Below are 113,740 nucleotides of genomic sequence, written 5' to 3' on the forward strand. Positions count from 1 at the left end.
ATCATAGTTCTTGACAGTGTGTTATAGCTAGCATCTGTCAATTTCGGTACAACAAAATATTGCTAAGCAAAGCAAGTGTAGTAAACATTAATCACTCATAACTTTCACAACATGATCACAAGTTTTTCCACTACCAAACTCCAATAGACATCTACAAAATGCTCATTTTTTCCAAGAATAATACCAGAATTTAATCAGCAATTTAATCTGCTACCACAATACATAATCAATGGTCCAGCTACTTTTGTTGCTTCCTTTTTTGGTGTTGATGGAATCTCACTGCCATGCCATGATAGATAATAATATAGTGAATCATGACTAATTAGCCACATCTGCTTACCTCACAATTGCTACAAATGCAGCTCTTCCTATGTCTTTCTGCAAAGTTCCCTACGTTAGACTAGCTTGCACTGACACTTGCAGTCATCTATAAAGTAGACGTAACCAATTCTCTGTGAGGTAGTGTACTAGAGGCGGTGAATGCTTTTGGTATGTACCCAGCTGACTCTCGATCGGGGTGTAATATCCTCTATATCCCTTTCGCCAACAAACAACCTTGATCCATGTTATTATTTTGTAGCTGCCAATGAGTGAATAGTACTGTAGCTAGGTGTAGCACTGTAGCTATGTAGCTACGTACTAGTGTATCAAAGGTTCAGTAGCGTAGCTAATATAATATGCATGACATCACTGGCGACTGAAAACAATGGGAGAGACGATATCTATGAACGATATCAAGCCGATAACAGTGACAACAATGCTGTGACAGTCTTATAGTTATACCTGCAGGTAAGTCTCCCATGGAGCACAAGCACTGTTCTAGTTCTGAATGATGTAGCTACAGCAAGCCGGCTTCCATCAATCTTCCTCGTTATAGCTACGAAGAATCAGAAGAAACATGCAGCGAATGTGATTGTGGGCAATCTGTGCATGCAGTTGGTATATAGACGTTATACGAACATGAAAGTATATTAAGCAATGACCTCATGATAAAATGTGACTGGGCCTGCAAAAATAGGGCATGTGGGCACATAAAAATTGCAAACTTTAATGTGTCATAACTTTGTATTCCATTGCTGGTTGGCCATGAACTTTTCAGCATTTATTAAACATTTAGTTGGCTTTACAATACAAGTTACAGCATGAAAATAATCTATCCCAGTACTGAGATATGGTATGTTTTGTTGTGGGGTGTAGTTTGTACCCACATGCAGTGGGTACACTGTGGCTAAGTAGATTGTCTACATCAGTAAAATATTCATGTACTTAATGCATTCCTATCAACTTCTTAGTCAGCCTTTTAAACACACAAAAGACAATGCCTTCAGCTACCACATTCCTACCTGGTGAACCAGAACTGGGACATCTGTGTACTCCTCATGTAGGTGCTAAGAGTCATCACAGGCATAATCCTCCTGGAGCAGGACTAGCTAGTATAACCCACAGAAAGGTGTACCATAATTATCTCATGTGAATGTGTGGGCAGCCCAAGTCCCACCTGTACCTTCACCCATTACATATGCTATACCAGAGCTATGGATGGTTTGCTTCCCCAGTTGTCACCAGGCCCCCATTTAACAGCTGGGTAGGCTGGAGCAATGTGAGTAAAATTTCTTACTCAAGGAAACAACAACAGCAACTGGGCATCAAACCTGGCTGAAACCTTTCAATTACCAAACTCTGACCACTTGGCTATGCTGCCTCATTCACTCACACACACACAGACACACAAACAGATACACACACAGACACACACAGACAGACACACAGACAGACACACAGACACAGACACAGACACACACACACACACACACACACACACACACACACACACAGACACACAGACACACACAAACACAGACACAGACACACACACACACACAGACAAACACACAGACACACAGACACACACAAACACAGACACAGACACACACAGACACACACACAGACACAGACACACACAGACACACACAGACACACACAGACACACACACACACAGACACACACACACACACACACACACACACACACACACACACACACACACACACACACACACACACACACACACACTACACAATATTAAATAAACCATAATTGATACTCACTTTAGAATGTGCCTATGTAAATTCTTCCCTGTATATAGCACTGATTGCGCCTACTAAAGGTAATGGATTTGATAGTGACAGACTGTTAGCAGCTATAGAAGTATTTTGTGATTCAAAACGTCTATAGGCCATGCTTGCATGCATGGGTCAAAAGCAATAGCAAAGTAAAAAAGTCTTCCAAGCAATGGCAACACAAAGACTAACAGCTGTTGCTTCAAGCCACTAAATGGATATAACCATTAACACTAATAATGTGCTGTGGAGGACACCCAGTATGCAAATTCATAGAGCTACCACTAGGATGAGGTAACACAGCTAGTTAACACATTTACAGCTGCAGTTACCACCAGGATCAGGTAAGCAGGACACATGTGCAGGACACACAATTAAGCAGGACACATGTGCATGCATAGATGGATTGCATTCTGTCTTAAGAGCCTCTGAGATTAAAAACAACCCTTAACTTGCTACAAGTTTAATACATGTTCTTGACATGCAGATACTAGTCGAGTTTTGGTGTGCACATAGCGTGTGAGACAGCAACATGTATAGGTGCTAAGAGCCATCACAGGCATAATCCTCCTGGGGCAGGACTAGCTAGTATAACCCACAGAAAGGTGTACCATAATTATCTCATATGAATGTGTGGGCAGCCCAAGTCCCACTTGTACCTTCACCCATTACGCTATACCACAGCTATGGATGGTTTGTTTCCCCAGTTGTCACCAGGTCCCCATTTAACAGCTGGGTAGGCTGGAGCAATGTGAGTAAAATTTCTTACTCAAGGAAACAACAGCAACTGGGCATCAAACCTGGCTGAAACCTTTCAATTACCAAGCTCTGACCACTTGGCTATGCTGCCTCATTCACTCACACACAGACACACACACACACACAGACACACACACATGCACAGACACACATACACAGACACACTACACAACATAACATTAAATAAACCATAATTGATACTCACTTTAGAATGTGCCTAATGTATGTAAATTCTTCCCTGTATATAGCACTGATTGTGCCTACTAAAGGTAATGGATTTGATAGTGACAGACTGTTAGCAGCTATAGTAGTACTTTGTGATTCAAAACGTCTATAGGCCATGCTTGCATGCATGGGTCAAAAGCAATAGCAAAGTAAAAAAAAGTCTTCCAAGCAATGGCGACACAAAGACTATTCAAGCCACTAAATGGATATCAAGACACACGGTAGTGTGTCGTGCGGCCCAAGAAGCCGGCGCGTAACACCCGTGAGTATATTGACAGGAAGAAAGAAAACGCAATTTTCGCACCTCCGTATCTCTGTGCTGCCTTGATGAAACAAGACGATTTTTGCTGTGGACATGCCCTCCAACTGCAGCACTCCACATTCCAAATTTGAGCGAAATCGCTTCGCGCGTTCCCGAGATATGCGACTTCAAAAATTGGCTCAGTTTCTTCGTTTTTTTTTCTTCTTATTTTTCTTTTTCTTGTCGCACACTTACAAAAACTGCTATAAAACTCGAACGCCATATCCGATTGTCTTGACATTTGGCACACAGAAGGGGGATATAAAGGCGCATCTCGGTACCAACTTTGGCTGGAATACAATAAACAGGCAAAGAGTTATGAGCGATTATTCACGAAAAATAACACCAATATGTTGTCACGCCTACAGGGTAAACCGCGTATGGGAAGAAGCTGAAAATCGGTGGGTGAATAGGTTAACTATTGAACCTCAAACCTTTTGTGGTTTGAAAGAAATCGAGCTAAAAACCAGGAAGATACACCGAAAAACCAACAGTGTGTAACAATTACGCAATCGAGATCAGCTAATAAAAACGACTGCTTGCCACGCCTACCAGATAAACCGCTTGGGGTAATGCTTTGAAAATCGTTGTACAGATGGAGTAATCATCTTAGAAAGGCTCATCAATGGTGTAGAAGAATCAGACTTAAAGCCACGGAGTTATAACACGAAATCCAACTTGGTGCAGCAAGTACGAGATCGAGATACTCTAATAGAGCAGTCATCCTAATAGAGCAGTCACCCTGAAGAGAATTCAAGAGATCAGCTAGAAATAAGAAACCTGTATAGAGATCAGCTACACACAAGTCACCCTGTAGAGAGATCAGCTAGAAGAAGTTACCTTGTAGGGAGTTCATGCAACTATGGAAAGAGATAGTTCAGCTAGAAAAAATCACCTTGTAGAGTTCAGCTACAAAGAAACCACCATGTAGAGAGTTCAGCTACAAACAAATCGCCCTGTGGAGAGATCAATAGAAGAAGTTACCTTGCAGAGAGTTCAGCTACAAAGAAACCATCATGTAGAGAGTTCAGCTACAAACAAATCTCCCTGTAGAGAGATTAGCTAGAAGAAGTTACCTTGTAGAGAGTTCAGCTACAAAGAAACCATCATGTAGAGAGTTCCGCTACAAACAAATCTCCCTGTAGAGAGATCAGCTAGAAGAAGTTACCTTGTAGAGAGTTCAACTTCAAACAAATCACCCTGTAGAAAGATCAGCTAGAAGAGGTCACCTTGTAGAGAGTTCAGTTACAAAAAAACCACCATGTAGAGAGCTCAGCTACAAACCAGTGACCTTGTAGAGACATCAGCTAGAAGAAGTTACCTTGTAGAGAGTTCAGCTACAAAGAAACCATTCTTTAAAGAGCTCAGCTGCAAACAAATCACCTGTAAAGAATTCAGCTACAAATAAATCACCCTGTAGAAAGATGAGCTAGAAAAAGTTACCTTGTAGAGAGTTCAGTTACAAAGAAACCACCATGTAGAGAATTCAGCTACAAACTAGTGACCCTGTAAAGACATCAGCTAGAAGAAGTTACCTTGAGAGAGTTCAGCTACAAAGAAACCATTATTTAAAGAGCTCAGCTGCAAACAAATCACCTATACAGAATTCAGCTACAAACAAATCACCATGTAGAGAGATCAGCTAGAAGAAGTTAACTTGTAGAGAGTTCAGCTACAAAGAAACTATCATTTAGAGAGTTCAGCTTCAAACAAATCACCTGTAGAGAGTTCAGCTACAAACAAATCTCCCTGTAGAGAGATCAGCTAGAAGAAGTTACCTTGTAGATCGTTCAGCTACAAACAAATCACCCTGTAGAGAGATCAGCTAGAAGAAGTTACCTTGTAGAGAGTTCAGCTACAAAGAAACCACCATGTAGAGAGTTCAGCTGCAAAGAAATCACCCTGTATAAAATTCTGCCACGAACAAATTGCCCTGTAGAAAGATCAGTTAGAAGAAGTTACCTTGTAGAGAGTTCAGCTACAAAGAAACCATTCTGTAAAGAGCTCAGCTGCAAACAAATCACCTGTACAGAAATCAGCTACAAACAAATCACCCTGTAGAGAGATCAGCTAGAAGAAAAGAGAGTTCAGCTACAAAGAAACCACCATGTAGAGAGTTCAGCTGCAAAGAAATCACCCTGTAGAAAATACAGCCACAAACAAATTTCCCTGTAGAAAGATCAGTTAGAAGAAGTTACCTTGTAGATCGTTCAGCTACAAACAAATCACCCTGTAGAGAGATCAGCTAGAAGAAGTTACCTTGTAGAGAGTTCAGCTACAGAGAAACTACCATGTAGAGAGTTCAGCTGCAAAGAAATCACCCTGTATAAAATTCTGCCATAAACAAATTGCCCTGTAGAAAGATCAGTTAGAAGAAGTTACCTTGTAGATAGTTCAGCTACAAACAAATCTCCCTGTAGAGAGATCAGCTAGAAGAAATTACCTTGTAGAGAGTTCAGCTACAAAGAAACCATTCTGTAAAGAGCTCAGCTGTAAAAAAATCACCTGTACAGAATTCAGCTACAAACAAATCACCCTGTAGAGAGATCAGCTAGAAGATATTACCTTGTAGATAGTTCAGCTACAAACAAATCACCCTGTAGAAAGATCAGTTAGAAGAAGTTACCTTTTAGAGAGTTCAGCTACAAAGAAACCATTTTGTAAAGAGCTCAGCTGCAAACAAATCACCTGTACAGAATTCAGCTACGAACAAATCACCCTGTAGAGAGATCAGCTAGAAGAAGTTACCTTGTAGATAGTTCAGCTACAAACAAATCTCCCTGTAGAGAGATCAGCTAGAAGAAATTACCTTGTATAGAGTTCAGCTACAAAGAAACCATTTTGTAAAGAGCTCAGCTGCAAAAAAATCACCTGTGCAGAATTCAGCTACAAACAAATCACCCTGTAGAGAGATCAGCTAGAAGATATTACCTTGTAGATAGTTCAGCTACAAACAAATCACCCTGTAGAAAGATCAGTTAGAAGAAGTTACCTTTTAGAGAGTTCAGCTACAAAGAAACCATTCTGTAAAGAGCTCAGCTGCAAACAAATCACCTGTACAGAATTCAGCTATATACAAACAAATCACCCTGTAGAGAGATCAGCTAGAAGAAATTACCTTGTAGATAGTTCAGCTACAAACAAATCACCCTGTAGATAGATCAGTTAGAAGAAGTTACTTTGTAGAGAGTTCAGCTGCAAAGAAACCATTTGTGACCGGGCCTGCGAAAATAGGGCATGTGGGCACAAACTACACCCCATCCTTTTACAGGTCATATCTCAGTACTGTAAAAGTATATTTCCATTCTGTAACTTGCATCATGATGCCAATTGAATGCTGACTAAGAACTGAAAATTGCAATGCCATACCATATTGGTACAAAATGTTATGAGTGATGAAAGTGTGAAAAAGTAGGCAAAAATCATGTGCCCACATGCCCTATTATCGCAGGCCCGGTCACATTTTGTAAAGAGCTCAGCTGCAAACAAATCACCTGTACAGAATTCAGCTACGAACAAATCACCCTGTAGAGAGATCAGCTAGAAGAAGTTACCTTGTAGATAGTTCAGCTACAAACAAATCACCCTGTAGAGAGATCAGCTAGAAGAAATTACCTTGTAGATAGTTCAGCTACAAAGAAACCATCATGTGGAGAGTTCAGCTGCAAAGAAATCACCACTGCCCAAATTTCAAGGCAATAGCTCTTTCCAATCTGAAGTTATCAATTGTCAAAGTTGGCAAATTGGATGTGTGTGGAAGGCCCCTTTTCGCAAATCCGGTCACATATGTATTATATATATAATTTGTACATTTACTGATAAAATATTTAAAGTACATCTACTTCATCTTTTCTTCTTCCTGTAGTAAAGAAAAAAAACATAGGTTAAAAAAGTCCCAAAGCTGGCCATAGGCCGGCTTTGGGGGTATACAAATACAAAAAGAAATGAAATCTAATCCAAAACAGCCAAGCTGTAAAAAAAGTGTGCGGCCCTCAGAAAGGCTATGGTGAAAAAAGATGTGAAATCCAAGGTGGCGGCCAAGAAATGGCTGTGATGGTAGGTTAATGGTAAAAATTTTAATAACGACAATTCAGGTGAATTTTTGTGCCGCTTCACAAAATTTACCTGAATTGTCATTATTAAAATTTTTACCATTAACCTACCATCACAGCCATTTCTTGGCCGCCACCTTGGATTTCACATCTTTTTTCACCATAGCCTTTCTGAGGGCCGCACACTTTTTTTACAGCTTGGCTGTTTTGGATTAGATAACCATTAACACTAATAATGTGCTTTGGGGGATACCCAGTATGCAAATTCATAGAGTAAATTACTATGCTACACATCAGTGTCTGCTTTGAAGAGCTTTTACTCAATATGCTTCACGCATCACTGTGCCTTGGCACTTTTTAAACACACACATTAGGGTATAAAGCTGCAGCTACCACCAGGATGAGGTAACACAGCTAGTTAACACATTTAAAGCTGCAGCTACCACCAGGATCAGGTAACACAATTAAGCAGGACACATGTGCATGTGTAGATGGATTGCATTCTGTCTTAAGAGCCTCTGAGATTAAAAACAACCCTTAACTTGCTACATGTTTAATACATGTTCTTGACATGTAGATACTAGTAGAGTTTGGTATGCACATAGCATGTGAGACAGCAACAAGAGGAGAAGTGTTGCTAGCCAACCCCTAGCAAACAGTTGTTCCGCAACTGGTACTGCTCATCTCTACTGCACAGCTAGTGTAACAACGACAGAAGCCCACTAAGCAGGCGAGTAGGGTGGCCTGTGTTGTTGGTGAGGTTTCAACACTATTAGTGGTATTCCATATAAGGTAATTTTGAATTTCAGCACTGTTACCACACAACCTGGCAGAACAAAGAAATACGTGACAGCAGGTAGCTGTACAGTATTCAACCAAAAACATAAAACATTTATAAGTAGGTCTACAAAACATTTGAATATAGTTATGTGTAATCCATAACCACCAACCTTCTCTGATGTCATTATTCATGCAGTTTATTAGGGCCTAATGTATTTTTCGCGGACTGGACTCATGCACTGAGCTGGAAACAGCTTTTTAAACAATAATCCAGACATTATCCATCTCTTGCAACACTGGAGACACCACTATCCAGCTACAACTGCTGATACACTCTTCCTTACAAGTCAACAAACCAGCACGTGCACTAATTAATTAGAATACACTTACAATACACGAGTACCACAGTACCAGCAGTGATGAAGCGTGATAGAGGATATTGATTGTAGCGTAGATGTTTTCCTTTATTGCTTTAGCACTAGTGCTAGGGTTGTAGAGATGAGCCAGTAATAATTCTTAGCAGGGTAGGCACCGCCCGGCGAGATGATGGGGCTATGCAAATAAACTGGCTCATCACTACAGCCCTAACACTAGTGCTATAAGTACTGGAGCAACAAAGGAAAAACATCTAAGCTACAACAATAGCCTCTACCACGTTTTATCACTGCTAGTACTTGTACAGAGACTCGTATATCGTAAGTGTATTCTAATTAATTAGTGCACACGCTAGTTTGTTGACTTGTAAGGAAGAGCAGTATCAGCAGTTATAGCTGGATAGTGGTGTTTCCAGTGCTGCAAGAGATTGTTTATGGCTGGATTATTGTTTAAAAACTGTTTCCAGCCCAGTGCATGAGTCCAGTCCGCGATATACATTAGGCCGTTTATTAGCAAATAGCTAGCTTCAGAAGAACTTTACTCCTCATGCAAGTCCATGCACATTGCCAGCTTCTAGGTACATGTCACATCATCTAGTTGATCCCAGGTCTCCACATCTCTAGTAAATCTGTAAATTATTTTGGTCAACATAAAAATTACTATACTGTCACATGCATGGTGGAAGCCATTTAACTGTAAACCAACATAACAATCAATAAACCACCTAAGTGCTAGTGTACTATAGGATGGCTGTCTTTACCTCTACAGTAGCCTACCATAACCCAGGACCGCCCAGAGAAATTAAGGGGCCCAGGGCAAAGAGTTAAAGTGGGGCCCTTGACCCAAGTTGTAAGGTGAAGAGTGAAGACCAAAAAAAAAAAAAAAAAAAGGTCACAACCTGCTGGCAATGACAATAACTATCCATCACCAACCATATCTCCTTATCTATAAGCTTGCTACACTGCTCCTCTGAAGAATACTGTGACTGCTCTATTAGAGTATTTAGATCTGACTGCTCTATTAGAGTATATCGATCTTTTAAACAGGTATTCAGGGTAGAGTTGCACCGATAATCGGTTGAATTATCGGTAACAACCGATATTAGCTAATTTTACAAGTATCGGTATCGGCAACGAAGCGGAAATAACTTGCCGGTTAACCGAAACCCACAATCAATCGTTAAGTTGATGACAATGAACAGGTGAAAGTAAAGAAGGTGGTGAATGTAGCAGTAAGTGGTTTGTTGTAACTGTTTTGTAACTATTTGAGTTTGTTTGTTTGCACAAGTGTGGTTGCAAGGCTATAGTAGGCTGTGTATATTTATCGGCCGCCCACGCAATTAGTTGATCACTCTTCACAAAGGGTCTGTAGTCCCACTAAAACACTGTTTGATTAGCTGTTTTATAACTACTTGGCTTCCTTTTCCATGAAAGGAGATAGTAGCAAAACTGTAAAACATTGTAAAAGTCGGCCGCCCACGTAATTAATTACATTGATTACATTATCATTACAAATGCAGTTTATACGCATAAACTTTAGGTGATTTTCTGCTCCTCCTCCTCTGTTCTGAAGAAATGAAGAATATCGGTAAATATCGGCATATCGGTTAAAGGAATAGGCAAATAATCGGTATCGGCAAATGTGAAAAAATGCATATCGGTGCAACTCTAATTCAGGGGGCCCTTCATGGGGCCTCCTGGGGCCCCTTTCAGGCTGGGGCCCGGGGCAAAATGCCCCAGTTGCCCCCCCCCCCCCCCCTGTGGGCGGCCCTGCCATAACCTCTTGGTACATAGTACACACATAAATACATAGCTTAAATCTCTATTTATACAATCAAGAGTCTGTAGATATACATGAAAGCTTACTGTCATATACATTACATACACCTGTATACTTGTCAGGAAGTGCCCATTGGCAGTGACACAAAGACTAACACCTGTTGGTTTTAGCCACTAGCCACTGATTGTGGGAGAGACACCATACATTTGGTCTAGACAAAAATTTAAGAATGGAGGACCTCAGTGGGTTATACATTTAGCTAATAATTATGTGTGCATTAGCTGCATCATACTGTCTACATTGCCTACATTGCCTGATACATGCATGCGGTGCGTTAAGTTGCAACTTGAATAGTTTTACTCAAATTATACATATAGCCAGTATTCAATGCATGCGGTGCGTTAAGTTGCAACTTGAATAGTTTTACTCAAATTATACATATAGCCAGTATTCAATGCATGCGGTGCGTTAAGTTGCAACTTGAATAGCTTTACTCAAATTATACATATAGCCAGTACTCAATGACTCACACCTTGAGAGGGTACAGCCCATACAAATATTGTGAACTCTTGATATAACTGTAATGGAATATATTTATTTCATGGTCCTATACCTATATGCACTAGGGGAAATTCTTATGGTGTACATGTATTCATACTCACTTACACTTTCTTTATTATATTCATGAAGTGCATTATTGCTTTGTGATTAACTCTTATCTCCTAGCAACCAAGTGCAGGTTATTTTATTGTCAGTAATCAGCACCATTGATCTTTACATGGTAATCATAATATTATAATGATTGTAAAACTCACAAAAATTTGAGTTGATTGTGCGTATTGCACTGGTATGTTTTTAATCATTACAACAAATCCAGTTATGTCCTTGTAGTATACACATAATGCGTGCAATATTTTGATCTATGTACCCATGCAGGATATAACTATCTATGTGTGTTGACTTTTATATAGTTGAAAGCCTAAAGGGATGCATTGAGTATCATCACTGTGTGCCACAGCTTCTTTTTTTTCTGTGGCACAGTATACAGTACTGAGTAATACAGTGTAGTTGGTTCAAACACAATTCTGGCATCATGTAAAGTTAATTTTAAAAGTAAAATGGAGCTTCCTTAGTATAACAATTCATAATCTATATGCCGCTAAAAAGTCATTGCAATGTGTACATCAGCAGCATAATACGGGTTGCAGTCTTACATATCATTGTAGAGACACCCTTGGTTGGCAGTGCCAAACATTTTATTCAAAATGATGATAGCTATGTTGAAAACTTATATGTTGAGAACCAAGTGTTGGCTCAGTATTACACTTAGTTATTACACGTATGTTTGAAACCTGCAGTATCCAGTTAGTTGAGAACTACTAGTACATTTTCACTAGTCATGAATGTGGTGAAAATATAAATACTCATTTTATATACATTTCTTGTAAATGTTAAAACAATTTACTGCAATGTGACACTAACAGGAAATTGTACAGAAAATGCTCAAAGACATTTCCTGCATGCTAACACAATATTAATAGGGAATTCTATAGGAAATAAGGACCAGTCTATTTTGCTTTTTTTCCACCTATTTCTTTCCAACAATTCTTTTATTTTTCACCTATTATGCTCCATATTTTGCTCAAGAATTATAAATTTTGCTCAGCACTGATCTTTGTTAATTGAATATTTCCAAGTGTAAAGCTACAGTTTTGCCTTAAAGTGACTGTTCTATTAGAGTATCTCTATCAGCACTTACTTCTAACATGTAAAGCAAGAAACTAGCTAATATTGCTTAACATGTGTGACTGTTTTATTAGGGTATCTCGATTGTCACTTAAGCTTGTTGTTCCTGCAACAATTAGCTATGCGTTGTTGATATTTTAGCGCGTCAGACTGTTCTATTAAAGTATCTTGATCTTGTGTGCAATTTTTATGTCCACTTCACAAAAATTGCACCTATTATGCCAGGATTTTGCTCATTGCTTTTACCCACCCATTATGCCCAAAATTTTGCCCACAAAATCGAAGCGTCCCTAATAGGAAATCATCAGAAAAATCTCCTACATGCTGATCACAAGCAGGAAATTTTACTTTTCGTGCAGTGAAACGTCCACATGGCACTTGCAGGGGCATGTCGGTATTAAAAACAGCAGAGGCCCAAGAGCACTGCCCTGAAGAATACCTCCTAATACAGCACCTAATCCAAATATTGAGCTCCCTTCCCTTCAAAAACCTATGAAGCTGGATGCCAGAAACTCCCAAGCCAGAAAAATGGTTCATTAAAAGATGGTGCATGGTCACTCTAAGGAATCGAAAGCTTTCCTTAAATCTAGGAAAGCAGCACAAACATGTTTACCATGGTCTACTGCCTATACAATTGTATCATCTACATATGACAGAATTTGGTCAGCAGATTTACCATGCCTATAAGCATCGTGAAGATGGTTCAAAAGCTGATGGCTCTCCAGGTATGAACTGAGTTGAGAAGCAATAACTTTTTCCAAAAGTTTTGCTACAACTGCCAACTGGAACAACAGAAAAAGGTCAATAGTTTCCAGGATCATCACTGCTACCACCCATATGGACAGGGGTGACAATAGATTTCTTCCAACCTGCTGGAAACCTGCTGAAGATTTGTTGTAAATATAATTATGTCAATGGAACTGCTCTGCTGCAGTACTTGTTTTAGAAACAAAGCTGATAGTCCATCAGGGTGAGTACGTATAGAATTCTTAACATTCAACTCCTTCATAATGATACCATCATGGAGGGTTCAATACAATCTTTGTGTTTGAAGATATCTGTCATCAGTTGTGACATGTATGCAGTGGTCATTATATTGACTTTACCAGACTTATGTAGCAATGGTAGTTGACTTTTAAAGGTGAACTGAAAATGCACACATGTAGCTATATATATACAATGTCCTACCCTGCATCAGCCCTTATTTCTTAGCTAAATACCTTGCATATAAAATGCCTGCCAGCAGGTGATGGCTTGCTAGTTGTTTGTTTAATGTATGCCTAGAGTTTTAGAGCATCTTCATTGATTGTTTGTGAAATTAATCAGATAGTGTTGTGGGGGGAGTACATATGCCTATCTGATAAAAAAAACCGTATAACAGGAATGATTCGTGGAAGAAACATTCGCAAATTTTGCGATTTTAGATGCATTCATGAATTTTTTCTTGTAAAACTTTTCCTGCAATTAAATACCTTTTTAAGTGGATCAATTGATGCAGCATTCATATAATAATTGGGTAGCTACTCGCCTTGCTAATCACTAAATCGTGACGGTATACAGCCATGCCCAGTGAGGCACAATACCATTCATTCGAACAGAGATGCAAATTTCAGTGCTCTTCTTAGAATCCGCTTTGAGATCCACATAACAATCCAATGGCTTCTCCATTGAGATAAGAGGCTACTATCTTAATGGTGTCTCATTGGACTCAGTTAATTGTCATAAGGACTTGGGAATTATATTTGATGCGAATTTAAAGTTCCACCAACACGCTTCTGAAGTAGCTAGCTATGAAAGCAAACAGGGTATTGGCTTGTATGAAAAGAAGCTTTATCGATTTAAATGAATATATACTGTCACGATTGTACAGATCAATGGTTCGACCAATATTAGAATACGGAAATGTAATTTGGGGACCCCATTATGTATTGGACCAACGTAAACTTGAGGGTGTGCAATGGCGTGCTAGAAAACTACTTACTAATAGTATCATCTTTAAGAGACAAGTCTTACATAGATCGACTGACATCAATGCATTTACTATCTCTTTTGTACAGGCACAGATGTGGTGACTTAATACTCCTTTTCAAGCTGTTAAATGGTTACTTCAATCTAGGTCACTCCAACTTTTTCACTCGTTCCCACAACACACAAACTAGAGGTCATGCATATAAATTACTTAAGCCCCCTGCCCACCATTCATGTCAGGTCAACTATTTGGTACTAAGTAATTAATGACTGGAACTAGCTATTTTATGAGTGATATTGTAGGAAATTCTTCATTGAATCAGCGATAATTACTTTAGATTTGTTAATGTACTAATTATATTCATAGTTAACTTTTGTTTATTGCATGTATGTATAGTATGTATGTAATTGAATGGGTGTACAGGCTTCTAAGCCTCAACCCGAATCACATCATAATCATAACTCACGGAATGACCTGCAACATGATGGATAGCAACAGTCAGGAACGGATCTAGGATTTATAAGGGGGGGGGGCTAACTCAAGGTATTAATCTCTTGGGTAGAGGTGTGCGAAGCACACATTCCAGCATGTGAAGCATGCTGGAACTAGGGGGATCTGGGGGCATGCCCCCCCCAGGAAAATTTTGAAAAATAGATGCTAAAAATACTACTGCAATTTGGAGACATTTTCACATAAAATTCATAATATTTTCTGCCTGTAGATATTTTATATACTGCCTTTAGATTATAGGCATGGCTCTCTGAAGCATTTTGCTAATGGAAAGGTTTGAGTAGGTACAGACAACCAAGTACATGATGTACCCCTCTCACAATTGCACAACACTGAATAGGTGCATGTTAGAATAATAATGTTGAAAGTGGAAAATTTTGAAATTTGAACAATACAAGATTGAATCTGAGAGCATTTTCAATGGAAATTGTGTATGTGAATTAAGTACTGCCATACATATTAACTACACAAGTAGATGAATGAAGCCCTTTAAACAGACCAATTGTATGTATAGGTGCAGGCAGATTTGGAAAAATTTCATAACAGAACTAACTACATGTTTCCAATGAATGTTCTATTAGAGTAGTTAGCTGACTGCTCTATTAGAGTATGTCGATCTTGTACACCTCCAATGCTGATCCGGGTCCTTGCTGCATAAACTTTAGCATAAATCCACTGATAATACCTTGGAAAGATGTTTATAAGGTGGTTTTATGAGTATTTGTATTGTTAGTGATCATATAATTATGCTAAGACAAAATTTCATTATAATACTCAACATATTGATCAAGTAAAGCCTAAAAGTGAAGGGGGGGGCTTTCCCCCCCCCCCCCCCCCCCGATCCGCCCCTGACAGTTGCGGCATGCAGCATCTGCAAGTCCTCTATATAAAATTAGTCAAGAAATGAGTACAAAGTGCTCCGTATTTGTTTGTACTTGTTCGCACATGGTCGACTACACATTTTGCATTGGCAACGTGCTTATGTGGGGCTTGCTCAGGCTCGCCTCAAGTATTATTCCCACAGTTTTATACCATAGATAATATATACCTTACTATCTATGTTTATACCTACAGGTAGTTGGAAAAGGCGGATACGGACACAGACATTTTCAAAAAGCATTTTTCACATTTATATAACAGTTATTTTTCATACCTAATGCTGTTTTGCAATCTTCGCTCCCAGACCCAGGCGTCGATCTTGTCATATAGCGCCTATCCATTTATAAGCCCACGTGCGAGGGACTAGACCAGCACTCCACAGCATGCCAAAGACCATGTAGTGTTGTACACATGCTCTAGAGTCTAATACAGAGTTATATAATTGTAGAGATTAGCTTGTATGCCCCATGCAACTTAGCTTAGCAGGCCAAATCCACAATCTCACGCCTTTTAGTATAAGGTGCAGGCACTTATACCAAGTGTGGGGGGTTTCAAGGACCTGGCCTAGATTGGGACATGCTAGATTAATCTCAATGACTCTGAATTGGATTTCTAGAGCACGTATACAACACTATATGTGACCAAGCCTGCAATAATAGAGCATGTGGACACATGATTTTTGCCTTTCATCATTCATAACTTTTTGTACCATTATACTATGGCATTACAATTTTCAGCTCTTGGTAAGCATTTATAATTGGTATCATGATGCAAGGCGCAGAATGGAAATATACTTTTCCAGTACTGAGATATGACCTGTAGAGTGATGGGGTGTATATAGTTTGTGCCCACATGCCCTGTTTTCGCAGGCCCGGTCACATATGGTTTTTAGAGTGCCAGGGGCGGATTTGAGGGGGATGCTTGGGGCGCTGAAGCACCCCCCCCCCCCCCCCTCCAAAATTAGGAAGCTTCTAGAAGCTGTAGTACAGGTGCAGTTGCATTTTATACACATGTATGAGCAATGAAAAGATGGAAAGAGCAAGGGGAATAGCTAATCTTATCCAAGAATTACTATGAGGGGTTCAAAATTATACTTTTGGAGTAAGTCTTACCTTAGAAGTTGCTAAATCCGAAATACTTTAATAGAACAGTCAACTACTCTAATAGAACACCCAACATTAAAACTATAATTTTCAAGAAAATTTAATTACCAGAGCGTAAGCTGAAATTAAACCTATTTTTCTAGACCTGTGCACTGCTACCCTCACCACTGTACCAAACATCCTGCCATATACCAATCACTTCAGATTTATATACCTTTAATGTACTATAAATTGTATAACACATCATTAATTGAAAATCTATTCTGAAAATAACCTTTAAAAATTTTCTGTCAAATAATTTAAGATTTTTTAGGCTCTGCTACAAACTTGATTCTTGCATGGATTGAAATGCTTCTCTTGCAAGTAAAACATTAGTCTTATATGATAGTGAATTTCTTAGCTTTTATAAAGTCCACTAGGCTGCAACTGTTCGTTTTTGTTTCCCTTGCTTGATCAAATCCCATGCTACATTTGTATAAATCTAGCAGCTTTGGAGTTTGCACTATCAAATCCCTTGAAGCTCAACTTTAAGCTTAAATGATATTGCAGCATTTATGTTGTCATGATCATTGTGTGCTAAAAGGGGTTAGTTGTGGCCAAAAACTAGTTGTATTTGTAGACTAGTTACAATTATAATGATGGATGGATCCATCATTTTAAAAGTTAGTTTGAAGTAGCAACCTGCACTTCAGAACAGTGGCTACATATGAAGTAGGTCCAATCCTGTGTTTTAAATATTCTCCTGGACCTTACATTCAATTAACTATACACTCTTTATTCTCTTTGACAAGCCACTATTATACATTTTCTTAAAATCCAATAACAAGAAACGGTGTATAGTTTTGTTTTTTAATTAAAATTACTTCCACCTGAACTCATTTATCTTTGTACCCAGATTTGGTTAAAAATAGCTTCTAGATTCAATCTTGTGATAGCCATTTTCCAAAAATTTCCAGAGGGTCTGGGAGTATATATGCCACCAGATTTAGAGCCCCCCTAGCTGGAGAATTATATACAGCTGAGTGCACATGCACTCCATACACTGGTGAGTCAGTCTACTTGCCCTCTCCACTCCCACTTACCCTCTCTACTGTTTGGACAGCTATATAGTATAGTTTGAGCCATGAGACTGTAAATTACACTATACTTCAAAACACTAAATTTGATCATGTGCAGCTGATACCCATACGTTTCCATTACTAGTTCTTTAAGATTTTAGTCTAAAATTGAATTTTAGCTACATGGCTGCGTCCTTTAGTTACATTGACAAGTTGTAGGGGAATAATGGTATCACTAAACAAAGTGACATCATTTTTCACTCAAAATTACTACCAAATTCAATCTCAATAGGCCAAATTTGCAAAATTTTCCTGTGGGGCATGCCCCCTGACCCCCCTAGATAGAGCATGCTCCGCATGCTGAGTGTGCTACTCACACTAGTTATGATCAACTATCTTGCTACATATATAAATGTCCATGTTAGCACCCCCCTTCTGAAACCCTAGATCCACCCCTGAGTGCTACTGTATATCCTTCGCACATGCGCTTATACATGGATAAGTGCTATGACAAGATCGACTCCTAGGTCTGGAAGCGAATGCTGCTGTAAAAACAGCGTTAGGTATGAAAAATAACTGTTATATAAATGTAAAAATGCTTTTTGAAAATGTCCGTGTCTGCATCCGACCGTATCCACCTATTCCCACAGTCCTATACCTACTGCATGATCTTCAAGTGCAAGAATTCCACACTTGGGCATAGTGATAAAAATATTAATATGTACATTGATAATATTAGCATAATATAGCTACAATAAATTCATGCAGAATTGTCACTTTTATGTGATGTTGTTAGAACTATACTTTCTGATACACTCCAAGATAAGCATTACACTTTGAGCAAGAGTGAGAAACATCTTTGCACAAGTCCAGACAAAGTGGAAGTAACAAAAACCTACATACACATATCAAAAAATTACATATTTATGCAAAGAAAATTTACTTACGGCCAAAAACATGAGAAGAAAAGTGCGAAAATCATCAGCCATGTCAACAAGCCAATTTTTGCAGTAATTTTAGTTTCCATTTCTTCGTGACATTCAGGACACACAATTCTAACAGAGTATTCGCCAAGGTTAACAGCAACTGGTTTGGACAATTGTATATCCCTGGTCATGATACGTGATGGACTCTATAAGGAAAAGCAAATTCAATGGCACTACACATATGGTGCAAAACTAGCTATGCTATATCTGTACATATCTCCTTGGCAAATAAGATTGGGAAATCATTTTCTGGCCTTTTTAAATTACAGTGTTATGAAATATTAATATTATCAGCAAACAATTATACATCCATAAATAACCCTGTGGTATAATATTTTAGGAGCAAAAGAAAATGGGAACAAAAGTAGGATGAAAGCTCAAAGTCAAGTAGTGTTGAAAACAGTACGCAAATTTAAATACACTTTCCAGCATAAATAAACTAGTTTGTGCTTTGCTTGCATGAAGACATCAGTCAACAGTCAAGAATCAGCAAGCTTTACAGTAAGCGTAGCAAGTTTCAAGTTACTGCTCACAAACTTGCAACTGAAATGAAGAGCACACACTGCAAGAAATTCAGACAAACTATGTATAAGCTGTTCTGTGAGTCAGCTGTATAGTTTAAAGTGGTTTGTTCAAGCATATAGTAATTTTACTTGCCACATGTAATAGTTGTAACATGGGCATGAGGGCTTTGCCTGATATGTATACCCGACTGCCCGAGGGCAGAGGGCATACATATCAGGCAAAGCCCGAATGCCCGTGTTACAGCTAATATGTAGTAACACTTATCAGGCTGATAGTCTGTAGAGGGCGATCAATCACCCAAGCCAATACGAGTGCAGCCACTGGATGTATTATATATGCATACCTAAAATTTTTAATTATGGGTCAGCAGCTAGTAAGTTCTGGTTAATAAATATGACGAATGGACATATCCTAGAGATATCACGGAGAATTTCGATTATGCACGTTTAATGTTTAATCAGTGCTATTGAATCGTCTATGGAATAATGAAAAAGGTAAACTAAAGACCTAGATAGGTAAGCTTGCTTGTAGAGTGGTTACTCCGTGCAGAGTGGTAGCTTTGTGATGGGGGAATGTCCGTATTTGAAAATGGGCGGAAACAATCGATGAATAAGCTACAGCAACTAGTTCTCAACGTTTGTCAACTCATAGGATGGCGAGGATTACAAAACATTCTCCGTCTGAGTAGCTTTCATGGCGAAATCCAAGTCGTACATCCTAATCACGTGAGTATTAATCGATCCCCACAATTGATTTCGGCATTGATGTTAATCACTGCCCAGTTGTTGCCCGGTCTACATTTCGTATGTAGCCCGGCTAGCTGGGCTACATACGAAATGTAGCCTGGGCGGCTCCTTTGATCTGAAGTGTGAAAGTGTTACATGAGAAGTTATAGTTTCTGTTTGAAACTTTTTCAGGGAATCTTTGCAATCTATGGTATTACATGTGTCACTGAGTGACCTATTAAACTTAAGAAACTTTCATAAGAACATATAGTTGCATGTGAATGTGCATATAAACAGAATTGCACATTCATATCCCTGAATTGGGAATTTTTTTCTTTTATGATACATACTCTATTACTGCAATAATGAAGCTAAAACAAGTATTAAAACAAAAAAGATTTTAGATGTGCAATTAAATCATCAACAACATGAAAGCAGTGTTAAAAGGACCACAATGTTGTTTAAAGTGTAACCTTTTAAAAACAGATAATAATAATAGCCTCAGTACCCAGTATGTAGATGCCAGTTACTTTTCAGAGTTCATTAGTACAATACATTTTGCTTGCAGCTTATACACAATTACACATACTTACCACTTTGCTTCTTGGGAAAGGCAATTTTGAAATGAAGCGTTGATAAACCCCAGAGTAGTCAAAACAATCAAGCAGGGTAAGATATAATATTTTAACACTTTTCTGTTGTCTGCAGTCATTAATATCTTTCAGTAGTTCTTGAACTTTGTGTGATGTGCGAAATACTTTGTCTAGGAACAACAAGAATATTGTGTTATTACAACGATGGATCACTTGTAGTAACAAAATTATATCTTTTTCGGTTAGTGTCGCCATGTTATCTTCCAGATCAAGACATTCTAAAATGTCATTTTTCTTTAATAAATGTACAATAACCTTTATGCTTTTACCAGTAATGTTACAACCATTTAAATGAAGCATTTTTAAACAAGTGTTCTCCATCAATACATCTGAAAGCTTGATCACAAAGTTATCATCTACTTGTTTACAGTATGACAGTATCAACCACTGAAGATGCTTTTGAGTCTGAATTAGCTTCAGGGTGCCATCTATTTGATTTTGACTACAGATTACATCAAAGACAGATATTCTATCATCAACGTTGTCGCTATGATCTCTGTATTTACTACATGTAGAACGGCTAGGCAAATCATTACAAGTCAAATATTTTAGTAAACTGCCTGCCCCATAAGAATCTAATCCTTTACACTGAATCATCCAGTTCTTTCCACTGTGTGATATGCAGTAGGATAATGCTGATAAAATCTGAGGAGTTGCAGCAGACTCTGGAACAGAGAACCAACAAGTGTCCATATGGAACAAGTAGCTGTCACACATCTCCCTACACAACTGAGGATTTTGTGCCTCCATAACTGCAGCTATTAGTGTAGTCTGAAACTCTCTTGAAATACACTTGGATATATAATTAGAATACTGTTTAGTACTATAATATCTATCAAATATTCCATTCATGCTACTAAGTGAAATAAACCTATTATGCAAAAAAGCCCATGTTATGAGACTGAATGATTTGTAACTGAAAGTTTTAGCTTTATGAATAAATGTATTTGGAAGAATTTCTTTAAAAGAAACAGTTGAAAATTTTGTCAATCCGGCATAGAATATCCAAATCATTTCAAATTCTTTCTTGTTGAAAAGTTTCTGCAACTGTTCTCGCTGAAATGATTTCGGCTGCTGAGATATATACCAAGCTGCTAGTAACTCCTGAAGTGTACGATGAATGAATTGATACGATTTACAAATAGACTCAAAATGTCTATGATTCGTTACTTGTAGTAGTCCCATACCATCAAAGCTTTCTAAACTATCTTCACTGGGATCAAAGCAGTAGTATTTAATTTTTGTTTCATCAAAAATCAAAGTTAACTCCTCTCGGGTAACTTCAACATAAGCCATTTTACCTAGTCTAAGTAACATATCACCAATGTGGTCAGGCAAACTATTAAGATTGCTTATGGATGCAATTCCACATGACGTTTTGGCTTGGTAGCGTCTTAATTGAATTAAAACCAAACTTTTGTACATATCTGTAAAAGTTGTTGGAAGTTGATGATCACTTGTATTGAATATGTACAGAGCAATGCTTAAATTTATAGGAACAAACACAAAACATTCTAAAAGTGGAAGGCGACTTAGTTCAGAACAAAATGTTTTTGCTATTTCTGTACAATTTCTACAATCCAAATTTTTAAAATACTGATTAATATTTTGTTTCACTTGCTGTTCAGTAAATCCAAGAATTTCAATTCTTCTTTTAATAACTTTAAAAGGTATACTTCTAATGGCAGACGGACGACTTGTGATTACAATTACTGCATCAGGAAGTAGATCACCAGATATAAGACGTGTGAATAAGCTGTTATGCCGTCTACTTTCTGGCAGCTCATCCCATCCCTCTAAAATAATCAATGTGTCCTGACCACTTCTCTCATAAATTTCTTCAGTGATCGACTTGGTTAAACTGCCCATATATAATTGAATGATTTCATCCAATGTTTTTGCACTTGCAACTTCTACATCTCTCAGTTGCAAAAAGACAACATATGCAAATCTTTGTAGCAACTCGCCTTTAGCCCATTTTGTACACATTCGTCTAGCCAAAAATGTCTTGCCGCTTCCAGGATATCCTTGTATTAAAACAACTTTACAATTCTCAACAATGATGTCTGAATAAGAGTTTAAGAACTGCTTAGAATAGCCACCTTTTTGCTTAAGGAGAAGGCTGTAGTAATCAAAAAATGTAGACTCTTCCTTGTGATCCTCTTCACTGATTTCAACCAGTGCAATATTAATGTCATCTGATATTGGAAGATTAAAATCAATATCGGAAGTTTCCATAAAAGAAGTATTGGTATATCGCTTTTGTAGGAAGTGCTTAAAATTATGAAGTGAAGAACTAGGATATTCATCACTCAAACTGACCATCTTGGCAACTAAATCATCTTTCTTCATCTCTTTGAGGCATGATAAGAAGGTCTTAAATGAATGCATATCCTTATCTTTGAGTATTTCCATTATTTGTTTCACTTCCTTGCACTTCGTTGCCAGTACTACTTCATGTTCCGTAAAAAAATTCCTTTTCATTAAATGTGTAACTAGAGTGCTATAATTGAGTGCTTCAACAATGTTTTCCTCATTCTTAAGTACACAGAAAACAACTTTTAAGCTCTCAGCTACCTCATAAAATTCACTGTTTGAGTAGAAAATCTGAAGTAACTTCTTAAACTGGTTCACATTACGTATTCCTTTCAGCAAAGCATCCACCATGCACCTGTAAGAGAAGTTCGCTGTTATTTTGCACACAACACATTCAGTATGATTTACAGTATCAAAACATGCAGTAGTGTGTCATGCAGCCAAGTGTGGGCATGCGACAGACAAGTGTGTATTGTACAGGAACCAAGAAATCGCTTTCATGGTTCCATACCTCATTAGTGCCTGATTGCAAACTACACTGTCAAAGTGATGTTCTATGGTAGCACCTAAAAGTGATAGATTTTGACTGCTCCAGTTTACTGTAGCACTTTTGCTGTAACAATGTAACTGTTTTTACTGTGCAAACCCCTTCATAGAGCACCTTCTATTCCAAATGTGAACTGAATCTACCCAGCCATCACTTAGATCCTTGACTGAGATACACGCCTTCAAAGTTCATCTTATTTTATTCATACATGTACATAACTTCTTATTTTGCTTCTTTTTTTCCACACCATCTCACAATTGGTGAGTCTTGTATCTGCAGCAGCTTTCTCAGACTCTTTGAAAGCCACACGTGCATGGAGGTTTGACACCATTCAATGGTCATGGCAATGTTGGAATGGTGTATAGTGAGTTGGAGAAGCTATGGAAGGCTGGCTAGCTTTGGGAGTGATTTAAGTGCACAAAGGGTCCATAGAAAACCCAAATTGGATCTTCGGCTTTCACTCATGTTTTTGCACTATTTTATACTCCTGTAAGAAGCCCACCCATATCACCCTATTATCACCACCTGTAATAATTTACTACCCAGCTGCCCATATCAGGGCATAACTAAATGGCATTGAAAACTACACGTCACAGCAATAGCTAATAAACAGATGAATACAGAACTGCTCAAATGCAACGTCCTCTCGTGAGAGTTCAAGCAACAAAAATACTCACTAATTGAAGGGCGTAACACTCATTTTGCTCACAAGTATTCATCCTATTTCATTTGGGATGGACATTCACCAGCGAAAGAGGTGCCACACTCCTTAATTAGCAATTTTTTTGTTGGCTTGCACACTTGCAAGATGACGGCACATTTGAATGGTACCGCACTTGCTTATTTATAGTGTAAATTTTATTTGCAGACACTAGGAAGTTACAATACTATGATTTCTCAAATTGCCATGTCTATTAAAGAAGTTTTGCGTACTGAAGCCAGTTTTTGTCTGTTGAAGTCACATTTTAACCAATGACTACGTACTAGCTACCTTACAGTATATACGTACAGCAAACAATACACATGTACACTGATCAAAATAAGCACAATTCTCCACTAAAACATTAAACAGTGTGCATACAGCAACATCCCACAATATATAATTATAATTACTATGCTTACACAACTCAGCATTATTAGCAGTGAAATGTATGTACATATGTATACACAGCGATATAACTTATTCACTAATGAACATGCACAATATATACTGTATCAAAGAAATAATGGCACCGGGCATGCCACAAAATAATAGTAAAGACCACAAAGGAGTAGGCGTGGCCCATGAAATAAGATCACCCAAAAACCAGACGACAATGAGGCAGTATTAGTTGGCAAAACTAAGCCCAAACAAGCCTTCAGATTGACCTGAAATGCTTTCAACAAGTTGTCACGAAACTTTTAAATTTAACCGAATTTTCTAGTGACTGACTAACTGACTGACTGACTAAGTAACTGACTGATACCTTCACACAAGCATAACTCGATAACGGCTAAGGCTACAGGCTTGATTTGTTTACCGTTTGGCATTGCTTCAGCCTGAGTGAGGTGCCTATTGGCGACATACCGCAGTACATACAATGCATTCTTCATGGACTTACCACTGTCCTCCTTTGTGTCCCATTCATCTTTGCTGACAGCAAAAAGTGTCAATTAGGCGGTAGCACATGATGGCTTCCCTTCATAATGGAAATCGTCTGTATTTTTCATAGTGGCTATTCTGACTGCAGAGGTGTTTTCGAACAGTTCTTGGTTGAACATAGCTGACAACAATGCAAATGGATACTTCACTTTTCAGATGATATTTGATATAACTGGGGCACGCAGCACCATTTCTTTTTTTTGGTATGTGTGGTTTGCAGAGATGCTTTTCGAACAGCTCTTGATTCAAAATGCTGTGTAACAGGTTGAACATAGCTGACAATGGATACTTCACTTTTCAGACAATAATTGATATAGCTGGGGCGTGCATCGCCATTTCAGATGCGGTATGCGTGGGTTCACCAGTCATAATAATTATACAGTTAACAAAAAAGTACACAAAAAAATTGGAATTTTCAACCAGAGTAGGCCATATAGCACATTGATAAAAAGCACTGAAACAAGCCAGAGTAGTGTACGATATTAAATCACAGTAAAACAATAAGAAGTGTTATATCCCTACTGTGCATTTCCGTTACAGTATCTTGGAGCACAGTAGGGATATAACACTTCTTATTATTTGTGATTTAATATCATACACTACTCCAGCTTGTTTCAGTACTTTTTATCGATGTGCTATGGTCCCTACTCTAGTTGAAAATTCCAATTTTTTTGTCGTGTACTTGTTAATTTGGCATCTGAACGCATGCCCAACAATCATTTACTGAAAAGTGTAGTGGCCATTACATATGTTTCGTCTTCAGCAATGTTCCACCCGTTAAACAGTGATATGAATAAAGAACAGTATGAGAAGTGTCTTTGCAATCACTACAGAAAATACAGGTGATAAGCATAATAGCTCCCACCATAGCTACAGGAAAGCCATATTATGTTACCACAAATTGACGCCTTCTGTTGTCAGTGAAAGAAGTGGAGGACAAAGTTAAGTAGTGATGCACGTATTGTACGTACTGTGATCAACAAAAAGGCATCTGTTGAGACGAAGCAATATTGAATAGTGAAAAACTCAATCCCATGCATTGTCGAGTTATGCTTGGCTGAAGGCATCAGTTAGTTGCTAGTCAGTATTAAATTCAGGTAAACAGGAAATTTTTATAACCCCACAGAAACTTGTTGGAAAGATTTTGGGTTAATCTGAAGGGCTAGGTTATGCTTAACTAACACTGCCAAGCTGTTTTGAAGGAAAACTGAGGCTGTTTGGGGGTGGTTTGGAATGGTAAGAAAACCCAATTCCTAATAAGCAGTACTACTACACTGCATGATACCACAGGCACCCGTGCTTTGCCTGATACACGTATATATTAAAGGTGGACCAATACCAATACCGGTATCGATGTTGATAACAGTGGTATCGGTATCAGATCGGTATCGCTAATACAAGGTACAGATACTACCAGTAGACACTCACCACTTTTTAAAAACCATCTCTAGCTAAGTTTCCAGTAGCTAATAACTTAATCAGTAACTTATTTGAGCTAACAAAGTAGCGAAACAAAGCCTTTGTTACTCTTTTCCAAGTATTGATGCAATTGCTCCATGTGTATTCTAATATATTAGAGCATGCGAATCCTTTGTAATTAAATGGCAGTGTAGTTGTTCCTCAAGAAATAAGTTTATGACTACTTGGCTTGCTTTTTCATGAAAAGGTTTGGTTGCAAAGCTGTAACAAACATTGTACAATTTATTGGCCGCCCACACAATTAATTCCTTAATCAATAAGCTTACAAGAAAAATACCTCAAATCAAGAAATTAGTAATGATGTTTTTATCATGTTTAGCTGTTACACAATGAATGTTGTAAAACTTAATTGAACTGAGATCAATCAATTACTGTGATATTTTAATTGCTAGCTATGTATCACAACAATGAAATTTCTATAATAAAGTTTGTCTAGGCTTCAATGCTTGGTATTGTTATCGGAATCGGCAAATAATTTCAGTACAAATGCTCGTATCAGAAGTATCGGTAAAAAGTGGTATCGGTCCATCTCTAGTATATATGCAATCGCTCCCATGTTATGTTTTTACATTACAGCCTAAGTAGTGTCTAAGTCATTATAGTAATTGCAGGACTCTAAAAGAGTATACAGTACATGCAAAATAGTAATCACATTTAAGGTAATAATTAATTGATTAGTAAGTAAGTAATTGTAGCTATTGATCCCATAATCAGTAACAGGACTTCGAAATCCTCTAATAATTCCCAAATTAACAAATCATTCTGGCAGACTGTTCCATAATCTAACAGTGGCTGGGTAAAACCAAATTTGTGAACATTACAGTAATTCTTGGTATTTGGTATTCCCAGTCATGGCTACTAGTAACAGTTTCAAGTTGGGATATTTCATACGGTATGCCTGCAAACAGTATCACACATTCCCACATAGGTAGGCGTGGTTCACGAAACAAGCTGGCCTGCTGCAAGGCCAGATACACTATAGCTCATACTTGATTAGTGGGCACTGCTCCACATAAGCTTGCAAACAGCAGACTCATACCTACACACTGCAATACACCCATTAACAAGCATAAGAAACTAGAGTAGGGACAATGTAGCATCACAGTTAAAAGTACTAAAACAAGCTGGATTGGAGTAGTATGTATGTCCAATTACTATAAAACAATAACAAGCAAATACCCCTACTGTGCTGTGGAGACAAAACGCACAGTAGGGATATTTGCTTCTTATTGTTTTACAACAATTGGACATTACATACTACTCCAATCCAGCTTGTTTCGATACTTTTTATCATGGTACTACATTGTCCCTACTCTAGTTAAAATTCCTATTTTGTTTCTTATACTTGTTCATGAACTTTTTCTGCAGGTTCTTGACCACTAAACACACTGTATAATAGCCTAACTGGATTACTGAAAATAGATCTTTAACACTAATGCATATAGGAGCTGTATATTATAGCCCTAAAACTTTTCATCCATTTAGCAATGTTGGTACTAACTATTGACCAGATTTGAAGTCATTAGTTTCTCTGAAGTTATAAAGTTTGCAAATTGGACGTGTGCATGGAAAGACCACTTTCCACACAATTATACTGTAAAGTCAGGTTGTTAAGTGCATATGCTTATAATTTTCAGAGAAAACGTTTAGTAAAAATCATACTATTTGTTAGACGCATACGCCTAATAAATAATTATGGTGAGTGTAACACGGAATCATATATGTACGTTGTAATAGAGTAGTTAATAGTTTGTGCTGGTCACCACACCAGTATGTAAAGAATATTGTACTCCATTTCTGGGGGAAATCCTTCATGGTGAACAAGATTATCACTGTCCAGATGGCTGATTTGCTGTATACATAGCGAAGAGAGACCTCAAGGGAGACGTAAGTGCTTGAGGAGACATTAATTTTTCAGTACTTTCAGTTTTTCTTTTGGTGTGTAGCTTTATCATCGCATTTTTCCATGTGCACTTATCATCCATGGTTAATGAGTGATATCCGCAATGAAGTTTTTTGATGTTTCGATTACAAAATTTGATGTCATAATTGACAAAATGACCATGTTAGTGTGGGGGCTTTAGAGACTTTGGCACACAGTATTCGAAATGAATGTTGTCTGTAGATTTTTACACATGGAACCACGAGATAATAAAAGTAAGAAATAGTACATGCACCGTGACAATGCAAAACGAGTTCCAACAAGGAAAGCAGACCAAAAAATTTTAATTCGCACACAAATAGTATTGCCTTATATACGTACTATAAGCCTCACCTTCACCCTTATTCGGATTTATAAACACTACCATAGGGAAACACCATCTCGCCCAATACCTCCATGTACAAAGTTCCCACACTACGGCGGCCATTTTGTTTTGTGACATCACAGATAATGCACGCTACGTCAAGAAACGTAATTGCGGATATCGCTCATTACAAGAAATGTGTATGTGCTTAACAAATAATATGCGTTCAATAGATACATGCACTTAACCTGACTCTATGGTAGACTATAATTATACAGGTATAAGCAAGTAGTCAGCAAATCTTTGCTGATTAGCTAAAACTATACAGCACACCACAATTATTACTGAACTATATTCACTTAGAAGTTCATCAACTTATTTAACTTAACACAAGGTTCACTCACCAAATTTGTTTACATGGTGTTAGTAGCACTTACGTAGTTATAGCTACGTATATGTGGTTTGCTTGACACATCATGTGAAGAAACACAAAGAAAGTCATGAAGGAAAGCATGCTACCAGTCTGAAGCAAAGAAGAGAAGCAGCTAGTGTAGGAGCAGATCAGATGGGAGGGAGGGGAAGGGGCTCAAAGGATTCCATGGAACCTTCTTTTGACTGAACTGCTAACAAGTTTGTTTCTTCAATTCGATACAGGGGCGTAGCTAGCCAGATGGTGGTGGGGGGGCAGGCATCCCCCACAAAACACTCGACATTGTTCATAATTGCACAAAAGGCTAATGACCCAATGACGGGCTAGCCAACATACGGTGTTGTATTATTACAGCTTATGTAACTAGCTACATAACTACTTCATTACTGATTGCTACCAGTTATCACTTATCAATGGAAATATCTTCGTCGAGCATCATCACACGTGCCACAACTGTACTCCAACAAATTCGTCCACAATCCAGTAGAACTATATTGTGAATATTTTAGTACAAATACAATGTGTCACAGTTACTTACGTCCTGCAGTCATAGCACACTGGCATAGTATGATGAGCTCACTCACTTCAGCCGGCGAAATTCAAACGCCATGTATTGGCACAAAATCCCAACTCTATACCTTTCCTGTTAGCAGAATTTGTAAGCTTGTGATGGATTATCTGACTGACTGACAAAGTGAAAAAATTAGACTGGCATGCCACTACACTGTACGAAGATCCAGTGTGATTAACTCGGGAAAATAAAGTTGGTCCATTTAACACTTTATCACCTCGTAGGTTTGTAGCATCATTGCATATCACTTGTCACTTCTGAGTTGTGACTCTTGCGAAGTCACTTTGAGCGGGTCATCTGTCTTTAGATTCAAAAAATGCACTATCACGTGAGTAGTGTAGACTAAATATAGAATTGTGTCTAATATTTTCGTTCGGTGAAAGCATAGTCTACACGGGGGAACCCCTGGGGATTCGGGAATACCTTATTTTTAGCACATCGCTTTATTAATTGCTTGTAACGCACAAAAAATCATCGTATTATTATCACCATTCACAAATGAGTTGAATTTTGTGTGCACTCGCGTAGTAGTGCACAAACAGTAATTTGGGAAGCGTGTAAGTTACTGGAAAGCTTGTGACGGAAGTTTTAAAAAAACATCACTTAGTGATGGGGGGGCAAATGCCTCCCCTTGCCCCCCCTTGGCTACGCCACTGATTCGATAAACTAAAATCAGTTCATCAGTCAAAGAAACACTTATTACAATGACAAAACAGTGAAAACACTTACTGTTTACAGCAATAATACTTCAAATATCACTTGAAACTATCTTTCTGTGATAGGCACCCTAAAAATAATTATCATCATTGCCTTCTACAGCTACTTACAACAACTGTTAGGCCTCAGTTGCATTTCTAAAGGCCTGAATGGTAAGATTTAACAGTGAAACATTGCTGGGGAGTCTAGTGGAACTTCCCCTTTTAGAAGCCTGGATCCATGCCTGTAGTGAACAGTGTTGGTCACAGCAAACGTTCAGAAACACAAGTAGTGAAAACTTTGCTAAAAAAGAACAACACTTATCTGTGATGACATTGGACAGCTCACTCATCACTGCAAAATGTACAACACGTGTCCACGGGAGTATACATTACGCAAAACTATACTGCATAATGTGTAGCTAGCTACACCCGTAGCTAGCTACGCCCTACTATCGATGAAGAACCTTGACTGGTATACAAGGATAAAAGGCAAGGTAATAGCGCACATGTTGTATGTTTATCAATATGCCAAAGGATTCTTCTTAAGTGAATTTGAAACATTTTTGTGGAAGAAGTAGGGCTGTAGTTGTACCCAATTTTCCGCTATGCTTAACTGAATGCATCAGGCAGGCAGTAGAAAATTCCATCATATATATATATATTTTAATTCTATAGCAACTTGACAAAAATGTTTCTGGCCGATCTGAAGGTACTTTTGGGCTTAATTTTACTCAACCAATACTGTCATGTCATTGTGAGGAAAAATTGAGGCTGGTTTTTGGGAGATACTCTATCGCTGGCCATGCATGCCCACACCTTCATCGTCCTTACTATACAGTACTATCAAAAATGGGATTAGGCTCCAAGTAGGCCTGAGAGTTACTAAATTATGTAGACCCCTGTAGTTTGAAGTCTAACCCTTTATGCACACTGTAGTTGCTGTATCTTAACACTCTTGACAGCTACTTGTAACAAGAGAATTTAGTAGAAACAAGTCATTACTCCAACCAGAATAAACATGAAAATGATCTAAGTAACATGTCATGGCGACTAAACTGTAGCTAACTGTATGTATTATCTTGCCATTTATTGTTATGTGCATGTCTGTACAGCACGTGTACTATACACATTTGATTGTGGGTACGACACGAGGTGTTCAGTATTCTATGCTGCTCAAATCCTTCTCTACTCCACCAATCCTGAGTGGAACCTGGCCAAGATAGGAACATTCCCACAGTATTTTGGTGCTGTGACCAGGTAAACCACTATACTGTCATAACTCCTCACTACAATTGGTGTTGTGAACCAGAAGAAGTACCTAGCAGAGTTCAAGCAAGCGCATTGTTCAAGGCGAGGGTATAAACCATACCTAAAGAAACTGCTGCAGTCTGCTGAAAAACTATTAACTAGTACGGAAACCCTCAGTAATGATAATGTGGCTGCTCTGAGAGACATACATACACAAGCAACTCCAACGTAAGTGAGATCTTATCACAGTGTTGGATACAAAAATTCTTGAGGCTACTGAAGGTGATGATGAAATAGAGGCTGAGGTATTACAAGCTGAAGAAACAACCTCTGTTATATCAACAGCAAAGGCGAAGATAATAAGCTGCCTAAACCTCACAGCTTCAACAGCTCCAACAGAAGTGACAACTGCACCCAGCCATACTACATCACCCACACCCACCATACAGCACCATGTTGACAACCCACGTGAGAGTATCACCCACCTCCCCAAGCTGGACCTTCCACAATTTGCAGGCAATCCCCTCAACTGGCAGCCTTTTTGGCAATCTGCAGTGGACTCTAACAGATCCCTGACAGGAGTGCAGAAACCTTAGTTATCTATGTGCTCAGCTTCGGGGAGAAGCATCAAGGATCATAGCTAGATTTCAACTAAACAACGCCAGTTATGCTGACTCCGTTCAGCTGTTGAAAGACCACCCTACAAGCAAATAGATGCCCACATGCAGGCACTTATTGATCTTCCTGGCCCTACCAACTCGCCTTCCAGTATATGTGATTTCTACGATGCCACTGAAGGCGATATCCACAGTCTTAAAGCTTTAGGGAAGAAGGAAGATACCTATGGTAGTTATTGGTTCCCATAATCTTAGACAAGTTTCTGGGAAAGATTAAGCAGAACTTGGCCAGGTCCCATGATAAGAGAGAGTGGTCTATCAGTGAACTACATAGCAGCATTCGTAATGAGCCATACATCCTAGAGATTGAGTCACAACAGACAGACACCCACACTTCACCCCCTACAGCCTTAATTTTATTCTGGAAAAAGCAAGCACACATAAGGGGAAAATGCAGTGTCTATTTTGCAAGGGACCCATTCAGCTTCACTATGCAAGACTATCAAGGATCCTAAACAGCGCTCCGATATCATACACCAAGAAAGGCTCTGTTTTAACTGTTAGGGGCACCACAAGATGTCCTCATGTAATTCAAAACACAGATGCCACCACTGCTGACAGCGACATCACACAAGCTTGTGCACTTATGGTCAGCAACCACTGCCTACCACCTATCCCCAACCTACTGCAGTAACAAACATTACACAACAAACTGAGCGAGGAAGTGCAACTTCAAGACCAGTCTTCTTACAACCTGTGTCACTACAACCAATCACTCCTCCAATCACAAGTCAAGCCAACATTACTCCATTATCAGTTACTCTTCCTCCTCAACAGTAGAGTGTTTGTCTGCTTAACTTAAGACCACTATAGCTACAGTTTCTTATGGCAGAAGGAATGCTGAAGCCTATGTGCTACTTGATGAGGGCTCTCAACGTTCATTTGTCACACAACACCTTGCCAGAACACTAGCATTGCAGCCCAGTGGTCAAGAGGCTATCAATACTTCATCATCCCACCCAACAAACCAGTTACTTGGCATTGCCACTATTAGCCTACTCACCAAGAGTGGAGGAGCAGTACAGCTATCAGTTCTAATTGTACCATTTATAGCAACACCACTACAGAACACCATTAGTTACAGCATTACCAGCTTACCACACCTCCAGGGCCTTCAATTAGCCCATCCCCTTACAGCTGAATAAGAGTTTCAAATTTCACTGCTAGTCGGAGCTGACCACTACAGGGACATTGTAGGAGATCACGTTGTGAGAGGAGAAGGAGGAGGACTAACTGCAGTGGCATCTAAACTGGGTTACTTTCTCTCAAGAGTCAGGACCAGTACAACTGATTAACACTCAGCATCAAGGTACTAGTACCGTGACACTCACTATCACTCAACATTGTGAATTTGACTTCACACGTTTTTGGTGCAGACACTACCTTTTTTCATGTGTCACTAGAGAGCCAGAAGGGGCCTATGTTGCCAGGTTTCCATGGCGTCCAAACCCTCCTAGTTTACCTAACAACTTCCTTGTGGCTGAACGCAGAACATGTCAGATGCTTAAATGGTTGGCTAAGACACCAAACTTACTGCTGATGTACAACAACATCATTAATGAACAAGAGGCTAGAGGATTTATTGAGCATGTGGAACCAACTGATGACCAAACAAATTTTCACTGTATTTCACACTACACAGCCGAGAAAGACTCACCAATGACCCCCATACGTATTGTTTTTTATTGTAGCTGTCGACAGTCTTCTGGGTATCCATCTATTAACGATTGTCTGTTGATTGGTTCACCTTGTGTCAGTGATCTATGTGCTATCCTTGTCCGTTTCAGGTGTCATCCCTTCAAAATTTCCACCGATATTGAGAAGGTGTTTTTTACATGTCCGCCTACACCCAGATGATAGGGACTACACTTGTTTATTCCGGCTAACTGACCCCAGCAAGTTCTCAGTTTACTGATTCAAGGTCGTTCCTTTTGGAGCAACATGCTCACCCTTCTTGCTCAGTACCATTTTACAGTACCACCTTCAGCAGCACAACACACCCGTATCCCATGACATGACATCCAACCTGTATGTGACAATGTCATAACTGGTGGTGCAACAGAAGAAGCGGTCTTGAACTACTATGGAGAAGCATGATCTATAATGTTCAGTGCTAACATGAATTTACGTAGTTGGTCATTCAATAGTGCTGAGTTGAAGACGATTGCCACTCAAGGTAATGTCAGTGATAACAGTCAGTCTATAAACGTACTTGGCCTCCGATGGAACCCCACAACAGATATAAGTTCTCCTTGGCAGCCAAACCCACTATTTTGAAAAATGGTCGACTGGTGACTAAAAGAGAAGTGTTGCAAGGTCTGTCAAAAAAGTGTGATCCCTTGGGGTTTGCTGCTGTTGTAGTTATTAGAGCTAAGATACTCTTGTAGCAGTTGTGGATGCGTAAAGTTGTTTGGGATGAGCCTTTAGATGAGATGATATGTAAAGAGTGGATAAGCATTGTCTCTGATTTAAGGGCAGTTACAGGAGTGTCTGTTAGTAGATGTTACTTTTCTACATCTGTCATTCAACCAGTGCTACACTCCTTTGCCAATTCCACCCTTAAGGCTTACGGTGCTGTGGTCTTTCTTACTCAGGAAAAATGAAGTGTCTTTCATTGTGGTGAAATCCCGTGTAGCTCCTTTAAAACAACTGACCCTACTACGCTTGAAACTCATTGTAGCCTTAGTTGCAACACGCTTGACATACTTTGTGATGAATGCTATTTCTCTCCAAGATCCTTCCATCTTTGTTTGGTCAGATAGCCAGATTGTGTTACACTGGGTAAAAAGTCACAAGCAGCTTCCAGCATGTTTGCCACCGCATAACTGAGATGCAATCACAATTGCCAACAGCCGAGTGGAGATACTGCCCCACCCTTGAGAATCCAGCAGACTTGCTCACCAGGGGAATCACCACAGAAACACTGATTTCGTCAGCATTGTGGCAGAATAGACCACCATGACTTACCACACCTGACAGATGGCCTTCTCTTGATCAGCCAATTCTACCATCACTTCTTGTTGCAGCAGCAGTGGCAACTGCCAGCTGAGCCCTACACACCTACAGTTGGTCTACATTGTGTTATCTTGCTCAATCACTACAGTACTCTTCGTAAGCTATTATGTGTGATCACTATGTGTTTCATTTCGTAGACAATGTTCAAACTCAACCAGACCAGCGATGCTATGGACCAATCAGTGCAACAGAGTTCACCAGAGTGAGGTTCAAGTGGGTGAAAGATGTACAAAACGATGTGTACAAGAAGGAGATAGCTAGTCTAAAGCTTGTGATCAAACAACTGAAGACAGGGCCATTGAAAGGGGCCCCAGGAGGCCCCATCAAGGGCTCCTTGAATACCTGTTTAAAAGATCGATATACTCTAATAGAGCAGTCACAGTATTCTTCAGAAGAGCAGTGTACAGTGGAACCTCCCTTATCCGGACCTCTATTATCCAGGCACCTCCATTGTCTGGACAACCCAAATTGGTCATGTGGCTTGTACTTTGTTGACCATAATGAAGTTTGGTTTAGATGAAAGCACAAGGAGGAAGCCTAAAGGTTGCTGTTTACCTGTTTGGTGGCTTGTTTAATAACTACCAGTTGGTTGCTAGGTGATAATGCATTTTTACAGTCCAGGGGAGTGACCATAATGCTCTGCAGTGACTTCCCTTCTGCCCACTAAACTGCATAGCACTAACTGATAGCAGTAACAGTAATATTTGTTTTTTAAATTAGTCACTTTAGCATAATAGCATACTATTCTTGGTCATGGACATTTCTGAGATACAGACAGTACTATGTACCAGACCGCCCAGATAAGAGAGGTTCCACTGTAGCAAGTTTATAAATAAGGAGATATGGTTGGTGAGTGGTAGCTATTGTCATTGTCAGCATGTACTGACTTTTTTTTGGTCTTTGACTTACAGCTTGGGTGAAGTTGTGATTCAGAGTGGAAACCTCCTTGCCCCTGGGGACCCACTTTTACTCTTTTCCCTGGGCCCCTTAATTTCTCTGGGCAGCCCTGCCCTGGACACTACTTGTTCAACAGCTTAGACTATTTCTGGATGAACAAGAGCTCCTACGCTGTGGTGGACATATCCACAATGCCCCAGTGAGTGAGATAGTAAGTTCCCATACTTCTTACCTTGTAGACACCTGTTTCCTCATCTGACCATCCTTGATGTACATGTAACACTGCTCCACTCTGGCACTAGTGCAACTCTGACAGCCCTACGTCAGACCTATTGGATCCCGGCTGCACGCCAGTATATCAGATCAATTCTACATCACTGTGTTACCTGTTTAAAAGTGATAGGAAAGCCATATTCAACACCAGACCCACCTCCATTACCTTATTTGTGGACGCAAGATGTTCACATATGCAGGGGTAAATTTCACAGGAGCATTGTATGTGAAACAAGCTGTACAGGAAGTGAAGGTATACTTGTGCCTTTTCACTTGTGCTATCACCTGTGGAGTACATTTAGAAATGCACAGGATCTAACAGATGAAACCTTCCTCTTAGCTTTTCAAAAGTTTGTTGGGCGGAGGTCACTGCCAATGAATATGATATCTGACAATGGGTCCACATACATGTCAGCAGCTGAGGAACTACATTCACTGATGGAGAAGACCGAAGTAAAGGAGGAGTTGGGAAGAAGAGGAGTCACTTGGCAGTTCATACCCAAGAGAGCCCCTTGGTTTGGCGGGGGTTGTCAGAGAGGCTGGTTGGGCTCACAAAGACTACCATTAAGAAGGTCCTCGGAAGATGTCATGTATCTCTCCAAGCCTTAGAAACCATTGTCGTGGAGATTGAGGCTATTTTGAATGACCGCCCTCTGACATTTGTCATCAGAGATGGGAGATCCTGAGCCATTAAAACCTGCTCACTTGCTGCACGGACGAAGAATTACTTGCCTTCCTCATGAGATGGTGGACATTGATGAACTTACTGATCCCACATTTGGAAGTGTCAGCATGATGCAGAGAAGAGCTAATGCTCAAGCAGCCATAATCAGAGACTTTCAAGCAAGATGGCACCACGAGTACTTAACTTCATTGAGAGAGCACCATAAGGCATCTGGTGATAACATCCAACCAGTGAGGAATGGTGAAGTAGTACTTGTTCATGATGATGTTCCCCGTACACCATGGCAGATGGCTACAATAGAAGACCTCATCATTGGAAGAGATGGCCTGACACAAGCTGCAACAATCAGAACCATAAATGGGATGATCAGCAGGCCTATCACCAGGCTCTACCCTCTTGAGTTTATTGCTGGAGTAGAAGACCAAAGCGGGCAGCCCTCTCCAGGAACCAAGGGGCAACCTGAGCAACCAATGGTACAGGCACAGGCCACTACTGATCCAGTAGACTCAGAAGGTGGGGGATCTCATCCAAAACAAGCTTCAGCAAAAAGAGCAGCTGAGAAATTCAAGAATTGGGCCAGAATCTTTGCTGCCCCCCCCTCCCAGAGGATGTCGCAGTGGCTAAACTGTAACTGACTGTATGCACTATTTATTGTTATGCGCATGTCTGTACAGCACGTGTACTATACACATTCAATTGTGGGTACGACACGAGGTGTTCAGTATTCTATGTGGCTCTACTCCACCAATCCCGAGGATGGCCAAGATAGGAACATTCCTGCAGCATTTTGGTGCTGTGACCAGGTAAACCACTATACCGTCATAACCCCCCACTACATAACTTAGACCCCTCCAACATCCAGAGTCTAAATCTGCATGAAAAAGATTGCTCCACTGCTAGATCCATCAGTGCCAACAAATACAATCTTAATCAAAAGGCTGCATGGTTTATACAAAAGCGATTTTTGGTTGTCAAGGAATATCAGTTTTTTGCCTTATGTAAATTAACTCACACAAAAATACACTTCTACAGAGCTAGCCAACAATATTTAGTATGGAAATGCCAATAAACTATTTTACTGCTATATCATGGCTAATGGACTATAAAGTGCTTTTACAGAGGCTAAAAACAACATTAGTGCTATTATACAAGTGTCAAGTGCATCTTACCATCATCACTAGTTTATTCACAAGAAGCCACAACCCTGTGTTGGGTTACTTAATGGATTCCTAAGTTATTAGATAGTTGCCACCTTAAATATAAAACATAAACATCTATAACAACTTGGTCGGTTGTATCGATGTCGCAATTCTCATGACTTATAGTATATACTGCTTAAATGCAATGTCGTCTCAGAAGGTGCAAGCGATTAAAAAATTACCCGCTAATTAAAGGGCGTGGCAGTCATTACACTTGCGAATATTCGTCCCTTACAAAACGGGATAAACACTCGCAAACGAAATGGGTGTCACGCCTTTTAAGCATCTGTTTTTCTTGCAAGTTTTCATCCCAAACGAAACAGGATGAATACTCTCAAGCAAAACAGGTGCCACGCCTTTGAATTAACAAGTTTTTTAATTGCTCACACTTTTGCGAGATGACGTTGCATTTGAGTGGTACCGTATCCATCTTCTGTAAATCATGAATAAGATCAGCATTTGAATACGTATGTGTGTGTGTTTTGTGTTCTGGTGCAGCACCAACCATTTACATTATCTTGATGCTTTACTGATACGTGAACATATGAACTCCCATCTTTATGCAACTGTAGAAATGCAGCAATAATGGGCCTTGTGCTTGTTGGTTGATAATGGGCCTTGTGCCTTGTGCTTGCTTGTTGGTAAAGGACGAGGTAATTTATTGACATTTTGTCCTAAATTTGTCACCACTCACCACCACCAATAGAAGATCAGAAACATCATAATTACGATCTTGTTAGCCACTTACATGTAATCATAAGTGATTCTAAGGAGGGTGGGAGTTGGGGGAAGGGGGTGGGGGCATGGGAAAGTTGCAGTAGAAATTGTTGGCATTGTTATTTTTAGCATTTTGCATGTTTTAAGCTTAAATTTTAGACTAATTTCAAGCTTTCAAACCTGCAGCTTCACGGGTTGCACCCCCAGACTCCCTGAAATTCTACCTTATATTACAGCCATACAACAGTAGTCATGCTATTTTCTGCTTCCCCCCATAGGTCAGGTCTAGAATCGCCACTGTACTTACAGTGTAAGATTTCAGAATCCTTGTAATTTTAGAATTAGAACTTTAGATCGTTTCTTACAAATGTAGCTGGCAGGCAATTAATACTATTGTTGCTATGCTTTATCAATAGGCATTGTATTTCATAATTCATGAATATTTTCTAATTCAGTAATTACATTGCTATGCACTACTAAGGAAGTGTAACTCCACTTTAAACCACAATTGATTACACACAGAAATTTGTTAAGAGAAAGCCTCAAGGTGCTGCTCTTCCTTATCATTTGCATAAGTGTGGGACATGCCCCTTCCACCTAAACAAATTTCATTATTCCTGGTAGTCTATGAGGCTAGATATGCCATATTTGGCTGTTTTATGCTCATATAGCCCATTTGAAAAGCATATAATGTATTCTGTAATTCACTTTACCGTACTTCAATCTGACATAAATAACTTGACACAAAGTAAAGGTTTATCTACTTGTAAGGTTAATAGTGGTGCTATACAGCCTTCTTTTTATTACATACAGGCTGCTTTTAACACAAACCCTTTTGCTACACAAACCCTTTGGCTCACATAGCTGAAATGACAGAAGACATACTTTTTCCAAACATTACAGTAACAAGGCACACACCCTGGTTAAAAAAACCATCTACAGGCCCTTGCAATAAATAACCACCTGTTACGAAGCCTATTGATGGAAGTTGTGGTTGTGATTGCTATGCACATCGTCATACAGGGTCTTGCAATAAAATAACCACCTGCCTTATTAACAGAAGGAAGTCATGGTTTAATTAGCTACAACTTGTGACCAACCCATCATACAGTAACCACCTGTTATAGAAGCCTATTGATGGAAGAAAGTTGTGCCTTATATGGAAAGAAGTTGCGATCTAAGCTATATGACTTGCTGTATCATCCCAAAAGTTCATAAAACACAAAGCCCATTACATTGAAGATACGGCTGTGTTACAACTAGGGCTCAAACGAATATTCGAATACCATTTCTGGTATTCGAATATTCGTTTCAAAGGAAATATATAATATCAGTGGTAGAGTACATGGAAATTCTTGATCCTACATAAGCATATCTATGACATAAGTGATCAAATCATGTTTATTCTGAAGTGTATTAAACAGACATCTTGTACAACCGCAGGATTATTGATATCTCATCCATACCAATGCTGAAAAAGAATATTCGAATATTCGGTAGTTGTGAATAAAGAATATTCGAATAATAAAAACCACTATTCGTTTGAGCCCTAGTTACAACTGTTGGTGACGTACTTGTTACTAGATGTTTGCAGTTAAAAGCAGCCATACAGCATATACAGAGTAGCTTACAATAGTGATTTCAATGACATTATGTTTTTTGTCTCCTACAGCACTGAGATTGCTCACAAAATGTTACAGAGACTACTGTAAGAACTTTAAAAAGTCTTTTTGAAAACCTGTATCTTGAAAGTGATGATGTCATGAACCATTGGTAGCAGTAAATAATATTCATGGATTAGTGTAATTCAACAATTATTGAAACTAGTAGCATCATGTTTCTTTGGTAAAGTGCTGCTGATTAGCATGAATAACAAAAAATTAATAGTACCATATTTTTTAGGTTACTTGCGATGCACATAGAACAGAAACATGACAACTCAAACCAGCAAAGGTTGCAGTTACAACACACAATAGGTACTGTAAAGATCCACTTTAAACCTGATTCTCACATAAAATACACACGCAATTACATTTTGTTGATACGCTCTTGTAAGCAACCTGAAATCAAGGAGTAGTCTCTCTCCGTTATGTTCTCCCATCCAATGTATTGAGAGGCTGCATGTTTGTTGACTTAAGTGAAGCTACTACTTCACACAGAAACAGCACTCATGCACTTCATTAAATTTGGACTTGCTGTATGTTTGGTGTTTAGCATAAAGCTTCTTTACCACACAAGTGCATGCGGGTGTGGACAGACAAAGAAACATAGACATATACATACACAGTTACACACACATTTTTTGGAAAGAAAAAATTCAGGACAATCACACAAAAAATCAATACTCATGGCATACCTTGACTAACTAGTCTCCCCCCCTCAAATTCCTGATACCCCCAAAGAACAAAAACCTAACACTGGTTCAAAGTCCAGTTACCATGAAGCCAGATCCTAGGTTGGTAGAGTTTGATGCATGAGTGTTGCTCATGTACACAATTTTATTAGTAGTGCATTTTGTATGTCGAACCCCAAAAAACTGTGCAAGATATTGTGTTGACAAGGAACTAGCAATCTAACAAATCTGGGTGAATATCTTCAAAGAAAAATCTAAACTATAACGGAATTTGTATGGTTGTAGGTCTCAAAACAAGGAAATTTTAAATGAGATTAAATCTGAGGGTATTTCTACTGGTTATACATGCTACACTTAGAATTTTCACTTTCTGAGATTGAATGTAAGGGCAATTTGGTATGATATTTAATGTAAACTTGGGCCTACCGCAGATATCGAATAGCCAACATGCACTATGCAGGAATAGTCCTAGCCTAGAAAAAATGAATGCCAAGCCCCACCTACCCCAGGTCTAGCATGCAGAGTCAGAAGATGACTTCACACCCTAAGGTCTACCACAGGAACATGTGGTTTAGTGATGTATAAACTGTTTTGGTATATTATATATATATATACCTGACGCATACTTCCTGTGGTTATGTATGTTAGACATCAGTTTTTGCCACATATGCATTTTAATATATTAAATTTAATACACAAATCATGAAATCCCTTTCTACACTCAGACTGGGCAGAGACTGGGAGTGGTGATCCAGTGGTGACTAAGAGGTGGGGATTTGCAAATGCTCATGATGACAAAATTTTCCACCCATGGGATAAATTCAAGTTACAAAATCCCATTTAATTGAATATACCCTAAGAATTGCTAACAATACTGCCAAGTATGACTATTCATAATTCATGTTGCAAATGCCCCTATCCTGGGGATACGTTTGGATAACGAATCCCCTACAAATCCCCACCCGCTTCCCGACCTGGGGTAGGTGAGATACGGGTGAATAAACAGTATGATTTGAACTGAGAGTGAGACTCGTGGACTCATACGTAGCTATGGTGGACTCTACCATGAGAGGCTTCACCATGCATTTACTACAGTTACCATTCGATCTACAAATACTAAGTCCCCAAAAACACCATACCTGTTTTTCTCGAAGGTTTCCAATTTATTTCCAATCTTCCGGAAACTCTTTTCACTTATCAACCCACTTGCGCAAAGTTTTGTGAAAATATCTTCACAGTCGTAAGTAACGTCGTCAATTTCTTCGTAAAGTTTCGTAAATGCAATTTTCAGCAGTTCTTGCCCTTTCATTATGGTCAAAACTGAGGAGACAGCCTAGACGGGAAAGTCGTGTCCTATGATCACGTGATTTAGCAATTGACAGAGTGGGTGTTTAGTACTAAAGTTCATGTTTTCTGGTTACATGTAGTGCCGGGGGGTATGTAGTCTGGCGTAGCCGACCCGCGCGCGCAGCGCGCGGGTCGGCTACGCCAGACTAGGGGGTACAGAAAATTTCATTGTCTTTGCAACAACCGGCCATGCGTGGTTTGAGCATGCGCGTGTTTTGAATAATAAAACGCGCGCAATACCGGGTATAACAGTACGTAGGTATCGAAGCCGTTCAATTCCGCGTCAGTTAAATCATTGTATAACCGGAATTATACACACTTTTACGTCACGTATACCAGGAATGTGATCATCACTAGTTAGCAAATACCAAAACCCTGTATTGCACGCATTTTATTATTCAAAACACGCGCATGCTCAAACCGCGCATGGCCGGTAGTTGCAAAGACAATGCAATTTCCTGTATGGGGGCTACAGCACCTCAGAATAAGATTGGTAACATTTATAAATTTTCTTGGTGTAGGGTTGAAACAGAAAACTAGCAGGCGCTTGACGTTAGCGTTCTATTTGAGACCTTTCCTAAAGTGTGAAGGTTTTGTTTATACTGGGAATCGAACCCCCACTCTCTCCAGCATCTGCATCTTTCCTACATCGCTTGAATACATTGCACAAAGCCCTGAGGTCTCCTAGCTATAGCTAATGAGTTTTAGTCTTATACAATAGATAGCTATCTAACAGCTTTTATTTTGACTGCAAATGATGGCCTGTTTTAAATGCTTATGGTTATTAAAAATAAAATGAGTTGGTATTTAGTTAAATGCTTTATGAATTGCACTGAGTTCTGGGCGTCTGGATTTAGTGGATTGTGGACTGGAATGGTGGAATGGAACAGCAGTAATTAGGTAATTTAACTTAGTGGTCACCTCTTTATAAAAACCACCTTCTAACAAAGACCATTTTACTTTAATGTCTAAATTGTTGTTTTAGATTGTATCCCCATATGACAGTCTTATTGATGAACATGAAATGCCAGAGTGAGCAGATGATAGCTCCTCAGTTTAATTAGTTGCTTAGTTTCATGGATACATCTTTTTGTACAGTTGAATGGGGGTGTTGTTGTATCATATCAGTCAGTGAGGCCAAGAAATGAATGTTATTACTGGCAACTAATTATGGTAAATTTTACAACATTGATCCTGTATCATTGACTTGTGCAGTCTCAGTTACTGCATTCCTAATTAATACCCTTTTAACTCTGATCTAATTGGTTAGTATTGCCAATCAGCACCTTTTTTCAATAGTCATTGTAGAGGAGAAAATGTGGCCAAATTACTAGCCAATTAAACTGACTGATCAGCAATAAAGGACCAAATTTTTATATTAGTTGCCAGTATATTAACATTCAGTGGCGGAGCTAGGATTTTTGGAAGTGGGTTTTTGGGAGGTGCATTCAGTATAATTATTTCTCCATAAAGCCATTGCATTACTACATCAGGCTAGGCAAACTTGATCACTTGTTTCTCATCCACAAAAATTTGCCGGATTTCCATGCAAGTGGGAGGTCAGTTTTCATTATTCATTTTTTTTTTTAAATACTCTAAGTCAAGCTGTCTGTTACTATAGAGGTTAGCTAAAGCCTTTTGAGAACTATAGTACTCACATTTTGCCACCATTTCTGAGGTGCAGGTGACATTTTCTGTGCTGTAAAAGGATAGCTAGCCTTCTTAGCATCAAAAATACACGTGCACGTGATTGATAACAGCAATAATGAAATTAGAGGTGGTGGAGTAAAAAGGGAAACAATTAATCAAGTTTGCCTGGCCTTAGTAGACTATGTATATAGCTACACTATTGTGCTATCATTTAGAAATCCTTGCTTGCTCTTTTATTAAAGAATGATAATGGTTTTTCCTTGCTTTAAAAATAAATACAGACAACAAAACTTTGAGTTGTCTGTACATTGATGGGAACCAGTTACAATCATTGCAAAATGCAAAATTTGATTGTGATAGAGTGATCAGATGAGCTGCAGTGCATTTCATCTAGTTGTTTCAGAGATGATATTCTGTAAGAATGTCACTGTTATGATAAAGAGCTAGCTACAACAGAAGAATGGCTTACTCAGCCAGCATCACTTTCATTGTGAGATTTACGGTTATTACCAGTATTATATGCATGTACACGTAGCTATGTTATTATATTGCACAACAACAATTATTCAGGTAGCAGGTCTTCTCCTAGCTAGTTCAGTGTCTTAAACTCATCCTCATCAGCTGGTTTCTGTCTAGCAGCAGTTTTGGGTCTCTCTGGTGATTCCCCCAGTGGATCAACATAGGAGTGGCCTAAAGTAAAGGGGGAAAGAATTCTATGGCACAAGAAGAGTACATATGAAATCAGGTGTACATACAGTATCCCTATGACAAAATATTTCAACATCACAAATTCATTACATATCTGTTATAACACACACCTGCTTCACGTTTTCTCGCTACTCCAGCAGAATCAGATGATTGTGCAGCATCTAACACAATACAATTATTGACAAACAACACATATACACTACCTACCACTATCAGCACTTGTTATCCTCTCCCTGGCTGACAAGTGACTACCACTGTCAATACGATGTGCAGCAGATGAGGAAGCAGCACTGCTACATTGTGACCCACTATCACTGGTAGCCTTACCACTATGTCGACGTCCTCCACTGAGTTCTCTCTAACAGTAACATGTCATAGCAGTGTTGCTGAATGTATAGCTGTTTGGTACCTGTTGTTTAGTCTCACGTGCCTTCTCTGCCTTCATTAACTTCTGGATGTACTCCTGAGCATCCTTTAGTCCCAGATCAGTACACAGTAGTACCAGAAACTTTAGACCTGCATGTAAAAATTTGGTACAAAATTTTAGTGCAAACATGAAATATGTTGAGAACTAACAGACTCCACATCTGCACAGAAATCAGTACTGTACACCTAAAATACAACCTGTCTAAGCTGAGCCAAAATTTCTGGGCATTAATAAACCAGGTGTTGCATTAGACTGGTGATCACTAAGCAGAGACATTGCCTTTCTACATAAGTGTGTTGTAGGCTGGCTGTGGGCACACTCCTGGTTTCCAACATTACTTTGGGAAAATCATGTATGTGTCTGTCACCCGTGAGCAAACTTTTAAGCTATATATGAAGAACAAAGACTACACATACGTATGTACAGCTTTTATAGTACTTGAAGTTGACCACTAAGATAGTATTCATTGTATATTATCACTGTTACTCACATTCAATGTTGTCAGGAAATATTCCGTGTGCCTGTTTGTATGTCTGAAAGGCTTGAGGGTAGTTACCTATGAAGTGAACAATTCAGTTATACAGTAATACATTGGCTAACAGCAGTCTTACCAGTCTTCCTATAACAACTAGCTATCATTAACCTCCAACTGATCTCCTTAGGTCTACAATACAATACTACACTACAGTACACTAATGGGGCTGGACACACTCACTGTATTAATGATGCTCTTTCAAAGAAATGTATAGCCTTATCAGTATATTGTGAGTCCATTTAGTAGGCCCCCAACCATGAGATCACCTCAATATTGGAGGAGCAGTATCTATAAGACTACAGATATACAGCTAGTAAGTAACTGGATGGGTAGGTGGATTAGTGGGTATACCTCAAGGTAGTATTGGAAGGATTGTGACTTGTCAGAATCCTCATACATGTCTCCTAGCCTCTGTAGTACATTAGGATCAGTGGGGACCAGTGATAATAACTGCATGACCTGTTGAAATATGCAGCAGTAGATAATACGTAGACATACTGTAGGTACTATTGTACAGTGGATCTCACAGCAATAGGGCCTCCTTCTGAAAAAGTCTCAAAAATGAGGTGGCCTTACTAAGGCAGCTGTGTGTAACAAAACAATTCCCAAGGTACAATTTTGCTGTTTATTTATTATTTTTAAAGTAAGGCGCACACTTAACAGAGTCCCCAACAAACTTTTACTATGCTAAATGAAGAAACTTTTGCCCATTACTCATGCATAACCATCAATCACATTACATCACAACCTCCAGTCAGCTGATTGGTCATAATCTTCAAGTTTATCATATCTGAACCAATAGCTAAGGATGTCATGTTTGGTGATAAATAACTTTCAGGACCTTTGATAAGTTAAGTGACTGTTCTAGTGTCATATTCTGCCAAAAAGTGTGTTCTATTAGATTACGTGTATAGTAAATGTACATACATTATAGCTGTGTGATAATAATTAAAGCCTATATCTCAATAACTAAAAGCTATTTCATCACAATACAGTATTCCCTCGACCCCCTTGGGACCAAGACATGTTCAGATAATCAAAAAGTTTGGATAAGTAAAGCCCATTCAATTATATACAGAGCTCAAATACTCTAATAGAACATACATCTTGGACAAAATACTCTAATGGAGCAGCCATTTCCACTGTTCGGATAACCAAGTGTTTGAATAGTAGAGGTTCAGATAATCAAGGGAGCACTGTAACTGGTATTACATAAATAAGGAATCAATGCCATAGCACTGCTTTGTAAGCAGTTTTGCGACTTAAAAGCCACATATAATTATAGTGCTTCAAAAGTTGGAAATTTTGACACTTTTCCACAAGCATATCACCGGACTACATCATAATAGATTATGGAGATTTATACTATCACCTCAGTACATAAAATCACTGTCTCTAGATCTGTTGCAACAGGTCATACAAGTACAGAGGGTTCTCCGTTATCTGTACACCTGTGTGCCAGTTCAATTACAAAGTGAATTCCATTCATTTGTATACAGTTTTGTTTAACTACACATTAAGTATCAAAAACTCTAATAGAACAGTCATTCGTTCTGTTAAGATAGTCGAGGGTCTGGATAATCAAGTACTTAATGTATCTAACTTATTTCCAAACCTTAATGCATATAATTATGAGCTTCATTGATCCAAACATATTTACTCATCTGAGCAATGTTGTGATTCAACTGACACACCTAATGGAGTGTACTATGTGCAAGATATTAGGTTAGACATTTTGGAGCCAGCATTGTTATAGGAGACTTAAGCTTCTCAGTGAATACGATTACAGCTAATCTGTTGTCATAAGGTTTTGTCAAAGAATGAAATTACATAAACTGCTGCTTCCAACATGTTTTCTGAGAAGAAGACCTCAACACTATAATCATGCGTTTAATCTTCCGAAAGTGAAAATCCATTACAAAGAGACTTGTATGTATATATTATTATTATTATATACATTGTAGTAGGAGGATACATGTCAGCAATTTGGTAGATGACATGTGGAGAGTTTCTGATAGAGTGTAGTTTAATGAAGTGATCAAGTGCCTTTGGTAACTGGTTCATCCTCTTGTGACACAAAGCCAAGTTGTGTAGTGCCTCAGAACACGTAGCCTCTGTACTGTATGTGTAGTAATAATGGTGATATGCTCTAATAGAACAGTCACAATACCTCAGAGCCTCCTGGTAGCACTCACTAGCCTTCTCATATTGACCAATAGTGAATAAACAGTTATCCTTGTTGACCAGTGCTGTAATAAAAGGATAATGACTAACCATAGAGTTAGTTACTATGTACCAATACTAAACTACTCTAATAGTACAATCATTATGATAGTGAAGAAGTGATGTACTAATTCTTTTTTCTGATACAAGTACAACACTCAAATATATGTATCCCTGAAATGTAAGCCATCGATCGTATGTACATGCAGTATCACAGTACATGTATGTACCATAAGGATTGTATCTGTAAGTAGACATTGCCAAGTCAGCATATTTCTCTGCCTGTTTCAAGTCCCCTTCCTGTAACAAACACAAGATGTGTATGAGATGATGTTATTGATATAGATTAAGTAAGTACAAAGTACTGGCTATGCAAATCTTCCCAGGGAAACAATATCCAGTATTCACCTAAACTTTCTATCACATGGACACAAAAGTGATTGTTCTATTAGAGTATTTAATATGTACATACAATGTTGATATTCAGATAGAGGAGGCTGGACACACTTTAAGCACTATGAAAACAATTTACACAAAAATTGTTTTATTGAGGAGGGTAATATGCTAATCTCAGTGCAGTGAATCATCCTTGTTCCATTTATAAGAATATGTATTGTATGTGACAAATCTGGTGAAGTTGTATACACCAAACGGTAACTTATTGATTTCACCAGCACTTTTACAAAACAAAGTACGCACATTTTCTTGAAGCTTACATGAAGCGCATTCTAAATATCTAATGAATCCCAGTGAACCCCATCATTTTTCAGTTTTGCATTGCTACTATTAAGAGTCATGTGAAATACCAAATATAACAATGCAATAATGGTAATATATTTAGATAGCGCTTATAACGCATCCAATCTCCTCTAATATATATTTAGATGAACAAGATTCTGTTGAACACTATTAATCAATCCAAAGGTGATTTCCTGTGACTTCCTGGGTATTCGTCTCTGATGCAGATATGGAGAATGACTGACCAGATAGTACAAAAAGGAGAGGTTGGTGGCAGCCATCTTGCTGTCCTTCTTCTCAAATCCCTTGAATGGTCTCCACAGCCTTGGCAATGTCTCTCTGCTCAAGTAGATCAGTGTTTTAGCCATCTCCAGTTCAGAGACCAGTTCTGCATATGGAGCGTGGGCTCTTCACATACTCTATACGCCTGAGGAGAACAACATGTGAGGAGTAGCAAAGTAATGCTACACGCAAATAAAGAGAAAGCCTTGGTAAGCATTTACCTCTTTAATAAGACCGCCTGTATAATAGTGGTTACTTCAAGTACAGTAGGTCCCATAGGTAACTAAAATGTACATATACTTCCATGATCTCATTAATAAGACCAACCAAGAGTTCATAATATAAATATTATATATTATGAACTCTTGGACCAACATATATATCATAGTGACGATATTAAGTCTCAAACAAGAACATTAATAAGACCACCTTATTATAGTAACCATTTCAAGTAGGTCCCAAACACAGCTAAGGTGTACTTCACAACTTCATTAATAAGATCACCTCACTAATACAGCCATATATGTGACCAGTTGGACAAAAACTGGTCATTTATGCACATTCCTCGAATTCTATTTTGTTGTTTCCAAATCAAATTGTCTATCACTATAACTCCGAGACTATTCATCAAAAAAGGCTGAAATTTTGGCTATCCACTCCTTTGTTAGTATATATAACAGGGAGTACAGCAACAATACGGTAAATGCTGTAATTTACAGGAACTCAATAAATTAATAGTAACTCATGAATGCAACAAGCTACAAGGATGGGACTTGGCTCAATCTATTCACCATGATCTGAAAAACATATCAAGGTACATGTATAGTGGCTCCTCTCTGTGGACAAGAAAGAATGCTATTCAAAAATGAAATAACAAAGGTAATTTTATTCCTACTGCATCATATATAAGCACCATAACTCATGCACCTAATGCTGTACAAACACAAAACAAAACAGCACAAAAAAATTCTTACTCTCCATCAACAGGTGAATCCGATGGTGTAAAGGTTTTGTTGATATGAAGTCGGTGCATATCGAAGCAATTAAAACATATGTAATTTTTTATGTAGCATGAGTATTTTTACCAGTTTATTTCAATACATTTATAGGAAAATTGTATTTTGTAAAAACAGCCGGTTTTTGCTCAGCAGGTCACATATGTGACCGGATTTGCAAAAAGGGGTCTTCCACACACATCCAATTTACCAACTTTGATGATTTGTAACTTCAGATTGGCATTTGATTCTGTTCTCCATGAAAGACTATTGTTGAAACTGGAAGTTTTAACAGTGGTTACAGTGGTTACAGTAGTTCCGTTCATTCCTCACTACCTGCAGACAAAGAGTTGTCATCAATGGTCATTATTCTGACTGGAGTTATGTATCTTCAGTTGTTCCTCAATGTTGTCCTCTTTTGTTCGTTCTAGCTATATACAGTGTATCAATGATCTTCCCTCAGTAATGAAGTCAAAGATTAAGATATTAACTAATGTTGTCATCCTGCACAGAAAGGTAACAACACACAAGAACTGTGTACATTACAACAAGATTTAAACTGTGTATCTGATTGGTGTAGGCTCTGGAAAATGAGCTTGAACCCACAAAAGTGAACTTTTGTGTATCTCTAATAAACAATCACCTCCTACTGTCCAGCAGTCCTCATCTTAATGTTACTTTGACTTACATTGACCTTCCCTCATCTCATCACAAATTCTTTATCTGAATAATATTATGTCTATGACATTTTGGATTACCATGCATCATTGCTGAGATTTTGAAGAGTATTAATTTTTACTCTGTTTTCTGTCCCTACAAAATTGCATTAGCTTATAGGTGTTGCTTCTATAACTTCACGGCTTTTGTATTCACCTTGTCATTGTTGTGACTAAATTATAAACTAGTAACCAGCAATAATAATTAATAGTTATACCATGGCCACGAGGGATTTCCTGATATATATGCCCAAGCCCGAGGGTGCGGGCATGTATATCAGGCAAATCCCTCATGGCCATGGTATAAGTAATATATACCACTCTGGTATGCTCACCTAATAGATGAAGGAAGACAAACCTGCATTCACCACATTTCTTTTATAAAGAGGTTTGCAAACATCGATTGTGGGTTTAAATTGTGGGCACGAAAATGAAATGATTGTGGGTTTCACTGGTTGTAGTGATACCATTTTAACCAAATAACCACATTGTGGATGAATAAAGCAACCTAAGGTGCTAAAATAAACACTTAGACATATAGGTTGTGAATGTTTGAGGTATCTTTTCATGCAGTTGAATGTACTCTGTAGAAAAACAATCCCCACATTACAAAAATGATTATTTAGTGATGCTTAGTAACTGAACTATGCAATGCTGACTCACTCAATTCTTTTTGCTTCACAACAATGCCCCTAACTAAACCAACATGTTTAACTCAAACCCACAATACAAAACTTTAAGCAGCTCTAATTCAAATCCACAATGCAAAACTTTAAGCATCTCTATATAAACAATCAAAGGGAACGAATGCTTTGTAGCTGCCTCAGCATCAAAGGCAGTTGTGGTCAGGGCTATGTCGCGATATCGCCCTAACCACAGGGTGATATCTAGATATCACCCTGTGTTCAGGGAAATATGTGATATATAACCCTGTGGTTTCCTTTGATCTGAGGTGTCAAAGTGGTATATTAATAATAATACCCCAAAAAGAAATTAATATGTAGCTATATACCCTGTAGAAGAATAAACTCACTTACTTAAAATATACTTATATTTGTTCCCCTGCTTAACTGCAGCTGAGCCTCTACTCTGTGGCAAACACTAGCCTGCATTAAGTATAGTTATACACTTGATATGATATTATGCTTGTCATATAGAGACTGGAGTGGTCAGCTGAATGTAACAGGTAATGGTGAGGATATAGACGGGGGGATCAATTATTTTAGCTGAAATATCAGGATTCCCCTATCAATGCGTGCAGATGGTGTTAATAAAATTTGTAGGGGGGATGGAATATTTCAGAAGGGGGCCATATATTTGTCACTTTTCTGTATAGAGACTGGGGTGGTTAGCTGAATGCAACGGGTAAAGGTAAGGTTAATATAGACAGGGGGATCGATTATTTCAGCTGAAATATTTGGACCACCTTTGAATGTGTGCAAATGGTGTTAATAATAAAATTTGTATGGGGAATAGAATATTTCAGAGGGGGTCCATATATTTCAAACATTTTTGTTCCGGGGGGTCCAAATATTTTGATATATTTGGACTGGGGAAACCAAAATAGGGGTGTCCAAATTTTTCATGACAGGCCATTCAGGTCTCAAAATTGGCTAAAATGAAAGAAAATTCTGTAATTATTCAACACCACAGAGCTGTACAGCCACATACAGTCATCCCCAGGCTGACCAGCTGAGTTCCATTAAGGCCCCACACCGCACCCGGTATGGATCGCCACTGGGCTTGGGAAAAGCAGCCAGCAAAACCAGACCACTCCAGCCTAGCTGATTTTGATTGTGGAATTAGATAGTTTGTTCGGCATGTAGTCTAGATGGTGTTCCAGAATTAAAAGGAAGACGTAGGGATGAATTTGGCCCAGCTTTCGGCCATTCAGGTCTCAACATTGGCTAAAATGAAAGGAAATTCACAGCAGAGGTAGCTAATTATTCAACACCAGAGCTGTACAGCCACATACAGTCATCCCCAGGCTGACCAGCTGAGCTCCATTAAGGCCCCACACCGCACCCGGTACGGATCGCCACTGGGCTTGGGAAAAGCAGCCTGCAAAACCAGACCACTCCAGTCTAGCTGATTTTGATTGTGGAATTAGATAGTTTGCTCATGTAGGTTTGTGTCCTGGGTGAAAAATCAAATCTGCTGACATGGGCAATAAGACCGGTTTTCTCAGACTGGGTCACATATTTCATTTCCCCAATGGTGTCCGTCTTAGAGTTCCACTGTATTATAATCTTGCAAATTTTGAGAAAACTTTTAGAACCCTTGAGACATGTATAATGCAGACCTGTCGAGTCTCACGAATTAGGTGTACGTATGACACACGCATTCGGGTCTTTTCACACGCTCACACGCAAACGATGGTGACTCTCACGCAGTCTCCTCACTAGCCGTTCACATGACACTATGCACGTATTTACTGAGGGTTGTTAAGCTTTTTGAGCGTTAATGAGGTACTTTATAAGCAATTGACAGCTTAAATCGGTGTTGTAGCCGAATTTGACTTTGTCCGAAATTTTTCTAAGACCTTTTTTTTATTTTTTATTTTTTATTTTTGGTCTCAGAAGGTAGTTTCTTCATCTGAAGAAACTACCTAGTTGTCATTTATTTTTGGCAACCTTATACTTCAAGATACTACTACATTCCCACTCAGCTCCTCAGTGTTGGTGCCAAGGAAAAACCATATTACTCTATAAGAAAGGGGATCCAAACTATCCCAAGAACGTTCGTCCCATCACATTGACCTCAGTCTTTGGCAAGCTATTTCATCGATTACTGTCTCTCCGTTTAGAGAAGTTCGCTTTGAACAACAAATTGTTAGACCCCTCACTCCAGAAAGGCTTTCTCTATGGAGTGAACGGCACTATGGAACATATATTCAGTATTGAATTACTATTGGAGAATGCCAGAGCTACTACAAATCCTATTGTTATGTCATTTCTTGACCTGAGGAATGCCTTTGGGTCAGTATGTCATCAATACCTCTTTGATATCTTATATTACATCAAGGTGCCTTCTCCTGTTATTTCGTACATTACTAGCTGTTATTCAAAATTGTCAGCATATGTGTCTACCAAGAACTGGAACACATCAGTATTTTCTATTCAACGAGGAGTTTTCCAGGGTGATACTTTATCATCTTTGTTATTCAACTTAGCTATTAATCCATTATTAGCTTATCTCTCCACATCAGAGTATTGTGGCTACTCTGCTCAACTACAGGCTGCCAACTCTGTTGGGCTGCCTCCTGTTGAGACTGCAATCTATGTGTTATGGTCTGATTCCTTGGATGATTCACCATCTGGTTGGTACAGAGCAATCGTGACCTCTTATCATTGTGATGGCTCCTGTGATCTAGTTTATGATAATGGTGATAGTGAGCAGTCTGTGGATATTCACACTGTGGAATGGTGCTATGCAGGCAGATATCGCAAAGTTTATCGCTCTGATAAACCTGATACCCAACCATCAACCTCTACTAGTGCAGCTGCTGCTCTACCTAAGATTTGTTATTCATCAATGCATAGAGCAAAGGGTTTTGCTGATGACTTGACTGTCATCTCCAAAGATGTCAAGTCTCATCAGCAGGCTTTATCATCACTTGTCCTAAAGGCAATAGACATATGTTTTGAATTTCAACCTCCAAAGTGTATTTCCCTTTACTTTAATGGTCATCGTATGCTTTCCTCTACTGTATTTTCAATGGCGGCTGGGAATACCATTAATATCTGTAATGTGGATTATACTAAGTTTCTGGGTCGCACTATTGGTGTTTCTCCAACTATTGCTCGATCGGTAGCTTCTGCTAACATGAAGCAACAATTTTTACGATCCATCGATAAGTGTTCTGTTCATGGAGAATATAAGATATGGATCTTAAAAAACTTTGTGTCTTCTGTTCTACATTTTCATTTAGCTGTTGAGAGGCTTACCATGTCTTCTATTATTTCAGCACAGTCATCAGTATTGAAATTTGTGAAAATTGGTTGAACCTCCCCAGAAATTGTACTCCTGGAACTGTTTTCCACCCGGATGTGTTGGATCTCCCCTTTTTACCACACCTGAAGCAATCAGCCAAACCTTCATACAGTACATTCTGGCTATTGAACGGTCAGTTGATCCACTGATTATAGAGCTGCGACATTCTATTTTAGCTAACAGATCCGATATCTCTTCCACTGTCCTTGACTGTTTATCGGCTGCTAAGGCTTCAGTTGCCAACATTCACTCTGCAACTTTCAAGAACCATGCTCGCCACAACTTACGTTCTGCTCACATTGAGTATTGGAAATCAAAACTGGAACCATTAACTGTTCAAAATAAATTTTTAGATATTGTAACTCTGGAGCAAGCTTGCCCTCTGTGGAAGAGATTAATGTATGGCTTCCCTGAAAAACAGCTGTCCTTCCTGCTACGTGTTGGTTGTGACACTCTACCAACCCCTATGAACTTGGCCAGATGGAACATCATTACTGATCCTAGATGTGCTCTTTGTCAAGCTCCTCAACCCACAACAAACCATATTTTGACTGGCTGTCCTGCTGCTCTAGATCAAGGCAGGTATACCTGGAGACATGATTCAGTTTTACAGGTCCTTGTTCATGGGCTCCAACAGCATTTACCTGAAATATTCAAACTTTATGCTGACCTTCCAGGTTATCTAGCTAGTTCCAGCCCCCCTAGTACCATCCCAACCAATCTTTCCTCCACCCTCAGCAGGCCTGACTTGGTATTGGTTTCTAATGATTCCATTTGTTTGTTCGAATTGACAGTACCAACTAATACCCAGCAACATCTTCTTGCTGCTAGAGCTAGAAAGGAAGATCGATATAGCTCCTTGCAATATGACCTCCAGCTTTCTGGGTTAACTGTCAATCTTGTTCCAATTGAAATTAGTTGTTTAGGCCACTTTTTGTCAGAAACAATTGCTCAAATGGCTACTGCTTGTGAAGTGCCAAAGAAAACCATAAGATCCTTGTTTGAGCAGGCAGCTTGCATTGCTGTGTCCTGTTCTTACAGAATTTTTAATTCTAGAGCCTCCCCGGGCTGAGATCTTTTAGACCACCTTAGGTAAACTTTAAGTATTACATATATGTAGATATAGTTATTTTTTGTTTTTTTTTGTGTATTGTAATTTAATTTACCTTTAGTTAATGTAAGTCTTGCCAGGGCTCCTGTACTGATCCATCAGCACATGGTACCCCTGCGCCTAGGCCCCTGTATGCTTGTAATGTATATTTTGTCTTAATCATTAAGACGTTTATTCTCCCTTCTTAGATTTTTTGAAAGTAGTGTGGTAGCTTGGTAAATCTCACTCAATGTCACAAGCTCAACTTGACAGCCCTGATAATGCTGTACATGTCAAGGGCGGATTTAGGGGGGTGCTTGAGGGGGGAGGGGGGCTGAAGCACCCCCCTCCAATTTTTTTTTTACAATGAGCAAGCTAGGAAGCTTCTAGAAGTTGTAGTACAGGTGCAGTTGCATTTATACACATGTATGGGCAATGAAAAGATGGAAAGAGCAAGGGGAATAGCTAATTTTATCCAAGAATTACTAAGAGGGGTTCAAATTTATACTTTTGGAGTAAATCTTACCTTAGAAGTTGCTAAATCCGAAATACTCTAATAGAACAGTCAACTACTCTAATAGAACATCCATCATTAAAACTATAATTTTAAGAAGTTACCAGAGTATAAGCTGAAATTAAACCTATTCTTCTAGACCTGTGCATTGCTACCCTCACCATTGTACCAAACATCCTGCCATATACCAATCACTTTAGATAAAAGATTTATACCTTTAATGCACTATAAATTGTATAAACATCATTAATTGAAAGTCTATTCTGAAAATAACATTTTCTGTCAAATAGTTTAAGTTTTTTTTAGGCTCTGCTACAAACTTGATTCTTGGGTTGAAATGCTTCTCTTGCAAGTAAAACAATAGTATTATATAATAGTGAATTTCTTAGCATTTCATGATAAAGTTCACAAGGCTGCAACATCTGAGAGCTGTTCGTTATTGTTTCCCATACTTAATCAAATCCCATGCTACATGTGTCTAAACCTATCAGCTTTGGAGTTTGCACTATCAAATCCCTTGAAGCTTATAACTTTAAGCTTAAAATTAATGATACTGCAGCATTTATGTTGTCATGATGATCACTGTGTGCTAAAAAGGGGTTAGTTGTGGCGAAAAACTAGTTGTATTTGTAGACTAGTTGTAAAACAATTATGGTGATAGATGGATCCATCATTTTAAAGTTATAAATTGAAATAGCAATCTGCACCACAGAACAGTGGCTATATATATTGAATCCTGTGTTTAAAATATTCTCCATGACCTTACATATACATTCTTTAGTCTCTTTGACAAGCCACTATTATAAATTTTCTTAAAATCCAATAACAAGAAACAGTGTATAGTTCTGTTATTTATTTACAATTATTTCCAACTGAACCCATTCATCTTGTACCCACATTTGGTTAAAAATAGCTTCTAGATTCAACCTTGTTATAGCCCTTTTCCAAAAATTTCCAGGGAATATGCAACCAGAGCCCCCTAGCTGGAGAATTCTATTATGCAGGGGCGTAGGAAGCACGCAACGGGTGCTGGAGCACCCCCACAAATTTGTCTGCGCGCTGCAAAGTAATTAATTGATCACGTGATCAGACAAAAAGGATTCTAACGGTCACGATCAAGACACACGATAGTGTGTCGTGCGGCCCAAGAAGCCGGCGCGCCACACCGTGTGTATATTGACAGGAAGAACGAAAACGTCATTTTCACACCTTTGTATCTCGGTGATCACTTATCTGATTGGAACCAAATTTGCTACACAGTTGCCCGCCAGCCAAGGGAGTCTACATTCCAAATGTGAAGGAAATCGCTCCAGCCATTTCCGAGATACGAGCTGCCAAAGTTTCGTTTTTTTTTCTTCGTTTTTTTTTTCTTCTTCTTCGTCTTTTCGCACACTTGCAAAAATTGCTATAGCAAGCAAACGCGTACTCCGATCGCCTTGAAATTTGGCACACAGAAAGGGAGTCCAACGGCGAATCCTAGCATCAAATTTGGTACAAATCCAATGAATGGTTCAGGAGTTATGACCGATTATTCGCGTAAAACAAGATCGATTTGTTGTCACGCCTACAGGGTAAACCGCTTCATGGAATGAGTTGAAAATTGCTATGTAGATGGAGTAACCATCGTAGGAGTGCCTTTTGGTGGTTTGAAAGGAATCGAGATAAAGACCACGGAGATATGACACAAAACCCAACCTGTGTCACAATTACGCGATCGATTTTTATGAATAAAAAGTATTAGTTTTCACGCCTACTAGGCAAACCGCTTAGAGAAATGAGCTGAAAATCGGTGTATAGCTGGAATAATCTTCATAGAAAGTCTTTGCAGTAGTACAGAAGAATCGGATTACAAACCACTGAGTTATGATTCGAAAGCCAACTCCGTGTAGCAAATGCGAGATCGAGATACTCTAATAGAACAGTCACCCTAATAGAACATTCGGCTAATTTATTTACTCCATTATAGAATTTTATTACATCATAAGTTATTCTGTAGGGAGTTCAGCTGCAAACAGTTAATCTTATAGACAGTTCAGCAAGAAGACAGTCACCATGTGGAGAGTTAAGCAAATATATCAGTATAGAGATTCAGAACATTACAAGTCACACTGAAGAAAGTTCAGCTATAAATAAGTCATGCACTGTGTAGAGAATTCAGCTACAATTAAGTCACTCTCTAGAGAATTCAGTTACACAGAATTCAGCTACACACAGGTCACTGTGGAGAGAGTTCAGCTACAAACAAATTACCCTTTAGAGTGATCAGCTACAAACAAAACACTTTGCAGGGTGTTCAGCTGCAAACAAATCACCTTTAGAGAGTTCAGCTAGAAACAAGTCACCCTGTAAAGAGATCAGCTAGAAACAAATCACCCTGAAGAGAGTTCAGCTACAAAAAATCACCCTGTAGAGACATCAGCTAGAAACTAGACACAATGTAAGGAGTTCAGCTACAAGCAATCACCTTGTAGAGAGTTCAGCTAGAAACAAATCACCCTGAAGAAAGGTCAGCTACAAAAAATCACCCTGTAGAGAGATCAGCTAGAAACAAATCACCCTGAAGAGAGGTCAGCTACAAAAAAATCACCCTGTAGAGAGATCAGCTACAAACAAATTGCCCTGTAGAGAGATCAGCTACAAGCAAATCAGCCTGTAGAGAGTTCAGCTAAAACAAATCAACCTGCAGAGAGATCAACTACAAACAAATCACCTTATAGAGAGTTCAGCTACAAACAAATTACCCTATAGAGAGATCGGCTACAAACAAATCAACCTGCAGAGAGATCAGCTACACACAAATCAACTTATAGAGAGATCAACTACAAACAAATCACCCTGAAGAGAGGTCAGCCACAAAAAATCACCCTGTAGAGAGATCAGCTAGAAACAAATCACCCTGAAGAGAGTTCAGCAACAAAGAAACCACCATGTAGAGAGTTCAGCTACAAACAAATTACCCTGTAGAGAGATCGGCTACAAACAAATCAGCCTGTAGAGAGTTCAGCTAAGACAAATCAACCTGCAGAGAGATCAACTACAAACAAATCACCTTATAGAGAGTTCAGCTACAAACAAATTACCCTATAGAGAGATCGGCTACAAACAAATCAACCTGCAGAGAGATCAGCTACACACAAATCAACTTATAGAGAGATCAACTACAAACAAATCACCCTGTAGAGAGATCAGCTAGAAACTACACACAATGTAAGGCGTTCAGCTACAAATAAATCACCCTGTAGAGAGTTCAGCTAAAACAAATCAACCTGCAGAGAGATCAGCTACAAACAAATCACCTTTTAGACAGTTCAGCTACAAATAAATTACCTTGTAGAGAGATCGGCTACAAACAAATCAACCTGCAGAGAGATTAGCTACACACAATTCAACTTGTAGAGAGATCAGCTACAAACAAATCACCCTGTAGAGAGATCAGCTAGAAACTAGACACAATGTAAGGAGTTCAGCTACAAGCAAATCACCGTGTAGAGAGTTCAGCTACAAACAAACCAACCTGTAGAGAGATCAGCTAGAAGAAGTTACCTTGTAGAGAGTTCAGTTACAAAGAAATCATCATATAGAGAGTTCAGCTACAAAGAAATTACCCCGTAGAGAGTTCAGCTAGAAGAAGTCACCTTGTAAAGAGTTCAGCTACAAAGAAACCACCTGTACAGAATTCAACTACAAACAAATTACCCTGTATAGAGATCAGCTAGAAGACGTTACCTTGTAGATAGTTCAGCTACAACAATTCACCCTGTAGAAAGATCAGCTAGAAGAAGTCACCTTGTAGAGTGTTCAGTTACAAAGAAACCATCATGTAGAGAGTTCAGCTGCAAACAAATCACTCTGTAGAGAGTTCAGCTACAAAGAAACCGCCATGTAGAGAGTTCAGCCTCATACAAACCACCTTGTAGACAATTCAACTACAACAAATCACCCTGTAGAGAAGAAGTTACCTTGTAGAGAGTTCAGCTACAAAGAACCATCATGTAGGGAGTTCAGCTACAAAGAAACCACCATGTAGAGAGTTTAGCTGCAAACAAATCACCTGTAGAGAGTTCAGCTAGAAACAAATCACCCCATAGAGAGATCAGCTGGACGAAGTCACCTTGTAGAGAGTTCAGCTACAAAGAAACCATCATGTAGAGAGTTCAGCTGCAAACAAATCACCCTACAGAGAGTTCAGCTACAAAAAATCACCCTGTAGAGAGTTCAGCTAGACGAAGTCACCTTATAGAGAGTTCAGCTACAAAGAAACCATCATGTAGAGAGTTCGGCTACAAAGACACCACCATGTAGAGAGTTTAGCTGCAAACAAATCACCTGTAGAGAGTTCAGCTAGAAACAAAATACCCTGTAGAGAGACCAGCTAGAAGAGGTTACCTTGTAGAGAGTTCAGCTAGAAAGAAACCATCCTGTATATAGTTCAGCTACATTTCAAGTCACCCAGTAGAGAGATCAGCTGCAAAAAAATATCCTGTGGGGAATAATGGGCATGTAATAAATATATGTATATAATTTGTATAATTACTAATAAAATCAATAATAATTGAAGTACTAAAATTCTTCTTTAAGTTCTTTTCTTCTTCCTGTAGTAAAGAAAAAAACACATGGGTTAAAAAAGCCCCAAAGCCAGCCATAGACCGGCTTTGCAGTAGAGTAACTCACCTAAAATCGGACGGGCTCCAAAATCGGACGCAATTACTCGAGCTACAACAGGGATTTTTGAACAACTCATATGTCTTTAGATAGTTCAAGGCTGTGGGACTTTGGGCACCAAGTATCAGCTTTCTCGACTTCTTTGTCTGGTGGCAGCAACCCTACAAAGTCATTTCCGATTAATACGTATAATCGGAAAAAACAGTCGATTCACGGACACTCACCGTCTACATATCAGACTTGCATTCAATCAACAGTTTTCTACCTTAAAGTAGTAGAGTAACTCATCTACTTTCTAAATATCCCTGGTTTATTAAATCAAATCCTTTTAATCACGAATTACAAATCAAATAAAATGAGACGTCACTGGAGTAATAATCGCACTATGAATTTAAGTATAAGGAAGTAAACGGTGTTTGTAAAAGTATACGGTGAACATTTCCCGTATACGTATCTCAAACAACGTATACTTAATCAAGTTTCCGTATACTTAAATTTATGGTGCGATTATTACTCCAGTGACGTCTCATTTTATTTGATTTGTAATTCGTGATTAAAAGGATTTGATTTAATAAACCAGGGATATTTAGAAAGAAGATGAGTTACTCTACTACTTTAAGGTAGAAAACTGTTGATTGAATGCAAGTCTGATATGTAGACGGTGAGTGTCCGTGAATCGACTGTTTTTTCCGATTATACGTATTAATCGGAAATGACTTTGCAGGGCTGCCACCACCAGACAAAGAAGTCGAGAAAGCTGATACTTGGTGCCCAAAGTCCCACAGCCTTGAACTATCTAAAGACATATGAGTTGTTCAAAAATTCCTGTTGTAGCTCGAGTAATTGCGTCCGATTTTGGAGCCCGTCCGATATTAGGTGAGTTCCTCTATACAAATACAAAAAGAAGTGATATCTAATCAAAAACAGCCAAGCTGTAAAAAAAGGTGCGGCCCCCAAAAAGGCCATGGTGAAAAAAGATGTGAAATCCAAGGTGGCGGCCAAGAAATGGCTGTGATGGTAGGCTAATGGTTACATTTTAATAACGACAATTCAGGTGAATTTTGTGCCGCTTGGTCTTGGCACCAAATTCACCTGAATTGTTGTTATTAAAATGTAACCATTAACCTACCATCACAGCCATTTCTTGGCCGCCACCTTGGATTTCATATCTTTTTTCACCATGGCATTTTTGGGGGCCGCACCTTTTTTTACAGCTTGGCTGTTTTTGATTAGATTACGATTACCTCGATGATTCCGATGTTGCAGCTCGCCACATGGCTAACTGTTTAACACTAGTCAATGCGATTATTTGTGATTCGAAGAAGTATAGAAAACGATGGATTCACAATCCAACACGATGTCACGTGTCTCCCACGTGTAGTGATTAATAGGGTTCCAGTTATAAAGTTTACGGAAGTGAAGATTATGACACAGCAAACACCGCTAGTATCAGTAATAATGTGGATAATATTGAATAAGAAGGTGTGTACTTGTGTGTCAGCACCCAAGTACGTGTGTTGGGTGTACCCCTCCTACCTGTTTATTGATGTAGCTGTTACAGTTACAACAACAGAGAGATCGATCCTTCTCTAGTCTACAAAGTGTTAATTAAGTAGTGTGGGAGTGCATGTTAACTGAACAACTTGTTGCTTCAGAACAGAATTGATGATTTAATTGTTAAAGCATTTACATATCAATAAATACTGATATGTTACTATAAATGACGATTTTTATATATTTCAGTCAAGGCTGTTCTTCCATTCTAGAGTATACACACAATATATTACATACTGAGACATTTATATCAGTATAATTGCATGTAAATTGTAATACAATGTTATAGGGTTTTAATCCATATTTGTAATTTAGGTAGCTACTGTACTATGTACATGTATGTGATCCCATAAATATGTAATTTCCAATGATTTGAGCCATACAATTCTGAAAGTGTCGTCACCGTCGGGGGGGCTGTGCCCCCCAGACCCCTGCAGGTAAGTCCACCTTCCACCTCAGCACCCCAGCCTGAAATATCTTCCTACACCTCTGTTATGTTGAGTGCGCATGCACTCCACCCACTGGTGAGTTTACTTGCCAACTCACACTTACCCCCTCTCTACTGTTTGGACAGCTAGTGTAGTCTGTAAATTATGCTGTACTTCAAAACACTAAATTTAATCAGGTGCAGCTGATACCCATACGTTTCCACTACTAGTTCTTTAAGATGTTAGTCTAAGATTGAATGATTGAATTTTAGCTACTGGTTGTGGCCTTTAGATATATTGACAAATGTAAGGGAATAGTGGTATGACATAAACAAAGTTACATCATTTTCACTCAAAATTACTACCAAATTCAATCTCAGTAGGCCAAATTAGCAAAATTTTCCTGTGGGGGTATACCCCCAGGCCCCCCTAGATAGAGCATGCTCCACATGCTGAGTGTGCTTTGCACACTAGTTGTATCAAATTTCTTGCCACATATATTAATTTCCATGTTAGCACCCCCTTCTGAAATCCTAGATCCACTCCTACATGTATAGCACATTTTAACTGGGCGAAAAGTTCCATGTCCGCTTGTAGGTAATGAGTATAAAATGTGCATAAAATTTGCCATTTCAGCCACATTTCATGCTTAGAACATTAGTAGATTTCAGTAAAGTTTCATACAGAGGATAGAGAAAGATTTACTGCATCTAGAATGGTGATGGAAATGAGGCAGTGAGGAAATGTACATTTTAACACTGTGAAATGCATACAGGATGTAAAAAATCCTGTAGCTGAAATCAACATTTTCTATATTGTGCATCTGCTTTATACTGCGCTAGTAATATAGCTAGCAATGTCTCGCTCCTGTGTTGTATTTACTACCCACAATACGTATTTCATTAATAAGTAAAAAAGCACATCATTTGTACAGCAACTATAATTTTCAGTTCACAAATTGAAGTTCTTGACACCTGCAGGATTCTTTTTTTCTGAGGGATGTTACATCACTAAGTAGATTTGCTCTTTTACTTCTGTCCGTTGAGTGCAGCTTTCTTCTCCTAATCTGTTTCATCACTAGTTATATATAGTTCTTATAGGTAGCATCTGTAAAAATGTTGTTTCAATAAAAATATTGCTATGGCAATTTTTTCTGTGACAAACCTTGAATTAATGTACATATACTATTCCTTGTACAGTGTCATTCATAGCTTTCACAAGATCCAGCCATGATCACAGGTTTCTCCACTGCCTAACTTCAATAGACCACAAAATACTCATTTCCAAGAACTATAGCAGAACTTACTATGTGATTTCATCTACAGTACTACCACAAGACATCATCAGCAGTCCAAGTTTTGAAAGCATCAGTAACTACTTTGTAACTTCCTTTGACAACTTTACGTAGCTAGGTGATGTTGATGGCAGATCCCACTGCCATGCAATGGTAGATAACAAATTAATAACGAATAATGACTTAGCCACATCTTCTTACCTCACAATTGCTACAAATGCAGCTCTATGTCTTTCTGCAAAGTTCCCTATGTCAGGGTAGCTTGCACTTGCAGTCATCTATAAAGTAGACTTAACCAATTTACTGTGAGGTAGTTGAATCCCCCAGTTGTCTCTCGACCCAGGGGGTGTTATCCTCTACTCCTTTCGCCAGCAAGCAACATGCGATTTTGTAGCTGCCAAATGCATGTAGCACTGCAGCTAGCTACTGTAGCAAAGGTATACAATTGTGGCGTCGCTAGAAACTGGTGGAAAAGGATGGAAGAGGCGATATCTACGAACGATCATAAATGCTATGACAGTCTTTATAGCTATACCTGTAGTAGGCATTCCAGCCAGATTTTTAAGTTTTGGAAAAATGGACTTTTTATATGCTCAATAGGTAGAGTATTGATTGCCAATCTCAGAAATATATAGTTTGTTGGGTTGGAATTAACTGCTTTGGCATGCACAGTGCTTTAAAACTAAAAAAAGGTACATTTTTTCTCCGGGGCTCCCCATACATTTTAAAGGGAAAATGGCACAATTGAATCAGGAAGCCATTTAGCAATCTAGACTGTCTTGAAACTGCAGTTGCTTGTAGCTGCAAGTTTGTACATGTAATGAGAGTAACTTCAGATCTTATCAGATCTCAATGATCTTTGTATACTTTGTGGTAAGCAAATATGTTTCACCTACTGCACACTTCTCAATACAATGGTGTATACCCATGATTACCCATAGGTAAGTGGCTATCTCAAGTAAAGTCATCAAGTTAACAACTTGTAAAGGTAAACAACTAAAGTGGAGATGCCACACAATACCTAAGGTGGAGTTGTGGCTTCAATTATGGCATTGTTATGCTGACTTTGAAGTGGTTTGTATTTTTGAGCTGATGACACAGCCATCAGAAAATTGCTCTAGAGCTGAAAATCGCTAACCCGAGTGAAGTAACTACGCACTTTAAAGTAAGCACCAGTGACTACCTTCCACCCGACACTATGTTTTAAAAAGTTTTAAAGTATTCTACATACACTACAAGGCTTGAAAAGATTACAAAACAACACAAAACTTAATTATACGTAACGCGCACGACAAAACTAAGATTTTCATGATGATCAGCATGTGGACAAATCCCACAGCGATTTTCATCCTCATTGGAGCTCGGACTACGAAGCAATCCCAAGTTAAACGCGAGTTGTTATTTTGTGCCAGGGTTCTATTGGGGAATGTACGGAGAATTTTTTTATTAAAAAATCTCGGATACTGGAATGCCTACCTGTAGGTAAGTCTGCCATGGAGCACAAGCACTGTTCTAGTTCTGGATGACAACAAGCTGCATCATTGCTAGAGCCTCGTTATTAACTGCGACTAGAACAATCGGAAGAAACATGCAGCGAAGGTGATTGTGTGCGATCTGTGCATGCATGCATGCTGTTGGTATAATATATACGAGCATGATAGAGCAGTGACCTCATCGACCATGCGCAGCCATATAGCTAGTGCGGTGGATGCACTGTGGCTAATTAGATTGTCCACACTGATTAGTAAACATATTCATGTACTTGAATGCATTCCTCGCATCTGGAATGCCCTTCCCATTATCAACTACCAGGACAACCCACTCAAGATAAAGGCCAAACTTTTAGATTATCTGTGGAATCATTTCACTGCCAATTTCACCTCCAACAACACCTGCTCTTTTTCATTTCTATGTCCATGCTCAAAGTTTTCAAAGATCCCTCACCAACCTAACTTCAACTCCCTTTAACTGTTAATTCCCCCCCCCCCCCCCCCCCTTTTAAGTAATCTTAGACTAGTAAGTAAACTTTGTAGCTAATCACTCTACAATTTAGCTTCCGGCCACTGACACAGGATGCCAGTGGACCATCAGTGTGCTGCCATATGTCCCAATTCTCTATCATACCAACATCTGTAACTTGTATGTATGTAGGTATATGTACACTGTAAAGTTAATTATTATTATTATTATTATTATTATTATTATTATTATTATTATTCCTGTCAACTTCTTAGTCAGCCTTAGCCTACACTAACAGAGCAAAGCCCAACACACACACACACACACATACAAACACACACACACAAAAGACAATACCTTCAGCTACCACTTGCCTACCTGACTGCATCTGTGTGCTAGTTACTCATGTAGGCTGGTGCTAAGAGTCATCGTAAGCATAATTCTTCGAGGGCAGGACTAGTATTATACGTAACACACAGAAAGGTGTACCATACAGTATCTCATGTGAATGTGTGGGCATGGCAGCCCAATTAAGTATCACCTGTACCTTCACCCACTGCATATGTTATATCAGAGCTATGGATGGTCTGCCTCCCCAGTTGTCACCAGGTTGCCACTTAACACCTGGGTAACTGGAACGGGCATCAAACCTGGCTGAAACCTTTCAATTACCAAACTCAGACCACTAATCTTAACTGCCTCATTTACTCTCTCTCTCTCTCTCTCTCGCCCGCACACACACACACACACACACACACACACACACACACACACACACACACACACACACACAAAGCTACTACGCAACATTAAATTTTTCCATGTATCAAAGCACTGATTGTGCCTACCAAAGGTAATGGATTTGATATTGACAGACTGTTAGCAGCTACAGAATTCTTTTGTGATTTATAATGTCTGTGCTTGCATGCATGCATGAGTCAAAAGCAATAGCAAAGTATTAGTCCTTTCAAACTATTGGCACACAGACTAACAGCTGTTCCTTCAAGCCACTAAAATGAATATAACTATTAACACTAATGAAATAATGTGTTGTGGTGGATTCCCATGCAGTATGCAAATTCGTAGAATTTTTTGCACTACACATCACTGCCTGCTTCGAAGAGCTTTTGCTCAATATGCTTCACATATCACTGTAGCAATTATTGTGAACACTTGGCACTTTTAAGTTAGTTTTAATATATAAAAAGCTAGCTACCACCATTAGCAGGACACATGCGCATACTGCATTCCATCTTAAGAGCCTCTGTGATTGAAACTTACTTTGCTACATGCTTACTGCATGTTCCTGACATGTAGATTTGTATTGTAGTGCACACAATAGTTGCTAACAGGTGACTAGAAATTCATTTACAACAGAACAAAGTAATGTTATAGTTTAATATGTATTCAACCAAAAGCATTTAAAAGTAGGGCTACCAAAAAAGTCACCATTTAAGAAAGGTCCCTATTTAACAACTGAGTAAACCGGAGCAATGTGAGTAAACTTTCTTGCTCAAGGAAGCAACAACAGCAACTGACTGGCTGAAACCTTACAATTACCAAACTTTGATTGTGCCTACTAAAATTCATGCATTTAATAGTGACAGACCGTTAGCAGCTATAGAAGTTTTTTTGTGATTCAAAATGTCTATAGGCCATGCTTACATGAATGAATAGCAAAGTATATAAGTCCCTTCCAAGCATTGGCGACACAAAGACACTAACAGCTGTTACTTCAAGCCACTAAATGGATGTAACCACTAATGAAATAACGCGCTGTGGTGGATACCCAGTATGGAAATTCATAGAGTAGATTACTAAGCTACATTTCACTGCCTGCTTTGAAGAGCAATGTGTTTCACACATTGCTGTGAAAAAATTGTGAACACTTGGCACTTTAAACACATAAAGCTGCAGCTACCACCATGCAGGATCAGGTAACACAGTTACTCCTCATGCAAGTCTTTGTACATTACTAGCTACTAGTTACATGTGAATGATGATCACATCTAGTTAGTCTCATAATGTTATTAAGGCATACAGGTCTCCAAATCTGTATAGTAAATCTGTGAACTAAAAAAAATTAATGTGATACTAGCTATAGACCACCATATGAGAGTGCTGTAATCCAAACATTTTACTTTCCTACAACATCATAATTCTTGCATGGATAGAAGCCATTTAACTGTAAACCAACATTGCAATTACAGGTTTTTGCAATTGAATTCGGCGCCTTTGCAATTGAATTCGTCCCGTTTGCAATTGAGTTCGTCGCTTTTGCAATTGAATTCGTCCCGTTTGCAATTGAATTCGTCCCGTTTGCAATTGAGTTCGTCGCTTTTGCAATTGAATTCGTCCCGTTTGCAATTGAATTCGTCGGTTTTGCAATTGAATTCGTCGGTTTTGCAATTGAATTCGTCGCTTTTGCAGTTAAATTCGTCCGTAACAAGAATGGCAGCTGGAGGAAACACGAAAACATGATGTAGCAGCTGCTACAAGAACTTGTTCAAGTACAACAGTAGTAAACAACTCTTTATAAGGCAATAATTCTTCCTCTACAGCCTATCCAGCAACATTCCACACTCTACTGCGCCATTCGCGATGGGTGTGGTCACTCGCGAGCAAGTTAATTAACTTGTCAGACAGCTATCAACTTCGCGTACTACCACCTCCAATTACTTTCTAGTGTCTCAAGTGTAACTCTCCAAGGCATAAATAGTTCATCTCTTAATGAACGGGTTGGTTTCTTGGAGCCGTTTTGTTTATGACGAATTGTAATGCAAACGCGACGAATTCTATTGCAAAACCGACATGGCACTTTGGATATTGTGCTTAGTGCCATGCTAATGTACAGAAAAGCCCTAAAAATGTTGTCCACAAAAATCACCATTCTGCTGACTTCGTTTGCTTGTATCTTTTGACAGGAGCCACCGATTGAGGTATGGTGTACACTAAAATGATTCTAATAGATAGCACAATATTTGCCATACCAAAGAATTTAAGGAATGTAAAGTTTTTAAGGAAATCTACCTTTACAAAATAAGACAAATTTTGGTGTGGACACACCCGCCAACATCAGTACTCCACATACCAAATTTGAGCAAAATTTCTTCAAGCGTTTCCGAAATATTCGACTTCAAAAATTGGCTTAGTTTCTTCGTTTTTTTTTTCTTTCTTATTTTACTTCCTCTTTTCGCACACTTACAAAAACTGCCATAAAAATGCGAATGCCATATCCGATTGCCTTGAAATGAGGCACACAGAAGGGGGAGTATAAAGGCACATCTTGGTACCACATTTGGCTGAAATATGGTAAACAGTGAAGGAGTTATTAGCGATTATTCACGAAAAATAACACCAATATGTTGTCACGCCTACAGTAGGGTCCCCAATGAAAAAATCGACTTCCACCCAATAATTTCCTTACTACTGCAGGATACGAAGTGTGTTGTACTGATATTTGAACTACTACAAATCAGAAACCGCGAGTCTTTTAGATTGAGAAATCGGCACATCGTATTTTCACGTATTGTGTGATTTGCAGTAAAAAGATGGAATTTTAAGTGCAGCTTACAATTGTAAGTGCAGCTTACAATTGTAAGTGCAGCTTCTTGCAAAAGACTGAGTCAAACTTTTTTATTAGCTGTATGTTATTTTAAGTTGTTGTGCTGTGCAAACATGCGTAGTAATGGGTAAACGTCTAGCTGGGTGGCTTACAATGGCTCATTTTTGCATCTGCAAAATCATGAAAAATGTGTTTGAGTTGCTCTGGCTCCTACCATGAGAGAAGCAAGATCTTCCTCACAGCATAGTCATGCAACTGGATTTTCCTTCAGTCTATAATGCAAGTTTGAAAAGAATCCTAAGCTGTATGCTATCTGACTGGTGACGACGAAATAATTATTACGGTGATTTTACGAATAATAATGCAGCCCACTGCTTGTGCAATTGAAACTACTTTACTAATTATGGGTTAATTGCAACACTAACCACTTACACTTATTATATCAAACTGGATGCATGAAGCTGCAGCTGCTTTGGTGGCAGAGATCGCCAACATCCCAAATTGGTGTTAATATCACCAGCCAGATAGCATACATCCTTGGATTCCTTCCATCTTTGCAGTATAGAGTAAGTAAGCATCCAACCGTGCCACCATGTGGTGAGGAAGATCTGGCTTCTCTTGTCGTCATAGATGGTAGTGCGTTCAAAAAAATTTTTACGATGCTGTTTTGAAGAAAACAACCTTGTGCAAGCAATACAGCCAGACATTTGTCAATAACTATGCACATTTTCAGAGCATAACAAACCTAGATAACACCTAGCAAATAAAAAGCCCTAACTGTTTCTTTGACAGTAGCTATAGAAACCGGGGCTAGAAACTGACCAAGCTATATAGGCCTAGGTCAGTTTCTAGCTACTGTCAAAGACATGGTTTGAGCTTTTTTATTTGCTAGGTGTTATCTAGGCTTGCTATGCTCTGCAAATGTGCATAGTTATTGACAAGGTATTGTTTGCACAAGGTTGCTTTCTTCAAAACAGCATCATAAAAAAATGTTTTGAATGCACTACCATCCACGACGAGAGAAGCCAGATCTTCCTCACCACATGGTGACATGGTTGAATGCTTACTGGATGAAATCCAAGGATGTATATGCTATCTGGCTGGTGATATTAAAGACAAAGCTGCTGGACCTGATGAAATACCAACACAATTTTTGAAGGAATTTAGTGAACTTCTTGACCTCACTTACTGTTGTTTCCAAGCATTGTTAAACCAGTACCCTATACCGTCTAATTGGAAAAGGGCATATATTGTACCCATTTTTAAGAAGGGTAACCGTGCTATCCCTAATAACTACAGACCTGTTTTCTTGACTTGCATTACTCAAAATGTTTGGAACACATAGTTTATTCACATGTATTTGCTTATTTATCTCACCATAACATTTTATGTGACCAACAACATGGCTTTCGTCGCTTAAGATCATGCGAGTCCCAACTGATAGTAACTGTAAATGATTTTGCTGAAACCTTGAACAATGGAGAGCAGTCTGATGTTCAAAAGCATTTGATAAAGTGTCCCATTACCATCTATTTCACAAGCTCCATCATTGTGGCATTTGAGGAGATATACTAGATAGGATAAAGAGCGCTTTATGTTAAACAGATCTCAATTTGTAGTAGTTGACGGTCAACAAAGTGACCTGACTGGAGTATCATCTGGTGTTCTTCAGGGGACAGTCCTTGCTCCCCTACTGTTCCTTTGCTTCATTAATGACCTGCCTAACAGAATTACAGCCAAGATAAAACTTTATGCTGATGACGTGTTATTGTATACTACGATTCATTCACAAGATGACTGTCACAGATTACAACAGGATCTTAACACTTTAGAACAATGGGCAGCTGACTGGAAAATGTCATTCAACTTACAAAAATGTGAATTTCTTAGAATCACTAACAAGAAGCACCCAATATTAGCTCAATATACACTGCAAAGTAAAACTATAAAGGAGGTAACACATGCTAAGTATCTAGGTGTAACTATCAATAAAAACTTATCCTGGTCAGAACACATTAAACAAATTACTAAAAAGGCCAATAACACCAAATGCTTCTTGCAACGTAACTTGAGCAAGTGTCCTCTCCAAATCAAAAGTAACTGTTACAAAGCTCTGATTAAACCTATCTTAGAATATTCAGCCACAGTCTGATCACCCCACACACAAAGATACATTGATGCCATAGAAAATGTTCAAAGACGAGTAGCACAGTTTGTATTTAACAACTATTCTAGATATTCCAGCATCACTAAAATGCTATCTAACCTTAACTGGCCCACCTTAGCCAGATGCAGAAACGAACAGAGGGCTACAATGTTATTTAAAATTTTATCTCACCAAATCGATATTAATGCTGATGATTTCCTTTTTCCTAATCCTAACCTACATCACACAAGAGGCCATGGTAAGAGATTTTTAACCCCAATGACTAGAATTGACTGTTATAAATTTCTTTTTTTTCCTCTGCAATCAATATTTGGAATTCCTTACCCTAACATGTGATTGATTTAACAGAGATTGACCAATTCAAGCACAGCCTAGCTAGACTAGTAACTGTTTAATAATTTATCAATGTGTACAGTCTTGTGTAGTAAATATAAATTTGTTTTTCTTTTGTAATTGACAGTATATAGTAATTGTACCCTTTTTGTGCACCATACTCTTTTGAGGTCTGCACAATAATCAATAATAATAATAAAGTATTTTATTGCTAATTTGGGACGTCGGCAATCTCTGCCACCAAAGCAGCTGCAGTTTTGTGCCATCCAGTTTGATATTTAAAGTGTAAGTGGTTAGTGTTGCAATTAACCCATAATTGGTAAAGTAGTTTCAATTGCACAAGCAGTGCATTATTATTCGTAAAATTACCATAACATTTCGTCGTCACCAGCCAGATATAGCATACAGTTTAGGATTCTTTTCAAACTTGCATTATAGACTGAGGGAACATCCAGTTGCATGACCATACTGTGAGGAAGATTTGGCTTCTCTCATGGTAGGAGCCAGATCAACTCAAACACATTGTTCATGATTTTGCAGATGCAAAAACGAGCCATTGTAAACCACCCAGCTAGACGTTTACCTATTACTATGCATGTTTGCACAGCACAACAACTTAAGATAACATACAGCTAATAAGAAAGTTTGACTCAGTCCTTTGCAAGAAGCTGCACTTACAATTGTAAGCTGCACTTACAATTCCATCTTTTTACTGCAAATCACGCAATACGCGAAAATACGATGTGCCGATTTCTCAATCTAAAAGACTCGCGGCTTCTGATTTATAGTGGTTCAAATATCAGTACAACAAGCTAAGTATCCTGCAGTAGAAAAGAAATTATTTGGTGAAAGTCGATTTTTTCATTGGGGACCTACAGAGGTGTTAATTGCCTCTGTTTCCGGTTAACCCATAAATTAGATTACCAGGTTAACCCAATCCCAGTAAGGTATAGCTATCATCAGGGCCGCCCAGAGAAATTAAGGGGCCCAGGGCAAAGAGTTAAAGTGGGGCCCTTCACCCAAGTTGTAAGGTGAAGACCAAAAAAAAAAAAAAAAAAAAAAAGGTCACAACCTGCTGGCAATGACAATAACTACCCATCACCAACCATATCTCCTTATCTATAAGCTTGCTACACTGCTCCTCTGAAGAATACTGTGACTACTCTATTAGAGTATTTAGATCTGACTGCTCTATTAGAGTATATCGATCTTTTAAACAGGTATTCAGGGGGCCCTTCATGGGGCCTCCTGGGGCCCCTTTCAGGCTGGGGCCCGGGGCAAAATGCCCCAGTTGCCCCCCCCACCTGTGGGCGGCCCTGGCTATCATCTATCTATGGTCTATCTCAATGGCGACTAATGATTTTCCGCGTGATCACTCCCTTTCGGTCGTTCTTGTACGCACCCTAATTGCAGTTATACAAAACCTAATAGCTAAGTGTAAGGTGGGTTGACAATAATACAGTGGGCAGAAGCATTTTAATGTTATTGGAAACTTCTTGTTCATTGAGGAATAACTTTGATATATCTATGTGTTTGTTTTCTGTGCCCTTTAGACATTAATTTTAGTGATATGAGAGAAAAAGAAATACTGGAGATAGTCCTTTCAAAACTCAACGATGAGCTGAATGACGTCACTTATGATTGTGAAGACGTTCTCACAGAACTCACAAAAACCGAGCTAATAAAATCAAAGAGATATCGAAAGATTACCAAAATACAGGAAATTTGTGAGAAAAATAGGTTTGTCTGTGTGTGCACGTGCGTGTGCGTGTGTGTGTGCGTGCGTGTGCATGTGTGTGTGTGTGTGTGTGTGTGTGTGTGTGTGTGTGTGTGTGTGTGTGTGTGTGTGTGTGTGTGTGTGTGTGTGTGTGTGTGTGTGTGTGGAGTGGTCCGCAACTCCTTTGAAATCTCGTACAGCCCTTCTTGAAATCTTGTTGAAACTCTCTGACAATAGTTGTAAATTCCCTGTATACTTCTGTATTTGCAGCGTAAACATAGCATCCTCACAAGAGTTCCACAACTCTCATGTGTTGTAGCAACAAAAATCAAAAGATTCCTTGCATTTTCGTATACTACATATCACGTGATACTACTAAGAGTTTACATGCTCTGAAATCTTGCCATAGATGCTTGAAATCTTGCCATAGATGTTTGAAATCTTGCCATAGATGCTTGAAATCTTGCCATAGATGCTTGAAATCTTGCCATAGATGCTTGAAATCTTCCCAAATTGCAAAGATTTGAAATCAAGTACAAGATTTTACAGAGTTACAGACCCCCAGTGTGTGGGTTGGTGTGTGCATGTGTGTGTATTAAATTTATTGAACAAGAAAAAAATCAATTAAGCTAATAATCCAGGTTATGTTCTGTCCAATTTTTGCATATTCAATTTGTTCTTTTTTACCATGGCCAGGCACACATCTGCAGCCGGTCGAAGGCTATCTGGCTGTGGGCGCGCCTGGTTTACTGTGTATATACCTATTAGAGTTACAACAATACAGTGTGTAGATATTGCCACTGGTGTATCATTATGATTATGATTATTATTATGATTAAAGTACTTGGTAAAGGCATAGCCTGTATACCAGAAGGCCTTATAAAGGCCTGTGGGACACATTTATCATGCTACAGCGATATATTTATTGCACAATACAAAGTGGAGTCTAAGCAATGCTCTACGTTGTTTTTTAAGCGGAAATGAGCTTTTCTTTTTCTTTGAGAAGCATTACATAATATTTACAGTTGTTTAACCACAATGTACAATAATTTGATCAAGAGTACATAATAATAGAAGACGGAGGAGAGTGTCTAACTCTCAATATAATCCATACAAACACACTGCGCTCAAACCCTCCTACTTCAATCCATAAATCTTCTAGTAATAAATCAATACCTTTAAGTGAACAGAAGATTGTTGATATTTCCTAATTGAAACAGTAGAAGTGCTACAACCTCCTTCATAGAGCAAGCCATTTGTCACCTTTGGTGGCTATAGTTGATTGCGCAAGGTCTGAGCACAGTGAGTTTGGTGAATCCACTGAAATTAGACACTCTCCTCCCTACTCTATTATTATGTACTCTTGATTTGATTGTTAGCCATGTTAACAAACCACAATATGTCGATATATCATGATATGTGATATATATATATCGATACGATTTACTTTGTATCAATGCAGCGATATTGTCTTAACCTTAAACGCACATATGCTTACATATAGGCAAATACGCCTGGCTACAAACAAAGTGCTATGACTTTCAAAGCATACCTCCTATAGCTACGCAATTTACTTCATTCTACTTGTAATGTAATAAGCATTACAACAATACCTAGGGCTTTCCCCTTTGTGCTAAAACATGATGCCAGAACTCACAGTGTGATCAACTTTTCATTAAATAAACATGTAAAACCTTTACATACCTTTGTAAAATGATCCATAACTTGATGGCAGTTGTTCCCAATTAGGGATGCCACGACATAGAAATTTTTATGTCACATGTCATAGAGATTTATGTCAAGACATGTCGTATGTCACGACATAAGCAATTCTTAAAGTTTTACATGTGAAACTGTTACTTATGAAACTGAATAGGTATTTTTAATTCAAACATGCAAAATATATCAACTTAAACATCAGCAATATTATTAACTACGATATTAACAACCAACATTGCTCATACGTATTGGGAGATATTTATGTCACAACATACAGTAAAGAAGCCTATGTCAGATCATATCATGGAGCTTTATGTCACGACATGTCATATGTCACGACTATCGTGGCATCCCTAGTTCCAATTGACTTCCAATAAGGTTTACTCATTTCACCATTAAATTTCACATTAGGCCATGCAAAGCTCACGTGATTAAACGAAGTTAAACATATGATGAGAAGCTTGGTTAATGCATGACATTGATCGCTGTTCTTCGCTTCATAACAAGTGTGTCTCCACTGTCATGATGTTTATTTAGCCTTCCCCAAGTATCCCAGTGAATAGACTTTTGATTAATGTGTAATTTTAGACTAAAGGAGTTGAGCTACCCCACCTACTGTCACCATGTATGCATCAAAAGTTTCATGTGCATTTATGGGTTAAAATGATACAATACGCGACATATCGATATATTGTTGCATCTCTAGTACCATAGCTGTATCTATCTATGTTTTTCTGTACACACCCACATGAGCAAAATCATTAAATGTGACCCAGTCTGGGAAAACTGGTCTTATCACCCATGTCAGCAGATTGGATTTTTCACTCTGAACACAAAACTACATGAATAGACTACCTAATTTCACAAGTAGTCTGGTTTTGCTGGCTACTTTTCCCAAGCCCAGTGGTGATCCGTACGTGTGGTGTGGGGCCTTAATGGAGCTCTGGTCAGCCTGGGGATGGCTGTATGTGGCTGTACAGCTCCGTGGTGTTGAATAAACACCTCTGCTGTGAATTTCCTTTTATTTTAGCCATAACTTGGCCTGATTCATACCTATGCTTTCCTTTTTAATTTTTTGACCAGCCTCTTACCTTCCTTTCGGGCGCCCACCTCCCTACCCTTTTGGAGCTCGCCTGATACAGTCAACTACGGTTTAAATAAAAACTATCTAAAATGGCAAGAAACTTAGTTGTTGGCTACTTGCACAGTGGATGTTCTGGAAGATAAGGAATTGGTATAAAACGTGTGAAAATTTGGTACACATAGCTTCAACCATTTGGCGAGCTACAACACATCAAATACTTAAAACCAGAATTTCTCGATACTTTTAAATAGGCGATAAGACCAGTTTTCCCAGACTGAGTCACAAATGGCTTTTACATAAGAAGTAAAAATTGGAAGTCTGTATTATTAAACTTCCGCACAAGTGGTTACTTTTCAGCAGACTGAAATATGGGTGTAGTGACTCACTTCAGACTTTGTGAATTACCTTCCCTTCAGATTTTACAGCCATTTGACAACTGAAAAACAATGAAGCAGGCCTCATAGACTGCCAGGAATAGCCTATCCCTTTGAGTTGAAAGGGGGCATATCCCCTAAGTATACGAACGAAAATGAAGGGCATCTTTGAGGCTTTGTCAAGAGGATTTTTTGGAAAAAACACAATATAGTCAACCTATAAAACAGTTTAGAAGATACTTCTGTGCATAATATGCTGTTAAAAGCGGTTTGTTTAACAAATGCTTCCTTAGCAGTGCATAGCAACATAATTGAAGAATTATAAAAATTCATGAATTACAAAATCCGAGAATAAATTATGTGTTGTTGCCCAACCAAAAACCTATTGGTTAAAATAATAGTAATACATATGAGTCAGCTGGCTGCATGGTGCCAGAGGCAGCGGAGACACCTATATTTAAGGGGGGCTGGGGTCTAGCATGATGATGCCATGGCCTAGTTGTAAGTCAAAGACAAAAAAAAGGTCATTACCTGCCGCTTCCCTCTACCAACTAGACTATATCTCCTTATTTATAACTACATACGTAGCTTGCTACTCCTCAAAGAATACTGTGACTACTCTATTAGAGTATCTCGATCTTGACTGCTTTATTAGAGTATCTCGAATAATGCTATTGAATAATTTTAGGGAGGCTAAGCCCCTCCATAATTTTTTTCACAGGGGCTGCAGCCCTCTTCTCTGCCACCCCTGCATGGTGCCTGGTTTTTAGAAGTAGCATAACATCAACTTATAACTGATTGGGCATTAATCACATCACATGGTAAAGAATTCCATTGATTGATTATACAGTTAGTGAAAAAACTTTGATCTTACAAAGAGATTGGATCTGGATTTAGAAAGTTAGAATTAATGTGCAGGTGTTGCTTTAAAATTTTGAAAGTCTCAATCAAGCCTCCATGCTCTTATCTGCAGTATAGTGACTAAATATTCATGACTGTCTCAGCAAAAACCTGACTTGTTTGCATAATTAAACTTTTTTATATTCTCAACTGTAACATAGACTGATTAACTATTAATATTGTTGTAATAATATATTCATATCGTATGCTGTGCTTTTTTTAGAATAGACTATCGCGCACGCGCAGTTATACCACATGGTGTCAGAAGTGGCTAGTCATGTCTACTACTACCGTTGTAATGAACCTCCAACTACAGCCTCCAATGCCATTTTGCTTCAAGGATACTGAGGAATGGCCGCGATGGAAGCAGCGATTTGAGCAGTTTCAACTAGCATCGGGTTTGAAAGAACAAGGTGAGGAACGACAAGTGAGCACCCTCCTGTACTGCCTTGGCGAAGACACGGAAGAGATTCTAGACACAACTCAAATATCTGAAGAAGACAGGAAGAGCTATACTAAGGTCATTGGAGAGTTTGATAATTATTTCAAGGTGCGCAAGAACATTATTTTTGAACGCGCTCGGTTTAACAGACGAAACCAACTCACATGTGAATCCGCCAAACAGTTTATTACCGAAGTGCACAGGCTTGCTGATCATTGTGAATTCAAAGGTATGAAGGACAAACTAATTCGAGACCGCCTCGTGGTAGGAATATTAGACCAAGCCCTTTCAGAAAGACTCCAACTGGAACCGGACCTGACTCTAGACAAGGCAAAACGGATGATCCGCCAACGCGAAGCTGTCAAGGCACAACAAGAAATTGTGAAAGGCAAATAGAAGGAGGAAATCTCATTACATGCAGTTGACAAGTATGCTCCGAAGAGGAAACTACCAGCAATACCACCACAAACTAAGCTACAAAAACATAAGCCACCAGTGCTCCAAACTTGCAGGCGATGTGGAAAAAGCTCCCATCGTCGCCAAGAGTGTCCAGCAAGAGATGTGATTTGTTTTTGTTGCAACAGAAGAGGCCATTTTGGAAATCAATGCCTCTCAAGTACAGTGGTCAATACCAAAGGGGACCTTACTATGGACTATACTAGAGATCACCAAGACACTAGTAGCTCATACCTGGATTCAGTCAGGGGTGAACAAAACTGGATCTGGGAAGTGGAAGTCACAGTCAACAACAGAACAGTGCCTTTCAAAGTTGATACAGGTGCAGAAGTCACCGCAATATCTGAATCAACCTGGATCTCTTTGGGAATAACCTCCCCCTTGACAGAAACAAACACATTGCTTTTCGGTCCGGATCAGACTCTGCTGGAAGTCATAGGAACGACCTCCCTTTCCCTAACTTACTGCCATGAATCCTGTTCACAAACTGTATATGTCATCAAAGGATTAAGAAACAACCTTCTTGGACTGCCAGCTATCAGAGAACTTAAATTTTTGACAAATGTATGTACAGTTGAAAAACCTATTATGTCTCAGTATCCTGCTTTGTTTAAAGGACTCGGAACGTTTGCACAAGAGTATGAGATTAAGCTAAAGCCAAATAGCCAACCATTTGCGCTTTATGCTCCTAGGAATGTCCCCATACCTTTAAGGTCGAAGGTAAAAGAGGAACTACAACGTATGGAGAACCTAGGAGTTATATCCCCAGTAGAGGAACCAACATCCTGGTGTGCTGCTATGGTGGTTATTCCAAAGGAGTCAGGAGCTGTTCGCATTTGTGTTGACCTAAAACCGCTTAATGAGAGTGTTTTATGAGAAGTGCACCCCATGCTAAAGGTGGATACCACTTTAGCACAAGTAGTGGGGGCCAAAGTTTTCAGCAAATTGGATGCCAACAGTGGGTTTTGGAAAATCCCATTGGCAAAACAATCTAGATTACTGACTACTTTCATCAATCCATATGGCCGGTTTTGTTTTAAAAAGCTCCGTTTGGCATTTCCAGTGCACCAGAAATATTCCAACGCCGTATGAATGATCTTCTGTCTGGACTTCCTGGAGTACTGTGCCATGTTGATGACATTCTGATTTATGGCAAAGATGCAGCAGAACATGAATCGAGGTTACATGCTACCCTTGAAAGGATCCAAGCAGCAGGAGTTACACTGAATGAAAGTAAATGTCAGTTTTACCAGTCCCATGTTAATTTCTTAGGTAACGTCATAGATGAAAGTGGAATCTCACCTGACCCAAGAAAAACAGTGGCAATAGAGAAAATGAGCTCCCCAACATCAGTCACAGAGTTAAGGAGGTTCATGGGAATGGTGAATCAAATGAGTAAGATTTCACCAAATATAATAGCCCACCTATCCCAACCACTTAGAGAATTGCTGAGCTCTAAGAAAGCTGGGTGTGGACTGCTGTTCATACAGAAGCATTTGTAAAGCTGAAAGATGAGATTTCGTCACCTCATGTTCTTGCCCTCTATGATGTTGAGGCAAAAACCAAGATTAGCGCTGATGCTTCAGCACATGGACTTGGAGCTGTCCTGCTACAGCAACACCAAGAAATTTGGCGACCTGTAGCATTTGCTTCAAGAGCCCTTAGCGAAGCTGAAACTCGCTACGCCCAAATAGAAAAAGAAGCTTTGGCTCTCACTTGGGCCCTAGAGAAGTTTTCTGAGTATGTTCTGGGTAAGACGGTGGTATTGAAAACAGATCATAAGCCTTTGGTTCCCATCCTTGGCAAGAAGAGCCTGGACCAACTTCCACCACGGGTGCTAAGATTCAGATTGCGTTTAATGCGATTTCAATATACAATACACCATGTGCCAGGCAAGACCTTATATACTGCGGACACTCTGTCCAGAGCTCCCTTGCGAGAACCCCATGAAGTCAACAACTCACAATCAGCTGCAGAGATAGAGCAGTTTGTTCACGCTATCACAACTGCCCTCCCAGCTAGTCCTGATCATTTGGATAGTTGCAGCAAGACACAAGCAGAAGACAACTTGTGTTCCAAACTCATTGATTATTGTAAGTCTGGATGGCCTACCAGGAACCAACTTAGTAGAGCTCTGAAAGACTGGAGATTTCGTGGAGAACTCAACCTCAGTGGCAACCTACTTCTCTACCAGTCCAGAATTGTTGTACCGGTGGGCATGAGGCAAGAAACTTTAGAAAAGATTCACCATGGCCACCAGGGAATCCAACAATGTATGTAGACTGCGGGTGTCTTCCTCAGTACGGTGGCCAGGAGTTTCTTCTGAAATAGAGAAGCTTGTTCAGGTATGTACAGTATGCCAAAAGACCACAACCCACAACAGAGAACCATTGATTAGTACACCTCTACCCAGTCACCCATGGGAGCACATGGCTTTGGACTTATTTGAACTGAAGGGTTCTACCTACCTGCTGGCAGTTGATTACTACTCCAGGTTTGTGGAAGTTGAGAAGTTGAGTTCCACTACATCATCAAGTGTTATCACTAAACTGAAGTCCATTTTTGTAAGATTTGGTATTCCTGCAGAAGTAATATCTGACAATGGCCCACAATTTAACTCCCAGGACATAAAAGAATTTTCAGAGATCTATAGGTTTGGACATACCACTCACTACCCCCAAGCCAATGGCTTGGCTGAAAGAACAGTTAGAACTGTTAAAGGATTGTTAGAGCACTGCAGTGATCCATACCGGGCACTTCATAGCTGCAGAGCAACTCCTTTCCCATGGTGTAGACTTAGTCCAGCAGAACTGCTGATGGGGAGGAGAATAAAGATAGATGTGCCACAAGTGAAAGTTAACTTCATCCCTCAATGGTCCTATACTGAGAGTTTTAGAGAATTAGATGCAAAGTTTAAGGCATCTCAGAAAAAGAACTATGATAAACGTCATCGTGCAAGAGAGCTGCCATCTCTACCAGAAGACCAGAATGTATGGGTGAACACTAGAGAGCAGCAAGTCCCAGGTAGAATACTACAAATGGCTGTTATTCCCAGGTCGTATGTGGTTGAAACCCCCACAACCAAAGTAATGAGGAATCGCACACATCTTAGACCTTGGTCTGAACCTACTGAGATGAACTCTGATGAATCTTCAGCAAATCCTCCTCCAAGACCTGTCACTCGCTCGCAAACAGGAATTACAATCTGTCCTCCTGACAGTCTTCGATATTGACTTAGAGGAGGAAGATGTAACATACACTGATTGACTATTAATATTGTTGTAATAATATATTCATATTGTATGCTGTGCTTTTTTTAGAATAATAGACTATCACACACACGCAGTTATACCACATCAAGACACACGGTAGTGTGTCGTGCGGCCCAAGAAACCGGCGCGTAACACCCGTGAGTATATTGACAGGAAGAAAGAAAACGCAATTTTCGCACCTCCGTAGCTCTGTGCTGCCTTGATGAAACAAGACGATTTTTGCTGTGGACACTCCCTCCACCTTCAGCACTCCACATTCCAAATTTGAGCGAAATTGCTTCAAGCGTTCCCGAGATATTCGACTTCAAAAATTGGCTTAGTTTCTTCGTTTTTTTTCTTCTTATTTTTCTTCCTCTTTTCGCACACTTACAAAAACTGCTATAAAACGCGAACGCCATATCCGATCGCCTTGAAATTTGGCACACAGAATGGGGGTATAAAGGTGCATCTCTGTACCAACTTTGGTTGGAATACGATAAACAGCCAAAGAGTTATGAGCGATTATTCACAAAAAATAACACCAATATGTTGTCACGCCTACAGGGTAAACCGCGTATGGGAAGAAGCTGAAACTTGGTGGGTGAATAGGTTAACTATTGAACCTCAAACCTTTTGTGGTTTAAAAGAAATCGAGTTATAAACCAGGAAGATACAATGAAAAAACCAACAGTGTGTAACAATTATGCAATTGAGATTAGCTAATAAAAAACGACTGCTTGCCACGCCTACCAGGTAAACCGCTTGGGGTAATGCTTTGAAAATCGCTGTACAGATGGAGTTATCATCTTAGAAAGGCTCTTCAATGGTGTAGAAGAATCAGACTTAGAGCCACAGAGTTATAACATGGTGTAGCAAGTGCAAGATCAAGATACTCTAATAGAGCAGTCATCCTAATAGAGCATTCACCCGAAGAGAATTCAAGAGATCAGCTAGAAACAAGTAACCTGTATAGAGATCAGCTAGAAACAAGTCACCCTGTAGAGAGATCAGCCACAAACAATTCACCCTGTAGAGAGATCAGCTAGAAGAAGTTACCTTGTAGGGAATTCATGCAACTATAGAAAGAGATAATTCAGCTAGAAGAAATCACCTTGTAGAGTTCAGCTACAAAGAAACCACAATGTAGAGAGTTCAGCTACAAACAAATCACCCTGTAGAGAGATCAGCTAGAAGAAGTTATCTTGTAGAGAGTTCAGCTACAAAGAAACCATCATGTAGAGAGTTCAGCTGCAAACGAATCACCTATAGAGAGTTCAGCTACAAAGAAATCTCCCTGTAGAGAGATCAGCTAGGAGAAGTTTCCTTGTAGAGAGTTCAGTTACAAAGAAACCACCATGTAGAGAATTCGTTTACAAACTAGTGACCCTGTAGAGACATCAGCTAGAAGAAGTTACCTTGTAAAGAGTTCAGCTACAAAGAAACCATTCTGTAAAGAGCTCAGCTGCAAAAAAAAATCAACTTTACTAGGCATTCCAGTATCCGAGATTTTCTAATAAAAAAATTCTCTGTATTTTCCCCAATAGAACCCTGGCACAAAACAACAACTCGCATTTAACTTGGGATTGCTCCGTAGTCCGAGCTCCAATGAAGATAAAAATCGCTATGGGGTTTGTCCACACGCTGATCATCATGAAAATCTTAGTTTTGTCGTGCGCGTTACATATAAGTAAGTTTTGTGTTGTTTTGTAATCTTTTTAAGCCTTGTAATGTATGTAGAATACTTTAAAATTTAAAAAAACTTAGTTTTGGATGGAAGGTAGTCACTGGTGCTTACTTTAAAGTATGTAGTTACTTTGCTCGGGTTAGCGATTTTCAGCTCCAGAGCAATTTTCTGATGGCTGTGTCATCAACTCAATAATACAAACTACTTCAAAGAGTCAGCATAACAATGCCATAATTGAAACCACAGCTCCACCTTAGATATTGTTGCATCATTGTGTCACCTCCACTTTAGTTGTTTACCTTTATAAGTTGTTAACTTGATGTTTTTACTTACTTGAGATAGCCTCTTGCCTGTGGGTATGCACCATTGTATTGAGAAGTGTGCAGTAAGTGAAACATATTTGCTCACTACAAAGCATACAAAGATCGCTGAGATCCGATAACATCTGAAGTTACTCTCATTATATGTACAAACTTGCAGCTAGAAGCAACTGCAGTTTCAAAACAGTCCAGATTGCTAGATGGCTTCCTGATTCAATTGTGCCATTTTTCCCTTTAAAATGTATGGGGAGCTCCGGAGAAAAAATGTACCTTTTTTCAGTTTTAAAGCACTGTGCATGCCAAAGTAGTTAATTCCAACCCAACAAACTATATATTTCTGAGATCGGCAATCAATACTCTACCTATTGAGCATATAAAAAGTCCATTTTTCCAAAATTTAAAAATCGGGCTGGAATGCCTACCTTTACAGGATTCCACTACAAACAAATCATCCTATAGAAAGATCAGCTAGAAGAAGTTACCTCGTAGAGAGTTCAGTTACAAAGAAACCACCATGTAGAGAATTCATTTACAAACTAGTGACCCTGTAGAGACATCAGCTAGAAGAAATTACTTTGTAAAGAGTTCAGCTACATAGAAACCATTCTGTAAAGAGCTCAGCTGCAAACAAATCACCTGTACAGAATTCAGCTACAAACAAATCACCCTGTAGAGAAATCAGCTACCTTGTAGAGAGTTCAGCTACAAAGAAACCATCATGTAGAGAGTTCAGCTGCAAACAAATCACCTGTAGAGAGTTCAGCTACAAACCAATCTCCCTGTAGAGAGATCAGCTAGAAGAAGTTTCCTTGTAGAGAGTTCAGCCACAAACAAATCACCCTGTAGAAAGATCAGCTAGAAGAAGTTACCTTGTAGAGAGTTCAGTTACAAAGAAACCACCATGTAGAAAGTTCAGCTACAAACTAGTGACCTTGTGGAGACATCAGCTAGAAGAAACTACCTTGTAGAGAGCTCAGCTACAAAGAAACCACCATGAGAGTTCAGCTGCAAACAAATCACCCTGTAGAAAAATCAGCTACAAACAAATCACCCTGTAGAAAAATCAGCTACAAACAAATCACCCTGTAGAAAGATCAGCTAGAAGAAGTCACCTTGTAGAGAGTTCAGCTACAAAGAAACCACCATGTAGGGAGTTCAGCTAGAAGAAGTTACCTTGTAGAGAGTTCAGCTACAAAGAAACCATCATGAAGAGAGTTCAGCTGCAAACAAATCTCCCTGTAGAGAGTTCAGTTAGAAGAAGTTACCTTGTAGAGAGTTCAGCTACAAAGAAACCATTCTGTAAAGAGCTCAGCTGCAAACAAATCACCTGTACAGAATTCAGCTACAAACAAATCACCCTGTAGAGAGATCAGCTAGAAGAAGTTACCTTGTAGAGAGTTCAGCTACAAATTTAAAGAAACCATCATGTGGAGAGTTCAGCTGCAAACAAATCACCTGTAGAGAGTTCAGCTACAAAGAAACCACCATGTAGGGAGTTCAGTTAGAAGAAGTTACCTTGTAGAGAGTTCAGCTACAAAGAAACCATCATGAAGAGAGTTCAGCTACAAACAAATCACCCTGTAGAGAGATCAGCTAGAAGAAGTCACCTTGTAGAGAGTTCAGCTACAAAGAAACCGTCATGAAGAGAGTTCAGCTGCAAACAAATCTCCCTGTAGAGAGTTCAGTTAGAAGAAGTTACCTTGTAGAGAGTTCAGCTACAAAGAAACCATCATGAAGAGAGTTCAGCTACAAACAAATCACCCTGTAGAGAGATCAGCTAGAAGAAGTCACCTTGTAGAGAGTTCAGCTACAAAGAAACCACCATGAGAGTTCAGCTGCAAACAAATCACCCTGTAGAAAAATCAGCTACAAACAAATCACCCTGTAGAAAGATCAGCTAGAAGAAGTCACCTTGTAGAGAGTTCAGCTACAAAGAAACCACCATGTAGGGAGTTCAGCTAGAAGAAGTTACCTTGTAGAGAGTTCAGCTACAAAGAAACCGTCATGAAGAGAGTTCAGCTGCAAATAAATCTCCCTGTAGAGAGTTTAGTTAGAAGAAGTTACCTTGTAGAGAGTTCAGCTACAAAGAAACCATTCTGTAAAGAGCTCAGCTGCAAACAAATCACCTGTACAGAATTCAGCTACAAACAAATCACCCTGTAGAGAGATCAGCTAGAAGAAGTTACCTTGTAGAGAGTTCAGCTACAAATTTAAAGAAACCATCATGTGGAGAGTTCAGCTGCAAACAAATCACCTGTAGAGAGTTCAGCTACAAAGAAACCACCATGTAGGGAGTTCAGTTAGAAGAAGTTACCTTGTAGAGAGTTCAGCTACAAAGAAACCATCATGAAGAGAGTTCAGCTACAAACAAATCACCCTGTAGAGAGATCAGCTAGAAGAAGTCACCTTGTAGAGAGTTCAGCTACAAAGAAACCGTCATGAAGAGAGTTCAGCTGCAAACAAATCTCCCTGTAGAGAGTTCAGTTAGAAGAAGTTACCTTGTAGAGAGTTCAGCTACAAAGAAACCATCATGAAGAGAGTTCAGCTACAAACAAATCACCCTGTAGAGAGATCAGCTAGAAGAAGTCACCTTGTAGAGAGTTCAGCTACAAAGAAACCACCATGAGAGTTCAGCTGCAAACAAATCACCCTGTAGAAAAATCAGCTACAAACAAATCACCCTGTAGAAAGATCAGCTAGAAGAAGTCACCTTGTAGAGAGTTCAGCTACAAAGAAACCACCATGTAGGGAGTTCAGCTAGAAGAAGTTACCTTGTAGAGAGTTCAGCTACAAAGAAACCATCATGAAGAGAGTTCAGCTGCAAACAAATCTCCCTGTAGAGAGTTCAGTTAGAAGAAGTTACCTTGTAGAGAGTTCAGCTACAAAGAAACCATTCTGTAAAGAGCTCAGCTGCAAACAAATCACCTATACAGAATTCAGCTACAAACAAATCACCCTGTAGAGAGATCAGCTAAAAGAAACCACCATGTAGAGAGTTCAGCTGCAAAGAAATCACCCTGTAGAAAATTCTGCCACAAACAAATTGCCCTGTAGAAAGATCAGTTAGAAGAAGTTATCTTATAGAGAGTTCAGCTACAAAGAAACCACCATGTAGAGAATTCAGCTAGAAGAAATTACCTTGTAGAGAGTTCAGCTACAAAGAAACCATCATCTAGATAGTTCAGCTGCAAACAAATCACCTGTAGAGAGTTCAGCTACAAACAAATCTCCCTGTAGAGAGATCAGTTAGAAGAAGTTACCTTGTAGAGAGTTCAGCTTCAAAGAAACCATTCTGTAAAGAGCTCAGCAGCAAAAAAATCACCTGTACAGAATCCAGCTACAAATAAATCACCCTGTAGAGAGAACAGCTAGAAGAAGTTACCTTGAAGAGTGTTCAGTTACAAAGAAACCACCATGGACAGTTCTGTAATAAATATATGTATTATATATATAAAATGTACATTTACTGATAAAATCAGAAATATTTAAGGTACATCTGCTTCATCTTTTCTTCTTCCTGTGGTAAAGAAAAAAAGATAGGTTTAAAAAGTCCCAAAGCAGGCCATAGGCCGGCTTTGGGATATACAAATACAAAAAGAAGTGAAATCTAATTCAAAACAGCCAAGCTGTAAAAAAAGTGTGCGGCCCTCAAAAAGGCTATGGTGAAAAAAGATGTGAAATCCAAGGTGGCGGCCAAGAAATGGCTGTGATGGTAGGTTAATGGTAAAAATTTTAATAACGACAATTCAGGTGAATTTTGTGCCAATTGACCAAGCGGCACCAAAATTCACCTGAATTGTTGTTATTAAAATTTTTACCATTAACCTACCATCACAGCCATTTCTTGGCCGCCACCTTGGATTTCACATCTTTTTTCACCATAGCCTTTTTGAGGGTCGCACACTATTTTTACAGCTTGGCTGTTTTGAATTAGATCAACATTATCTGCAGTGTCCAAGGAATGGATCACCAAAGTTTCAGCCTTTTGTGTTATGTAGTTTTGGTGTTATAGAGCTAGACAGTAGGAAGAGCAAGGTAATCGATTTGTACAGCTACTATACTGAAATATAAACTACAGGCTCTTACATTCACAGCCATAACTTCCGTTTGGATTAGTGTACAACGTTGAAATTTGGCTTAAAATGTTCATCATGGATTAGCACAGCATCCAAGGTATAGTGTTAACCCTGTAGTCACTTGTGCATATGGATATCAAGGCAGCTTAGTAGAGGAAATGATGATGATCTTGTTTACATTTACCGCATCATAAACAAAGATTTTGAAGTTTCCATGAGCAGGCAAATATGATGGCGTATAGTTTTAATCAATTGATCTTCTAGTGCTGGCCTAATAAAAACTTGCATATTTTTTCTTGTATTATGTGAGAAAAACTCCTTTTCTATTGTAGAAGGTTATTTCACGTCTACAAACACTAATATAACCACAACTTAATTCCAGTAAAGTTATAGGTTCTGACAGAATAGTGAGAATACATGCATGGAGTTTGTCATTATGGTCTGTGCAAACCACTATGTTGCACAATCTCTCATTAAATTGTGACCGAATTTTGGAAAATCACCCATATGGGTGCATTTGACACCTAAAATATTTAATGATCAGATTACAAACTTCATAGTGCAAATCTACTTGTTGATGGTTTTAAGCCATTCTCAATACCTTAAATTACAAGAAAATTCTTGAAATATTTTTAGAACTGTTCCCTGCTCTTATTAGCAGCCCACTAAAAATGGAAATTCTAATTATTTCATGTGCGCCCATATGGGTGATTTTCCAAAATTCAGTCACAATTGTGGAAAGCTCCCTTCAGACTGGAAACAAGCACTTGTTACACCAGTATTCAAAAAGGGGTCTCAATATTATCCTAACAATTTTCGTCCTGTTAGTCTCACCTCACAAGTTTGTAATCTTTCATGTCATCAGGTTCATACACAACACAGAATAGTTTCTCAACATCAACTGCAACATGCAAGGGAGGTCACGTTTGACAAATTATTGACAGCCTGAACCTCAGTGATTGATATATACACTAGAAATAGTACAGGGCCCATAACTGAGCCCTGAGGAAACCAACTAGACACTGTAAAGGTGCGAGAAGCTGAAGTGCTGAACCATTTAAAACTAGTTGCTGTGAATAATCACTGGGGAAATCTTTAATCCAAATAACAATTATCCTTTTATACCATATACAACACAGTGTCAAACGCCTTCTGAAAGTCTAAAAAGATAATAATTGTTCCAATGCCATTACGCAAATGACATACCTGAGCAATTAGAATGTAAGTTTAGCATGTTGCTGATGACACTAAGATTTACACTACAGTTAAACGTATTGCAGATTCTCAACTGATTTGAATTCATTAGTAAAGGGAGCAAACGAATGGTCACTTAGATTCAGTGTAAAGAAATGTAAATACAAGTCAGTTGGACATTTAATTTCCCCATAGACAATGTTGGCTGCCACAGACTGTGAGAAGGTTCTCTTGGAATTTGCACCTTGCCCTGAAGTGTTCAATGTCAGAAGTCATATGCTAAAGCAATGCAAAGTCTACTATCAAATGATCATTTAAATATATTACAATAGATTCATTTAACATATCCTTTAAAAACATATATCCGACCACATAATTGAGTACTGCATCCAGGCTTGAAGTCCATCATATAGATTTGTATTGCATTATGTAATTAATCTTTACTTGTCACCGTCGTCATAGTTTTCTTGTGACCCCTCTAAAGTACAAAAAGATAAGCACATTTAAACATATTTCACTTTATTTCTCTACCTTTACACCTATCGTCACATTATACCATGCAATCAACATACCCATGTTTGTACAGTCCATCTAGCACTGACATTATCTAATTCTGATTTTCCCCTATGCATATTTTCTCTGTTCAGATTAACCTCTAACCCAGACAATAACTTTTAAAGATACGATGTGGAAACAAACCCTAATGTCTGATAAACAAGTTGTGAAAGTGTGCAGAACTGTAAGTTACCTAGGAAAGGTGTTTTAAGCAGACATCTTTTAGATACCATTTAGTGCAATGCCTCATGTGAGCATTTATAATCAGCAGATGTCTTACTGATAAACAAGTTGTGAAAGTATGCAGAACTGTAAGTTACCTAGGAAAGGTGTTTTAAGCAGACATCTTTTAGATACCATTTAGTGCAATGCCTCATGTGAGCATTTATAATCAGCAGATGTCTTACTGATAAACAAGTTGTGAAAGCGTGGAGAACATGCAGTCAGTAGGGAAGGTGCTTTAAGCATAAATCTTTGGTTAAGACTCCATTTAGTACTATGCACTAAAGTAATTAGAATTGCCTCTTTTGTTTTGGTTGTAGCTTTCATGGCAGTTTCACACTTCCACAAAGCACTGAGCTTGTGTTGTGACTTTCATTATGCTCATACCGTAGGGTAATAAAATTTTGTCATGGATTAGTTGCTGGAATGTTGTTTGTGGTTTCTGACTTTGTGTACACAAGTTTGGGCCATTCCACACCATACAGTTTGTAAAATATTTAAACTTCATAGATAAGATGGGGCTGCGAAATCCATGATTGCCTTACAGTAAACATATAATAATGCTATTACAACATGTAACACAAATTTAATAAACATCACATCAAGACATTATTATAGTTTAACACCAAATGTGATGATTTCTTTGACTTCTACATGTGACACAAGATTAAGTAAGACCTGTAAAAGAACAAGCAGGTGCTGAATTAAATATACAAAAAATGTATATTCAAGGCTAAGTGAATCTGGTGTACCAAATGTAACTGGTCTAGTGAAGTAAGTAAACATGAACACAAGGAAACCTGTCAAACAACAATTGGCCACCAAACAGATTCTGAATGTGCAACATGGTAAATATTTCTTAGCTTTGTATATGTAGGTAACGAGCGTCGAGGCCTTAAAGGATCGGCTGAAGGTGAAGGTAGCATGTTCTTATGATGACTTGGACAACCACTGATGATAATGTGAACATGTAAAACATTTATACAAAAGCAAAGACAATGAACATATGTTGTTTACCTATGGCATGAAAAGGTGTGTGCAATTAATAGTCTATTGTCACTTGTAGCATAGCTTCTTCACATAGTTGGTGATGGCTTCTCTGTAGCTAAAGCCAGCTGCTACAGTACTCCCCTGCCAGTGAATAGCTTGGTGAATGATAGCATGGACTTCCATGGCACGATGCACGACGACAAAGTTGCAGTGCATGTGACTTGCATGCTGGATGTGATGTTAGCTGTAGATAGTAGAACGGGCCGGGGCTGGAGATGGCTGCTGAGATAATGTTGGCTTGCATGCTGGGAGTGGTGTCGGTGGTGGTGATCCTTCAGGGGGATGGTCCTACAGTCTGTGATGAGAAGACCAGCATGTGGGAGATAGCAATTGAACGTTGGTGGAGGTCCATTGAGAGTTGATGATGATGTAGCGATGTTGCAGAGGTGGTTACGACATAGTTGTGTGTTGATGATTTGCAGCGATGATGACGTAGATAGGGAGCGTTGACAAGTTGTAGTGATGATGACATTGAATGGTGGCAAACTGCGATGACAGCTGGTAAGGATACGTAGGGGTGATGAGTTTGAATTGCCGGACAGCGATATGATGGCGGTTGAGAGACGTGGAAGAGCGTCAGTGAGTCGTGACACTGTAGTCGCATGTTAGGTGATGAATGAAGTGGATGCTCTGTGACCAGGAGCTTGCAGGACGTGTTGCGGTGTTGACTTGTTGAGAACGTAGCTGCTAGGAACAGTGAGTCGTCGTCTGCAGAGGTTCTGTGTGATGACACCGTGTGATCCATCAGTAGCTAGCAGAGCAGATCTAGAGCCATGATTGAAGTTGATGTCTTTGCTCGGCAGTCAGCAGTAGTAGCGCACATCAGGGTTACCGATGTAGGTGACGAGTGTCGTGGCCTTGAAGGATCGGCTGCAGGTGAAGGTAGCATGTTCTTATGATGACTTGGACAACCACTGATGATAATGTGAACGTGTAAAACAAAAGCAAAGACAATGAACATAATGTTATGTTGTTTACCTATGGCATGAAAAGGTGTGTGCAATTAATAGTCTATTGTCACTTGTAGCATGGCTTCTTCACATAGTTGGTGATGGCTTCTCTGTAGCTGACGCCAGCTGCTACATATACAAAAGGAAAATCAGGATTAGAGTTGTACCAATCACTGTAAGCTAAACCAAGAGTACATATTAGAAATATGGAGGGAGAGTAGGACACATTCAGCCCAGAGGAGGTCAGCAGCGATTTAAGTGCTACTTTAAAATATTACCTTAATTGCATATTTTGACTTGAAATTTCACGTGAGCATTAATAGTCGCAATACAAAAACTAGCAAATGGTGGGGGTGACAGGGGGTTGTTCGATATACGGATTGCGCTTCGTATAAGCACTAAGGTAATGTAGTTTGTTTTGTAAAAGATCCTAGATTATGAGGTGAAAATTATATAACTCTATTTGACACATCTCTTCTAGCACTAACCGGGTATGTATATTCTTGTGAACAACACAATGATGCCACACTTCGTTACATATTCTACACATTTTGTTTCATCCCAGAATATCGACTTTTGCGTAATTAATTTCTTAAGGCGCTTAATTGCTGCTGACTTCCTCTGTATTCAGCCAAAATCACTGCATAGCATAGAGCATCTACACATTGGTAGAACGAAAGCTTTACCTTATTCAACCCCTATCAACAGCACTCAACACTTATCAACAGATCTCTATCATCAGTAAAAGTGTTAATTTGTTCAAAGATCATTGTCTATTCTATAATACCCAGTGATTTTGTACAGGCTATATAGGCAGTTAGACACTCTCCCTCCCTATTTATATTATGTACTCTTGAATACCTGGTAAATTGTTTATCCCATTATACAACCAATACCTGATTGCAGAGCTTCAGGTTACACTTTACATAGAAGTAAAGCTAACACTGTGAGCTTGTACACACATACCTTAAGTCAGAGCTGCTAATCAGACTACTGCTCCAATTATCACTGTTTATACATATAGGGTTGGGTTTGTAATCTCTACAAATCATAAACAAATCACCTAAGTACATGTCAGAGCCTTTGACACCCATTACAGTTGATTTTTTTTCTGAATTATCATCAATTTGATAATACGATGATGAAAAATAGTGCAAAACCTAAGTGGATATCTGATGATACAGGAGTACCCAAAATGTCTGGTGAGAAATCCGAATAAACATGTTAACTTAAACATCAGGATACCTGCGTGGGCACTGACTAAAATGTGTGACATAGCCCCAAAAATATTTCTTATATAGTTGTACGTATATATACTAACCTGGAAATCAGAATACCTATACAATGATGAACGAATACAAGACCAAGTGATACCTGTAAAATCAATTGATCCTATAAAATCATTTTTTGATACATCATTGTTAAGAACATCTCTCATTGATTACTTCTTGATCCAATCTTTAATCAGCTAGCAACTTGTATTATAAGCTCTGCACTATTGAATGATGGTCTGCTAAACCATAGCGGGCATCAAAAGGATGTGTACACTACAGTGCACATGTCTTGACGATCTCCTTAGTATCACTGATCCGATGTCTGATCACTAGCATCATTTTATTCATACCATTAGCATCATTATCAGCTCACTATTCACAATCTTTTTTGTAGCAGGCATTAAAAGGAATATTCTCTTACAACACATCGTCTACCATATACATGATTTTTTTAAAGGCATGTAAATTTCGCGAACAGCCTGATTTCAAATATGTCGCACTTTTATTTTCACGAATGCATTACGTCACGTGATTTTGGAAGCGGTATCTCATGACAAACATTGCATAATATAATTATTGCATAATAATTATTGAATATATATACACCCTGTAGCAGATTGGAATTATTACCTATTTATGTACAGTAACTCGGCACAAAACTACGCAGAGCATTGTCAATGGATATCAGAGAATTTTTTAAACTGAAAACCTTACGCTTGAAGACAAGCTGCCACCTTCCGTACCAAAGGCAAGAATACGAGCAGTAGAAAAGGAGATTGACAAGCGAATCATCCAAGACGATGGAGCAAGCAGGCAGAGAGGAACATGTGGTAGATTCACAGATGAAGAAAGGGCTCAGATGGGAGGCTATGCAGCCATACCAGCGTTGAAACCGGGTCGGGTCATCCGGGTCACATTTTCTCCGGGTCATCCGGGTCTGACCCGGTTTACAATTTATCCGGGTCTGACCCGGATTGGATCACGTGAGAAACGAAATTGTTCGTTTGACGACGTGGAACTTATAAACGCTATCGCTTAGCTCTTTCGTGAGCCACACCCACTTATCGCATTACCAACATATGCTCAGCCACACCTATTTGTTAGTAAGTGCAGTATGTAGCACGAAACTGAGGGTATCTATGGTGAGGGGTAGCTATTGTCAGTAGATAAAGACTTTTTTTTTTTTTTTTTTGGTCTTCAACCTACAGCTAGGCTGAAGTTGCAATATTTACTCAACACGAATCGAACGCTCAAAATGTAGACTCGTTCGCTCGCCCGAGACTAGCCGAAACACGTCTCGGCTTTAATTAATCCGGGTCATATCCGGGTCAGTGGGTCATCCGGGTCAGCAGTAGTGACCCGGTTTCAACGTTGAGCCATACATGGAGTTACTACTGCCATTAAACATTTTGATAATACGAAGGAATTCCCTGGGTTGAAAGAGACTACCATCCATGGCTGGAAAGACAAATACAATGAGTCGAGGAAGAGAAGCCCAGGCCAACCAGTAGTCAAGCTACCAACTAAGCGACGAGGAAGACCCCTGCTAATTGGAGACCACCTAGAGGCAGAAGTAAGGCAGTTTCTTGAGGCAATACGTAGGAGTGGCAGTGTTGTAAATACAGAAGTTACAATTAGCACTGCAATATGTGTAGTAACCTCATATGATGCTAATGTGTTAGCAGAATATGAAGGTCTTTTTGACATAACCCCTCATTGGGCTAGGCGGCTACTGGGAAGAATGGGTTTAGTTAAACAGCATGGAACAACAAAAGCTAAAGTTGATCCCACAGATTTTGAAGAATTAAAGAAGCAATACTTGGCAGACATCAGAACTAAAGTTATCATGGAAGATATCAACTGGGACCATACAGGCTTAAAGTATGTCCTAGTTTCCAACTGGACTATGGAGGTTAAGGGTACCAAGTGGGTGAAAATAGTGGGTAGTGACGACAAGTGACAACTGACAGCATTGTTTTCTTGTACTTTAAGTGGCAAGTTTCTTCCACCACAGGTGATTTATGCTGGAAAGACTCCTGCATGTCTTCCAAGAGCAAAAATTCCAGATGGTTGGAATGTAACATACACACCAAATCACTGGTCTAATGAACAGACAATGATGATTTATTTGTACACAATTCTCATTCCATACATTGAGAAAACAAGGGCAGAGCTGAAGTTAAGTAATACCCATCGAGCTCTTGTGATCTTTGATCAGTTCAAGGCACAGACAACGGAAGGCTTCCTTGCGAGAGCTACAATATTTCTTTTATGGAAGTTCCTGTACATTGTACAGACCATTTATAGCCCTTGGATTTAAGCATCAACAAGCCATTTAAAGATCATCTAAAGGCTAGTTTCCAAGAATGGTATGCTGTTGGCATAAAGCAGAGAGTTCTTGCTGGGAACGATGACAAAAGGGTTATCGATCTCCATTTATCATTGTTAAAACCACTCGGGTTTCAGTGGCTGGAAAAGCGTGTGATTTCAAAAGCGGTAAAATTTCAATTTTTACATACCTTTATAAAATTGTCAATAACTCGATGGTAGTTGATCCTATCGCTTTGCAACAACTTCCATTCAATTTGTCGTGAAATTGTGTATCAGGCCATATATGACTCATGTGAGTAAACCCGCAATTGAAATTAAACATGTGGCAAGTATTTAGAAATAACGTGACTTGTTGCTGTCCACCACTTCATAACAAGAAAGCCACTGTAGCTACAGTGTCCATTTAACCTTCTCCAAGAAGCCCAGTAAACACAATTTTAATCTATGTGTATTTGTAGGCTGTAAGAATTAAGTTACCCCACCTAGTGTAGCCATGCATACCCATATTTGTGTAAACATGCATTTCCGAAAGTTCTCTGCGAGTTTAAGGGTTAATAGTTGCTTTATACAAAGGGGCAAAAAATTTAATTTAAAAAAGAAAATGCTGAAATTTTCTATTGAGTTTTTCTGCAAGTTTTGCATGTGCCCAAAAGGATATTTTCCAAATTTGGGCCACATATGTGACCCAGTCTGACAAAACCAGGCTTATCGCCTATTTAAAAGTATCGAGAAATGCCGGTTTTAAGTATTTAGTGTGTTGTAGCTCGCCAATGGTTGAAGCAATGTGTACCAAATTTTCACACGTTTTACACCAATTCCTTACCTTCCAGAGCATCCACTGTGCAAGTAGCCAACAACTAAGTTTCCCGCCATTTAAGATAGTTTTTAAACCGAGGTTGACTGTATCAGGCGAGCTGCAAATTGGGTGGGAGGCGGGGGCCCTGGAAGGCGGGCAAGATGGTGTTCAAAAATTGAAAGGGAGGCCAAGGGATGAATTAGGCCAAGTTTTGAGCCAATGAGGTCTCAAAACTGGCTAAAATGAAAGGAAATTCACAGCAGTGGTACTTATTCAACACCACAGAGCTGTACAGCCACATACAGTCATTCCCAGGCTGACCAGAGCTCCATTAAGGCCCCACACCACATGTACGGATCGCCACTGTGCTCAGGAAAATCAGCCGGCAAAACCAGACCACTCAAGTCTAGCTGATTTTAAACGTGGAATTAGATAGTTTATTCATGTAGCTGTGTGTCCTGGGTGAAAAATCAAATCTGCTGACATGGGCGATAAGACCGGTTTTCTCAGATTGGGTCACATATACAGTGTAATATACCTGTGTTGATTAGCTATCAATGACCAAAAACAAATGATTTCCATATCATTTAATAGCATAGAGGGAATACGAGCCTTACAACTTTTGGCAGTATTTTTGGAGCCTTCCATTTTTTATTTAGCCATGCCCACCAGTAGATTTTATGCTTCTGCAAGAAATGCATGCACCAGTGATAAAGCACAGAAACTTGTAAACAAGTACCTTGCATGTGTAGGACTGTACTGTGAAGTTGATATCAAGGGTATTTTTGTTAGTGCACTGTGGAAAAAGAAATTGGGTGAAGTTGAATGCTGATCGTGTAATAGCATAGGTTGTAGTGTCAATTAGCTGTAAAAAAATAGCAGTGTATAGCAGTATATTTAGCCAGCTAGGCACAACCATGCACTTTATATATAAGTGTATAAAGAGTCCACAGTGAGATGGACTGGTATCTCATGTATTTATATTTGCATTGGCGCAGTTGATGAGAAGGTGTGCCCCACCTAGGCCCTACCATCACTAAAGTCTAGCTACGCTCCACTGTTGATGTCCTATTTATACTCTAGTTTTTGTAAAATTATGACCGGTGAACACCACACACCCCAGTAATTAATCATTGTCTGAAAAGTGAAGTATCTATTACGCTTCATTGACACCTACGTATGTTCAACCTGTTACACAGCATTATGAATCAAGAACTGTTTGAGAAGCATCCCTGCAATCAAAATAGCCACTATGAAAATATGGAAGGTTTCCGTTATGAAGGAAAGCCATCATATGCTACTGCCAAATCAACACAATGAACAGTTACTTGAAAATCCATTTAACAAGTACACAAAAATTGGAATTTTCAACTAGAGTAGGGACCATATAGCACACCAATAAAAGTACTGAAACAAGCTGGACTAGTGCATGATACTAAATAACAGTAAAAAAAAGAAGTATTATATCCCTAGTATGTACGATGCATTCTTCATGGACTTACCAGTATCCTCTTTTGTGTCCCAAGCAATTACTGACTGATTCCTTAAGACAAGCGTAACTCAATAATGGCTAAGGCTACAGGCTTCACTGTTCAACGTTGCTTCAGCTGGATACGTGCCTTTTGGCATACCACAGTACGTACAATGTATTCTTCATGGACTTACCAGTGTCCTCTTTTGTGGTACATCGATAAAAAGTACTGAAACAAGTTGGATTAGTGCATGATGCTAAAACAATAAGAAGTGTTATATCCAGTTATTGTTTTACTGTCTGTCATTTAGTATCATGCACTACCCCAGCTTGTTTCAATACTTTTTTGATGTGCTATGGTCCCTACTCTAGTTGAAAATTCCAAATTTTTGCGTACTTATTTGTTAACTTTTTTGTAAATAATAGTAATATTATTATGACTCGTGAACCCACGCATACCACATCAAAAGTTCAACCCATTGCACAGCATTACGAATCAAGAACTATTCGAAAAGCACCTCTGCAATCAAAGTAGCCACTATAAAAAATACAGACGATTTCTGTTTTGAAGGGAACCCATCACATGCCATCACCAAATCGACACTTTTTGCTGTCAGCAAAGATAAATGGGAACAAAGGAGGACACTGGTAAATCTATGAAGAATGCATTGTACATACTGCGGTATGCCAAAAGGCAAGTGTCCAGCTTACGCGACATCGAACAGTGAAAAATCAAGCCTGTAGCCTTAGCCGTTATCAAGTTACGCTTGTCTGAAGGGTCAGTTAGTAGAAAATTCTGTTAATTTTTTTTTTTAAATTCCGTAGCAATTTGTTGAAAGCATGTCAGGTTGATCTGAATAGCTTGTTTGGGCTTACTTTTACCTAACCAATACTGCCTCATCATCGTCTGGGAAAAGTGAAGCTGGTTTTGAGTGATGTTTTTCATGGGCCACACCCAAACATTTGTGGTCCCTACTATACAGTACTATCATACTGTATAATGTTCTTTTTAATTCCGTAGCAACTTGTTGACAGCATTTTGGGTTGATCCGAAGGGTTCTTTAGGCTTAGTTTTACCTAACCAATACTGCCTCAGGGAAAAGTGAGGCTGGTTTATGGGCAATGTTTTTCATGGGCCCCACCCACACCTTTGTGATCTATTGTACTGTACGATTGCTGAGAGCTTCACAAGATGTATCATTACATCCAGAAAATTTTGTAACCACAACATGACACAAGCAATATATGTGACCCGGTCTGACAAAATGGGGCTTATAGCTCATCAAATTTTGACCATACTTTATAAGTTTGAAATTTTATAACGTTTTCTGGGGATATGATAACTACTTAAAATTTTCATCACTTATGTAGAAAGTTATGGAGCTTTTACTAAAATTTACAGAAGTGTTATAGCTTACACAGAAATGGAGATACACATTATTAACCCTATTACTGCCACAACCGCCATATGGCGGTTTCGATTATAAACACCCATAGCATCACATTCTAAATGCTGTGTAACTTTAGTTGAGCATTTTAGTACCTCCTGCGCTTATCCTGTAGCAGGCATACCATTAAATGAATGGGAACAGGGATAAATGGTCTCTCGCGCACTATCGCATGGTTAGATGATGCAATCGTGTACTTTCGGAATGTCGATAACAAGCATTGTAGACAATTCTTCAAAGTGATAATGGCACTACTAATAAAGAGAAACAGTAAGGAGAGGGATTATATAGGTTGGAGTGGCGTCTTGCTACTTTTGTATGCCTCGAAACAGTGACCTCGCGTGCCTGTATGCGCATGCGTACTTGCTCAAATGCTGGAAAACCAGACTTAGAGATAATCGCTTCAACTGTAAACAGGTTAGTGATGTTTATTAAATGGTGCTAGCCTGTAAACTTGTGAAATTTTACTTCATTTAGATCAATTTTTGCACTTTGAAATTATATAATGGCCTTGTGGTTGCTCTTGTGTAAACAGCAACTTGATAACTGCTTTCCTTGTTCAATAGCGAGTAATTTGATATATAGTTTTATAGAATTATATAGTATGGGTGTGCAAGTTACAGCAGTTTAGAAGCAGTGGATTGGAGCCTCTACAAATTTGGCGGCGAGAGGGTTTTAATTAAGTAAACACATGTATTTTCTGGCTATAATCCCTATTTTGTCAGACTCGGTCACATATATGTACAATTATTTTTTTTGTTTTAGCTCCTGTTTGAGATGGTGAATAGTAGTATAATGTCCAGGTTTTGGCCATTAGAACTTCCAGAACTATGATCAGGCATTTTAAAACTCCGAACATATCAAAACTGTCCCAATTATTGTGATGAAATGTGTTTACTGTAAAATTTAGGCTTATGCTATGCATAGTATATAGTACTATGTCAAGTTTTAACAGACCTAGTTACAAATGACATACCTACTGTATTCACACTACTTACAATCTTGCTCGTTTCACCTTGAGAATTTAGCATCCTGTTAGCAGTATCCATCCAGTGGGTGTATAATTTAAAATAAAAGCTTCTCTGTTTAATGGATCATTTCAATTTAATTGGCTTTTTACCAGTACAGAAATGAGTTGAGCACAGGCTTCAAATGTATTTTTCCTATGCTGTTCACTTGACTGTGAACATTTTGAAAGTCAAAACACACTATGGCTGCAAACAAGCTAGTGCCATTTCATTGTGACCATGTCCCTTTACTACTTTTGTACTTCGTTTTTGTTTATGCACCGACCTACTTATGAGATTTATGCTAACAAAACATGCAATGAAGTGGCTCTATAGCTAAAATTGGTTAACTCAGTTAGACTTTATGCAGCTGTATACTGTATGTACATGTACTTCCATCTTTCATCAGGATGATGGTTAGAGAACTACTTTTCAGCGTACATAATGCTAATCACTTTGAAACTTTGCATAAGATTTTCCACAGTGACTCTACATCTATTTTTAGTAAAGTAGCTGAAAAGATGCAAGCAGTTTATGATGTTCTAAAGAAAGAAGAACATTTAATACGTGTTCTTAACTATGAAAAGCTACTTGAAGCATTGAAAATGAAAGAATTCTTTACTAAGCATGATGAATTGAAACTACGCAAAAATAATAAGGAGGTAAAATGCATTATTGAAATTTTAAAAGAAAAGGATTTTGAGCATTTTGTTATATTCAAATCGTGCCTTCAAGAATTAAAGCAGAGTGATGCAATTTTTTACCCAGATAAATTTAAAATCTATTTGCAAAAGCGTTATATATGTTCATCTTTCATAAAAACATCACATGTTCACTTAAGTCTTCCAATATCTGAGAAACTAAACATTGCACTAATCGAAATCAGTGAGGAGGTCCACAATGAGCAATCTACTTTCTTTGACTATCACAGTTTACTGCTCCAACAAAAAGGTAGTTATGTTAGGACACCATTAGAATCATATTCAGACATCGTAATTGAAAATTGTAGAGTAATCTTAATACAAGGATATCCTGGAAGTGGTAAAACGTTTTTGGCTAAAAGGATGTGTATAAAATGGGCTAATGGCAAGTTGCTGCAGTCATTCACTTATGTTATCTTTTTGCCATTAAGAGATGCAAGACTTGTTAAATCTGAGACATTTGTTGAAATGTTAAAATTATACATCAAAGGTTCAACTGAAAATACTATTGATAAAATTTATGAAACTGGTGGGAAAAGTATCTTGATTATTTTGGAAGGATGGGATGAACTACCAGAGAATAGACGGAAAGACAGTTTGTTTACACGTCTTATATCTGGTGAAATTCTTCCTGAAGCAGTAATTGTGATCACAAGTCGTCCTTCTGCCATTAGAAGTCTGGAATTTAAACACATTGAACGCAGGATTGAGATACTTGGATTTACAGAACAACAAGTGCTTCAAAACATAACACACTATTTTCAAAATGCAAAAGCTCCAGAACTTATAAAACAGTTTAAGTCTGAGCTAAAACGCCTTCCACTTTTGAAGTGCTCTGTGTTTGTTCCCATAAATTTATGTGTTGCTTTGTATATTTTTAAAAAGGGGGGTAACAAGTTACCAGAAACATTTACAGGTATGTACACGAATTGAGTACTAATACAGTTGCAGCGACATCAAAAAAGAATATCAGGTTCATCTGCATCTGATATAAAATCACTAGACAACAAAGACATACCAGATGGAGTCAAGAGGATGCTGATTAATCTTAGCAAAATGGCCTATGAAAATTTGCAAAATAACTTTACATTGACCTTTGATGAATCAACAATTGAGCAATATTGCTTCAATGATTTGAATGATTACAAACTTGAAAGCTTTGATGGAATGGGGTTATTACAAGTGACAAACCATGAAAATCTAGAATGTATAAGCAAAACATATGAATTTATTCATCGCACACTTCAGGAACTGTTAGCAGCTTGGTACATATCTCTGCAGGATGTACAGTTTCAACAACAACAGCTACAAAAGATATTTAACAAAAAGGAATTTGAGATGATTTGGATCTTTTATTCTGGTTTAACAAAATTTTCAAAAGTTGCTTTCAAAGATGTTCTTCCAAATACTTTTAAACAGAAAATCAAAATGTTTGGATATAAATTTTTACATTTATTCGTGTGGACAACTGTAAGAAACAGATTTGTTAAACTTCATGGTGTACGTGAAATCATAGATGGATTTTTTGCTAACAAACAGTACTCTTTTAACTTGTCTCACTACATTTCAAGAGAGTTTCAGACTACACTAATAGCTGCAGTTTTGGAGGCACAAAATCCCCAGCTATGTAAAGAGGTGTGTGATAGCTATCTTTTTTGTGGGGAACCTTTATGGTTTTACATTCCAGAATCTGCTGTAACTCCTCAAATTTTGTCGGCTTTATCCTACTGCATAGCACACAGTGGAAAGAAGTGGATGATTCATAGTAAAGGATTGGACCCAGATGAGGCAGATAATCTACTGAAGTATTTGACTTGCAGTAAGACTCCCAGCTGTAATTGTCACAAATGCACATTCTTTTGTAGTAATACTGACAGTAGCATATGTGTCTTTGACCTTAACAGCAGTCAAAGTAAAGTTGATGGCATAGTAAAGTTAGTACAAACTCAAAGAAACCTTCAGTGGCTAACCTTGTCATACTGTGAATTGGTGGATGATACAATTGTAGTTCAACTTGCCGAAGTTTTGGTAAACAACACCTGTTTAAAAATGCTTCATCTACTTGGATGTAAAATTACTGGAAAAAGCATTAAAGCTATTGCAGATATGTTAACAAAAAATACAACTCTAGAATGGATTGGTTTAAAAAATAATATGTCAACTTTGAAAGAAAAAGACATTGTTAACTTGCTACATACAATACGTCATCGCAATAATACAATCTATATGATATTTCTTGACAATGTATTTCATACATCAAAGAAAGTCAAACATGAGTTAGAAATCATAAATGATAGAAGACAACAGAGAGGAGTGGAATGTCTTGCTATCCTTGATTGTTTTAAATATAATGAAGCATGCCAACGTTTTATATCAGCATTGCCTTTCATTGATCAGAAAGTAAGTAATAGCATATAATAAGGTAATTACTTGTTCCTCTAGTATTTACGTATATGAGTGACTAGTCTGGTGACACAGCCACAATAATAATAATACTGTCGGTTTGCAGTTAGTTGTAGTTAGCTTGTTCGTGTAACATCACTCTAATTTTAAAAATCTTCCTGGGAGGCATGCCCCCAGACCCCCCCTAGGTTGCATGCTTTGCATTCTTAAACTGTCAATAAGCTTATCAGTTAGTAGCTTGTAGTCTAGTACAGTAGCTAGTTAGCTAAGCTTGTTCTTGTAAAATTTCTCTTACATTGAATCTCAGAGAGTCTAATTTTCAAAATTTTCCTGGGGGCATGCCCCCTAGCTTGGTTTGCTGTTAATAAGCTTAGCTGTACATAGTTTGCTTTTAGTTGTAGTCAGCTAGTTAGCTAAGCTTGTTCTTGTAATACCCTTTTGTCTGTTTTTCCTTTTAAATTATGGGTTATAGGGGCCCCCCATTCTAAATTTGCCCTGTGCCCCTAAATCCTCTCGGCAACATCGCATAATAATATGCAACTAGCCCTGCGAAAACAAGGCATGTGGGTACTTAAAAATTGCCTGTAAACTATGATGCAGTATAACGTTGTATTACATTACTGCTTGGCCATTAAATTTTCAGCACTTTTTAGACATTTAGTTGGCTTTAAATAAAAGTTATAGAATAAAAATATTCTATCTCAGTGCTGAGATATGAGATATTATGTGATGGGGTGTTAGCTTGTGCCCATATGCCCTATTTTTGCAGGCCCGGTCACATGCATAATACTAGCTTCAAAAGTATACTTAAGCTGCATCACCACACTATGAATAGTAATGCATTATGTTACTTAGAAATCAAAAGAGTAACAGCTGCATTATTCTCAATACTGCAATATTCTAACATTTTTCTGCATAGTGTTAATAATTTGTATGCAATATAAATGCACAAGCTTCCATTACTATAAAAATATTGGTATTATGACTAAAAAATATTGACCGCACAACAGATAATATTTTTATGTCATACTTGACAGTCTCCATCAAGTGTCATCACAGAAGACGTTCAGTCATCAAAGCAAGTCGTTGTTCACCTAGGAGAGTATTCAGTTAAGATTAAATGTCCAAATTGTAAGGAAGAGATGTCTACTACAACTACTGCTACCATTGGTTCTCTGACATGGGTGCTGACTCTGGTGCTGTTCTTAACATTATTGTGGCCGTAAGTACTGTAATTAAATTAGTACTAAATGTGTGACTTTTGTTTTGTATGTAGGATTTTTTTTTGCCACTTTGTCTGGACCAGTGTAAGGACTTATCTCACTCATGCTCACTCTGTAACTATCATCTTGGAACATATCGAAGAGTCTAGATATGTGCATTCAATTGCAACATTCTTTGTAGCTATAAAAGTTGAACATGTATAGTTAACTGATGTAAATCTATGTAGATGGTGTTTGATCCATACAGCATTCATATATGCTTCTTTTTTTTTTGCTTTAAAATGCTAATAATAACAAACTACCTGTAGGCAGGGTAAAATAGTTGTGAAATCAAATTTGGCAGGCCAGAAATGGCTGCAATGATGCAACATACCTGTAACACTGTAAATTCAGAAGTACAAAATTCAATCTATAAATGCATTACTTCTGTGGTCAGCTGATCACTTAGAAAGCATTATTATAATGTATTGTATCAAATAAGTAGGGATTGCGGTGAAACTTTCACACATCACCCAAAATTCCATCTTCAAAAATCATCCTAGAGACATTTTATGCAATGAAAATCACCTTTACGGAATAGTGCTAGTCCATATAATACATACTACAGCATTAAATATAACAAAACACTTACAAGTGACCGGATATAGAATTTTTTTTAAGTTAAAGTCAAATTTTAGTCTCACTGACTGCCTCATTGCCTGCATTGCCTGCCCCACTGACCACAGTCACAAGGCTATAGGCCAACAAAGCAGTGCACGGTCACCATTTTACACCGCAGCATTGTTCTGGAAGACATAGTTATTCTTATAAGAAAAAAAAAGTAAGTACAATATAAAATTTGTATAATATTACATTAATTATTGTTCTAAAGGAGACAGGTACACCTCACAACAGCAAGGTCGGCACACAGGGACACCTGGATCTAGAATACGATCCCCTAATACACATTACTGAAGAGTGCGAGAACCCCAAACTACAGCGAAGCCTGCCCATAGCCACAGAATATGAGGAACTCCACTTCTCACTGAACAAATGGGCAAGATGTTTATAAATGATGGTATCTGCCTTTCCCATACCTACAGATGTGGAAAATACAAGTAGACTAATACAAGTTACATTGTAGCTTTTATTTATTACTGTGTAGGACTCCATCAAGGAGTATAACACACAGATACAAAACAAAATCAAAGTAAATTCAGATGGTTTAACAAAACGTCCTTAAAACAGTTTATAGATGGCTGATTGACCACATCTTTTGGCAAAGTGGCCATAATTTAATAGTGGATGGTAAAAAGGAAAATAAGTATGAGTTGATTCTTGCTTGTGGGATTCTGAAACGTTGTGAATGACCTCTGGTAACTGATGACATTGATGTTAGTGAGATAGATGGAACTTCCATTTGACAATTGATTATCTTATAAAACATGACTAGTTTGCAAAATGTACGTCGTAATTCTAGAGAGGGCCAATTAAGTGATGTGAGCATGTTAGTAACACTACTTCTCCAGGAGTAATTGTTCATTGTATACTTTGCAGCACTACGTTGAATCTTTTCTATGGCACAAATATCAGATTGAAGGTGCAGGAGCCCATATAGGTGAAGCATATTCTAGTATGGGTCTGACAAGGGACTTATAGCAATGAGATCTTACAGAAATTGGACAATGATTGATGTTCCTCCTCAGAAAAGCTACGGCTGAATTGGCCTTATGACAGATGTTATGAATATGATTTTTCCAAGTAAGATGTTTATCAAATGTTATTCCTAGATATTTTGCCTTGGAGACCTTTTGAATTAGGTGATCAAATACGTAAGTAATAGTTATGTTCAATAATATGATGTTTATTTGAAATTGTAAGATGTATACATTTAGCTTGGTTAAATTCCATTTGCCATCTCCTGGCCCATGCTTGTAAAGTACATAAATCTTGTTGAAGATGCTCAGAGTCATTAGGAAAATGAATGATGTTGTAAATTAAGATATCATCTGCATAAAGTCTAACAGTACACTGGAAATCTTGTGTAATATCATTTATAAATATTAAAAATAATAAGGGTGCCAAAACTGTGCCTTGTGGCACACCGGAAAGTACTGTAGAATGACAGCTACTTTCTCCATCAATAACAACTGATTGTGTTCTGTCTGTCAGAAAACTTTTGATCTAATCTAGCAAGTGGCCATTTATTCCATAGCTATCTATGCCATAACAAAAAAACTAAACAAACTAGTATTTTAAAAATTGTTAATTCAAAAATGAAGTAGGCATCTATGCAATAAAAAGTAGTGAAACAAGAGATGAATGATAGTGTTACAGCACAGCTCAGTGGGAAAGTCCCTACTTTGGCACAATAGCTATTATTATCTAAACCAAAACAGCTAAGTTGTAAAAAAAGAGTGCGGCCCCAAAAGGCCAAGGTGAAAAAAGATGTGAAATCCAAGGTGGCGGCCAAGAAATGGCTGTGATGGTAGGATAATGGTAAAAAATTTAATTACGACAATTCAGGTGAATTTACGTTGCCTCCTCCACTAGGATTCAGCACCAAATTCACCTGAATTGTTGTAATTAAAATTTTTGCCATTAACCTACCATCACAGCCATTTCTTGGCCGCCACCTTGGATTTCACATCTTTTTTCACCTTGGCATTTTTGGGGGCCACACTCTTTTATTACAGCTTGGCTGTTTTGGTTTAGATATCACTTCTTTTTGTATTGCAAGCCACAAAGCTGGCCACAAAGCTGGCCATAAACTGGCTTTGGTGCTTCCTTTTAATGTGTTTTTTTCTTTATACTGCAGGAATTGTGGAACAAAGGAAGTAATTGTGTGTATAGCTATTGTCTGATTAAATATTTGTATATTTAACATTGAATGATGATTATCAAATACTGTAGTTAATAAGGTGATTTCTTACATAACTGAACTGTAGCTGTAACTCTCATTGGTTGTAGCTGAACTCTTTTCAGGGTGATTTGTTTCTATATATAGCTGAACTCTCTACAGGTTTGTTTCTAGCTGAACTCTCTACAGGGTGATTTGTTTACAGCTGATCATGAACTCTCTACATGGTGGTTTCTTTGTAGCTGAACTCTCTACAAGGTGACTTGTTCTAGCTGAACTCACTACAGGGTGATTTGTTTGCAACTGAACTCTCTACAAGATGATTTGTTTCTAGCGGATCTCTCTATAGTGTAACTTGATTGTAGCTGAACTTTCTACAGGATGGTTTCTTTGTAGATGAACTCTCTACAGGGCAACGTGTTTCTAGCTGATCTCTCTACAGGGTGACTTGTTTCTAGCCGATCTCTCTACACGGTGACTTGTTTCTAGTTGAACTCTCAATAGGGTTATCTGTTTGTAATTGAACTCTCTACTGGGTGGTTTCTTTGTAGCTGATCTCTCTACAGGGTGACTTGTTTCTAGTTGTTCTCTATACAGGGTGAACTTGTTTCTGGCTGAACTCTCTACAGATGATTTGTTTGCAGCTGAACTCTCTACATGGTGGTTTCTTTGTAGCTGAACTCTCTACATGGTGGTTTCTTTGTAGTTGAACTCTCTACAAGGTGACTTGTTCTAGCTGAACTCTCTACAGGGTGATTTGTTTGCAACTGAACTCTCTACAAGATGATTTGTTTCTAGCTGATCTCTCTATAGTGTAACTTGATTATAGCTGAACTCTCTACAGGATGATTTGTTTGTAACTGAACTCTCTACAAGGTGACTTCTTCTAGCTGATCTCTCTACAGGGTGACTTGTTTCTAGCTGATCTCTCTACACGGTGACTTGTTTCTAGCTGAACTCTCTATAGGGTTATCTGTTTGTAATTGAACTCTCTACTGGGTGGTTTCTTTGTAGCTGACCTCTACAGGGTAACTTGTTTCTAGCTGTTTTCTCTACAGGGTGGACTTGTTTCTGGCTGAACTCTCTACAGATGATTTGTTTGCAGTTGAACTCTCTACATGGTGATTTCTTTGTAGCTAAACTCTCTACAAGGTGACTTCTTGTAGCTGATATCTCTACAGGGTGATCTGTTTGTAGCTGAACTATCTGCAGAGTGATTTGTTTGCAGCTGAACTCTTTATATGATGGTTTCTTTGTAGCTGAACTCTGTACAAGGTAACTTCTTCTAGCTGATCTCTCTACAGGGTGAATTGTTTGTAGCTGAAATATCTGCAGGGTGATTTGTTTGTAGTTGAACTCTCTACAAGGTGATCCTTCTAGCTGATCTCTCTACAGGATGACTTTTTCTAACTGATCTCTCTACAGAGTGAATTGTTTCTAGCTGAACTCTCTACATGGTAGTTTCTTGTAACTGAACTCTCTATAAGGTGATGTCTTCTAGCTGATCTCTCTACTGGATAACTTGTTTCTAGCTGATCTCTCTATAGAGTTATAACTTTCTCTATAGAGTTGTAACTTGTTTGTATAGCTGAACCCTGGTTTTTTTGATTGGTTGCTGAACTCTCCAGCTACATTGTGACTTTTTTTGTACTACAGAGTGACTTGTTTGTAGCTGAACTCTCTACAGAGTGACTTACTTGTAGCTGAACATTGTATAAAGTAACTTGTTTGTAACTGATCTAGACGAGCTCTACTGGGTAGCTTTTTTGTAGCTGAACTCTCTACACAGTACACAGTGACTTGTTTGTAGCTGAATTCTCTACAGAGCGATTTGTTGTAGCTGAACTCTCTAAAGGGTGACTTGTTTATAGTTGAACTCTCTTCCTTGTGACTTATAATGTTCTGGATCTCTACAGCGACATATTTGTAGCTGAACTCTCTACAGGGTGACTTGCTTGTAGTTGAATTGTCTATAAGGTTAACTGTTTGTAGCTGAAATCCACTTGCAATGTAATATAATTCTATAATGGAGTAAGTTATGAATGCAGCTGAATGCTCTATTAGGATGACTGTTCTATAAGAGTATCTCGATCTCGCATATGCTACATGTAGTTGGCTTTGGAATCATAACTCAGTGGTTTGTAGTCCGATTCTTATGTACTACTGCAAGGACTTTCTATGATAATTATTCCTGCTACACACCGATTTTCAGCTAATTGCTCTTAGCGGTTTGTCTGGTAGGCGTGAAAACTAATATATATTTTATATTCACAAAAATCGATCGCGTATATAATCTTGACACAGGTTGGGTTTTGTGGCATAGCTCGATGGCCTTTAAATGGATTCCTTTCAAACCACAAAAAGGCACTCCTACGATAGTTACTCCATCTACATAGCAATTTTCAGCTCATCCTTCAAAGGGTTTACCCTGTGGGCGTAACAGACCTTCGACCTTATTTTACGCAAACAATCGGTCATAACTCCGTGAATGTTCATCGGATTCCTACCAAACTTGGTACTGAGATTTGCCTTAAGGCCACTCTAAATAAATTCTCTGTTTGCTCAAACAATCACTTATTATGCTTTTGAGAATTGCCCATTATTCTCAAAATTATGCCATCATAATTGGCTAATAATGCCAGCTTATTACTGCATCACAGCATTTTCATTGATGTTTAAGCTTCAAATAGTCTTCAATTCTTTAACAGGTTGTTGCATTAGAGTATTTCATGTCAATGTGACCATAGATATTAATCTATGATGTGACTGTTTTATTAGAGTAAATAATATCTAATCCAAGCTGTAAAAAAAGAGTGCAGCCCTCAAAAAGGCTATGGTGAAAAAAGATGTGAAATCCAAGGTGGCGGCCAAGAAATGGCTGTGATGGTAGGTTAATGGTAAAAAATTTTAATAACGACAATTCAGGTGAATTTTGGTGCCGCTTGGTCTTGGCACAAAATTCACTTGAATTGTCGTTATTAAAACTTTTACCATTAACCTACCATCACAGCCATTTCTTGGCCGCCACCTTGGATTTCACATCTTTTTTCACCATAGCCTTTTTGAGGGCCACACTCTTTTCTTACAGCTTGGCTGTTTTGGATTAGATTTCACTTCTTTTTGCATTTGTATAGCTACCCCAAATAGGCCAGCTTTGAGACTTTTTTAAGCCTATCTTTTTTTTTACCACAGGAAGAAAAGATGAAGCAGATGTTAGATACTTTAAATATTTCTGATATTATCAGTAAATGTGACTGTCTCTGGGAAAACCGTTCTTATCGCCAATTTAAAAGTATCGAGAAACCGGCGTCGATTTTAAATATTCAGTGTGTTGTAGCTGGCCAATGGTGGTAGCTACGCATACCAAATTTTCACACATTTCACAGCAATTTCTTACCTTCCTGATCATCCACTGAAGAAGTAGTCAACAGCTAAGTTTCCCGCCATTTTAGATAGTTTTTAAACCGAGGTTGTCTGTATCAGGCAAGCTCCAGAAGGGTGAGAGGCGGGGGCCCTGGAAGGCGCCGGGCAAGATGGTATTCAAAAATTGAAAAGAAACGTTTTGGGGTGAATTAGACCAAGTTATGGGCCATTCAGACCTCAGAACTGGCTAAAATGCCGAAAGGAAATTTCCAGCACAGGTCATTGTCCAGCACCACGGAGCTGTACAACCACGCACAGCCATCTCCTGGTTGGCCAGGGTTCCATTAAGACTTCAGACCACTCGTACGGCTCGCCACTGTGCTTTAAAAAAGCAGACCACTTTACTCTGGTCGACTGTGGCAGTGAAACTTGATAGTGCATTCATTAAGCTTTGTGTTTGTGAGAAAAAATCACACTTCCTGTCTTGGGCGATAAGAATGGTTTTCGTAGATCCAGTCACAAATGTACAATTTATATTATATATAATTCGTATATTTATTACAGAATTATCTACATGGTTGTTTCTTTGTAACTGAACACTCTATAAGGTGACTTCTTCTAGCTGATGTTTCTACAGGGTCACTTGTTTGTAGTTGAACTCTCTACATGATGCTAGCTGATGTCTCTACAGGGTCACTGAACCCTCTACATGGTGGTTTCTTTAACTGAGCTCTCTACAATGGCGGATCCAGGATGGGGCATTTAGGGCAAATGCCCCCCCCCCCCTCCTTCAAGAAATTGCATACAAGATTGAGATACTCTAATAGAGCAGTCAATTACTCTAATAAAGCAGTCACAATGTTCATGAGGCAGTGCAGCTTATTTATGAAGCTATAAATAGGATTTTACATAACATACGTAATATAATATATTTGGTAAAGGATAACTAGCTATAATTGTTGTGACCTTTTTTTTTTTTGCTCTTCAACTTTTTTTCAGCAAGGTGCCCCCCCTCTTTCCAGACTCTGGATCCGCCCCTGCTCTACAAGGTGACTTCTTCTAGCTGATCTCTAGCTCTCGAGTAAAGTTTGCTATCATATACATGCAACGTTACCCGTGAGCTGTACTGTATGTATGTATGCCTCAAGCTCACTCCTATGAATACTATCATAGCAAAACACCACCTCTCCCAATACTCCTCTGTACAAACTCCCCACACTATTGCCGCCATTGTTATGTTGTGACGTCAATGTGGATAAGGTCCAATGGTAGTGGGTACTGGAGAGTAGAAGTGCTACGTATTTTGATGGTAATTGTTATTTGATTACTAGATAACAAGGTCACTAGCACACTCATGTCTATGGTTTTATACAGTAGTAACTCTTTAGTAATTGACCTGAAACTTTCAGGATACGGTGGTAGTCACCAGGCTAACTATTGATCAGCTTGTAAGCATCTATATGACAATAAAAATTAGTGATGTGCAATAATATCAATAGTGTGATAATCGTATCACAGTGGTTCATTATCGTGATATATGATAATAGCTTGTGATTATCGTGAGCACCAATATTATACATTCTTACCCCGCCGGAATTACTCAAACAATTAAAACATTCATTTGTTTATTCAATTGTGTATTCTAATTGTTTTCTGAGATTGAACTTTGCTGTACTTTGGCAGGACATATATGCATTCAGGTATACAGGATGTGTCTTTACTCGTATTCATAGAAAATAAGTAAAATTAGTGCTACATTATGCATCTTATCATTTGGATTTACTATCGTGATAATTATAGTATCATGATGCAATTATCATGATTAACCGATATAGTTGCAAACTTATTATTGCATATCACTAATAAAAATACTCTTAGTAGGGAAATTTAAAACAATTGTATAGTCCGTGAATATTACCCACTACCAAGATGAACACACATACACACAAACACAACACACACACAAACACAGTACACATTATAGAGTATGAATTACTCACAGTAACAAATCCTAGCTGTCATAAGTCGTCCAGTACCCATACGGAACTGTGAATAATCATATAAACAATGTGAGTCTGTGAGCAAAAAATGTAATTTTTTTTCCATATTGTGCATACTCCAAAGCTGCAGGTGTGCTGTACCTACTTTAACTGTATTTTCCATTTGATCCC

At 38.6% G+C, this 113,740-nt stretch overlaps 3 protein-coding genes, 2 long non-coding RNA genes and 1 pseudogene across 7 annotated transcripts in view; 1 reads left to right on the forward strand and 5 right to left on the reverse strand.

The window, feature by feature from the left end:
- Positions 1 to 1,709, reverse strand: part of LOC136258361 (uncharacterized) — a 2,204-nt gene extending 495 nt beyond the window's left edge. The window contains exons 1-3 of the long non-coding RNA XR_010702762.1: positions 784 to 1,709; positions 341 to 722; positions 1 to 279 (exon numbers count right to left, since the gene is read on the reverse strand). The exon at positions 1 to 279 is cut by the window's left edge and continues 495 nt beyond it. This is a non-coding gene — a long non-coding RNA (uncharacterized lncRNA). The remainder of the gene's footprint in view (positions 280 to 340; positions 723 to 783) is intronic.
- Positions 1,710 to 18,336: 16,627 nt separating this feature from the next.
- Positions 18,337 to 42,889, reverse strand: LOC136257257 (protein NLRC3-like). 2 transcript variants are annotated; one of them, XM_066050347.1, is made up of 4 exons: positions 42,679 to 42,889; positions 20,487 to 23,217; positions 18,605 to 18,789; positions 18,337 to 18,552 (listed from the first exon to the last, which is right to left on the reverse strand). In XM_066050347.1, exons 1-4 carry the CDS (start codon positions 42,846 to 42,848, stop codon positions 18,456 to 18,458), a joined length of 3,183 nt encoding a protein of 1,060 aa, XP_065906419.1. In that variant the 5' UTR covers positions 42,849 to 42,889; the 3' UTR covers positions 18,337 to 18,455. The 2 variants fall into 2 exon arrangements, with proteins under 2 accessions (XP_065906419.1, XP_065906420.1); XM_066050348.1 differs by lacking the exon at positions 18,337 to 18,552 and having other exon boundaries at positions 18,607 to 18,787.
- LOC136257260 (intraflagellar transport protein 88 homolog) lies at positions 21,475 to 53,923 on the reverse strand. Its single transcript, XM_066050349.1, has 6 exons — positions 50,660 to 53,923; positions 49,671 to 49,732; positions 49,413 to 49,594; positions 48,660 to 48,729; positions 48,464 to 48,603; positions 21,475 to 21,585 (listed from the first exon to the last, which is right to left on the reverse strand). Exons 3-5 carry the CDS (start codon positions 49,533 to 49,535, stop codon positions 48,557 to 48,559), a joined length of 240 nt encoding a protein of 79 aa, XP_065906421.1. The 5' UTR covers positions 49,536 to 49,594; positions 49,671 to 49,732; positions 50,660 to 53,923; the 3' UTR covers positions 21,475 to 21,585; positions 48,464 to 48,556.
- LOC136257258 (intraflagellar transport protein 88 homolog) lies at positions 45,033 to 48,114 on the reverse strand (annotated as a pseudogene).
- An 8,080-nt stretch (positions 53,924 to 62,003) lies between the features above and the next one.
- LOC136257983 (NACHT, LRR and PYD domains-containing protein 3-like) lies at positions 62,004 to 105,660 on the forward strand. Its single transcript, XM_066051280.1, has 6 exons — positions 62,004 to 62,080; positions 62,144 to 62,295; positions 74,273 to 74,459; positions 101,450 to 104,141; positions 105,182 to 105,366; positions 105,421 to 105,660. The coding sequence occupies exons 2-4, from the start codon at positions 62,226 to 62,228 to the stop codon at positions 102,672 to 102,674; spliced, it is 1,482 nt and encodes a 493-aa protein (XP_065907352.1). The 5' UTR covers positions 62,004 to 62,080; positions 62,144 to 62,225; the 3' UTR covers positions 102,675 to 104,141; positions 105,182 to 105,366; positions 105,421 to 105,660.
- Positions 64,240 to 66,340, reverse strand: LOC136258022 (uncharacterized). Of its 2 annotated transcripts, none has more exons than XR_010702518.1 (5): positions 66,172 to 66,340; positions 64,897 to 65,230; positions 64,708 to 64,835; positions 64,566 to 64,657; positions 64,240 to 64,508 (listed from the first exon to the last, which is right to left on the reverse strand). It is a non-coding gene; the product is annotated as an uncharacterized lncRNA (long non-coding RNA). The 2 variants fall into 2 exon arrangements; XR_010702517.1 differs by having other exon boundaries at positions 64,246 to 64,508; positions 64,897 to 65,187; positions 66,172 to 66,333.
- Positions 105,661 to 113,740: the final 8,080 nt, after the last annotated feature.

This window comes from Dysidea avara, chromosome 6 (assembly GCF_963678975.1).
Source record: "Dysidea avara chromosome 6, odDysAvar1.4, whole genome shotgun sequence".
Lineage (NCBI taxonomy): Eukaryota > Metazoa > Porifera > Demospongiae > Dictyoceratida > Dysideidae > Dysidea > Dysidea avara.

What these genes read in the sequence shown, in the direction of transcription:
- LOC136257983 (XM_066051280.1), top strand. Translation starts at nt 62,226, where the DNA reads ATGAGTTGTTCAAAAATTCCTGTTGTAGCTCGAGTAATTGCGTCCGAT. An exon ending in TGGAGCCCGTCCGATATTAG is followed by an intron (nt 62,296 to 74,272) that starts GTGAGTTCCTCT and finishes TGTGCCCTTTAG; the next exon opens with ACATTAATTTTAGTGATATG. An exon ending in GAAATTTGTGAGAAAAATAG is followed by an intron (nt 74,460 to 101,449) that starts GTTTGTCTGTGT and finishes ATCTTTCATCAG; the next exon opens with GATGATGGTTAGAGAACTAC.
- LOC136257257 (XM_066050347.1), bottom strand. Translation starts at nt 42,848, where the DNA reads ATGAAAGGGCAAGAACTGCTGAAAATTGCATTTACGAAACTTTACGAA. An exon ending in GAAACCTTCGAGAAAAACAG is followed by an intron (nt 23,218 to 42,678) that starts GTATGGTGTTTT and finishes CTTCTCTTACAG; the next exon opens with GTGCATGGTGGATGCTTTGC. An exon ending in TTCTTCTCATGTTTTTGGCC is followed by an intron (nt 18,553 to 18,604) that starts GTAAGTAAATTT and finishes ATGTGTATGTAG; the next exon opens with GTTTTTGTTACTTCCACTTT.
- LOC136257260 (XM_066050349.1), bottom strand. Translation starts at nt 49,535, where the DNA reads ATGGCTAAAACACTGATCTACTTGAGCAGAGAGACATTGCCAAGGCTG. An exon ending in TCTCCTTTTTGTACTATCTG is followed by an intron (nt 48,730 to 49,412) that starts GTCAGTCATTCT and finishes TGTTTGTTACAG; the next exon opens with GAAGGGGACTTGAAACAGGC. An exon ending in TTACAGATACAATCCTTATG is followed by an intron (nt 48,604 to 48,659) that starts GTACATACATGT and finishes CTTACATTTCAG; the next exon opens with GGATACATATATTTGAGTGT.